The 121,211-nt window shown below is 35.4% G+C and overlaps 13 protein-coding genes and 1 long non-coding RNA gene across 25 annotated transcripts; 6 read left to right on the top strand and 8 right to left on the bottom strand.

Annotated features, from left to right (window-relative positions):
* Positions 1-31,720: 31,720 nt before the first annotated feature.
* LOC110658573 (uncharacterized) lies at positions 31,721-35,817 on the top strand. Its single transcript, XM_021816250.2, has 5 exons — positions 31,721-32,252; positions 33,718-34,414; positions 34,501-34,741; positions 35,354-35,416; positions 35,571-35,817. Exons 1-5 carry the CDS (start codon positions 31,874-31,876, stop codon positions 35,628-35,630), a joined length of 1,440 nt encoding a protein of 479 aa, XP_021671942.2. The 5' UTR covers positions 31,721-31,873; the 3' UTR covers positions 35,631-35,817.
* A 410-nt stretch (positions 35,818-36,227) lies between these two features.
* Positions 36,228-44,014, bottom strand: LOC110658572 (heat shock 70 kDa protein 16). Of its 2 annotated transcripts, XM_021816249.2 has the most exons (11): positions 43,521-43,774; positions 43,228-43,445; positions 41,728-43,069; positions 40,993-41,205; positions 39,420-39,515; positions 39,170-39,325; positions 38,180-38,380; positions 37,552-37,698; positions 37,339-37,467; positions 37,129-37,259; positions 36,228-36,736 (listed from the first exon to the last, which is right to left on the bottom strand). In XM_021816249.2, the coding sequence occupies exons 3-11, from the start codon at positions 42,895-42,897 to the stop codon at positions 36,661-36,663; spliced, it is 2,319 nt and encodes a 772-aa protein (XP_021671941.2). In that variant the 5' UTR covers positions 42,898-43,069; positions 43,228-43,445; positions 43,521-43,774; the 3' UTR covers positions 36,228-36,660. The 2 variants fall into 2 exon arrangements, with proteins under 2 accessions (XP_021671941.2, XP_021671940.2); XM_021816248.2 differs by lacking the exon at positions 43,228-43,445 and having other exon boundaries at positions 43,521-44,014.
* A 1,560-nt stretch (positions 44,015-45,574) lies between these two features.
* On the top strand, positions 45,575-53,753 carry LOC110658571 (1-acyl-sn-glycerol-3-phosphate acyltransferase). 2 transcript variants are annotated; one of them, XM_021816242.2, is made up of 6 exons: positions 45,575-46,164; positions 46,477-46,820; positions 48,073-48,222; positions 48,460-48,558; positions 48,639-48,731; positions 53,275-53,753. In XM_021816242.2, the coding sequence occupies exons 2-6, from the start codon at positions 46,503-46,505 to the stop codon at positions 53,509-53,511; spliced, it is 897 nt and encodes a 298-aa protein (XP_021671934.2). In that variant the 5' UTR covers positions 45,575-46,164; positions 46,477-46,502; the 3' UTR covers positions 53,512-53,753. The 2 variants fall into 2 exon arrangements, with proteins under 2 accessions (XP_021671934.2, XP_021671938.2); XM_021816246.2 differs by having other exon boundaries at positions 45,575-45,843.
* A 1,467-nt stretch (positions 53,754-55,220) lies between these two features.
* LOC110658570 (protein METABOLIC NETWORK MODULATOR 1) lies at positions 55,221-59,851 on the top strand. 5 transcript variants are annotated; one of them, XM_058145359.1, is made up of 3 exons: positions 55,221-55,380; positions 58,100-59,322; positions 59,426-59,851. In XM_058145359.1, the coding sequence occupies exons 2-3, from the start codon at positions 58,165-58,167 to the stop codon at positions 59,585-59,587; spliced, it is 1,320 nt and encodes a 439-aa protein (XP_058001342.1). In that variant the 5' UTR covers positions 55,221-55,380; positions 58,100-58,164; the 3' UTR covers positions 59,588-59,851. The 5 variants fall into 5 exon arrangements, with proteins under 5 accessions (XP_058001342.1, XP_058001345.1, XP_058001346.1 ...); XM_058145362.1 differs by having other exon boundaries at positions 59,429-59,851; XM_058145363.1 differs by having other exon boundaries at positions 59,438-59,851.
* Positions 59,852-60,558: 707 nt separating this feature from the next.
* LOC110658569 (polyadenylate-binding protein-interacting protein 4) lies at positions 60,559-68,281 on the bottom strand. Its single transcript, XM_058145358.1, has 13 exons — positions 67,865-68,281; positions 67,359-67,480; positions 67,115-67,269; positions 66,427-66,571; positions 65,507-65,541; positions 65,121-65,196; positions 64,986-65,016; positions 63,933-64,222; positions 63,400-63,654; positions 63,003-63,095; positions 62,811-62,861; positions 62,040-62,127; positions 60,559-61,084 (listed from the first exon to the last, which is right to left on the bottom strand). Exons 1-13 carry the CDS (start codon positions 68,025-68,027, stop codon positions 60,912-60,914), a joined length of 1,677 nt encoding a protein of 558 aa, XP_058001341.1. The 5' UTR covers positions 68,028-68,281; the 3' UTR covers positions 60,559-60,911.
* A 763-nt stretch (positions 68,282-69,044) lies between these two features.
* Positions 69,045-74,313, top strand: LOC110658568 (DEAD-box ATP-dependent RNA helicase 32). The gene is made up of 8 exons (XM_021816231.2): positions 69,045-69,617; positions 70,103-70,378; positions 70,895-71,218; positions 71,901-72,092; positions 72,173-72,328; positions 72,516-72,955; positions 73,169-73,326; positions 73,711-74,313. The coding sequence occupies exons 1-8, from the start codon at positions 69,243-69,245 to the stop codon at positions 74,055-74,057; spliced, it is 2,268 nt and encodes a 755-aa protein (XP_021671923.2). The 5' UTR covers positions 69,045-69,242; the 3' UTR covers positions 74,058-74,313.
* Positions 74,314-75,679: 1,366 nt separating this feature from the next.
* Positions 75,680-81,463, bottom strand: LOC110658567 (polyadenylate-binding protein RBP45C). 2 transcript variants are annotated; one of them, XM_058145365.1, is made up of 8 exons: positions 81,299-81,463; positions 80,190-81,196; positions 79,219-79,690; positions 76,917-76,972; positions 76,716-76,846; positions 76,524-76,620; positions 76,268-76,429; positions 75,680-75,979 (listed from the first exon to the last, which is right to left on the bottom strand). In XM_058145365.1, exons 2-8 carry the CDS (start codon positions 80,490-80,492, stop codon positions 75,977-75,979), a joined length of 1,224 nt encoding a protein of 407 aa, XP_058001348.1. In that variant the 5' UTR covers positions 80,493-81,196; positions 81,299-81,463; the 3' UTR covers positions 75,680-75,976. The 2 variants fall into 2 exon arrangements, with proteins under 2 accessions (XP_058001348.1, XP_058001347.1); XM_058145364.1 differs by having other exon boundaries at positions 76,247-76,429.
* A 1,645-nt stretch (positions 81,464-83,108) lies between these two features.
* On the bottom strand, positions 83,109-85,518 carry LOC110658546 (probable disease resistance protein At4g27220). The gene is given in 3 exon segments (XM_058146219.1): positions 83,109-83,800; positions 83,803-84,426; positions 84,429-85,518. Coding segments are annotated over 3 exon segments (2,406 nt in total).
* A 7,254-nt stretch (positions 85,519-92,772) lies between these two features.
* On the top strand, positions 92,773-97,761 carry LOC110658566 (purple acid phosphatase 18). 2 transcript variants are annotated; one of them, XM_058145367.1, is made up of 5 exons: positions 92,773-93,048; positions 93,690-94,358; positions 96,292-96,480; positions 96,552-96,640; positions 97,210-97,761. In XM_058145367.1, exons 1-5 carry the CDS (start codon positions 92,854-92,856, stop codon positions 97,418-97,420), a joined length of 1,353 nt encoding a protein of 450 aa, XP_058001350.1. In that variant the 5' UTR covers positions 92,773-92,853; the 3' UTR covers positions 97,421-97,761. The 2 variants fall into 2 exon arrangements, with proteins under 2 accessions (XP_058001350.1, XP_058001349.1); XM_058145366.1 differs by having other exon boundaries at positions 92,784-93,048; positions 96,567-96,640.
* Positions 97,762-98,157: 396 nt separating this feature from the next.
* LOC110658565 (CRS2-associated factor 2, mitochondrial) lies at positions 98,158-100,433 on the bottom strand. 4 transcript variants are annotated; one of them, XR_002495604.2, is made up of 5 exons: positions 99,626-100,433; positions 99,337-99,464; positions 99,016-99,241; positions 98,811-98,920; positions 98,158-98,698 (listed from the first exon to the last, which is right to left on the bottom strand). XR_002495604.2 is itself a non-coding variant. In XM_021816225.2 (5 exons), the coding sequence occupies exons 1-5, from the start codon at positions 100,134-100,136 to the stop codon at positions 98,661-98,663; spliced, it is 1,017 nt and encodes a 338-aa protein (XP_021671917.2). In that variant the 5' UTR covers positions 100,137-100,433; the 3' UTR covers positions 98,158-98,660. The 4 variants fall into 4 exon arrangements, 2 of the variants coding, with proteins under 2 accessions (XP_021671917.2, XP_021671916.2); XR_009148194.1 differs by having other exon boundaries at positions 98,797-98,920; XM_021816225.2 differs by having other exon boundaries at positions 98,811-98,924.
* Positions 100,429-101,715, bottom strand: LOC110658562 (uncharacterized). The gene has a single exon (XM_058146220.1). The coding sequence runs from the start codon at positions 101,713-101,715 to the stop codon at positions 100,429-100,431; it is 1,287 nt and encodes a 428-aa protein (XP_058002203.1).
* A 363-nt stretch (positions 101,716-102,078) lies between these two features.
* On the top strand, positions 102,079-104,951 carry LOC110647487 (protein FATTY ACID EXPORT 5). Its single transcript, XM_021801351.2, is given in 4 exon segments — positions 102,079-102,276; positions 102,279-102,344; positions 103,371-103,458; positions 104,689-104,951. Coding segments are annotated over 4 exon segments (357 nt in total). The 5' UTR covers positions 102,079-102,146; the 3' UTR covers positions 104,762-104,951.
* A 404-nt stretch (positions 104,952-105,355) lies between these two features.
* On the bottom strand, positions 105,356-106,944 carry LOC131179219 (uncharacterized). The gene is made up of 2 exons (XR_009148195.1): positions 106,570-106,944; positions 105,356-105,748 (listed from the first exon to the last, which is right to left on the bottom strand). It is a non-coding gene; the product is annotated as an uncharacterized LOC131179219 (long non-coding RNA).
* A 2,834-nt stretch (positions 106,945-109,778) lies between these two features.
* LOC110658561 (uncharacterized) lies at positions 109,779-116,017 on the bottom strand. Its single transcript, XM_021816216.2, has 7 exons — positions 115,554-116,017; positions 114,108-114,248; positions 113,642-114,007; positions 112,786-113,031; positions 111,693-111,785; positions 111,040-111,240; positions 109,779-110,476 (listed from the first exon to the last, which is right to left on the bottom strand). Exons 1-7 carry the CDS (start codon positions 115,860-115,862, stop codon positions 110,261-110,263), a joined length of 1,572 nt encoding a protein of 523 aa, XP_021671908.2. The 5' UTR covers positions 115,863-116,017; the 3' UTR covers positions 109,779-110,260.
* Between the last annotated feature and the right edge of the window lie 5,194 nt (positions 116,018-121,211).

Below are 121,211 nucleotides of genomic sequence, written 5' to 3' on the forward strand. Positions count from 1 at the left end.
ATGAGATTTTCGAATTTTTGATGCTTGAAAATTTAAAATAATTATATGAAATTTTTTAACAATTTTTGGGCTTGATTTAGGTGCGATCAGATCGATGATAGCTCACCAGCACCCAGAATTGCATTTTCGGCTAGATCCGGCTGCTCGGCGACTTGTCCTAGAACATGGCTAATATATTATAGTTGCTTCTAGCATTTTCAGATGCCCCGGATGCATTCCAAGCATCAAAATCAGTATAGGTAAACCCGAACCCTAAGTTTCCTTAATTACCTAGTATCGAGTTTAGAATAAAAATTCATAAAATATTCATGGGTGATTAGAAAATTATAATTCTTTTTACAATAGTCTTATAACCTTGTTAAGGACCACGGGTAAAATTTTAAAATTTTTGGAGCTCGTGTGAGTGATTTTTATAAAATATTAGTTTTAGGAGCTAAAACGTAATTTTTCAATTTTGTGATTATTGCCTGGTTTGGAGGGCCCAGGAGGGGCCATATGATATTGATGAGATATGGATCGAGATGTGTGATTTTAAAAGTGTTATTTAAACTATTTTGCAGGATGGATAGGTCCTAGATACAGGAAAAACTCTGCTAAAATTTCAACAAGATCTTAGGAATTATTTTAGTTTTATGGTTTAAATCAATTATTTAATTTTGTCAATCTTTTGATAGAAGTCAGTGTGTATGTTTAGGTGGTCAGGCGCCGGCCGTATTCTCCTTCCAGTCGGACCAGCTGCAGTCCAGTCGATCAATCTGTGAGTAGATATTGATTTTATTTATAATTTTAATATTATTATATATTGAAGACATGCTCATGCATCACTTATAAATATATGTATACAGTTAATTATTAGGCACCCCCTGTGTTGCATATGTAATTGATGACTTGTTGTATATATTGCTTTATAGCAATTTGGAGCTGTGTGTGTGAGTTTGGTGTGTATATGGATATGGGTAGGACGGGTAGACGCGGTTGAAGCTTGATTCGTTGGGACTCGATCCTTGTTATGGATAAGTCGGGGTAGGCACGACTCAAATTGATCTCACTGGCCCCTACATTTAAATATTAAGAGAAAGTCTAACTTTGAGTTGATCTCGCTAGCAGAGGTTAGAACTATAGGGGATCAGCTCCCATGCATATATGTGTGAGTATGGATTTGACACACGAGTGTGTGAGTGCTCTAAATTGCTTTTGGTATGATTATGACTTGACTTGTTTGAATTGTGTGAAGATGTTGCATTTCATTCTTAATGATGCACTACATTTAGATAGTTATAGAAATTATATGTAAAATCAATATCTTACTCTATCAGTGGAATGCTCACTCCTGTTCACCCTATTTTTTCAGGCTACAGGAGGAGTTCTTTTTCAGAATAACCTACTTATTTCCTCGCAGGTTTATTAGCAGTTATTTATTTATATTATTATTATCTAAAATTATAATATAAAACTCTGTATGTGTTAGCAATAGTAATAATCTTGTCAGGTGCTATGCAAATTTAAGTTTTGGTGTTTTTAATAAATTCAAAATTTTTATGATATTTAAATTGTTTACAAATGATGGTATTAGGGTTGAGCTGGGCTCCCCTAACTTTAGTATCTAATGGTTATGGGGTTGGTTTGGCAAAAAAAAAAAAATATAATATTTTATTTTTATTTTATTTGCATGTTGGGCCTCAAATTTTGGCTCTGATTATGGATTTGGAAAATAGTAAGGCTTACTATGGGCCTCTGAGCCTTAATGCCGGCCTAAGTCCTAGTGCTAGTCCGGCCCGTGGGATCGGGTCGTGACAAAGTTGGTATCATAGCTTAGGCTCTAGATTCATGGGAAGGAGTATGATTGGGAGTGTAAAAGGAGTATTGTTAGGAGGTCACATGTGGAGTATAGGATCATATTTCATTTCTTCTATAAATCCTTATTTCTAGCTTCTGCATTATTCCTTAAGTAGTGTAAGAGTGCTTCAATTTAGTATTTCAGTTTTCATGGTGATGTGAACTATATTTAGCAAACGTGTTGATGTTTGCCATGGGAATAAGAAATGCTGTGCTTTGTCAGTACGGGTTTAAGTGACGTGCCTATCTAGTGTAAGGCATGAGGACATAAAGGTGACTTTTGGCAGTATAGCTACCTTAGATGGGAGTGAGGGTATCACTGTTGGCAGTCGTCAGTGGACAGCCCAATCAGAGAAAATTATAGTATTAGTAAATTCGAGAGAGATAAAAGATTAGGAAATTGGTCTTTTGGGATGTACCATAGTAACTATGCAATGTTCCCAATGTTTTGTGCTATAAGCTACAGATTACAGTACTGACATGGGATTATTGTATAGAGCTGCGTGCTTCCCCATGGTGCACCATGATGAGGATATTTGCAAATAGCCTCTGTTTTGGTATAGTTATGTCAAGACAGAGTTCTATTTCTGTAGAGGAGTTGGGAAAACTCCTAGTTAAGGTTTAAAACCCTAGAGGTAGGACATCAAAGGTTGCAGTTGGGTGATAATTAAAGTTAGTGGCTTAGTTATCCTAACTTGAGCACAAGTTATAGTATAAGTGGCACGAGACTAGAGGTTTTTAGTATGGTTGCAGTGTAGTGTGACCCCTAATTAGTGGGATCATCTGGTCTCCGATATGAGATCGCTAGCAGTGTTGGCGTTATAGTGGACGTATTGCCTAAAGTTTAATGAAGATAGCATCTTATTTGTGTGACAGTGGAGTATAAATACGATTCTACTCCCTAAAGGATACTAGAGATTATGAATAATATTCTTAGTCTACGAAATAGCATTCTAGGAAAGTTTTCAATATAAAAAGAGAGCAGGTAGCATTGTATAGTTATGGTAATACGGTAGAGGTAGTACCTCTCTTGCAGTCAGTTATGCTACAGAATATGGTAATGTTTTCTCAGGAGAGACAGAATGGTACCACTAATACAACGATCTGTAGAATGATGTCCTAAATGGGACTTTAGTGTGATAGGGAATAGTGGCTCAGGTGCTCTCTTAGGGAGAGTATAATTTTTATTGTAAGGATTATAAGGGATCAGATCATGATTGATGCAAAGCTTTGGAGTAGCAAGGGCAAAAAAAAAAGGATTCTATAGATTTCCTCCTTGAGGTATTAGAGGGTAGTTTGCAGTTAAGCAGACGAAAGGACAATGAGTGCAAGTCAACGAAAATAAGTCATAGAATATCAGTAGATAAAAGGAAATATGGAAATGAAAATTTGGCTAGTTGATTTTAGATGTAACAGGAAAGAAATTTAAATGGCAGTGGAAGTACTAATTAGAGTGGTCGAAAGACCAATTCTGAGCAGTACAAAGGTGAAGTTGACTTAGTAGAGACACTGAAAAGTACAGTTATCTAGCATAGCTGTTAGGTCAAGAAGAAGAGTGGAGCTAAGGAATAAAGTAATCAAGGTTATATTTTGGGTAAGATAAAAGAGATGAATTAAAGAGCAAATCTAATGGCCAAGAATGAGATAAGATTAAGAATATCAAAGTGAGATATAAAGTACATAAAGTGCTAATTTGAGCAAGGTAAACAGGATGAACTAAAAAGCAATATTAGAAGCCCAAAACGAGATTACATGAGTAAGGATAGTTGTTAAGATATAGAATCCAGAAGTGTAGGACTTAGAGCAGGTCATAGTTCGGCAGTGTCAAGGGCCAAAACAAGGAGTTCATAGTCGTAGGATATGGATCAAACTTCATCTATTTTTATTCCCAAGATGGAGTAGGTAACAATGGGATAAGATCCATTTAAACTTCTAACAGTATGAGGAAAGTTAGTTGAGGAATGCAACCAAAGCAAGCAAAAGTTATGGGATGTGCAATGGTGTATTAAACTGCCCTATTAGGCAAAAGAGTGAATTAATAAGTAGTAAGTTAAATAAAAGTAAACCTAATGTTTCAAATAAGCATGACGAGCAAAAAGGATGGTGGAAAACGACACATAAGCTTAGGTCATGAGTAGAGATGGTGAAATAGCAGTTTTGGGTTCTACGATCAAGGGTTAAGTGAGCATTTTTAGTATGAACAATAGGGTCACTTTATAAGAAAACATGAATGGAAATAAGTGACAGAACGACAGTAGGAGATAGAGTAGGAAGAGATATATATGAGTGGTAGTCACGAATCATTGAAAAGTACACGGATAAGAGTTATGGCAGTAAGCATGATTAGAATCAATTCTGAAAGAGTCTGTTAGTGAGAGATATCTTCTAGAATACAATAAAATATAGGGATACAAAAGAGCGAGGGTAGGCATAAAAGATAAAAATGGAGTATAAGTAGAAATAGTAAATCTTAAGATTATATGTCAGGCAAATTGATGGTACAATAGAAGGATTGTTGCAGCTGATATCTTATAGAAAGATATGATGAAATTTCAAGAAAAGACCAAGAGACATGGGTTAAACATTATTCTATAGACAACAGTGTGCTAATGACTGTAGGAGGAGATTTCTCTTTTTCTTCAAGTTTAGCTCGTGCTTTTGACTCTATAAGACTACATAAGCAAGGAAAATTGTGTTGAGATGACCTAGTATTTAAGAATTTGATAGGCACCAGTCCGTATACATTCTCCTTAAAAGAAAATGATGGTAAGTGTGTACCTAATGTTAAGTATGAAAGGACGATTAGAGTGGTGACTGGAGTAAATCGAGTTAGTTACCAAGGCTTGTAATCCTTTTGAACTATAAGCTAGAGAAAGTACTACTGGTGGATGAATTTCAGTGGATGAAATTGTTGCTAATGGGTAAATTTGAGGCTAAAGTTTGAAGAGCCATGGGCAGTATACGTGGTTATATTAAGGAGAATGAATACATGAAATATCTTATTTGGAATTATAGCATAGTACACATTTCTCATAGCCATGTTAGTTCAGGTGAAACTTATAGTTTCAAGGGCTCTGACCTAACCATGATGAGCGATTTCCTATAAAAGGTAGTAGGGAATGATAGTGATCTAATGGTCAAGTAGGGAAAGGAGATAGAAGAAGAAATTTCTATGGTCAATTACAAGTGTTACATAATGTAAAGGATGTGCCAATACAAGTTAATCGTAAGGTTGAAATTCCAGAAGCAATCAAACTAGTAATCAAGATAGGACTATGCAATAAAAAAAAGGATAAAGTTGATGATGGGATGGACATCCTTGAAGGAAAAGGTATAAGGGTGAGAGAGGACAAAGGTTAAAGAATAAGTATAAAAGGCTGTAAAGATATCAACAATAGCAGAAACAGAAAAAGGAAGTGGATAAGATCCAAATGACAGGAGAAAGGCCCGGTAAAGTTGGTTACAGTGAAGTTTTAGGAAGAAGTCAAAATACTTCCATTCCAGATAAGGAGTGGGAAATGATAAAGTCACGTTAACTGGGTTATCAGGGAATTCAAAAACTTTTGTCATATAGGAGAAGAGACCCAATTCAGTTTCCAATGTTGATATATAGATGGTATAGTGTAACACTCTCACTTTAGCAAATCCGTACATTCTACTGTTCCAGTGACTGGTGTCAGTCCGGACAGCTAGAATGTCTGAAACTATATTTATACTAGAGTGAGGAGTCATAAATAATTCAAATAAGTGTGAGAAAAATTAAGGAAAAAATTTTAGAAATAATATACAACCAAGTTAAATGAGTTGTAGCCCTAGCGATGGGTAACCTAATGTGAAGTTGCTGTCTTCACAGCTAGTGGCTTTAAACCCGAGGAAAATTCTATGAAATAATTTTTGAGACTCTAGAGAAGAGTCATTGAGGTTTTGATGACATTAAAATGCTAAGAAAATACTTAGAGAATTTATTCAATCAGTACAGATAATTTTAGCTCATTAAGCTAAACGAATAGCATTTTGGTCATTTCACTTTCAGAAATGATTTTTGGCCAACTTGTCCAATTAAGTAAATAATTTATATGATATAAGATATGAATAAATATTGCTAAAAATTAAATTAAAAATGAGTGAAAAAGAAACGAAAGGAAAATGAATTAAAATTGAAATTATGACATCATTATGATGTCATTAAGAAGGCCTCCACCAATCAAAACTTAACAACCACATTTAAAACAATTAAAAAGAGGAAAAATGAGTCAAAATTAAGAAAAATTTTCTAGTTCTTCTTCTTCCACCAGTCGATTCCCTCTCTCTTTCCTCTCACTATTTTTGCTCAAACTTCTCACTAAAATTTCTTGATAAATCATCCTAAAATCCTAAACTTGCTTCATTAAAACTTCTCCTCACACCTTAAATTACCTCTAGGTAGCAATTTGAAAGAGAAATTAAGAAGATTTATCAAGCTTGGGGAAGCTCTCAAGTGAGGTTAGTATCAATCCTTCCTCTCTCTCTTTAAAGCTCTCAAGTGAGGTTAGTATCAATCCTTCCTCTCTCTCTTTAAATTCTTACTTACACATTTAATTTAAGTTAGAAAATGTAAGAATGGGAAAGTAAATTCACTTGTATGCCTCACCCCATTTTCGGCAGCCATGGACTTTTTAGAGTTGTGATGTTTTTCTTTGATTTAAATGAATGTATAAGTTACCTTTCATATGAATTTAACACTTAAAACATTAAATTGTGAGTTTAGTGCAAGAATATAAAATTTGGAAATTTAGGGTTAGGGTTTTGAACCTAAAATCTGGGGGTTGATGCAATTGAGCATGAATTGTTGTTTTAATGGTTAATTAATGACCATTTGGTATAGTTTGAACTAAATTTGGAGTGACTTATGATATTAACTAAGGCAAAGGTTAGGCTGCCTCATGAGTGCATTTTGGACCCTTTGAGTCCAGTGTGCTCTTGGGGTTATAACTCAAGCTATGTCACTCCAATTGGTGCAAGGCCAATTGAAGGTGAAACTAGACACATAATGCAACATTTTTGGTGAAGAAATCATGCTAAGAAAACTAACTTAGGGTGACTTAAAAATTGACCTAATTTGAGTAACGCACATTCTGCCCTAGGCAAAATGACTAAACGAACATTAGTCATAACTCAGTGTAGAAAAGTCCAATTGATCTGAAATTTATATCAATAGAAAGCTTAGACAATTTAGGACAACTTTCATGAAGGACACAACTCTAAATTCTGACTAGAACTTAATGAAATTGCCCACCTAAATCAGGACATCAAAACTGCCAAAATGGGATTCTGCCCAAAAATCCTGGGTAGATACTAATCTGGCCAACTTTGCTAAAATTAGCATAACATGAGCTAGAAAACTCCAAATTGAGTGATTCAAAAAGAGAATTAAAGAAGACACATAAAGAAACAACTTTCATGAAGAAAATTTTTCCAAATTTCTACTGTAGCAATAACCAATAAAACAGTAAACTTAAGGTATGAAATCTGAAAATTTTAAATAACTTGCAATAAGCTTTGAAATGGTATTGGCAACAAATGCCAATAATTTTAGAATGCAAAATGTAGTAAGTTGGTGATATTAGAACTAATATACCTATTATCTATGAAAAAGTCAATATTTTAATTGACTAATAGGATGAATAGTAACTATTGAACTTCAATTGCAAAGAACCTTACATTTAAATTTGTAATATGCCCTAGTAGGCCTAGTATGATTGGTTTGGATAGGTTGGCATGCCAATAGGGTTCTGATAGCAGTATTGCATATGGCATCATGCCATTCTGTAATTTATGGTTATGTGGCCATTTCATGATTTTATGGCTTTTAGCCATTCTAACACTATTGTGATATTTGGCCTTGTGCTCGATTTTTGTAACGGCTTATCAGCTGTTTTGTTGCACACCGGGAGACACATTGTGACCGATGGTGTGATGGCCTGAGGTACTTGATATCCAGTGTTAGTTTACCCATTTATCCAATCTAGTCAACTAGTATAGGTTACTTGGGCAACTAAAATAAATTTTAATAAATTTTTAATCAAATAATTAATATAAACAGTACAGAATTAATAATGCTACAAATAATTACCAGAAACTTGTCCGTATGAAATATCAGCATACACTCTGTGTGTTTATTTCATTCTAATTATTTTTATTTTATTATTGGCATCACTAAACAGTATTGCTTAGCGAGTTGCCTTTGCCACACGTAAGTACTGGAGATACGGAGCACGAGCCCAGTAGACCCCAGACTGGATGAGAGTCAGATCTGCTAGTGTCTTGTGTCACCTCTCATCGGCAGTGTATTTTGGGTAGGGCACTAGAATTCTCTTTTTTATTTTTGTCAATTGTATTTTGTATTTGGATTTTCATGTTATCATGTAAATTATAAACACTTGTATTATTTTGTAAATGTGTAAATTAATGAAATTAAGTATTGCCTTCATAAATTTGAGTTCAAATTTAATTGTGTATGATATAAATTGAATGAATGAAAATTATTGAGAAATTGTTGAGAAATGTTGAGATGATGTTGATTATTTAGAGTTGAGAAGGATTGGGAATATATTTGGAAATGTTTTCTACGGGTTCTGAAGAACTATTCTCTCCATTTTTAGCCGACACTCTGTCGGATTTTCTGTAAAATTTTCAGAATGTCAAATTAATTTATAATTTCAATAAATGATATCAATTTCAAAAATTTCACTTAGTGACCCATAAATAAATTGTCACACCTTACCCCTCTGTAAGGCATAACATGATCCCGTAGAATACCTAATGAACTATCGAACTTCACCCACTGATAACTCATTAAGTACCCTACAAGGGATTTTAAAATAAATTTCTTTCTTTTATAAGTGGTGAGCATTTCTAAATAGATATTAAAATCATTTATTCAAAGTTTTAAAACTAGTAAAATTTGTCCCATTTTATTTTTTCGCAAATTTTATAGAAATTTCGGCAGAGTGCCGTCTGTATTTTGAGAAAACAGTTTTTCAAATTCCTGTAAAAAGCACTTCTAATAATTTGTCTCAACAAGTTCTTCAAATTCACAACCATCCCAATCAATTTCAACAAGTTCTTCAAATGCTTCTTCAACTCAATTCAGCTCACATACACTTTTAAGTCCATCAAATTCATGCAAATTAAATCTTCACTATTGCTGGCCCAATTTTCCATTTATCCCCCAATAATTGTTTTTGTTTATATTTTCTCTAATTGCTAAGTGTATGTAACCACAAACACATAAATTAAACTAAAAATTTTTAATTTAAACACTAACCTCAACTTTGATGTTCCCTTCTTCAATTTCCTCTTTTTTCTTCCTTCTTTCTTTGCTAAATCTCCTTCTCAAGTGAGGGTAGTAAGGTTTTATGAAAGAATTATGATAAAAATTAAGGTTAAGTGAGGGAACAAAAGCTTGAAGCAAGCTTTAATGGTGGACAAACATGGAGATGAGAGGGAGAGAGTGAGGGGCGGCAAGTTGGGTTAGGAAGACAACTTTTGTTTTGTTTTTTCTTTTTTTCTTTTCTTTTATCAAATTTATCCTCTTGAAAGACCACAAAAATTATCTAAAAATTAATTTTTAATTATTATGTTTATTGCATCATGCATGATGTCATGCATGATGTCATCACCTTTTTCACTTTTTCTTTCTTTTTTTTTCTATTTATTTTTTAATTAGTTCTTTAATTTAATTCCCGATTTTGAAATTTTCTTTTCTTCGATTTTATTTAACAGTTAGGTCAGGAGTCAGCTCTCAGGGTCAATTGACCAAATTGCCCCTCGCCGGTTCGACCCGGTTTGAAAATAATTAAATATTTCTTCCGGATTCCTAACCTAATTATTTGACTGGCTTAACAGTTCTTTTTCGTGATTTTCTCTTTTCCACTGTATTCGCAATAGTCCTAAGGACCGCGGCGTCACATTTTACGGTTTGAAATTTGAGTTTAAATTGACTTCGCAATCCTTCTCGAGAAGGTCACCCATTGCTTTGACTCTCGGCTCATTTAACTTCTTATGTTCTGTTTTTCTTATTTATACTTAACTAATTGGCAATTATTAATTATTTGTGTTCAGGGCTTATCTTGTTGTCTTAAGTATGGTTCTAATCCCCTTAATTATCCGAACCGACACTGATCACCAGAATAGTGAAATATACCAGGCTATGCAAATAGGGGTGTTACAATTCTCCCCCCCTAAAAATAAATTTTGTCTCAAAATTTTACCTGGTATCAATCTCTGAACAGCTGTGGGTGCTGTCTCCTCATGTCCTCATCTCGTTCCCAAGTAGCTTCTTGGCCCGAATGATGGTTCCACAGCACCTTCACCAATGGTATTTGCTTGTTCCGCAGCTGCTTCACCTCATAAGCCAAAATCTCTATGGGTTCTTCCTCATACGTGAGGTCTGGATTCACTTCAATTTCTTCTACCTATAGTACATGAGATGAGTCTGATCTATACCTCCTTAACATGGCCACATGGAAGACATTATGTATCTTCTCTAACTCTTGAGGTAGTACCAAACGATATGCCAAAGGACCCACTCTTTCTAGAACCTCATAAGGCCCAATGAAACGAGGACTCAGTTTCCCCTTCCTGCCAAATCTCATAATCCTCTTCCAAGGGGAAACCTTGAGGAATACTTTGTCACCCACTGCATATTCAATATCCCTTCTCTTCAGATCAACATAGGACTTCTGACGGTCTGATGCAGTCTTAAGTCGATCTCTGATCACCCTGATTTTCTCCTCAGTCTGCTGAACAATTTTAGGCCCAATCATCTTCCTTTCACCCACATGATCCCAACACAACGGGGTTCTATATTTTCTGCCATACAAAGCTTCATATGGAGGCATCCCAATGCTTGATTGGTATTTGTTGTTATAAGCAAACTCAATCAAAGGCAAGTGTATGTCCCAACTGCCCTCAAACTCAATCACACAAGCTCGTAGCATGTCCTCCAAGATCTGAATTACCCTCTCAGGTTGGCTATCTGTCTGTGGGTGGAATGCAGTACTAAAGTTCAATCTAGTTCCTAGGGCTCTCTGAAGACTATCCCAGAATTTAGAAGTGAACCTAGGATCTCTGTCTGATATGATGGATACTGGCACTCCATGCAGTCTCACAATCTCATCTATATATAACTTGGCCAATTTTTCTAAACTATAGTCTATTCGGACTGGCAGAAAATGAGCAGACTTGGTTAGTCTGTCAACAATGACCCATACTGCATCATGACTTTTCTGTGTCCTCAGAAGTCCCATAACAAAATCCATCGTTATTCTCTCCCATTTCTACTCTGGTACTAGTAGTGGATGTAACAAACCAGCGAGTACTTGATGCTCTGCCTTCACTTGCTAACAAGTTAGGCATTTGGAAACAAACTCTGCTACATCTCTTTTCATACCCATCCACCTCTAATGCTCCTTTAGCCCTCTATACGTTTTTATACCACCAGGGTGTATGGCAAAAGGAGACTCATGTGCTTCCTTCAAAATGATCTACCTCAAATCAACATCATTAGGAACACACATTCTGCCTTGGTGTAGCAATAGACCATCATCTCTTATTGAGAATTCTGGTTTCTTGCCCTGCTGGACTTCTTCCAATAGCCTCTGATACTTCTGATCATTCTGAGCAGACATTCTGATATGATTAATCAACACTTGCTATACATGCCATGTAACTACTGTCTGCCCCTCATCATTAATCTCAAAGCTGGCATGTAATGATCTCAACTCACGTACCATAGACAAAGGAGTAACCCGTAGACTTGCCATAGTCTTGCGACTTAAGGCGTCAACCACAACATTAGCTTTCCCTGGCTAATAGTCTATTAAACAATCATAGTCTTTTATCAACTCTAACCATCTCCTCTGTCTCAAATTTAGCTCTTTCTGGGTGCCCAAATACTTCAAACTCTTATGATTTGTGTAGATGTAGCATTTCTCCCCATACAAATAGTGCCTCTAGATCTTAAGAGCAAACACAATAGCTGCAAGCTCCAAGTCATGGGTCAGATAGTTCCTCTCATGCAGTTTCAGCTAACGTGATGCATAGGCAATGACATTTCGATCTTTCATCAACACACGGCCTAACCCATTGTGAGAAGCATCACTATAAACTGTGTATTCTTTACCCAGAGTAGGTAAAGTCAGGACTGGAGCTTTAGTCAAACATCTCTTCAATTCATCAAAACTCTGCTGGCATTTATTTGTCCACTGGAATTTCACATCTTTCCTAAGCAGCTTGGTCAATGGAGATGCCAACATGGAGAATCCCTTCACAAATCGATGGTAGTATCCAACTAAACCCAGAAAACTGCGAATTTTCGTGATATTTCTTGGTGGCTTCCAATTAAGGATAGCTTCTATCTTGCTAGGATCTACCTTAATACCCTCTGCTAAAACTATGTGTTCCAAAAAGGATATCTCCTTCAGCCAAAATTCACACTTTGACAATTTGGCGTATAGCTGTTTCTTCCTCAAAGTTTGTAGTACAATCCGCAGATCTCTATCATGCTCTTCTGCACTCCTCGAATAGACCAATATATCATCTATGAATACCACAACAAACTGATTGAGGTATGGTCTGAAGATAGTGTTCATTAGATCCATAAAAGCAGTCGGAGTATTAGTTAACCCGAATGGCATGACCAAGAACTCATAATGGCCATAGTGGGTTCTGAAGGCAATTTTAGGAATACTCTGCTCTTATACTTTCAGCTAATAATAACCTGATCTCAGGTCAATTTTGGAGAATACAGCTACACCCCTCAACTGATCAAACAAGTCATCAATACGGGGCAATGGGTATCTTTTCTTTATTGTCACCTTATTCAACTGTCAATAGTTAATGCATAACCAGAGAGTGCCATCTTTCTTCTTTACAAACAACACTGCTGCTCCCCAAGGTGACACACTAGGGCGGATAAAGCCCTTATCAAGCAGCTCTTGCAACTGCACTTTCAACTCTTTCAATTCTGCAGGTGCCATTCTATATGGTGTTATGGAGATTGGGTCCACACTAGGCATAACATCAATCTCAAACTGCACCTCTCTTTCTGGAGGTAATCCTGGCAATTCATCAGGAAACACATCCAGAAAGTCACATACAGTAGGGATGTCCCTCAGTGCTGGACTCCCCACTTGGGTGTCTATCACATGTGCCAAATATGCTTCACACCCCTTTCTGATCATCCTTCTGGCTAGTGCATTCGAAATAATGTTTGATGGCAGTAAATGCCTCTCTCCATGTATTACCACATCACCAAATAGAGGGAGATCAAAAGTGACTGTCTTCAGTCTACAGTCAATCATGGTATGATGCCTGGCTAAACAATCCATGCCCAAGATAATATCATAATCTCTGAAGGGCATTTGAATCAAATCCGACAGAAAAACATGTCCTTGGATCACCAAAGGACAGTCTCTATAGATTCTATTGACCCGGACCTCTTGTCCTAACGGACTAGTTACTAGCACTTCAAAATCCATTTTGGCACACGGAACAACAAGTGAACTGACTATGCTAGCACTAACATACATATGAGTGGGTTGAACTCGGATCAAACAACACAAATACTTCTTGATCAAAGATAGAGAATGTACTAGCTACAACATCAGAAGTCTCAGCCTCTTCTCGCTGTCTCATCGTGTAAACTCTGGCTGAAGCACTTTCTTGTGCTGATTGACCAACAGTACCCTGACTGCCTGAAGCAGTGCCTCTACCTCTGCCTCTTCCTCTGCCAACTAGTTGTGAACTTCTGGGAACAGGACTCTGAATAGATCCTTCTGCAGTGGTAGGAGCTGGACCGTATCTAGGAGTACTAGTACAGTCTTTAGCTAAATGAACCTTGCCTCCATAGTTAAAGCAGGCTCCTGTTGCTCGATAGCATTCTCTCCCATGAATCTTGCCACAAGTCTCACAGGGGCGGGCAGCATATGAACCCCCGCTCGACTGCTACCAGACCTAGGGGGTCTCTGTCCAGAAAATCTGCCCCTTCCAAACCTTCTACCTCCCCCATGACTTTTCACCTTTATCTTTCTCTGTTTTCTCAGTCTTCTCTGATTTTTCTTTTATAGGTGTCGCTTCTGATTCAATCCTTTCTAGCTCAAGTGCTTGAGAGATGAGCTTAGAGAAGTTGCTGTGTTTGAATCCCACTACTTGCATCCTCAAACTAAGCTTTAAACCCGTCTCAAATCTCTTCCACCTTACCTTGCTGGTAGAAAGGAGACTCCCAGCATAGTGACTTAAGCGGGAGAACTCCCTCTCATAGTCTACCACTGATCTATTCTCTTGTTTTAGACTCAAAAATTCTTGTAACTTTTGATCCACATATGCGTCTGGGATGTATTTTTGTTTGAATTCTCTAATAAAGTCATCCCAGGTTAGTACTGGTGGTTCAGCCAAGCTGTGAGGGATGGTCTTCCACCAATCATATGCAACTCCTTGCAATAGCGACACAGAGTATTCAAACTTCAACTCATCTTGGCAGTGCAGCTTCTTAAACACTCTGTCCATTCTCTCTAACTACTGCTCTGCCTCTAAAGGGTCTATTATACCCTTAAACTCTATAGCCCCATACTTTAATAACTTATCATACTGTCTGGCTAGAGGCAGTGGTTGTACCATAAGTATTTGAGGTAGAGCTTGAGCAGGCATACCCCCAGCCATTTGTTGAAACATCACAACCATCTGCTGTACGAACTGTGCAGGAAACTGCGGCATTTGCGGGGCTGGTGTCACTGACCCACCAACATTCTGTAGAGCTGGGGCTTCCCCTTGTGCCTCAGCTTCAACAGATTGCTCAACTGAGCGATCCCCTTCTTCCATTTCAATCTGAAGTTAGGGTATCTCCTGAACAAATAACACAAAGAGATTTTCCTCCGTTAGTTCATATTTATGATGTAATGGACTGTATGTAACAAATAAGGACATTAAGCAGTTGTACTTATCAAAGAAAAGACACAAACTCATAAGTTAAGTCATACTTCAAAAATTTGCTCTGATACCACTAAAACATGTCACACCTTACCCCTCTGTAAGGCATAACATGATCCCATAGAATACCTAATGAACTACCGAACTTCAGCTACCGATAACTCATTAAGTACCCTACAAGGGATTTTAAAACAATTTTCTTTCTTTTATAAGTGGTGAGCATTTCTAAATAGATATTAAAATTATTTATTCAAAGTTTTAAAACTAGTAAAATTTTTGTCCCATTTTATTTTTCTGCAAATTTTATAGAAATTTCGGCAGAGTGCCGTCTGTATTTTGAGAAAACAGTTCTTCAAATTCCTGTAAAAAGCACTTCTAATAATCTGTCTCAATAAGTTCTTCAAATTCACAACCATCCCAATCAATTTTAACATCATTTATCAATTTCCAAAATTCAACAATCATCAAACTATTATTAATCAATTCTATTCAAATTACAACAAAATACTTTCATTCATATTTCATTAAAGATAAAATAATTTATATACATCAGTACAAAAATTTACATTAAGAGAAATCCAAACCAAAATTTATTACAAGCTTTATACAACTGCTCATAACCAATTTTACATGTCCATACATTTACATACATTACATACATCAAAATAAATTTTTACAATCAGGGTATAAAATATACCTGATAACTTCAAAGAAGTTAGCTCCTCAATTCTCAGTAGCTCAATCTGCTGCTCTTCTAGTCTCTATATCTGCGACAGCAATAACAGCCATCGCTGAGTACTAGGACTCAGTGGTGCACAACATACTAAAATAAACTTTATGCGGAATTTAAATCACATTTATTCAAAATTTAAATTGAACATGAGCAATACATTCAAAACATGACTTATAAAATTTTAATCCAAACAATTTCATTTTAAAACTCTCAAAACACATTTCATAAAAACACACAGTTATATTATGCCATTCGAAACTAATATAATCTCAATAGCCAGAGGCTAAGGAGAAGTCACATCACAAGGCTAGCTAGCTCAAATATATGGGAACCCATTCTTTTTCTTTTTCTATTGGCATACACCTCAACACTTCAGCTAGAGAAGGAATCAAAATTCGAAACTGATTTCCCCCACTAGTCACACTAGTGTGGTATTCAAATATATGGTCATGACACTATGGTTTCAAAACTTATCTTAACAATTTACTAAACATTTATGCTATCTCAAATATACACAAATAACTTTCAACAATTTAAATCAAAAGCATAATAAATATTTCATCACAATGATGTCACAATTCAATATTTCAATTTATTCAAAACAATATGCAGAAGAAAATTTACAAAAATTCTACGTTGTACACAAACCTTATGTGAGTCGCTTTTTAGCCTTGACTCGACACCTCTGGTTCCTTCCCGGTATTCTTTTCCACTGAAACACATAGTTTTACAGTGTTTCAGTATTATAACTTAGCATAAATCCAAAAATAAATTTAAATTCACTTTTATCTAGCTCTAATGTGCTAAACTTGATGTTCTTTAAAATTTATGCTTCGGGATTACTATTTACGATACTATTCAAGTTAATTTGTTGACCTTCTAAGGCTTAATAGGTATGGGAATTTCATCTTCACCTACATACCACATTTTGGTTCCCTAATTTTTTGGTTTTGGTTGCTTTTCTCAAATTTAAAGTCTTTTAGGTAAAATTACAAATTTTCAGTGTTGGTGTCCTGTTTTGTACTATTCCATTGGTCATGTTGCTGTTAGAATTTGATAAAATTTTCTTCATAGAAAATGTTCCCTATTGTCTTAACTTTATTCTCCTTTTTGAATCACTCCAATTGGAGTTTTGTAGCTCAAGTTATAGCCATTTGAATCATGGCTGCCGGATTGGACTTAACTCAGATTTCTGGGCAAATTCTGGTTCTAACAGTTTTAAGTCACCAACTTTGGGTGACTAAATAACTTAGTTAAGGACATAATTTGGGTTTGTGTTCTTCATGAAAGTTTTAGGTCTATATCTCAGCTTTTCACTGGTAAAATTTCAGGTCATTTAGACTTGCTTAGCCCAAGTTATGGCTAAATGAACAAACACATTGTTTATTTGGTCATTTTTGGTACAGGTCAGATTGCCAATTCTGGATTTGGTCAATTTGTTCATTAGGTTTTAGTCACATTTTGGGCATAATTACTAAATAAAAAATGTTCCATTTTGTGTCTAGTTTCATTCCCAATTGGTCTCACACCAATTGGTCTCACACCAATTGGGCTTGTAAATTTTTAGTTTTGGTCCCTGAAAGGGACCTTGGTCCTGCTGTTTGCAGAATGACCATTTTCAATCCCAATTTAAACTCACTTCTAACACTTCCAACACATCTCAATTGGTCACAAATGACCATTTTTCATCTCAAACACGGTCAAACACACCATGTGACCAATTCTCACATTTTTTCCTCCTAAACCCTAGGTGCCCAAAACCCTAACTCACTAATTTTGTTGCATTTAACCAATTTAATACATATATATATGCTTCTTCAACTCAATCCAGCTCACATATACTTTTAAGTCCATCAAAATTCATGCAAATTAAATCTCCCCTATTGCTGGCAAGATTTTCCATTTATCCCCCAACAATTGTTTTTATTTATATTTTCTCTAATTGCTAAGTGTATGTAACCACAAACACATAAATTAAACTAAAAAATTTTAATTTAAACACTAACCTCAACTTTGATGTTCCCTTCTTCAATTTCCTCTTTTTTCTTCCTTCTTTCTTTGCTAAATCTCCTTCTCAAGTGAGGGTAGTAAAGTTTCATGAAATAATTGTGGTAGAAATTAAGGTTAAGTGAGGAAACAAAAGCTTGAAGCAAGCTTTAATGGTGGACAAACATGGAGATGAGAGGGAGAGAGTGAGGGGCGGCAAGTTGGGTTAGGAAGACAACTTTTGTTTTGTTTTTTTTTTCTTTTCTTTTATCAAATTTATCCTCTTGAAAGACCACAAAAATTATCCAAAAATTAATTTTAATTATTATTTTTATTGCATCATGCATGATGTCATGCATGATGTCATCACATTTTTCACTTTTTCTTTCTTTTTTTTTTTCTATTTATTTTTCAATTAGTTCTTTAATTTAATTCTCAATTCTAAAATTTTTTTTCTTCGATTTTATTTGACAGTTAGGTCAGGAGTTAGCTCTCGGGGTCAATTGACCAAATTGCCCCTCGTCGGTTCGACCCGATTTGAAAATAATTAAATATTTCTTCCAGATCCCTGACCTAATTATTTGACTGGCTTAACAGTTCTTTTTCGTGATTTTCTCTTTTCCACTTTATTCACAATAGTTCTAAGGACCGCAGCGTCACATTTTATGGTTTGAAATTTGAGTTTAAATTGACTTTGCAATCCTTCTCGAGAAGGTCACCCATCGTTGTCACTCTCGGCTCATTTAACTTCTTATGTTCTGTTTTTCTTATTTATACTTAACTAATTGGCAATTACTAATTATTTGTGTTCAGGGCTTATCTGGTTTTCTTAAGTATGGTTCTAATTCCCTTAATTATCTGGACCGACACCGGTCACCGGAATAATGAAATATACCAGGCTATGCAAATAGGGGTGTTACATAAATAAATTAAGAAATGATAAATATTAATGAGATAATATATGGTGCTCCAGCACACTGTGTGGCCTATCTTGCTCGGCTACACTGTAGATGGGTAAGGGGCGTCACATTTAGTGGTATCAGAGCCTGGTTTAGGTGTTTCTGAGTCTAGATAGAGTCCATACCATGCATTGCATTTGTAAGAGTCGAGGTGACACTAATGCAGATCTATTTGTTTTCTTATTTTGATTAGGATATGGACCCTTCATCACAGAGAGCAATTGAAGAAGAGGTGGAGAGCCATGATCCACCAATGATTGAGACTGGAGATAGGGGGGAACCTGTTCCACCAGCACCAGAGGTGCCTGCATAGCCTCCACAGGCCATGTTTTAGCAAATAGCTGAGTTTTTCAGATAGATAGCTTGGGTTATGCCACCATCACCACCTCCATAGCAGAAATCTCACTTGGAAAAGCTTAGAAAATTTGGAGTTATGGATTTCTTGGGTAAGAAAGAAGATGACCCGGTGGCAGCTGAGAACTGGTTAAACAGAACCATAAGGGTACTGAAACAACTTCATTGCACCCTAGAGTAGAACCTGGAGGGTGCTATGCCCCTGCTCCAAGATGATGCTTATCAGTGGTGGGACACAGTATCCAGTAAGGTGCAGCCAGAGCAGATCACCTGAGACTTCTTCCTCACTGAGTTCAGAAAGAAGTATATGGGTAGTGTGTATTTAGAAGAGAGAATAAGAGAATTCATCAGTCTGAGGCAAAGGCAGCTGTCAGTGATAGAGTATGAGAGAGAATTCATAAGACTAAGTTGCTACAGAAGGGAAATAGTCCCTAATGAAGTTGAGAGGTGTAAGAGGTTTGAAGAAGGACTAAATGATAACATCAAGATAATGATCACTGCTTTGGGGATTACAGACTTCACAAAATTGGTTGAAGCTGCATTAAAGGTTGAAAAAGTCAGAATAAATGAGTAGACTAGAAGAGATAGACAACAGAAAAGAGGCCAAGGTCAGACCAGCTCATCTTGTGCCCTCAGTAAGAAGTTCAAAGGTTCACCTGTTCAGAATTCAAGTCAGCCTCAAGTCAGGACCAGTCCCAGGGGCCCAGACCACAATCCAAACCTAGGAGAGGCTAGTTCACACCATCAATGGGTAGCTTTCCAGGGACGGTGTTTAGGTTGTGCTTGCTTACAGTGTGGGTTTACAGAACATCAAATCAAAAATTGTCCAGAGAGGACTGCTACAACTGCCTCAGCACAAGCAGATAGACCTGCCCCTGCACCTCAAAGGTATAGAAGGTTCAGTAAATCTGAGGTAGCTGGTACATCACAGAGGCTAGCATTAGAGTCAACTGAGAGGCTAGAGGCAAGGACATTGGCCAGAGCATATGCCACGAGAGCTCAGGAGGAGCAGGATGCTCCAGATGTCATTAGGGGTATGTTCTTCCTCTACAACTTACCTGTGCATGCATTAGTGGATCTAGGATCCACCAACTCGTATATTTGCAACACGTTACCCGTAAAAAGGGGAATCTCAGTAGAGGAAAGTGACCAAGACATTTTAGTCACTAATCCACTAGGCCACAGCGTGGTAGTGAATAAGGTGTACAAAGGTTGCCCATTGAGGATTCAAAGGTAGAATTCTCGGTAGACCTAATTGAACTACCCTTCCACAAGTTTGATGTGATTTTGGGAATGGACTGGTTGTCACGTCATCAGGCAATAGTGAACTGTAGATTGAAGAGGATTTCATTGAAAACTTCTGAGAGTATTGAGATAACAGTTGTGGGTGAAAGGATAGATTTCTTATCTAATGTCATCTCAGCCACCACTATAAGAAAATTGATAAGAAAAGGCTTTGAAGCCTACTTAGCACACGTGGTTGATACTAGGCAGGCTAAGCCAGACTTGTGTGATATACCCACAGTAAGAGACTTCCTTGATGTGTTCCCTTAAGAATTGCCTGGTTTGCCACCAGAAAGGGAAGTCGAATTTGATATTGAGGTACTGCCGGGTACAGCACCAATCTCCATTGCTCCTTATAGGATGGCACCCACTGAATAGGAGCTGAAAATCCAGTTGCAGGAGTTACTAGATAAGTGATTCATACGCCCCAGTGTGTCACCATGGGGAGCTCCAGTGCTATTTGTAAAGAAGAAGGATGGGACTTTGAGGCTATGCATTGATTACCGACAGTTGAATAATGTGACTGTGAAGAACAAGTACCAATTGCCCAAAATTGATGATTTATTTGATCAGTTGAAGGGAGCTAGTGTATTTTCAAAAATTGATCTTAGATCGGGGTATCATCAGCTGAGGGTAAAGGATGCAGATGTTCCAAAGACTGCATTTAGGACCCGGTATGGGCACTATGAGTTCCTGGTAATGCCGTTTGGGTTGTCAAATGCACCGGTAGCATTCATGGACCTTATGAACCATATCTTTCATTCATACTTAGATCAGTTTGTAGTGGTCTTTATTGATGACATTTTGGTGTATTCCAAGCCTAGGGAAGAATATGATGAACATTTGAGGATTGTTCTGCAAACCTTGAGAGAAAAGAAGCTATATGCTAAGTTATCCAAGTGTGACTTCTAGTTGAGAAAGATTGCCTTTCTTGGACACATAGTATCAGCTGATGGGATTAGAGTGGATCCCAAGAAGATAGAAGCAGTGATGGAATGGAAGTATCCCAAAAATACAACTGAGGTTAGAAGTTTCTTGGGACTAATTGGGTACTACAGAAGATTTATGAAGGGATTTTCTCTGATAGCTGCTCTAATGACCAAGTTGTTACATAAGAATGTTAAACTTGACTGAAACGACAAGTGTCAAGCCAGTTTTGAGAAGTTGAAGGCTATGTTAACAGAGGCACCAGTGTTAACACAACCAGTATCGGGAAAGAACTTTATGGTCTACAGTGATGTCTCACATAATGGGTTAGGGTGTGTATTGATGCAAGAGGGGAAGGTGGTTGCCTATGCTTCCAGGCAGTTAAGGCCACATGAACAGAACTACCCTACCCATGATCTGGAACTTGCAGTAATTATCTTCACACTGAAAATATAGAGGCACTACTTGTTTGGTGAAAAGTGCTACATTTACACAGACCACAAAAGTCTGAAGTACTTGCCAACCTAGAAGGAGCTCAACCTTAGACAAAGGTGATGGATTGAGTTCTTAAAGGATTATGATTTTGTGATAGACTACCATCCTGGGAAGCCAAATGTAGTTACTAATGCCTTGAGCAGGAAGTCCATCATAGCTTTGAGATCACTGAATGGCCGTCTGTCCTTAGCTCAAGATTGAGCTATTTTAGCTTAGTTGCAAGTGAAGCCAAACTTGGTACAACAGATATAAAATGGGCAGAAGATAGATGATAAATTGGTGGCTATTGTGAGCAAAATCTCAGAGGGAAAGGAAATCGATTATGAAGTGAAGACTGATGGGTGTCTGTACTACAAAGGAAGAGTGTGTGTACCAGATAATGGGAAATTGAAGACCAATATTCTGAAAGAGGCACATACTAGTGCTTATGCTATGCACCCCGGAAGTACAAAAATATACCACAATCTGAAGCCTCACTATTAGTGGCCTGGTATGAAGAAGGATATAGCTGATTATGTAACTAGATGCTTGACATGTCAGCAAGTCAAAGCAAAACATCAAGTTCCATTAGGGTTGCTACAGCCTATAAGCATACCTGAATGGAAATGGGATCGGATCACCATAGATTTTGTAAGTGGCCTACCGCTCACCCAAAAGAGGCATGATGTAGTATGGGTGATAATGGATAGATTGTACACTTTCTGCCAGTTAGGACTGACTACTCACTAGAGAAGCTAGCAGAGTTATATATCAGTGAGATAGTTAGACTGCATGGAATTCCACTTTCCATTATATCTGATCGAGACCCAAGGTTTATATCGAGATTTTGGAAGAAGTTACAAGAATCCTTGGGCACGCAACTCCACTTTAGCACAGCTTTTCATCCTTATACGGATGGACAATTAGAAAGAGTAATCCAGGTAAACATTGAAACCTATTGAATTAGTACAAATATTAAACTAAAATGATAATAATAACTTGAAATATGTGATAGGTCCTTGAGGATATGCTGAGGAGTTGTGTCATTGAGTTTGAGGGGAGTTAGGATAGATATCTCCCACTGGCAGAATTTGCATACAATAATAGCTATTAAGCTAGCATCCAAATGGCTCTGTATGAAGCACTGTATGGGAGGAAGTGTAGAACCCCAGTGTGTTGGACTAAATTGGGCGAAGATAAGCTGGTAGGATCAGACCTGGTGAAACAGACTGAGGAGAAAGTAAAGTTAATCAAAGCTAATTTGAAGGTTGCCTCAGATAGACAAAAATCTTATACCGACTTGAAGAGAAAAGAGATAGAATATGCAGTTGGAGACAAAGTATTTCTCAAAGTATCACCATGAAGAAAGTACTGAGGTTTGGAAGAAAGAGTAAGTTAAGCCCTAGGTTCATTGGCCTTTATGAAGTCATTGAGCGTGTGGGACCAGTGGCTTACATGCTAGCTTTATCACCAGAGCTGGACAAGATCCATAATGTGTTTCACGTGTCCATGTTGAGAAGGTACAGATCAGATCCTTCACATGTCATCTCCATGGAAGAGATTGAAATTCAACCGAATTTGACATATGAAGTAGAACCAATTAGGATCCTGGCTCGAGAAGTGAAAGAACTGAGAAACAAGCAGATTCCACTAGTGAAAGTACTTTGGAGGCGCCACAACACTGAGGAAGCAACTTGGAAAAGCGAAAAGACGATGAGGCAACTGTTCCCTCAACTGTGTGCATCAGGTAAATTTTGATGATGAAATTTAAATTAGAGGGAAAGAGTTGTAACACCCTCACTTTAGCAAGTCTGTACATTCTACTGTTCCAATGACCGGTGTCGGTCCGGACAGCTAGAATGTCTGGAATTATATTTAGACTAGAGTGTGGAGTCATAAATAATTCAAATAAGTGTAAGAAAAATTAAGAAAAAAATTTTAGAAATAAAATACAACTAAGTTAAATGAGTCGTAGCCTTAGCAACGGATAACGTAATGTGAAGTTGCTGTCTTCACAGTTAGTGGCTCTAAACCCGAGAAAAATTCCATGAAATAATTTTTGGAACTCCAGAGAAGAGTTATTGAGGTTTTGATGATATTAGAATGCCAAGAAAATGCTTAGAGAATTTATTCAATCTGTACATATAATTTTAGCTCATTAAGCTAAACGAATGGCATTTTAGTCATTTCACCTTCAGAGATGATTTTTGGCCAACTTGTCCAATTAAGTAAATAGTTTATATGACATAAAATATGAATAAATATTACTGAAAATTAAATTAAAAATGAGTGAAAAAGAAAAGAAAGGAAAATGAATTAAAATTGAAATTATGACATCATTATGATGTCATTAAAAAGGCCTCCACCAATCAAAACTTAATTAACAGCCACATTTAAAACAATTAAAAAGAGGAAAAATGAGTCAAAATTAAGAAAAATTTTATGGTTCTTCTTCCACCAGCTGATTCCCTCTCTCTTTCCTCTCACCATTTTTGCTCAAACTTCTCACTAAAATTTCTTGATAAATCACCCTAAAATCCTAAACTTGCTTCATTAAAACTTCTCCTCACACCTTAAATGACCTATAGGCAGCAATTTGAAAGAGAAATTAAGAAGATTTATCAAGCTTGGGAAAGCTCTCAAGTGAGGTTAGTGTCAATCCTTCCTCTCTCTCTTTAAATTCTTACTTACACACTTAATTTATGTCAGAAAATGTAAGAATGGGAAAGGAAATTCACTTGTACGCCTCACCCCATTTTCGGCAGCCATGGACTTATTAGAGTTATGATGATTTTCTTTGATTTAAATGAGTGTATAAGTTGCCTTTGATATGAATTTAACACTTAAAACATTAAATTGTGAGTTTAGTGCAAGAATATAAAATTTGGAAATTTAGGGTTAGGGTTTTGAACCTAAAATTTGGGGGTTGATGCAATTAAGCATGAATTGTTGTTTTAATGGTCAATTAATGACCATTTGGTGTAGTTTAAACAAAATTTGGAGTGACTTGTGACATTAACTTAGGCAAAGGTTAGGTTGCCTCATGAGTGCATTATGGACCCTTTGAGTCCAGTGTGCTCTTGAGATATAACTCAAGTTATGTCACTCTAATTGGTGCAAGGCCATTTGGAAGTGAAACTAGACACATAATGCAACATTTTTTGTGAAGAAACCATGCCCAGGAAACTAACTTAGGGTGACCTAAAAATTGACCTAATCCAGGTAATACACATTCTGCTCTGGGCAGAATGATCAAATGAACAGTGTTTGTTCATTTAGTCATAACTCAGTGTAGAAAAGTCCAATTATCCTGAAATTTATATCAATGGAAAGCTTAGACAATTTAGGACACTTTCATGAAGGACACAACTCCAAATTCTGACTAGAACATAACGAAATTGCTCACCAAAATCAGGACACCAAAACTGCCAGAATGGGATTCTGCCCAGAAATCCTGGGTAAATACCAATCCGGCCAGCCTTGCTAAAATTAGCATAACTTGAGCTAGAAAACTCCAAATTAAGTGATTCAAAAGGAAAATTAAAGAAGACACATAAAGGAACAACTTTTATGAAGAAAATTTTGCCAAATTTCTACTGTAGCAATGACCAATGGAATAGTAAACTTAAGGCATGAAATCTAAAAAATTTAAATAGCTTGCAATAAGCTTTGAAATGGTATTGGCAAATGCCAACAATTTTAGAATGTAAAATGTAGTATGTTGATGATATTAGAACTAATATATCTATTGTTTATGAAAAAGTCAACATTTTAGTTGACTAATAGGATGAATTGTAACTATTGAACTTCAATTGCAAAGAACCTCATATTTAAATTTATAATATGCCCTTAGTGTGATCGGTTTGGATAGGTTTGCTTGCCAATAGGGTTCTGATAGCAGTACTGCATATGACATCATGCCATTCTGTGATTTATGGCTTATGTGGCCATTTCGTGATTTTATGGCTTTTAGCCATTCTGACACTATTGTGATACTTGACCTTGTGCTCGATTTCTGTGACGGTTTATCAACTGTTCTGTTGTACACCGGAAGGCACATTATGATCGATGGTGTGACGGCTCGAGGTACTTAGTACCTAGTGCTAGTTTACCCATTTATCCAGTCCAGTCAACTAGTATATGTTACTTGGGCAACCAAAATAAATCTTAATAAATTTTTAATCAAATAATTAATATAAACAGTACAAAATTAATAATGCTATAAACAATTACTAGAAACTTATCCGTATGAAATATCAGCATACACTCTGCATGTTTATTTCATTCTAGTTATTTTTATTTTATTATTGGCACCACTAAGTAGTATTACTTAGAGCGTTGCTTTTGCCATGCGTAGGTACTAGAGATACAGGCCACGAGCCCAATAGACCCCAGACTGGGTGAGAGTCAGATCTGCTAGTGTCCTATGTCACCACTCATCGGCAGTGTATTTTGGGTAGGGCAATAGGATTCTCTTTTGTATTTTTTTCAATTGTATTTTGTATTTGGATTTTCATGTTATCATGTAAATTATAAACACTTGTATTATTTTGTAAATGTGTAAATTAATGAAATTAAGTATTGCCTTCATAAATTTGAGTTCGAATTTAATTATGTATGATATAAATTGAATGAATGAAAATTGTTGAGAAATTATTGAGAAATGTTGAGATGATGTTGATTATTTGGAGTTTAGAAGGATTGGGAATATATTTGGAAGTGTTTTCTATAGGTTCCGAAAAACTGTTTTCTACATTTTTAGCCAATACTCTGTCAGATTTTCTATAAAATTTTCGGAACCTCAAATTAATTTATAATTTCAATAAATGATATAAATGATATAAATTTCAAAAATTTCACTTACTAACCCATAAATAAATAAATTAAGAAATGATAAATATTAATGAGATAATATATGGTGCTCCGGTACACTGTGTGGCATATCTTGCTCGGTTACACTATAGACGGGTAAAGAGTGTCACATGTAGGGAACACTTAGCACTTGGATGGAGCTCTACATGACTAGTCACCTAAGATGGACAGGAGTTGGTCTAAGGACCTTAGTAATGACACAAAGTAGATTGGACATTCAAAGTATCATGGGAGTGAGAAGATGCATAGGTGTTGACTATTGAAGTCATAGGACAAGTAAAGATTTTGAACAAGATGCCTATGATATGTGCTATAGGAAAGCATCTCATAGGATACTATAGGATAAGGAACTTAAGTCATGTCTTTGGGGAGTAGAGATTATTGAAACAGTGGAATGAGGATTGAAATAACTAAGAGACACGTTAGGGTATAATGAAAAAGAGGTAAACACTAAAGTTGATAGAAGTTATGAGATATCAGGTCAAGCGTAGTAGAGGTAAAGTGGGCAGTAGAGATGTTAGAAAAAGGATGAGTAATAAAGGTAAGAGTTTCACTATGAAATGATGAAAATAGTTAGTACACTACAGCAGAGTCAGAGAGCAGTAGAATATGATCTATAGCATGTGAAGAGTTTGAAGGACAAAATATTTTAATCATCTTTGCATAGCTGGAGGAGTAAAAAGTCGCACCTATCCCTGGTTTGTTTGAAAATTCGAGAACGAATTTTTCTTAAGGGGGAAAGATTGTAATAACCCGAATTTTAAAACATATATATTCTTAATATTATTTATAAACATATTTTATAAATTTTTTAATAGTCTAGTTTAATCAAAATGATTATTTTTAAATATTAGCATTTAATCAATTAACAAGGTATAGTATTACATTATTTCTAACCTTGGTTCTAAGATTGATTTAATTATTAATTTAATTATTATTATTATTATTATTATTATTATTATTCTTTTTATCAATATTATTTATTATATTTTATTTATGGTTTAATTTTTCATATATAGTATTTTGGGACTTGAAAAATATATAAAAGATCAAGGACTTATTTGAAATTTTTTTCAGGAATGAATCTAGACAATATGTATGTCCAGATTCATCCCAACAATTAAAAAAAAAAACCTAGCAACAAAAATGCCCTTCCCCCCCCCCCCCCCCCACCCTTTTTCTTTCCCTTCTTCATTTTTTCTGGTAACCATCCGCCACCATTGCCAGTGAGGAGCTTCCCCCACCATGGGCAACGCCTGCGACCGGTCTGCTAGCCGGAGCAGCGTTGGTAATGGCGCAAATGGAGGAATTTCCTCCTAAAACACACAGGCAGGTGGCCCAACTTCCAGGCGATATTCTGGCTTCATCCGACGTCTAATCGAAGCAATTCAAGTGGCATTGAAATGCTTGTTCTGAGAGCTTTCATTTGATACTAATTTTGTAGCAAATGGAGGTTAGATGAGTAGGATATGTAGGAGAGAATTTTTAGATTTTTTAAGATTTTCGGTTAGATCTAGGACGATTCAAGCGTTGGATCGATGATCCGAGACCACCATTGGACTCAGGGTGACGAAATCTTTGAGATGGGACCGGCCCTGTTCTGATCGGACACTGTTTGAAAAAAGGCGATCATCGAACTGTCTAGATGGCTTAGTGAGATTTTCAAATTTTTGATATCCGAAAATTTAAAATAATTATATGAAAATTTTTAACAATTTTTGGGCTTGATTTAGGTGCGATCGAATGGATGATAGCTCACTGATGCCTGGGACCGCATTTGTGGCCAAATTCGGCTGCCCGATAGCCCATCCCAGAATGTGGCCAATATTATAAGTGATTTTAGCATTTTCAGATGTCCCGAACGCATTCCAAGCATCGGAATCGGTATAAGTAAACCCGAACCCTAAGTTTCCTTAATTACCTAGTATCGGGTTTAGAACAAAAATTCATAAAATATTCATGGGTGATTAGAAAATTATAATTCTTTTTGTAATAGTCGTATAACCTTTTTAAGGACCGTGGGGTAAACTTTTAAAATTTTTAGAGCTCGTTTGAGTGATTTTTGTAAAATGTTAGTTTTAGGAGCTAAAACATAATTTTCTAATTTTGTGATAATTGCCTGGTTTGGAGGGCTCAGGAGGGGCCATATGATGTTGATGAGATTTAGATTGATATGTATGATTTTAGAAGTTTTATTTAAACTATTTTGCAGGATGGGTAGGTCCTAGGTACAAAGAAAATTCTACCAAAATTTCGACAAAATCTTAGAAATTATTTTGATTTTATGGTTTAAATCAATAATTTAATTTTGTCAATTTTTTTTTATAGAGGTCAGTGTATATGTTTAGGTGGTCAGGTGCCTACCATCTTCTCCTTCTAGCCAAACCAGCTGTAATCCAGTCGGTCAGTAGATATTGATTTTATTTATAATTTCAATATTATTATATATGCAAGGCATGCTCATGCATTACTTACAAATACATATACATAGTTAATTATTAGGCACGCCTTGTGTTGCATATGTAATTGATGACTTGCTGTATATGTTGCTTTATGGCAATTTGGAGCTGTGTGCGTGAATTTGGTGTGTGTAGTGTGCGTATGGATATGGGTAGGACAGGTAGACATGACTGTAGCTTGACTCGCTGGGACTCAATCCTTATTATGGATAAGTCGGGGTAAGCACGGCTCGAATTGATCTCGCTGGCTCCCGCATTTGGATATTAAGAGAAAGTCTGGCTTTGAGTTAATTTGACTGGCAGAGGTTGGAACTAAGAGAGCTGTATAGGGGATTAGCTCTCATATATATATGTGTGAGTATGGATTTGACATACGGGTGTGTGAGTGCTCCAGATTGCCTTTGGTGTGATTATGACTTGACTTGTTTGAATTGTGTGAAGATGTTACATTTTATTCTTAAGGATGCACTAAATTTAGATAGTTATAGAAATTGTATATAAAATTAATATCTTACTCTATGAGTCGAATGCTCATTCCTGTTCACCCTATTTTTCTAGGCTACAGGAAGAGTTTTTTTTAAGAATAATCTGCTTCTTTCCTCGCAGGTTTATTAGCAGTTATTTATTTATATTATAATTTTTTAAAATTGTAATCTAGAACTCCGCATGTGTTAGCAATAATAATAATTTTGTCAGGTTCTATGTAAATTTAAGTTTTGGTGTTTCTAATAAATTCAAAATTTTATGATATTTAAATTGTTTACAAATGGTGATATTAGAGTTGAGCCGGGCTCCCCTAACTTTAGTATCTGATGGTGATGAGGTTGGTTTTACCCGAAAAAAAAAAGTATAATATTTTATTTGCATGTTGGCTTTAGATTTTGGCCATGATTATAGATTTAGGAAACAGTAAAGCTTATTATGGGCCTCGAAGGTTTTATGCAGGCCTAGGTCTTAGTGTCGATCTGGCTCGTGGGACCGGGTCATGACATTTTGCATGCATGTAAGCTATAAAATGATCAAGAAGATGTTTGTCTTAACTCATAAACTAATTATATCAGCTTATAAATTTTAAATATAAGTTGATATAGTCATTTATAACAATTTTTAAGTTTATAAGCTAAAAAAATAAGTTCATGACTTGATTTTTTATTTTGATGCTTACAAGCTATGTCTTTGTAAATTAATTTGATCTTTTACTATATTATAATTTATTTAATATTCAAAATAAAATTTGCCCCTTTTTACTGATCAAAATAATCGTTTAATTAGTATTTTCATAAAAAATGGCTAGTAATTTAGAGGGTATTTGTCTTAATTTATAAACTACTTAAATCAGCTTACAAGCTCTTAAAATAGGTTGATTTGCTTATTTATAATAATTTTTGGGCTTATAAGCTAAAAAAAATAAGTTAAGGAATTTAATTTTTCATTTTGATACTTATAAATTCTGCGCTCATATGATAGCTTAACTAAGTATTTTATTATATGATCATCATTTAATTTTTAAAATTTTCATCATAAATCTCATTTAATAAGTTTTTTATTATTTTAATAATAAATATACTTATAAATTATTTTTTATCAAACGCATAAACTGCTTAGCAGTCACTTATAAGTATTTTAACAAAACACATAATTATTTAAAATTTTAAATACTTGTGAGCTCAAATCAGTTTATAAGCATTAAGTGTTTATAAAACTAATTTCTATAAGTTAAGTAAAACCCTCTTAAAATAGAGCATACAGTTTTATTATATATTATTTATTTATTTATTTATTGTTTTGGAAAAACTGCAACAAATTCCATTGATCAAACTGCAGAATTTACAAGATTAATATATGAAACTACCATGGTAGCTAAGTGTGGGGGAACATCCTCCATCGACTTTGCCAAATTATGGGCCAGCATATTAGAACTACGAGGAGAATACTGAAATTTCACATCCTGCAGGTCTGATGACACACCAAGAACATCTGCTACACAAAGATCATAACATGGTGGGACAAGTTCTTTGCCATTTAAGGCAGCCATGGTGCTCTGATTATCTCCCTCAACTAATGAAAGAGCCAGCTTGAAGTGCCAAATTAATACCAAGTCTCACCGCCTGGACCTCAGCCAGACATACGAAGCTTCTGAAAAACATTCAGCAGCCACCGTAAATAACTCTTTCTATTGTGCATCCTGAATTGCCATCGCCATGCCAGCAGTATCACCATTTCGCAGACCAGCATCCGTCTTAAGCTCGTAAAAATCCTCTGGTGGTGGACCTCCAAAGTGTTGGGTTGGCTGTTCTAAGGGATGGTTTCTTCAGCTCCTGCCAATGACGTGCTGCAACGAAGAGCACCCAAGTCTCCTCCTTCAAAAACAACATGATTACGCTCCTTCCAAATGAACCAAGCAATAATGGCCAGATATTCAATGAATTCTGCTTCCTACTGAAACAAAGTACCAGCTGCATATACTCAGCAGCCATCTGAAGACAAATTACAGTGCCGTCTCAGAGGACATACCAAATTCGAAGCACCCTGGTACCTTGAGATGCAGACAAGAGGTTTTATTAAACAGTTTCAAAATATGGGGGTAAAATTATTACATACGAAAATATTAGGGATACAGTTATAAAATTTACATAATTTCAGGGAAATTTTATAAATTATCCAAACAAATAAAAATTACAAATTATCCAAAATTACTAATTGAATGGAAGGATTAAGAGATTAACAGAATTAAATATGGCAATTAACCAATTACCTAAAAGACCAACTTATTAATATCCACAAACATTAAGGACTAAAAAATTATTTTACCCTAAATTTTTTAATCTCAAATTTCTCCCAAAAGAAGTTCAATACAAGCTACACTTGTACACACGGAAAAATTGGCTTGGTTTTAAAAATGAAAAATGCAATTAAACCCTCCAAAACACCATGATTAGCGCGCCAAAATTTCCAACCCTCATAATTTCTCCATTGCCCTCAATCCCTCTCCCTCCTCTCTTTCTCTCTCTCTCTCTCCAATGGCCGATATTGACCCTCCATCCTTCTCTCTCGGCCTGGACCTCGATGCCGAACCGGAACCTGAAATACCCACTCGAATCCATGAACTGTCCGTTCTCAATCCAGCTCCAGGTCCGAGTTCCTGTACCGTATCGGAGGACGATGATGATCGAGTTTTCCAACCCCGAGTCGCAAATTCCGAAAAAGATGGTTCTGGGCTTCAGGTTATGGATTCGGATCCCGAAAGTGGGCCAGATTCGCCCCGGATATTCAAGCGGCTGAGACGAGGACCCGCAATCGAGGAACCAAGATTGAAGAGGAAAGAAAAGGAGGCGGTTTTTTTTGATAATGGTGATGATGAGATTGAAGAGTTCTCCTCACAGGAAGATTTTGTTAGGGGTAATACTGCCCATTTATTTTTCTTTTTGTTTTTTTTTGGTGCATTTGTCTGTGCTTTGAACGGTTTTCAGGAAGTTATTTAGTGCATATTATCAATATGGTTAATGCAAGAAGTTGGTTGCATGTAAATGGAGCATTAGTAATGGGTTAAATTGGCTAATTTCTAAGAGAGAGATTTGTTTTTGGGAACTGTACAAAGGAATAGAAATAAAGTTGAGACCTTGCTAGTGATGTTGAGTGGAAGAAGTTAAAAACCCTAAAATTTTTATGTTAAAATCGTCTCAGAACTTTTTTTTTGGAAGAAAAAAAGAGGGAAAGGAAATAAGAGATTTTGCTTATGTTATATAGGAGGAATCTATTATGATGCCTTTTGATTTCACTCTCTTCTAATGTTCAAGAACCAAATAAGGGGGAAAAGCAAGACAGAGTTGCATATAACACTCACCTCAGTGATGTTATTGGTATTTCAAGTAGTTGTAGACGTATCTGCCCCAAGAGTGATCACTTTAGATATTGGGTTGATAAGGAAAACAAAAGGAACGTGTTAAGAAATCTAAGAGCAAATAATGGCTTGACTTTATGTATTGCATCTGGCAAGGGACTTGATATTATAAATCTTGTTAAAAGAGCTTGCATTTTACTTTTCTGTAGATGATTGTTGCACAAGAATTTGAAGTTATTAACAAGAAAATTACTGAACTTGGGTAACTTGGCTAAGACAAGTTCTAGGATGGAACGGACTTGATGCTTATCGCCAGCTCAGGAAAATCTCTTACAATGGTCTCTTTAGCAATTTAATGACTTATTAAGCAGCATGGCCAACCCTTCTTTGCAAACATATTTATTTCTTGAATCTTGACCTATGTATTATTGGGAATAGTCACAGGATCATGCTAAACAAGCCTAACTTCGAGCCAAATCTTGGCTACAGACATGGTCTTAGCTTAGGGGCTAGAGCAGCTAATCACTGGAATTCATCTTGGCTATAATTAAACATTTTCAAATAGTGCCATGCAATGGAATATCATATCTGATGTGACTTTTCAGTAGTGACCAAGAGTGGCTTAAAGTCATAGATTTTATAATTTTTTCCAATAATACTTTTCCATTGTTTATATTATAGATTCAAGTCAACTGATTGTCACTGCTTAATTATAATTCATTCAAGTCAGACTTCTCTTGATAGATTGATACATTCACTTGTTCAAAATTTCATCTTGCTAAGAGGATTTCTCAGATTGTAAATGTCAGCTTAGATGAACATGCCTTAGTCTTGAATGTTTACAAATGCCTTTCTATAAGGAATGGGTGCTTAGGCAATTGATTTAATATGCTTCATTTTTCCTTGTGGGTGGCTGTCTCTAATCAAATATCACTATCAATTTCATTATGCATCCATATACCCAGATGGTTATTTTTTTTAGATCAATATTTTCAATGATCTAAATTGTTTTTTTCATAGCAGATGCACATTCATCAAAACAGTACAATTCTGTATGTAGTAGTTCAAAGGTTCCTCTGCATGGTTCTGGGGTTCTGACTACTCAATCATCAAGCCAGAAGAAAAGTGAACATTCTTCAGATGCTCCATCCTCTTCCTGTGCAGAGACAGGCCACAATGGCTTGGTATTTCCAAAGCTAACTAGAAGTCCTCTTCGAAGGTTTCAGTTAGTTGATTCTGATTCTGATTCTGATTCTGAAGAGCCTTCTATGAATAAAGATGTAAGCAGAAAAATTAATTCATCCTTGAAGAAGCAGCAGCCTCCTGCATGTGAACAAAGGAGAAATCAATCAACAGAGAAGCATCAAAGTGAGGATTTGTGGAAAGATTTCTGTCCGGTAAAGAATTTTCACATTCCAACACCTGTTCTGGATGAGGTCTGCAAAGAATATTTCCACTCCCTTCAAGATAAGAATGCAGCTCAGAAACTGGGAAGTGGTTTATATAAAGGCGGTGTGGGCAGTCATCATGACTTAAATAGCATCAAAGGCTACGAGCAAAGATGGAATTTGGCTGACCCTCTTCCTCCAGCTCATCATTATTTCTTCCATGATGATCCAAGGATTCAGACACTAGTCCGCTGTCGCTTACCTAACTTTTCCCCATTGGGCATAGTTAACAGGGGAAATCAGCAGCATAGTGAATCAGTCATTAATTACATGTAACGTGCTCCACCTTCCTTTTCTACTTCAGCTTTTGTATCTCTAGCCTCAATTATGTTATAATGTATACTTGCCGTCATTTCAGAAGTCAATTCCATGGAGAAGCTTCTAAGCAAGGGGGAACTCGGGGAAGTAACAATGGGAAAGGCTCAACAAGGGGAAGAAACAAATTAAAGAAATCAAATGCCAAAGAAGTCATGCATGCTTCTGAAGGATGGGTAGACCCTAAAATCAGTTCTGCCATTCCAAAGGATGCTGGGAAAAGACGTGTTCATGCAAATGGTCAAGCTGCTGGTCGCTGGTTTACATCCCCTGAGGGGAGGAAGGTATGCTGAATCACTGCATCTGAAATGATATTTTTAATGAATTTAAATTTTTATAATAATTATCCAATAATTGATTGGTTCATTTTTATGTGTGCTTTGATATTTCAACCAATAGTAGAACTAGGTCAAATTTTGAAGTTTTTTTTTTATGGCCCTTGCCAATTAACCCTAAAATCTTAGAATACAAATGAGTTTCTCAAATCCTTTATTTAGTTGGCAGCACTTTTAATGCAAGAGGAAATTGATTTCAAGAAACCCAAGAGGACTAGTTAAACTCTTAATTTTCCTGAAATTCTGCTCATCACCATGCCATAGTGAGAAAATTGTTCCACATCTGCTATATATTAAAATTACAGGGGTGTTTAAGCTCTAAAAGTGCGACAGTGAAATTTAGTAGTTGGGAGCCATGGATTAGCTGTTAAACTATGATACTTCCCTTCACATAGGTTTATCAACAAACGCAAATTAGATTATCTTACTGGATATTATGTTATCCCTCCTCTTTCCATGTCAACATTTTGGAGGCTCCCTTTCCACCGGTTTTACTTGTCTCTTAATGATGTTTTCTTTCAATATTCTGTGTACATCTTTCCCCTGCTTGATCACCTGTAGGTTTATGTTTCGAGAAGTGGTCAGGAGTTGACTGGTCAAATTGCATACAGACACTACAGAAAGGTATGAAGGACAATGTTTTATTCGTTTTTCTTTCTTTATTTCTTCTCTTCCGTTCGTTTTAGTATGATTCTTCCTTGAAAAAGTTGTGTTAATGTTTATATTTTCATTTAGCTGGTGTAATTTTTTCTTTTTCCACATATTTTCTTGCTGGCAGGAGAGTGGAGGGTTTAGAAAGTCAAAAAAGAAGACTAATGTCAAGAGGAAGAAAGGCTGAATGTGGATGCCAACACAGATATCTATACGTTTTCCCCCATATATGTGCCAGTTCATTCTTGTAAACCTTGTAGATTAGATTTTTCATGTAGCTAATCTACATTCAAGTTTGTACACTTGCCAATGCATTTTTAAAACTTTTGCCCAACATCATTTATATAAGGAATTCTAAGCTTCAAATCTTGAGACGATAATGAGGGCAAAATCCGTTAATCTCTGAAATCTCCAAAGTTTAATTTAAGGGATTTAGTCAAAGGACATGTTTGGAATGGATTTCTACTTTATGCGTTGTTTTGAAATTGAGATTATGCTAGGTAAGCCTCGTGCTGAATTCAATGGTTCCTCTTGCCTGCTGCTAAACTAGATTAAGCCTGGCTAGATAATTATGCCTTGCGGATGTCACTCCGCTACTGATTCACAGAAGCAGCTGGGCTATAGGTTGATCTTATCTTTCATGTTAATTTTTTGTTTTAAAACACGTCAGTTCCTTCACTGAAATGAATCCGCAGAGTAAGAGCCAATTAGCACGGTTCACAAGTTAATCAGAAGCAACTTTCTCTGACTGAAGTGAGGGGTGCAATCTTCTACTTCCAGGATCAACAGGAGCTTCCTTTCAAAGGCCTTAACTAATTTTGAATAAAAAGGTAAGGTCATACAACAAGGCATCCAGTGAATAGGGAGTTGGGGAAAAGAAGTGCAACACTTATTTCTGAAGGCAAACTTGCCACTGCACCCTATGATACTGGTGATTTGTCAATCAACGACGAATAAAATGTGATTACACTTGCATTACCCAAAATAGGGGTGAAAATAAAGCAAGCTTCAAATTTGTCTTCTGGAGTATAGCCCATGTGCTTAGATCAAATGCCAATAGGGCCCCCAATCTTTATGAGCGCCTCACATTCAGGTTACTGAAAAACAGGATTCCTAATACTGCTACTAGTTTTTGTGTATTTGGCTGTGTAAACTGTGCCATGTTTATAAGTGTAAATTGAAGTGAAGTTTTCTGAGAGGTCTTCAACACCTTGAACCTATTGCGGCTGGTCTGGTCTCTTGTCCTCCGAACTTCGTGGAGAACCCTTCCTTTCCAATATACGTTTGCATATCCTGAAATCGATGAAAGCAAAGGTTACTACACACTGAGAAGCCACTGATCATAACCAGAAATAAATGCAATGAACTGAAAGCAATAGGATCACTGAATCATGTCTTTAGTAGTAATATGCAAACGATCTAGTAATCTATTTTACAAACAATCCTAAATGGTTAAAGGTAATTATTCTTGGCATATGTTCCTGTTCCCTGTCCAAAGACGTGATTTATGAAATATTTATTACCACCGATGTTAATCAAATGGATCACAAAGTCTTGCAGCACTTACATTTGCAATTTCATAATATATATATATATATATATATATATATATACACACACACAACTGAAAAGATAAAATAAAGTTCTGAACTTTCTAAAATGCAAATGTGGTAGAAGAAGAATACAAGTTTAGATCCTCTGTCCTGCTCTTTATCTCCGATGACCATAACCCTGGATTGGTGTTCTTGGGTAAGGAATCTTGTTGTTCGGTTCCCTCTCTCACCCACTGCTCAGCTTTATTGCACTCATTAATGATCTGGAAAAAAATCTCAGTTCTGTTATTAAAAAAATAAATAAACATCACATTTACAGTTCATATTGTTTCAATGTCTTACCAATTCCCTATCCTCAGGGGGGAGAGAATCAACAGACATTCTATAATCCACAATGCAATTTAACAAATCTTGTTTAGCTAGTGCTCTTGCTTCTACATCTTTATATCGATTCTCAATGGGATCCACCAACTATTTAGTACCATGGGAAGAAAAGGTCAGGAAAGGAGAACCAAAAATGGATGCTAAATTTTGAGATTTGGAGATAAAAATTACCTTCCTAAGATCCTGCATTTTTGAAGTATATGCATTCTCAGTTTCATCATCACCATCTTCATAAAGCCACTCCTCTGTCTCCTTTAGGCTCATGGAGATTCCCTCTTTCTCTCGATCACTGACAAAGCTCCGATATGTGTTGAAAAGCTATTCATATAACTTGTCATTACTTCTCAAACCAGAATATTAAGAAAAATAGTAGGACAATGAATTAGAAGCCCTTTCTGAGCTTGATTAAATTATTAAAATCTAGCATAAAGTATGGATATCTCAGACATTTTATCCAATCCTTCATTCATCTTGTTTCATATCACATTTGTTGTGTCATGACAAGAAGTCATTTCTAGCTAATTACAGCCCATTAACTCAGCAGCAACATTCCCAAGTTCATGCTTATGTTGCACAAATACAAGTACAAAATATAAAGCCATAAAACAACTATTTTATTTTTTAAGATGTTAAACAATAATTTTACCACAGCATAGAGCTGGTATGTTAGCCTTAAAACAGATTCAGCAGAAATTTCATAAAGGCATGACATGCAAAAACCAAATTGATTGTGTAAAACAAAACCAAATTATGATATCTAGGGAAGATATGATCCTGTGTCAGAAATTTGAGGTTCTACCTTATTACGTGTTTCATAAACATATGATTCCAAGGCATTTTTCTGGTCTTTGGCTTGTTCCACAAGTTTGTCCTGTTGAGCTAACTGAAATTCCTTCTCTTTAGCTTCTGAAAGTTCAGCCTCAGTCATTCCACCATATATGTTCTCAGTAACTGGCATCTCAAGCCTCTGACCAGCTTTGTCTCTTGTTATGCCATTAGCCTGAAGAAAATAATGGCGTGCAAATGAATTTGGTGCATGTTCCTGAGCCTACGTTTTAGGCAACACAAAATTCAAAGAGCACTAGAACCAGTATGAGTGTTAAATATTGTCAGTTTATACTAAACCTACTATTGGGCTCTCACCCACAAAGCTTTTAAGTATAATAGTTCCCCAATAAATCAAAGCCTTTGTCACCAACTGGTCAAGAGTTTGATACCCAATGCCCTTCACATTATTAATTAAATTTCAAATTTTCAATTTAAATTGGAGGACAACTTGTGCTTATCCATGCTTCAAGCTAGGCAAGGGCGCAGTCCGGGTTTGGACCGGAACAGGTCAAATCTGGATTTGACCGAAACCATTCGAACTAGACCGAAATCAGACTGGACTGATTTTGGTGAGTTTGATCCATTCTGAGTTAAAACTGTATTTTCTAATTAAAAGAAATTGTTGACATCAGATTTGATCGAACAGGATTGAACCCAAACTGGAACCAGACCACACCCGCGCCTACTTCAAGCCCAATGGACATTGTAGGGTTGTGTATTAGAGATAACAAATATATTCCATGTTCTAATTTACAAATTTAGGTTTTTAGATGATTTGGTTCTTCAATATACGTAAATCCACAGAGAACATTAAAGTCAATGAATGGAGGTCTCTCATATGTCTAAATTTGAGATGAAAACTGACCTTCCTGATCCCACTGAAAAATAATTGCAGCACACAAACAAATCCTAATATATCTCTAGAGGATTCACACAATGGTACAATTTACAAGGAACTCACTGAATCATCTAATGATCTGGCATGCATTGTCACATCATCCTCATCATCATTTGCAAGCTTTGTTGAAGAACCAAAAGCAGAGTCGGCCTCCATTTTGTCTCCTTCTGGATAAGTATTGTCCCTTCTAACATAATCATCTATGTGGTCTTCCATCAACTGAAGCCATAACAAAATTTAGACCAAATAAGAAATCCCTCAAACAGGGATAAAGTTAATAGGGATACAGAATAAAAAGCGAATTCATATTTACCATAGCTGACTCAATGGTGACAATGCCATGAAGGTTTAATTGGACTTTCAGTTTAATCCTTGTCTTTTCACTATAGGAGCCCGGAAAAGGACCAATCTGCACAAAATATTTTGCATGAACTCAGAATCCTTGTGGTCCAACTACAGAAGATGCATCCATGCTTACAACAAGCTCAACACATATTTGCATGATATCTATACATAGCCAGTATGATATGCACACACATTCAAAACATCCCACAAATGGTGATGGAAAACAGATGGCAAACCTTAAATGTATAGTTTGCTAATTTATCTGTTGCAAAAAACAAATCCACATGTCTTAGAAAAAAACTGCTTGTTATCATGGACAGAGAAGCATGCCACATCAAACAATTGTCTCTATGGTATTCACTGCTAATGAAGATCCAGATTGACAAAATCCTTTATGGTTCTATTACCCAGTTAACTACCCATCCACAAATCTCATTTATATTTCCCTTATCATACTGTCAACAAATAATCCTCAAAAACATACTCCTGGTGAAACATCCTTCTACTGTCCTGCAATTTTCAGTTGCAGTCTTCTCACCTCCAAGATATACAGAAAAATAAGCACGTGAGATGATGATGATGTGTTGAAATCATGCTAGATTACTGTTATTTAAGTTTTGGTTGCATCTCCTTTCTGACAATATATTAGTTATGTTCCTATTATTTGTTCCATTCATAAAATGGGAACTCAGGGAGGGTATTCCCGCACCAACAATGGGTAACTAATAACAAGTTACTGTCTATCCTCACACTCCGAGATCTTTAGTCCATTAATGTCTAGCATATGACCAGATTTATTCACCCTTAAGCCATTGGTAAAACACTGGTGTATCTTTCCTCTTCCTTTCTTTGCACAGCAAACTCATCTATCATTAAGATTTAGGAGTTGAACAAGCTAAAAGATAGAGACACACTTGAATGACCATTAAAATTTTGATACAGCGAGTGCATGCCCAGAGAAAACTGCTTGAATATCACATTACTCTACCCAGACAGTTGCAATATATAGGTTATCTGTTTTGAAATTCATACATGGAATATTAGCTCATGTGCTCAATGACTGAAGTAACAATAACTATTAGCTTCCCCACTCATGAGAAAGGCAACCACATCTGGCGAAGATAAGAAAATGGGTCTGTGATGTTAAAATTTATGGTTGAATGTCATTTCAATTTATGAAGATGCATTGCATGAGCCATGAATGTCATGAAATAAAACTTCTGGTATAATTAATGATTTCTAGAAGTGGAAGATATATTCAAATGGACATGGAATGGAGATCTATTCATCCTTCACTGAAATAAAAAGAGACCTTTAAAGTGTTGTATGGTAAATTTACAGCCTTGATAAGAGTCCCTGTTATACACAAACATCAAAAACAATACCTTGCGCATGGCAAATATCAGCATCAACAATGTTACCAATAACAAATTTGTCATCTGTTTCTTAAGGCATTCATGAGAGAAGCCATATATAGCAATCAACTAGTAACCAATCTTGCATGTTATGTCTTTTGAGGGGAAAAGCTGTAGTATGCTTACTGTGAAAGAACTAATTTTTGAAGAGGCATCAGGGGTAAGTTCATTTGGATTGGTATAGAATGCTTCCAAATGAAATATATTACTTCGCTGGAATGTCAAAACTTTGATACTTGGAATGGGTTGGCCTTTTGGAAACAATATGCCATTTGACCCTGTGCCAATTGGGCCTTTATCTGATGAAAATCCAATAGAGAAAGGAAGCGAATCTTGAACCTGCATAAGACATGAATTACAATTACTTCTTTGGTAAATAAGAATGTACGAACAGATAAATGTGTTTTAATGCTGGACAATATCCAGCTTATTTTTGTACTTTCTTGCATTTCTGTAACAATACCAATTGAAAGAAAAGAGATTTGTCCACCATACAATAAAATTATGCAGCTTTGTGATTGGAGCAGAAGGAAGGCACTGCTCATAACATGATTACAGACTCTACCAGATAAACAAAAGCAAGAACGTAGAGAGGTCTTGGAAAATAATTTTAGTCACTATTGGCTAACTCATTCATGCAATTAGCTCTTTGCATAGATAAATTTGGTTCTTTATAATCGTACAACTTAAGCCAAAGCAAATTCAGCTTAAGCTAAGCAAACAACTGTATTAAAAGAAAATGAACAAACACATATCTATTTGAATTGGAAAATCATTGTGCTAACAGACAGATGGAACAAAGAAGGTAACTTTTGACGGGACAATATTTAAAGAATAAATAATTCATATCAAGATACAAACCTCGTATTCTCTGACTCGAAAAACTGGACTAAGCATTGCACACTGGAGGGCACATCCTCGTGCCACACATTCACTTGCATTCAGTGTCCGGCTGGGTTCTCTTCCAAATAGAGAAGCTAACAACTTAGTACTAGACGGTATTCTAGACCCTGAGCCAACAAGCTCAATGGAATGGATCTTCCCCACAGGTATCCCAGCATCAGCTAAAGCTTTCTTGCAGGGAACACTTATCCTCTCCAATAATCCTGAAGCCAGCCTCTCAAATTCCTCTCTCTTAATAAAACCTTTAACATCTTTCTCATCCATCAAGCACTCAATATTTAGAGGTGCCTCTGCATTTGCACTCAAAACCTTCTTCAACTTCTCACATGCTGCCCTTAACCTAATACACGCCCTTACATTAGAATACACATCTATTTTGTAATGCTCCTTGAACTGTGAGGCAAAATAACTAAACAAAACCTCGTCAAAATCCCTTCCTCCTAAGTTGCTATCAAAAGCATGGGATAGAATCCTCATATGCCCAGCTTCAAATGATACAATAGATACTTGCATATCACAGTGACCAATGTCCACAAATGCAACATATGTTGGCCCTGCATTGGGGAAGTCAGTTTTGTAAATCCCATAGCTAAGCGCTATTGCAGTACAATCATGCATCAATCTCAAAGACTTCAACCCAGCAATTTCTGCAGCACTCAAATATGCCCGTCTCTGTAAGTCTGTGAAATATGATGGTATCCCAATCACACAATCAGTAACAGGCATTTCCAAATTTTTCTCTGTTATTTCTTTCAAATGTGAGAAGAGCATTGCCATGATCTGAACTGGCGTAAATGTATGTGTCTCACCCAAATATTTCAACTGAATTAAAATGCCACCATCGTGTCCCCCAGAAGTTTCAAATGGTAACATTTTAAGCTCGTTTTGAACATCAGGATCTGTAAAACTCCGGCCAATCAATCTCTTCAATTGATATATAGTGGATTTTGGGTTCATCATAGCAGAAGCAGCCCCAGCAGTCCCAAGAAACCGCTGTTTCTCCCCAAAACACACCACAGATGGCGTTTCACGTTTTGATTCATCATTCAACAACACATCAATACCCCGTTGTTTCACAGCAGCAATGACACAGTTTTCATTACCGATATCAAACCCAACCACACTCATTTCAGTTCACCAAGAACATATATCCCAGAAAAGCCAACTACAACACAACCCCACAAAGAAATAACTAAAATCAATCCACTTCTTCTCCTTGCTTCCCAATTAATCGACTCAAGTACTAGCTGACAACTCCCTGAAAATTCCTTAACAGCCCCTAAACATTCAATGCCCAAAGCTACAGAGAGAAAATGGAGATCAATAAAAAAAACATTATAGTGAAATAAAGTTACTGTTTAATAAAATGACCTATTCATAAACGTAAAAATTGCAGCACTAAAATAAAGGCTTTGTTGAATTGCTAAGAAAATGTGGGCCGATAAAAGAAAAACAAACTTGGGTTTTCAATTGCCGGTGATCCAAACGCATAGAGAAACAAATGCGTACAGTTGAGCGCGCCGGACAGCATTCAACTGACTAGCAAAAGTTGAACCTTTTTCAAACATTTGGAACCAATACAACACGACCCATAAGACCAAAATTTCAAATTTCTTTCCCATTCCTTGTTTTTCTCAGCAACCAAACAGAAGAAGAATACCCAGAACCGCACACAACTAAACGAAAGAAATATCAGTCGATGAAGCAGAGAGAGAGAGAGAGAGAGAGAGAGAGAGAGAGAGTAACAGTACCTTATTTATGGACACTACAGTGGATAAGGAGCTAGAGAAATGAAAACAGAACCCTAGCAGATTGAAAACGAAAGTGAAGCGGGGGTAGAGAGACAAAATCTCCGCTTTGTTTGCCAAGGCATTAACCATTTTACACTGTTTGAGAGGAGGAATGGTAAGAGCTTGTTTGGTTCAATTCAATTATTTATGGAATTCAATTCATGTTTCATTGCGTCTGGTTCGAAACAAATTAGATTTCAATTCTTAGAAATATGGGTTATAGTGCAAATTAGTGGAAATAAAGGTGCTTTTTGCAAGTAAATTTTTTATAAAGAATAATTTACTATTTAATCACTAAATTTTATTACTTATTACCACTTAGATCTTTATATTTTAAAAATTATTTAGCTATTATGCCATTTTTCTAAGTATATTCCCTCCGCTCTATCTTTTCCCTTCCCTCCGCTCTCTCTATTCCCTCTAGTCAACTGAATCAAATGAAAGATAAATTTTCCTTCCTATGATACCCTTATCCTTCTTCCTATTTCTTTCTAACAAGAGGGAAAAGGAAGAGCGGCAAAGATACATACATTTATAGAAATTTTTTTGCATCACATTATTGAAATATTTTTATATAAAATTTTAAAAAAATTATTAAATTTATTAAATATAATTAAGTAAATATTAAAATTTTATTTTAAATAATTAATTGTATTTATTTATATTAATAAGTGTTATATTTAATTTTTTAATTAATTTATTAATATTCAATTAATTTTTAATGAATCATTAATTAAATCATTAACCTACTAATTAAATTAGTGATTTATTTATTTGATTTTTTCACTAAATTAATCTCTGATCTTGATTAAATTACTGATCCATTCATTTAATTTTTTTATTGAGCTAATTTTTAAGTAGAGTTTAATAATATTCAATACTTATAAAACACTCCACTTACAATTAATGCACATTATATATCTATTTTTTTATTAAAAATAAAATATATAAATTAATGATAAAAATATATTATTGTTAAAATCATATCCATTCTTATATTATTTATATTTATACATATTTTATATAAAATTTAAAAAAATTAATTCATAAATAAATAAATATATTTTAATTTTTTCCCTACAAACTCACTTACATCCGCTCTCCGTTATCCAGACAGGACAATGAACACGCGGTCACACACTTTTCAATATTGGTTTTTCTTCCCGTTGGTCTGACTAGTTGCTCTCAATTTCACCCACACGGATTTTGATGGCCTTGAATACACGTTGTCACCACTAACCTCCTTTTTGGCCACGTCCTCCTATATTTAGAGACATCACGTGAGTAAATCCTAAATTGGACTTTTCTTCCTTCCTTCATCATAATTCCTATTCCTAATAGAATTTGATGGAAACCGAAATCTTCCTTTTATATATATATATATATATATATATATATTATGAAATGAGTACCTTAACAAATTTTAAAAAATAAATACTAGTATGTATACATTGTCCTTTTTAAAGCATATACCAAATTGCAAAAGGCAAAATCCTTTAGAATAATTGAAAGCTTCCACTTTTTTTGGTGGGTTTTGAAAATAAAGAACACAAACAAGCAACCTTCATCCACCCAATCCACTCTGTGCTAATCATTGTGTCCATCCTCCTACCTTTTATTTTATTTTATTTATAAAATAATTAGAAAAATAAATTTCAAGTTTGAATATATTAAAAAATTTCGAATGAGTAATATATTTTTAATAATTAAATTAAATAAGCTTGCATCATAAATTTATTTTTTTCAATTTTCAATTGTACTTTCACATTTTAAGTTATTGATTGAATTGTGATTTGTTTTAGGAAGGTGTAGTTGTTTGCTTTGATGATTGCATTAACTGGGTTGGTGAAATTAAACAGAAAGATCTAAAATGATATCTATGCTCCATTGTATAACTTGTTAAAAATAAAATAAAAGAAGAGAAAGAATTGTCTGGTTAAAACATACATAAAAGAAAATGGTGGAAAATATTTTTCTAATATTGGCTATTGGTCATTGCAAGAGGAAGAATCCAGATCTATACCGTGTGAGACTCGTAATCCATCTTTTCGTCTCTCAATGCTATAGCGCCGCTTTTTTCTGTCTTCGTCTTTCTTTGCCTTGTGTGACTTCTCTTGCTTGTTCTTTTTTAAGAGAAGACTGCCAAGACTTCTCTATGTTTCTTTATTTCTCTTGATATATCCTATCCTGTCTCATCCTATCCTAGCCTAGCCTATCTTCTTGAACTTTACTATCAGATTCTGCTACTTATTTCCCATTCTTTTTCGAGAAAACAATACATTTGGTAAGTGACGTTTTCTGGGTTTTTGTCAAAATTGTTGTTCTGTGTCTATATGGTTCCCACTTGCCAGGCAAAGCACAAGAAGGAGAAAAAAGGGGTCTCATATAGCTATATCCAACTAAGCTGTAAGCCGTAGAATGTTTGTCTGTTTTGTTCGAGAGTGAAGGAGAAGTTCAGGTCGCAGTTTTCTTCTTCTCTTTGCTCTTCTTTAAGAGGGGAGGATTATGTTGTTTTCTTTGATTTTCTATCTCTAGGCAACCAAACAAAAAGTTTCTGGTTTAATTCCGCTTTCAGGAGAGTTAGGAGATTAGTAATTTTGGTCAGGTAATATATTTTTTCCTTGTTTATGTTTTTTTCTAGTGGAGCTCATATTGTTTGGCTGGGAATAGATTTAACTTTATCCTACCTAAAAATCAAAGAGTACAAAAGAAAATGAAATTTAAACCCCAGAACCTGAAGTTCTTTTGGACAACTAATCATACAGTTAGTTCAATTTCCTGCAGTTTTTCAGCAACCAAACACATGATTATAATTTATTCACTTGAGTTATCTTACATCCTTAGCTGATCCTAACTAGTTTGGGACTAAGGCTTCGCTGAGTTATCTTACAATTTCTTTTGCTCTTCTCTTGTACAGGGTAATCTCAGTTGCAATTATAGCTAATGGAGAACACTGGAGGTGGTTCTTTTATGAGGAATAGGAATTTGGAGAGTTTCCTCAACACAAACTGCAGCCCAAATGTGAAAGAAATGCTAAAAATTTGGGAAAGTGAAGAAGAGGAAAAAAGGCCTAAGATTGATGTTTATGTTGATGATGGGTGGATTTCTGCATTGACATCTTATATAAGGATTGTGGCTTGTTTTGTGTCAATGATGGTTACAACATTTATATGGGCTTTAATCATGCTCTTGCTCTTGCCATGGCCATATGAGAGGATTAGGCAGGGAAACATTTATGGACATGTAACTGGTAGAATGCTGGTGAGTTGCTTCAACTTTATTTTTGAATTACATTCATTTCAAGCTTACTTGTGGTAAAAAGGGAAAATTTTGATCTTATGATGTTATGTCTTTCTCAAAATTATATGCTGACTCGTGTAATGTTTGTGGACTTGTTTTATCTTGATGTCCAAAATAATTAAAACAAATGACTTATTTTTCTCATTGTTAGCTTGCATTTTTCAGTGACCAAATAGCGCCTTTCTGAAATTGTTAAATTATTTGCGCTTTGGTGTTTTGTCCCATGCTTCTTTTTGATCATATTATTCTCTGCTATGCTTACAACATTCTTATCATTTGTTTGTGTCCAGGGCTACATACCTTGTCTGCCTTTTCTAGTGTGCCTATATTCTCAGTTTCTCCTTTTGTATAAGAGGGCATCTATTGGTGAACTAGGTTTTTTTTTTTTTTTTATCTATAAGGTTCTGTTGGCAAAAAATTTCAATCTTTAAGCGTTTGCTACAACCTGAATTTGTCTTGTTTGTGCATTGACTTTTTAAAATTCCATAGGGTTCATAATAAATGTTAGATGCCAGGAAAGATACACGTTTTCCTTATTGTTTATTTGTTTGACAAGTCTTAGCATCTGCTGTGGCTGATGATGTAACCACAACCACAGGTGTGCTACTAATTGTTTGGGGATAAATTTCCTGCAGATTTAGCAGAAAATCTTGGTGCTCTGGCAAGTCACAGGATAGCGGTTAAAGAGTAAAATGATAAAAAGGTTAAGAGTGTGTGCTTAGGAAAAGTAATTTTAATGAAAAATTTAATGTCAAATGCATTTTACTCTTTAGGCTTTACAAGATAGCTCGTCACCAACGCACCTTAAGGTCTTCTCTAGTCTAGATTTAAGCTTGGGTCCTAGTCATTACTAAACTCTAATCTTTTAGTTAATATATCCTATTTAGATTAAATAAACAAGAAGGTTGTAGAACTTGCTTTACTAATGTTTTACCAATCTGTTGTAGAAAATTATTTTCTTGCTGAAATTATTGGAAGAGGCTGGGAGACATTGCTGTTTAATTAATCACCTTTTGAAGATAATCATAGGGTGCACTCTAATGTTATTCTAGGGAATGACTTCAAAACGTATATACGTACCCATATTTGACAATTTATGTCAGTAACCTTTAACTATTTAAGATTTTTCCATTATCCTTCTGCATTTCTTTTTATTTTGTTTCTAATATGGCAGTTCTTCTAGATGATGAAAAATGCAGAATTTTGACTGCAGATGTGGATCTTAGGGAACTCTGTAAAGATTGAAGGTGCCAAATTCTCAAATGAGAAGGCCATTTATATCAGTAATCATGCATCTCTTATAGACATTTTCCTTATGATGTGGTTGACTCCCACAGGCACAGTTGGCATTGCGAAGAAAGAGGTACTTTTTCTATCACTTTGATGTCTGTCTTGTTTAATATTGATCTGCATCCCCTAAAGTTATAAAATAAATTTATGTGCATATCAATTTGTGTGCAAGAAATCAACTTGCTTGGTTTCTAGCTGCTTCCATATTTAAGGTACCATCCAGCCTAGATTTCTTGCAAGTTCAAGTAAATTTGAGGAGATAATTGAGAAACTTAAAATTCACTGATAATTGAAATTTATATCTTTTCAGATTATATGGTATCCTCTATTTGGACAACTTTATGTATTGGCCAGTCATCTTCGAATAGATCGCTCCAACCAGACTGCTGCAATTCAATCCATGAAAGAGGTAATCATTTCTATCCTCCCTCCACATTGTCAATCATGTTTACTGCCTACTTGTGCGGCTCATAAAATTTCTTCTTGCAGGCAGCTTGTGCAATTGTCAAAAACAACCTCTCGCTAATTATTTTTCCCGAGGGAACAAGGTCAAAAAATGGACGGTTGCTCTCATTTAAAAAGGTAAATTTTAGTTCCTTGTCTGATCATGCTCTGGAATGATGGTAAAACTGCATAATTATTCGTCAGCAGACATGATTCTATTGTAACCTTTACAATGTCCAAGGGAATTTGGTTATAAGACCTCTATTGCTCATTGAGTGAATGCTTTAGTGATGAAATTTACTTATCACACAGCTAGATCTATTGAATCTGCATTTCAGACTAGCGTTGGATAACATTCGCAAGTTCAGCATCTTCATTGTGCATCCTGAGCATTGTTGGTAGTTTGAATGTGTCAATAAGTCCTATTCTACAGGAGCTATTTTCTGTTAGTTGGTATATACTCTTACTGCTATATTTAGCATGTTTTAGCAGATATTTCGTTTTTCTGTTTGTAGTAAAGGCTATATAAAGCCTAGCATTTACTTCAATAAATATCACGTTCAAATCCAATTGTTCGTTTCGCTTTGTTTCTTGTTAAACCTCACAATTGGTATCGAGCCCCATGAAAGCAACAATAGTTGAGTGATCAAACACCGCGAGGATGAGTGACGATAAGACCTTGACCAAAATTCCTCACTTTGATGGTCACTACGATCATTGGAGTGAGCTGATGGAGAATCTCCTTAGAGCTAAAGGTCTTTGGAGCTTGATAGAGAATGGTTTTGAAGAACCAAAGCAGGAAACGAGACTGACAGAGGCACATCAGGCCCAACTTGACGATGCGAAACCAAGGATCATCAAGAAGCATTATCTATTTCAAGCAATAGATAGGGCGATCTTTGAACAGATTCGATCACGGACAAAGAAAAATAGTCCGGGATTCATTGAAGAAGAAGTTTGGTGGAAATTTGAAAGTGAAGAAATCTCTTCTTAACGCATTACGAAGGAATTTGAGGTTCTTGAAATGAAACGAGATGAGACTATCACTGAATATTTTGCAAGGGTAATGGTGGTAGCAAACAAAATGAGAAGTAATGGAGAAGAAATGACGGATACCAAAATTGTTGAGAAAATTTTGTGTACCCTCACAGATAAATTCACTTATGTCTGTGTATCCATTGAAGAGTCAAAAGATATTGAAACCATGTCTGTTGATGAACTCCAGAGCACCTTGGTGGTTCACGAACAAAAATTTCGACGTGTGCACAGGAAGACGAAGAGAAAATTGAAGGCCGCTCAAACTCGACCAGCAGAGGAAGAGGCTACTATAGAGGACGGGGACGAGGTAGAGGCAGAGCTGTGTTTAACAAAGTTACCGTTGAATGTTACAAATGCCATGATTTAGGGCATTTCCAATATGAGTGCCCGAATTCAAGCAAGGAAGCCAATTATGCCAAATTGGAGGAAGAAGATGAGTTGCTTCTAATGGCGTATGTCGAACTCCATGAGACCAGTAGGAGTGATGCCTGGTTCGTAGATTCGGGTTGTTCGAATCATATGTGTGGTAACTCGAAGATGTTTTCAAGCTTAGACACCGATTTCACCCATTCGGTCAAGCTTGGAAATAACACAAGAATGAAGGTTACTGGAAAAGGGGTTATAAAACTGTTCCTGCAAGGGGTATGCTATACTGTAAGTGATGTGTACTGTGTCCCTAAACTGAAAAATAACTTGCTGAGTGTAGGTCAATTACAAGAAAAGGGTGTCGCAATTTTGTTTAAAGACGGAGTGTGCAGCCTCTATCATCCATCGAAGGAAAGATGGCTGATGAGTGCAAACCGCATGTTTATTGGTGAAACACCTACTACGGTGGTTAATGAAAATTGTTTTCAAGTTGGCAGTACAGATGAATCGATTTTGTGGCACAATCGATATGGGCATCTCAGCTACAAAGGCTTACATACCTTGACTGACAAGAACATGGTTTTCGGATTGCCTAAAATCTCAACACCAACGTCCCCATGTGAAGCATGTGTAAAGGGCAAGTAACATAACCCAATCCCAAAAGGAGCAATTGGAGAGCAACAATGGGCCTTGTTCATGCTGATATATGTGGACCGATTACTCCAGCTTCGAACAGCCATAAGAGGTACTTGTTATGTTTTATAGATGATTTTTCAAGGAAAGCCTGGTGTTATTTTCTTGTTGAAAAAACAGAAGCATTCTACCATTTTAAATGCTTTAAAGTGCTTGTGGAAAAAGAAATTGGGTTTCCAATTAAATGCTTGAGGACAGATAGAGGAGGGGAGTTCAACTCTACAGAGTTCATGATTTCGCAAGCAGGAGTAAACGACAACCGACCATGGCCTATACTCCACAACAAACGGAGTAGTGAGCGGAAGAATCAAACCGTGATGAATCTAGTGAGGGCAATTTTAACCGAAAAACAAATACCGAAAGTTTTTAGGCCAGAATCGGTGGAGTGTACGTTTCATATTATAAACAGATCACCAACACTAGTTGTAAAAGACAAGACTCACGAGGAAGCTTGGAGTGGGGAGAAACCTTGATGGATTATTTCAGGTTTCCATGTACACATACAGACGCAAAAAGAACAAAACTTGAAGTAAAGAGTACAACTGCGTATTCTTTGGATTTAGCCAAGAATCCAAAGGATACAGGATGTATGATCCGATTGCAAAAAAATTGTTGCGATGTGGTGTTCAAGAGAATCGGGCTTGGGATTGGAGCACAGACTCTCAAGAGAAACAATTACTTGAATTAGAATGGGGTAATGACATCGACAATCGAAGAAGAACACTCACTGGCAAAACAATACCGAGATACCGATGTTATTTTACCAAGAGGGCACTTTCGATCTCGAAAGAGATTTGGGAGCAAGGGAGGACGCCCCATACGACTAATCGATTTTGTTTCGTGAGGGCTTGTCCGATGAAGATGAAACAAACATGATGGCCCACCTTGTGATCTCTGATCCTTATGAGGAAGCGAAAAGCAAAAATGGAGGATGGCCATGGATGATGAGATAAAATCCATTGAGAAGAATCACACTGTACTTGATGGATTTAGAGCCAAGAAGGTTGGCGTGAAGTGGATTTATAAGACAAAATTCAATGAGCATGGAGAGGTTGACAAATACAAAGCAAGGCTAGTCGTAAAGGGTATACCAAAGAATAAGGAATAGATTACGAGGTTTTAGCTCGAATGGACACTGCTCAATGATTATTGCTTACAAAGAGGTCGGAAATTGTATCTTGGATGTCAAGTCAGCCTTCTTGCATGGAGAATCGAGGAAGATGTGTACATCGAACAACCGAAAGGTTACGAAAGGTGAAGTGAGAAAATGGTGTACAAGTTGAGAAAAGCCCTCTACGGTTTAAAAATTGAGTCTTATTTTATCAAAGAAGGTTTTAGACAATGAACAAACCTTGTTTGTCAAGAAGAAGGGAGAGAAAATTTTAATTGTGAGTGTATATGTAGATGATCATATATATCGGTGATGATGATAAATTGCTTGCAGATTTTAAACATTCCATGGAAAACGAATTTGACATAGTGACTTGGGACCAATGAGGTTTTTCTTGGCATTGAGATAATTCAGAATTTTTATTTGCCAAAGGAAGTATGCTAGCGAAGTTCTACAACGATTTGGGATGGAGAACTATAATCCAAGTAATCCGATTGTTCTGGTCAAAAGTTGAGCAAAGATGAGGGAGGCGAGTCGATTGATGCAACGCAATTCAAACAAATGGTGGGAAGCTTGATGTACCTCACGACTTCACGACTCTTATGTTCGTTGTGAGCTTCATTAGTCGGTTCATGGCCAACCCTACAAAGCTTCACTTTGCAATAAAAAGGGTGCTAAGGTATTTAAAGAATTATGGACTTTTTACGTAAGAGGTGGCGAAAGCAGTTGGTTGGTTATACGGATGACTATGGCGACATAGATGATGACAAAGCACCTCGTTATGCATTTTAGTGGAGGAGCCGTGGCGTGGTCTTCGCAACCCATTGTTACCTTGTCAACTACTGAATTCATTTGTGCTTGTCAAGCCATTTGGATGAGAAGAATACTAGAAGAAATTGGTCATTCACGGGAAGAAGGGATCGCTTTGATGTGTGATAATACTTCAACCATCAAGTTATCTAAAAATCCTGCTTTACATGGACGATCCAAGCACATAAGGGTGAGGTTCCATTTTCTAGATTTAGTTAAAGAAGGTATTGTTGAATTAGTGGCACCAAAGAACAACTTGCGATGTGATGACGAAACCACTCAAGTTAGAAGCTTTAAGAACTTGGTGTATGCGATTCGATGTTGAACTAATTCGAGGAATGAGTTCAAGGGAGGGATTGTTGGTAGTTTGAATGAGTCAATAAGTCCTATTCTACAGAGCTATTTTCTGTTAGTTGGTATATACTCATCGCTATATTTAGCATGTTTTAGCAGATATTTCGTTTTTCTGTTTGTAGTAAAGGCTATATAAAGCCTAGCATTTACTTCAATAAATATCACGTTCAAATCCAATTGTTCTGGTTTCTGTTTTGTTTCTTGTTAAACCTCACAAGCATTGTAGAAATCTCTTCTCAAGACATTTTTGCTTTTACTAGAAAGTTTAGCAATTTTCACCCTTTTCTTCATTTGAGTTTTCCCTTGCAGGGATTTGTTCATTTGGCATTGCAAACGCGCCTTCCAATCGTTCCGATGGTCCTGACAGGTACCCATCTAGCATGGAGGAAGGGCAGCTTGCGCGTTCGGCCAGTGCCTATAACAGTCAAGTTTCTCCGTCCCATAAGAACTAATGATTGGACCATTGATAAAATTGATGACTACGTAAAAATGGCACATGACACATACGTTGAAAACCTTCCAGAGTCTCAAAAGCCTCTTTGTTAGAAGGTACCAGTAATAGTTTCTAGACCCTACTCCAAGTAGAGGCATCTTCTCTTTGTAATTTTAACAATCTGACTAAGTCCTTTGGTAAAAGCTGCAATGAGCATGATGGAAATGTAACTATAGTTTAACAGAAGTATGATGTTTATGCTACAGATTCTCTTGCTATAGCACTGATTATGTGATCTGTATCGGTTGTGTAATAGGTTTTTCCTGTAAATGAATTATCTTTTTTGTTTCCTTAAGTATGATATGATACTAAGGGTACGTTTGGTATAAAATTAAAAAATTGAGGGTTAAGTATTAACCTTATAAAATTTAAGGGAGTAATTATTAAGAGGGTAAAAGATAATTAATAGTGTAACAATTAATGATATTTGGTATAAGGATAAAAAATTGAGTTCACATGAAAATATATAAACATTTATTTTTATATTTTAATAACAAATATCAATTTTTTTTTTTATTTTTGGTAATATTATTTTTTATTTGTAAATAATTTAATTTAAAAAATTTATTAACTGTATTTTTATTATCTACTATAATATTATTATGTTCTCTTTATCTTGCTAACTTATATACATGTATATATACACTGAACAACTTGATAAAAAGCTGCATAACACAAAATACAGTTTGAAAATTTGACAATATAAATAAATAACATCGACAGGAAAAAGAAAAAGAAAGTCATATAAATCCATGGTTATAGTCCTAGCATAACTTATTTTGTAAAAAAGAAAAAAAAATCATATCTTTTTGTTGTTATTGTTGTAGGAGACGAAGAGTTTTTGGAGTTGAAAGAACTAAAAAATAAAACAAGTTAAAAAGAAATAAGAAATGAATATATAAATAGTGTGTTTAACTTCTGTTAACATATCCATCCTAAAATTAACATTTAACCCCTAAAAAGAGTAACGAGGTTAAAAATTAACTTATTCACTTTAAAGTATTCAAATAATATTAAAAATTACAAGATTAATTATTAACCTTTATTAACTTTATACCAAACGCACCTTAAAGGTTACCTCTTTTATTTATTTGTACTAACTTATTTAATTATGATCTTCATATTTTTAATAAATTAAATAATTTGTGGTTAAGCAATAATAGGAATAAATTTAAATTTTAAATTTAATGAAAAAAAGAAAGAGAAAAATAAAAAAATAATTGATTATCTCGTTAAATTTATGTGTGATATGAAACAAGTCAGGGGAATTAATTTTTTTAAGTTTTCCTCCTTAAATATATTTCATTCAGAATTTTAAATATATTATAGTAGTATAAATTATAATAATAAATATAAAAAATAGCTTATTTTAATTTAATTATTTTAAAATAAATATAGCCTAAATATAAAAAAATAATAATAAATATTGAAGGAAAAAATAGTTTAAATTACCTATTTAAATTTTTCTTGCGAAACGAATTTCTAGCAGCTTCCAAAAATCTTAGACCGGTTAATCCAATTGTCCAAAGCGATGGGACCACTTGTCAAGGGTTGACTATTCCAACGTAAGAGCTCCACGAAATGCCTATTTGTCTACTGCTAAGTGCGAAGCCATATTTCTTCAAAAAAAAAAAAAAAAAGAAGCAGTGCGAAGCCATATTACAAGTCAGTTTGCTATTGCTCTGTCACAAAATCTATGTCATAGTCAAGTCAATATAGCGCGGAAAGGGGCCCGCAGTGGACCTCGACCTCTCCGTGTAGGGGAAAAAAAAACAGAGATTGGGATTAAATTTTTTGTTTTTGGCATCTCTCGGAAACAAAAATGAAAAAATTTCCAGGGTTTCTGACCTCAATTTGTATTTAAATTTAAATATTTATTTATTTCTTTGGTCTCTCTTCCCCACTGAACATTGCTTCTGCAGGTACGCTCCTTCTTCACAATCCCTAGGCTTCTTGCTTTTTGAAACACCCTTTTCTCTGCTGTTGCTTCTCTTTTATAAACTAAAGCTAGCATGATGTTGATAATCCATGGTATTTTATTAGCAGCCAAGCATATGCTTAGTGCTCTTTGAGACTAAATATGTGAAATTCTGAGGTTCTTTGTTTTATTTATTTTTTGGTGTAGTTTAACTTTCCAACTGGGTGTATGAATATGTTGTTTCCGGTGTTTTTTTATATTGCAAGACTATAGAAGGTCTAGTGTGTTTGCTCTCTCAGTATTTGTAATTGGGTTTTATTTGTTTGTGTACTTGCACTATTGTTGTGTAATTGATGCTCACTTAACTTGCGATAGTTTTTTGTATTTATTGGCCATTTTCATAGCGCACGACGTTCCCAATGGAAACAAAGTTCTAATCTTGAGACTGTGTTTTGATAATTTGCTATTTCAAGCGCTCCCTTATTATTGTTGGAATTCTATTTGTAGGAAATTAATCTCTTCTATATAGAATTTTAGCCTTGCCAGTCACTTGGTGCTGTGGCTGTCTTCAAATGCTGGTGCCTCCTTATTTTAATGCTGGAAGAAAGAAAAATAAAGATATATATATAAAAAAAATCTTTGTTTGGTGATTGTGTTATGGCTATCTTAAGCACATTCTTCATATGGCAGCGACAAAAGGGGGAACTTGCTAATGTGAAGAGACGTACTATGCTTTCTATACATTGAATTGTAGTTGAAAAGTCGCATGGTGTTTTGTAAATGCAACAACTATTCCCTGCTATTTATCATCCACAAGCCCAGTACTTGGATACTTGATTGAGTTCAAATGCCAGATTGTAATTTATTTATTTGTTTTTTGTATTTTGCTTAACCAGGTACAGTAAAATGAGATCTAAACATTGGTGCAGATTACAGTTTATGGCTTTGCCTCGCTTTCCTTACTTGCACATTTGTGTGTGTGTGTGTGTGTGTGTGTGTGCATGTAGGAGTGTTTAATCGGTTGGTTTGGTTCTGTACTAAATCAAACCGCAAAAATTGAAGTACCAAATCATTTAAAATGGAAACTGAACCAAACCAGAATGATAGAGGAACCGAATCGAACCAGTTTAGTTTGTTAGTTTTATGCAAAATGCCAAACACTGCCTTTTCACTCAAACGATACTGTTTTCAGTGTCACCCTTCTCCTTGCCGATACCTAGTACCAATCCTAGCCAAGAATAAAATCAATCTCAGCAGCCATTCAATCATTGAAACAACTTAATCAATCCCATAACAAAATAAAGAACAAATTTACCATCTTATAACAAATTCAAATATACAAATTAGATGAAGGAAAGACAAAGAAAATGTAGAGAGGATAAGAGAAGGGAAGAAAGATAGATTAGAGTTTGGCATTGGTATGGTTGAGCCGGCCTCTGGTATGTGTGGGTTATGTAAATATATAACAAAGCAGTATTTATATGAATCTCGATTCGATTCAGTTTGTTCTATTTTTTGACAGAATTAATTGAACCAAACTGAAAACCCAAATTTTTTAAAATAATAATAGAAATCGAACCAACTAAACCAAAAATCCAAATTAGATAGGTTTGTTTCTATTTTTTGTTAAAACTGAAATCTGCTCACCCCTATGTGCATATTTGTTTAACTTAGCTATGAGTTTGTGACTTTCTTAATTCCATGTAATTAGCTTAAGAATGCTAACTGGAGACTTTGCTGGATAGAAAAGTCCTATTTTCACATTCAGGAAAAAATTCAGAAGTTTTAGAGTCCAGTGAAGTTTTTCTAACTGACTTTCATGAAAGCATCATAACATGAGTTCTGGTTTACTAAATTTGACCCCTAAAAGCATCAGCATATTGCTTTTAGATAGAATCACCTGAGTTTCTTTAAAACCAATGCTACATGTAGTTGGGGAATTGCAGACATAGAAAATTTTATGTAATACAAAATTTCATTGTGTATTGATAATGAACAAGGATTTGATGCCATTCCAGCTTTATAGTTCCAGGAAAATTAGATTTCTTAAGGAGTTTCAATGCTAGGCTAGCTTCTCTATACACTAATAATAGGGATTAATATAAGTGGGTACTATGGAATGATGTGGGGATAATGGTGGGGATTCTATGAACTAAATTCTTGGAAGCCAGCTTAAATATTTTGGGAGTTTGGACAATGGGTTTGTGTAGGACTTCAGGGGTTCTGTTGTATTCTCACTTCAGCCTATGTTTTTAAAGACATGTTCCCAAGGATTTTTCCCTCTTCTCATGAGGGTGATTTTCTCAAGGCTTCTCATAGGCATCAGTTACTGCATTCTAATATTTTCTTGTACCATTGTTTTCACAAATTGATTTTGGTGTATGCATTCACATTTGACATCAAGGGTAAGTGTGAGGATTTTCTTGATTCAGGAAATTTGCAATTTGCTGTAGAATACTTTAAAAATTCTTAGAATGTCTGAACACTGATTGTGATCTGTGATGTTAGGTTGAAGTTTGGCGGTATATAACATGTAGTGTTTTGCATATGCCATGACTCTGTATTCTGTTTCTGTAGTCTGGTGGGTTGACTATCATTTTTTCTAAAGTTGATTATCGAAAGCATGAGCATCTAAACCTATGATATGTAAATTGGATTTTCATGGTTGGTAACAGTACAATCTACTTCTGTGAACTCAAAATTGACATCTTTTTTCACTGCAGGGAGGGAAAACCATATCAATAGGTTGTGTGGAAAGCAAGGAAAGTTTATTTGACTTATACTGAACATGAGTGAAGCAAATCAAGGGAATCATCCTGATGAATCAGCACTTGTTCCCGTGAAGCGCAAGCGTGGTCGTCCACGTAAGTATCCAAGGCTAGATCTTGGTCATGGGGTGGATGTTCGTGCTGCAAGGGGCCAGAATCCAAATCATGGGGGAAGCTCTTATGTTCCGCCTGGATTTGTAACGGTCAATGGAAATCAACCCCGCCAAGTAGATCCAGTTAATGATGCAAGTGATATCATGGTGGGTCAAGTAGTTCATGGTGTCATCGAGGCAGCATTTGATGCTGGATATTTACTCACTGTTAGGGTTGGCAACTCAGAAACCACTTTGAGGGGTGTTGTTTTTAAGCCTGGACGATGTGTTCCTGTTTCCACAGACAATGATGTTGCCCCAGGCATCCAAATGATCAGAAGAAATGAGATTCCCATCCCAAGAGAAAATTATGCTCAGGTCCCTAGCCATAATCCCCGGTCTAGGGAGAGAAATGGTACTTTTCATACAGCTCAAGCTGCTAATCCGGTAGCCTCCAAAGGCAAACAAGTGCCTTCAATGGCAAGTCATGCTTCTTCTCCTGGGAACTCAAGAGGCAATGTGGTGCCTGTTGTACTCCATCCTGTTGATTTATCAAATGGGACTTCTGGCGAATTGTCTTCAGTTGCAACCCAACCTGCTGATGCAGTGGCTTTTAAGGGCAAAAGGGTGCTAGATGCTGCTCATCCATCAAATGGATCAACATCCACAAACCAAGTGGGGGCAGTTGAAGCCCAGTTGCTTCACTTTCAATCTCAAAATAACCACCAGTTAATGCCTTCAGGTTTACAGAAGGAAGCTGGTGTTAATCAAAATTTATTGGATGCCCAGCAAGAGGCTGAAGCCAAATCAATGAAATTGCCTGGTATGCCTTTTGAGAAGTTGTTAACGGAAGTTATCAAGAGAACACAAGTCCCTTCACTGTCAACAAAGACTGATAATGGCTCGGCTGTTAATTTGTCTGCTAAAGATTCTAGGCGTGCTGCAGAGGATGATGTTGATGGCACAGGTCAGCCGCTTTACATTGAGCCCCTTCAATCTGTACAGCCTGTTCTGCATAATCACCCTGCAGTCGTGTCAAGACCTTTGGAAAATTATAGAACTGGCAGGATGACTGAGCTATTGCAGGTAATATGACAGCCAATATGGTGGTTCATCTGGAATGCAATTAATGTTAAATCAGTTATTAGGTGAAGATTAATGGCTTATAAACTGATATCCAGTACTTAAGAAGGTTTTGCAGGAAAACATGACAGAGAACCAGGCAACTAACGTGCAAGATGAAATTACAGATGCCAGACTGAAACTGAATGAAGTGAGCAGCTCGGAAACCGAGCATGGAGATGAAGACAGTGATCATTCAAAGAATCATTCACGAGCATCGAGTGTCTGATGCAACAGATGTTCCTTTGGGGAGTGATATTATGGCTGCTGCTTACTGCCTAACATGTATCTTAGAATAGGTAAAGGCCAAAGAAAAGTATGTTTCAGCCTTCTTGGGCTTTAATGCTTTCGAGTTCAAAGTTAGATAAAAAAAAAACAAGGAAAAAAAAAGCCGCACTAGCTTCTTGTTTTTCATTTAGTAATTGTAAGTTAAAGTTACAGTTTGAAGGTTAGCATGTTAAACATTTATACAACCCGTGTTCTGTTCATGTTATCCGACCGTGTGCCTCAGGGCTTATGATCCAGTCTTTAGATGCATTTACCAATCTGTAAAAAGAGGGAAGAGAAGAAAAGGATTGAAGAAAAAGTGTTTGGTCATTCATTTTTGAAAATTTTAGGCAATCTGAAAATTGGATTTTGCAGGGTAAGATGAATACGGCATTTTGTTAAGAGTTGAACATTGCTCATTTGACAGTTTAATGAATCCATGCGCATCATGTTTTTTCCCCTACATTTCGAGAGGCCCATTGTTAGGCTTGTTTTGCCGCTATTTTTTTCGGGGCAAGCTTATGTTCATTTCCAAGCAAGGCATAAATGCTTTCTTTCTTCCATTCCTAAATCTATTATGTGTCCATGAATCTCACTGCCTCATGCGGGCATTAACAATAACGGACTGCTGCATTGTTATTCTCAGAAAAAAGATTCACCAAAATGGCATCTGACTTTCTGATGGTTGAACAAATATTTGAAAAGCTGTTGCTATTTCTTTCTTTCTCTTTCTCTTTTACTTTATTAACTTTATTTCAAAGAGAAGGAAATGGCGAATGTTTTATCTCCTAACAGCAGAATCACATCCCAGGCACCAGTAGGCCAGTGGCGTACAGAAACATAGCTTGTTATCAGAGAACAAACACTAACGAATTTCTAGGATTTTAGAGAGCATTTTTTTTTTTGTTGAAACAATGTGTCAACGCTCCATAATTTTACATCCCAAGGAAAAAAGAAAAGCTTTATTCAAATATCGCCCAGCAACGAGGACATTGATGACAAAATGAAAAGAATTTTCCAAATGACCTCTATGAAAACCTAGTGGCTGTTGTGTCTGTTTCACATATTATAACTCTTAATCCTCCTCGACTATTCTCAAATCTCCTATTTCAACCTTCCACCATTTTCTCAGAAAACAGAAATATCAATTATAGGTCTTATATAACAATCCCACATAGAATGTGCTTAACCTGTATATGAGGGACAAAAATTTCAAAAAACTATGGACCAAAATTTTTATCATTCATGAAAAAGAATCATGAGGTCATAATAGCAGTGGAATATATTCATGGAAACTTTGTGCCAAAGAGAGCATTTGATCCTGGAACTCGAATGGGCCGGTTAGCAGAAATAGGAGGTTGCAGAAGAGGAAAGTGGCTTGGGATTGCAAATGGCTGCTGCCCACCAGCTACAAAAGGTGGGGGCGCACACAGTTGCAAGGCCTGGCCTGTTGCACTCCCTGCAATCCAAGGAACCAATTCAGTGAAAAACAAACAAGAAGAAGTTTATAAATGAAATGCACGACCAACTTAATTTTCATCAGCAGATAGGACTAAGTTATGCCAAGCAACACATGTAAGTATGGGGTATATATCAATATCGCTTTAAATAATTACTACATCAGCAAGACAATCAAATTCTTGGCAAATAGCACCGGTATTCTTGTTATGAAATCCAGTAAATAAGACCCAAATTAATCTTCTAGTGGTATTTTCAGTCCTAATTTTTAAATGATTATTTCTCTAGTTTACAGTGATTTCCTTAAGAATCAAGCCATCACCCTGAACCCTGCCCAGATGCTGTTGCCATGTCATCTCTCACTCTCCATAGGATTAACATTTTTTTTCTCTTTTTAAACTTCTCTTTAAAGTCTAGTATGCTCTGACTAGTTGTTTCTCTCTAATAGATCACAACAAAATCACTAATGCTGCTGCCTCCTACTTCTTGATTTTTGAAGCCTAAAGGCCAGTTCCTTGTTTTTCTTAAATGGCACTCTATTAATCTCCCAATGAACTTATATAGATTCACAGCTAGTTTCACTTTGATGTTCCAAGATTATGTTTTGACGAGTTAAAAATAATTTTTTTGTTTTCTCTAAGATGGGTTCTGGTAATTTGTAGGTTAAGCCCCTCTGGATTTTGATATTCACTTGTCAAAGCTTCATACCATTATCTTTTTTCTCGTTCTTGAATGGATTTTTGCTAATTAAACAATTAAGGATATGTACATTTAAGCTGAGTCCTGACCTGGAGAGGTAAAACTTGAGAGAGAGAGAGAGAGAGAGAGAGAGAGAGAGTCTAAATAACTTTCCCTATTTCATAGCTGACTTTTGGGATTCCAGTTGAACTATGGAAATCCACAATATCCAACAACACATAAAATGATCAATAGAAAACATTAAAACCCATTTGTACCTTGGTGCTTAGGATATTGGACCTGATGTTGAGTCAACAGAGGACGTGCAGATACAGGCGAGATAGTTGCTGTACTCTGAACCAAATCCTTCCATATGAAACAAAATACAAATAAACAATCAGAGAATTACGTTCTTCGATAAGAAACCCAGGATGAGACACAGAATAATATAAAGTAAGAAACAGCTTATAACTCTAGATGATGATGATAGACAGGAACCCAAATGTGAGAAATCAAGAAAATAAACTTGCACCTGATTTTCTTTCAACAAATGCACATAATAATACAGATGCAAAGTTCATTAGCCGACATAATAGTTTAACTATTTTCTTAAAAATTATATTTTGCATTATATTTGCAGCTGATTAAACCCTATATCAATGATGTACACGATAATAATAGGAATGCAGTTATTATGTATTTATATTTAATTATAGAAGCATGGCCATGACTTAAAAGGTCTCTCTTGTCAGCCAGACACTACTGAGAAAGACATAATACTTTGTAGACCAGAAGAGAAAGAAAACTCTGTGAGAATGCGTCAAAATCAATATGTGCAAAAGAAATACTGCTCTACATTTGAGCTAAATATTATTTCTCTTCTATTTTAGTGAATATTTGATATTTTCGCTTCTTGAAATATAATACAGACTACTTCCTGCTATGGCCATAAAACACTTCAAGAACTATATTATTTTTTAGATTAGACTAAGGAAACTACCAAACATCATAGTGCTTTAATCAATTTTGTTGTGGATGTTATGTCTTACATGAGGAACTGGCTGCACATAGACAATCTGCCCAACTCGTCCAACCATAACCTGGGGAAAAAAGATAGCAAATTAGTTCCACATTACCTCACCAGTTTAGCAGCAAATAAGGACTTATGTCTCCTGATACAATAATAGAAAATGGGAATTAACTGCATAAAGAACATCATAAGAAATCTTCCTTTTACTTACAGCTTGAGAATTTGGAGGCACATATGTTGGTGCAGCCTGAACAGCATGATATTGACCAGCATATCTAAGTGGCTGTGTCCTGTTCCCCACAATCTGAAACCAAAAAGGAAACCCTATGAGAATGACAACTAGCATGAAAATATATCACAAACAGAATATCTTATCTCTGAATATCCCTTCAACACCTGTCATGATACTAGGGCACAATATAAGCTCCTAAATCTTCCATTGTAAGAATATAAAAATGAGAAAAAGTATGGTACAATTAAGTGGCCAAGAAGAGACAGAAAAGAGTTGGCATTTGGAGAAATAACCTGATTAAAGGTTCTAAAAGTAGAGTCCGAATTAATATCAGAAAAATATTCAACATGTAAGAAAAAGGTTCACTTATACATACAGGTTGTGAAAATTGAGGACCATTGCCACCATTTACAGCTGTCAAATTAGAGTATGGAGCAAACTTAATAGGGACAGAAGGCCGTACGAAAGGACTGATTCCAACTTCTGGCTGAGCAGCAGCAGCAATAGGTACCATGGGAGAGTTGCTTGGTATGTAAGGCATGCTTGCAACTGCTGGCACTGAGGCAGTGGCTGACATTGGAGTTGCAAAAGATGGGCAAAAAATTTTTGCTCCTGGATTGAGCTTGAACTCCTCCGAAACAAAAATAATTTAAATTAAAAAAAAAAAAATCAGTCTTGATTCAACAAAATATACTATGATATTGTGAAGTTCCTAAGAAACTAAAATATCATCCAATAATTGTGCATAAGAATTGAACAAAAATATTGCACAATGGATGGTTACTCAGAAATTACTAGTGAAACATTTTTTTTTTTGAATGATAAGGCATAACAACCTAATGTCTGGTATATAAAATAAAAGAAATATTCAGGTAAGATGAGATAAAAAGAATCAAATGTTGCTGTTACCTTAGACCTTTTAGAGGATTCTGAACTCTGTGGAGAGATCACATCAGCTGAAGAAGCTAACAAACCAGAACGTGATTCTGAGGCCACATCAACCGATGCATTGGAAGCAGTTGAAATACTTGAACAAACGGCACTTGCAGAAGAGCTTCCTGCAGAAGTGGACCTTTCAAAGCATTGATTGTCTGGTTTAACATGTGCAGATGTTGGATCACAAGATACACCATTAGGTAACAGCTTTGTCATCTTTTGCCCTTCCCCATCAGCCTTGGTTTCTGAAAGGCATAAATTGGCTGCATGTAGAGCAATAAACAATTCAAACAGGATATAATCAGTATGAACAAACAGCATATCAAAACTGGAAACTAGGAAATTTAATAATGCAACAAAAAATCCACAGAGGTAATCTACCACAATGGTAATCTTAAAATTTTGCAGCCCAGTTGGCAAACAGTGATTTAAATGTATCGCATGAAAAGATATATAATTTTAAAAGTTAAAAAAAATCATAGATAAATTATGGCAAGCACCCAATAAATTATTTGCAAGTTTTTAACACTAAAAAATACTTTGGCATAAGCCCACAGCATAATGTTTCCAGAGAATTAGTTTCTCTTAGCCTAATTTTCCTAGTTCTACATCATAATGGTAGTTGATGGTCATCATGCTCATGAACAAAGCCTTTACATCATGTACAACAGTATTTTATCTCTACTATGCTGATATGATCAACATATTCACTGCTACTGTTAGAAAAACCATAAGTAAATATTGCATTTAACCTTGATTTTTGTTGTGGTAACACTGAATATTCATGCGGTTGCTTGTTTTGCACATGCTACACTGACATAAAGTAGGGCTCAATGGCACACAATTTAATAGTTTAGGGGGTCAATAGCACTCAACTACATTTGTGAGGGCTCAATATCAAAACGCACAGCAGTTCAGGGGCCAAATAATGGATTTAGCCAAAAATCAAATGCTAAAACCAAGGCACACCTTTCTAGCTGGAAGAATAATCAGATTATTAAACCCTTCAATGGGCATTGAACTTACAGATTGAACTTGAGCTTTGAACTTCATCATCCTGCATAAAACAATAGCACAGGTAAATATTTATATTAGTCAATTTACAATTCTAGTAATCCTGGAACCTATAAAAGGAAATAACTTATGCCTGTCATGACATACACTCTTCTCCATTTGAAGTTCATACTTGTGTTTGTGATGATCCTGCTCGCCTTGTGACCAGTTATCTCCAATCTGTCTGCCAGAAAAATAATTTTCAGGCATCCGAAATTGGAAAGAATTCAAACGAGGAAATAAGTTTGAGGCGATTATTAAAAACCAAGTTTATTGCTGAATAGAGATACCACTGTGTCTATTTGTCTTGTCCAAAAATTGAATATAAACAAGTAGTAATGTAGAAAAAGTGTGCAGAAAATTCATTCTAGAATCTGAAAGCTTTTGTAATGCCAGTACCAAGGGTTAAAATGGGAAGAACCATAGTTTACTGTGGCACCAAAACAATCATCAAGTAATAGACTAATACTCGGCAAAAGGTAAGTAAATTTTACCTTCCAATAACTGCAGAATCAAAAGCTTCTTCACTCTGCAATAAGAAAAATATAAACAAAAGAAAAATTTAAAACAAACAAGTAAGAGATATGAATCCACCCATAGTTATTAAAGGCGCGACTCAAGCTCAAGGCTCACAAGGCTTGAACCCTAACGCCTTATGCGCCTAGGTGTGCCCCTTTGTTCCAGGCACAAGGTTCTAGAGAGGCATACCTTCTTTATTTCCATCTTTAGCGAGCACTTTCATTGGCAAAAAGGACTATCATTTAAACTCAAACCAACAAACCTAATTCAAGATATATGCCAAAGAAAAAAAAAAAGAAAAAGCGTCATATTTATTTGACATTTATGGATTTTTAAAATTTTTTACTTTGTGCCTCACCTCGCTCACCACGTGCTTGCACTTTGCGCCTAGGCTCCAGGACCCTTTGGCGCCTTAGTGCGCCTTGAGCCTTTAATAACTATGAATCCACCCTCCCCCCTTTCTCACTCACTCACACACACACACACACACACACACACACACACACACACTCTTAGAAAATGTGACACACTTCAGAAATTAGATTTCCAAGTTTGCTCATTTAATCTGTAGTAGATCTGAGGAGTATCAAGCTATATATCAATCCATCAGATCATCCAAACCATTTGACGGGATCCATATATAGTAAGCATTTGGGCAAGCCCATGACTCTTAAAAAAAAATCTTGGAACTGGAAATAGCAAGTAGCAATTCAGCTAGTAATGACGCAGAAAGTCTTCCTTAACCCAGATGCTCATGACCTCTGATATTTAATAGAAACTGTTACCAAAAATGAGGACAAGCTTCTAGACTTTCTTTCCTACTTGCTGAAACTTCTCCTCCAGACCCAATCTATAAGACCCAAAAAATAAATCTAATATATGAGAATAAACTTACTTTTGAAATATTAATTGAAATATTTATCCTTTCTCTCTTCCCAGGTTCAACTTCTGTGGCCGTTGCTACATGATTAGGTAAAATTTTTTTCCCTTCATGCTCCTTTCCAGTTTTTGTTGGCACGAAATCATTAGCACAATTGTTCCTGTTTTTGGTTGAAATCCCACTTCAATAAGTAAAATGAGTACATAGTTCAATTCAGATAGCCAAAAGTAAGCTTAGAAACTGGACATCTTGTCATCACTTTTCTGGATTCTATATGAATGAGCAAATAAGTGAGATGCATGAGTTTAGAAAGTAATGTGGATACCAAGTTGGCTTCAAATTCAGAATACAAACTAACAAATTCAGAATACAGACTAAGGTGAGAGATACTCAAAGAGATCTATAAGGGATGGATTGTGCAACCATCAAATCTCAAAATTTATGAACATAAAATCTGATTTAATTTTACCTGCAGTGACAATATCAGCTAAGTATTTCATTTTTTTTTATTTCTTTTGAAATTATGTCCATAAGTATACAATTTACTATAATGCAATCTTTCGCACAAGCAAGCATGTGATGGACGGAAATTTCTGCACATATATCGAATAGCTAAGAGGGGAAAGGAGCAAGAACATTGTTATTATTTGCAATCTAATTTTGAAATTGTGATCCATATCCGAAATTAAACATAAAACTATACCTGTTTTCATTTATTTTCCTTTTATCTATGGCTGACTTGTTAGATTCCTCTGACTCACTCACTATAATCTCAGAAGAAGGAACACTGACTACGGCAGCTTCTACATCATCACTAGCTACATTTCCCATGAAACCATCAGCTGGGAATAGAACTCCCTGTAGAAAAAGCCCCATACACATCCGACAGATTGTTCCACGTTGCTCCACAATACTAACAAGGATCTAAAACAGAAGAGGAGGCTTACCTTGGCTATAACTTGGACAAGATCACCTGAAAGAATTACAAGCGTTTCAATCACGTTCCAATTGGCTACATTTGCATCACACTTCCCCTTCTTAGTCAATTTTGCTTCCTTCAACACAATACCTAATCCATAAAGTTATGTCATTCCAAATTCCGTCACTGTGTTGATCGCAAAAATTCACATTTCAGGCCATATTTTCTTTTATTGTTCCCCCTTGCGAAGGTGACAAGAGGAAAATAGAACAGTGAAATTATCGATTGCTTTAGGAAAAATTACACAGGATCGGCATAAGCCTACTGCCCAGATCAGAATTCAATCCGATCACATCACGTTAAACAACACCAACATCATAATTTTCCAATAACATTAGAAACCCAGATACAATTTCTTATAAAAACCATAACCCATAAACAATTTTGATCGGGACAAACACAACCCAAAATCAATTCAGGAGATTCATAAACTAATACAATTTTTTTTAAAAAAAAAAAAAAAAGAAAACTCACCATAGTCCTTGTCAACGGAAGCAGTGTGGAAAGTTCCAGAATAGACAGAGCCATCCCTGACATGGACATCAACGGGCATTCCAATTATACAAATGGTAGCAAACAACAACGCTTCGCTTAAACAAGTATCAGTGTCAGCTTCTGCCCTGTTTCTGTTACCCATCACTGTGTCTCTATCTATTTTGGGCTGTGTGAAAAGCTTTGTATATAGCTGCAGACGCTAGAAAATTGGCTAATGGCTCCGGAAGAAACAGGGGTTGAAAGAGGAGATCTGAGGAGTGAGCAAATGTCTGTCTCGTGTGTCCGTTTCGCGCTGTATAACAAATATACGAGGGAATTGGAAATACCTTGACGTCCGTCTTTGTTCTTCTGTTTAAGCAGCTTCTCCGGCTTTTAATCTAGGACATGCATGTATTTTAAGGAGCTTTCCAAAGAAAAGAGTATTTTAGGATAAAATCTTTTTTTTTTCATAAAAATTTAAAATAAATTAATCTTTGTTTCATGATAATCTCCGAGTTGTCAAATTTTTTTTTTGTTAATGAGAGATTTTATTTTTTAATAATTAAATTTGTTTTTAATTTATTCACATTTAACAGTCAAATATTTGAAAAAGTGATTCTACATGGATATAATAATAATAATAATAATTTATTTTTAAAAATATTAAAATTTAGATTTCAAAATTTAATTTTAAAATTTATAAAATTTAAAAATATTTTATTTGAATAATAAAAATATTAAATTTAAAATTTAAAATGAAATAAGTATTCAATAAATTTTGTTAGGTTGAGTTTGAATTTCAAAAAACATATCATCTCAAATCTTTTTTTTTTTAGTGTTTATATTTATTTTGAATTTTTTAAACTTTCCAAATAATATATATGTAATTCAAATCTAAATTCATAATTTGAAATATAAGAATCCAAACACAAACTAATATTATACATTCATACGCTATTATCTATTACTTTTTAAAAATTATTTTATTTAAAATTATTAATATGCATTAATTATTTTTATATTTTATCTTTATTTTTTTTAATATAATAATTATTTACATGATTTTCTATAATATACTTTGTCACCCATGTCCCTTTTTTTTCTAATTTTTAATTTTTTTTTAAAAAATGATGTAATAAATTTTAAATGGTTAATGTAAAAAAATAATAATAATTAAAAAAAAAAAAAAAAACCTTCCGCAAAACCCTAAACCCCCCAACCACCTCCTCCCCTCCCTGCTGGTATCTCAGTTGGCTAGCTCGCCTGATCTTCATTTGTGGTGCCCAAAATCAATCTTTTTCGCAATTCTAAACCTAGAATCTCTTTCTTCTGTTTTGAAAACCAAAACCCACAGTCTCTTTCTCTATCCACCAACGAAATGAGGAAGCCAAAGTCCAAGTCTAGAGAGCTGCGCAAGCAGCGTAGATTTGCGGAACAGGAAGAAATTTCGTTACTGAATGAATGGATTGAGTTCCAAAAACCCGACTCTGGCTCCAATCCTTTGTCTCTTCCACCTCTGCCATCTAATGCACCCGTCGGCCGCCTCTCAGACGGCACCTTCTCGCGGTATGCTGGGTCCACCAAGTTCAGCGAATTGCCTATATCGAAGAAAACGATGGATGGGTTGAAGAAATCGGATTACGTTTCTATGACTGAGATACAGAGAGCGTCTTTGCCGCACGCTCTTTGTGGGAGAGATATTCTGGGTGCTGCCAAAACTGGGTCTGGGAAGACCCTAGCTTTTGTTATCCCTGTGAGTTATTTACTTATGTTTATTAAAATTTGGGAACTTTGTGTTTTCCTGGGTTTGGCGGTTGTGTTATTCTTTTTCTGAGTGTTTGGAAGTTTTGATGCAGAGAAAGTGCATTTGCTTAAGATTAGAATCAATGCAATCATGCATATACTTATGTGTTTGTGATGGTATTCACTAATCAGCTGCGTAGTTGATGACAAAGTATGGGAAAATAAAAAATTAATCATCAAGAGAAAAATGGATTTCTAGGTAGAAAAAAAGTGTTATATGAGACTAACTTTTTGAATGGCTTGTGTAAATGGAACTTAAATTTGATAATGGATTGTAACAAAATTTTCAATGACAGAAGTATTTAAAGTGAAGTTTTCGATCAGAAGATCCAAGTTCCTGAGATAAAAAGTTGCTCTAACCTTGTTCTGTAGTTCAATAGAAGCATTTCTTATTATCTGCATGAAGGGATTTCTTATGACTCCTTGATATTTCAGGTTCTAGAGAAGTTACATAGAGAAAGATGGGGACATGAAGATGGGGTGGGCTGCGTTATAATATCTCCCACAAGGGAGTTAGCAGGTCAGCTTTTTGATGTATTGAAAGCTGTTGGGAGGTATCATAACTTAAGCGCTGGCCTCCTAATTGGTGGGCGCAAGGACGTTGACACTGAAAAGGAGCGGGTTAATGAGCTTAATATTTTGGTTTGCACCCCTGGACGGCTTCTTCAGCACATGGATGAGACTCTAAGCTTTGATTGTTCTCAACTTCAGGTCAAGATTTGCATTTCTTCACATTTTTTTTATCTTTTTATTTTATTTTGTTATTTTTTTAATGGATAATACGGGAAAGAAAAGTGAGAATAATAGTTGTTGTGTCATATCTGTTTGTGGTACCTATGCCCCCTGTGCTGCCTCATCAGAAACCTCGTTTTTATTTGGATCTGAAGCATCAAATTCATTTTTATTTTATCTCATTTGTTATCATTTCACATTCACTTGGGTGTTCTGGTTGTAAAGATTTTTATGTTCACACACGTGCTAACGCCTGAATGTACAAGTGTGTGGTTCTATCTTTTACCTCAAGCTATGTACTTGTTCTTTCCTCTGCTTTATGAACCATTATGGGTCACTTATTCTTGCTCCCAACCTTGCTATGATAGCCTTCTCCCTCTATCTGTCTTTCCCCTGTTCAAATGTATGACTCTGAGCATTGTTTGCTTGGGTAATTGCATTATTCATCCAGTTCTTTCTAGCTGATTTGGTTGTAATTTTGTTGCTAGGAAACAGGTTTTAGTCCTTGATGAGGCAGATCGTATTCTTGATGTTGGCTTTAAGAAGACTTTGAATGCAATTATTTCACAGCTACCTAAGCATAGACAAACCTTGCTTTTCTCTGCAACTCAAACAAAATCTGTTCAGGATCTTGCAAGACTCAGTTTAAAGGACCCAGAGTATGTCGGTGTGCATGAGAAGTCCACAACATCAACTCCTGATCGTTTGCAGCAAACTGCAATGATAGTTCCTCTTGAGCAAAAGCTGGACATGTTATGGAGTTTTATAAAGGCACATCTTAATTCAAAGATTCTAGTGTTTCTTTCAAGCTGCAAACAGGTAATTTGGCATCATTTTGTAATCTTTGGATGAAAAGGTTGTTAAAGGCTTTTAAATCCCACCATGCTTCTGATTGTTAAACTAGCCCAAGTCCATTGCGTAATTACTTATGCCTGTATATTGTCAGTTGTTACCGCATGATTGAGTGTGGCTGGCCATAACAGATGTGTATGATTAGGCTTGGAGTTAGTTTGGCTCCATCTATCAACTTAGCTCAATTATTATACTGGTTGTATGCACAAGTAGAACATCATTCATTCATGATTACATTGATATGGAATGGGGCACTGGAGTTTGCCATGTTCATATCTTATTGTATTGGGCTGTTTCGGAATTTGGGTTTGTTGACATGGAATTAGAATTAGATAATTTGGCAGATGTGGCATGAGATTTGAGAATCCATTTTACTTTCGCCTCAGCAAAAGAACAAACCCTTAATAAAGCATTCTGTTATTTAATTAATCTTGATTGACATGCTCTGTGGGATCTATCAAGAGGCAATCTATAATAAGTTGCACTAGTTTACCATACAAAGGAAGGCATTCTTGTGGCTGCTCTTTCCCTCCCCCCACCAGAAGAAAAAGGTCTATAATTGATCTGTTGCACAGTTTTTGGTGTATATTTTAATTTTTAAATTTTACATTGGTTCTTACTGTTGTTTATAACCCTGAACAAATAACAGGTGAAATTTGTCTTTGAAGCATTTAAGAAATTGCGGCCTGGAATTCCATTGAAGTGTCTTCACGGAAAGATGAAACAGGGAAAAAGGATGGTAATCTATTCTCAGTTCTGTGAGAAGCGTTCAGTTCTCTTCTCAACTGATGTGGCCTCAAGGGGTCTTGATTTTAATAAGGCAGTTGACTGGGTTGTCCAGGTCAGATATTGGTCATTCAAAAAGTGGAGGCACATCTTTACTGATTGATTGGTTCTTAAAATTCTGTTTCCTTCTTATAGGTGGATTGTCCAGAAGATGTTGCATCCTACATTCACAGAGTTGGTCGCACTGCTCGCTATGCGTCTGTAGGGAGGTCAGTTTTGTTTCTGACGCCTTCAGAAATGAAAATGCTTGAAAAATTACAAGAAGCAAAAGTACCTGTACAGTTTATTAAGGTGAGCTACTACATTAAAAGGAAAAAAAATCTTAAGCATATCTTTCTCTTTTTATTTGGATGATTATTGATAGTAGCTGATCAGTTAAATGATAAAATGTTCTTTGATAGAAAAATGGCCTGACCTCATGTTTACTGTTTTCAAGTCCATGTCTTACTAACCATGCTTTCTGGTCACTGATTTTCAGGCAAACAATAAAAGACTGCAACCAGTTTCTGGGTTGTTGTCAGCTTTACTGGTTAAAGATTCAGATTTGCAGGACTTGGCTAAAAAGGCCTTTGTAACATATTTGCGATCTATCCATATTCAAAAGGATAAAGAGGTGTTTGATGTAATGAAGCTGCCTATCGATGAATTTTCTGCTTCGATGGGTCTACCAATGACACCAAAACTCCGATTTCTGAATCAGAAAATTAAGGGAAAGAAGATGTCAGGAATGCAATTGGATAATGCTGACAAGGACATTGCCAACCTAGCAACTGGCGCTTTCAGGGAAGATCTGGGAGGACCAAGAGGAAAGCTAGATATTGGTGACCATGAGGAAGCAGATGTGGAGAAAGGTTTTTTACTGTCGAAGGATGCTGAACACGAGGGTGAAGCCAAAGCAAGCGAACTGGGGCCAATCTTGTATGAAACTTTTACAGAATATTTTTGAGATATGAGCCTCAGACATGCTTAAATGAATTCATAGAAATGGGTTGAACTGCCAAGTTTTTTTACGTTCTGATGATTCTCCCCATTAATGTTTGATGCAGTTGTGTGGTATCCTATAGGAATAGTGTTTGATACAATTCTTTTCTATTTCCTTTACTATCTTTTTTAATTTAAATTGCTTCACAGGCCTGCAACACGGGTTCTAAAGAAAAAGAAGTTGAAGATCAATATCCATAGACCAGTGGGAACAAGGGTTGTCTTTGATGAGGAGGGCAATACACTTCCTCCACTTGCAAGGGTGGCTGATGCAAAGAATGTTGATAATTCATCTTTACTTGATCAAGGTAAATCCTTTGACTCCTGAATTGTGAACTATGAAGTATGAATGGGCACGAATGATACTGTTTACGTTGCTGAGGCAAAATAGTTCATTGTAATATTGAAGAAGAATACTGCTTCTTGTTTTGGCATTACTAGTTTGCATGTATCGATATTCTGACAGTTCTTAAGAAATCCTAATCTATAAATTTCTGTGGTACAATATCATTTATCATTTTTGACATTATTTGCTTATATATAAATATTGAGAGTCTGATAAACCCTAATTCCTCAATTCCTTTGGCCAAGTCTTTCATGACTGACCGAGTCAGTTGGAGTCGAACAGGTTGACAACTCACTATCCCACGTTAGATATCTTAGTCATCTCCTGATTCTTGCTTATTTTGTAGGCAAAAGAGAAGAATATTATGTGAAGATGAGAGAGGAGTTGAAGCAAGCAGACAAGGAAGATAAGGCGCAGGACCGACAGCGTCGCCGAGAGAAACGAATTAAGGGGAAGATGAAGTGGAAGAAACAAACCATGGACAAAGAAGAAGATGGAGACGATGAGGATGATTCTGGGTCAGAAGGAGAGAGAATGGGTGACAGGAAACGGAAGAGGTCAAAGATATATTTTGATAGTGACAGTGATGATGGCAAGACGATAGAGGACAGAGATAAACTAGTGAAAACCGATTCCATTTCTCTATCAGAGCAAGAAGCTCTGGCTCTCAAGTTGTTAAGTTCAATGCACTAGAGATTCAAATAGTTTCAGTTCTTTCATGTTGCACTCGGCATTTTTTGCTGGCTGGCATTTTCTCCAGGAGAAGCAAATGATTTTCTTCTCTCCATTCCATATCACGCTGCAGCTGCACCATTTTGCAGTAGTTTTTGGCTCAGCATCAATGCTGAAGTTACAGCGTATATTGGTTTACATTGATTGTGATTAATTATTATTAATGAGAAACAACATGTTCGATAAACAATAAAATTGTAGTGTCTACATTGTTCCATGGGAGTGAGTCAATCGGATACTGATCATTAGAGGCTGCAAGGTGGCTAACAGCTCTCTCTCTCTCTTTCTCTCTCTCTCACAAAGGGACGTACAACGAAAATTGGTCCAAGTCTTTATAAAGTAAACGGACGCAAATAAACAACTAAATAATATGAAAATGTAAACAATTCAACAACAGTGAAATTTAAACCTTAAATTTTTTGGTTTTAGGGCCTTAACCTTAGCATTTAACACTAGATTAAGGCTTCATTAGCTGCTAACATCTTAGGGAAGGTTTGGTTTGATATTATTCTTTGAAACATCTTCAGATTATTTTGATGTTGGGGTATTTTATTTATAATTCAGTAAAAAATCATAGTTTAATCTTTTTATTTTTTTTAAGAGAAATAAATTGATCTTTGAAATATATTTTTATTAAGAAAATAGTCATTCTTTTAAAATTTATCGTTAATAAATTATAAATTGAAACGGTTAACTCAAATTTAAAAAATTAAATTGTTACATATATTAAAATATACACTAGATTATTTTATAAAGTAAATGTGATGAACTACAATGTTTACGGTTTTCAACTTATTAATAGTTAATTTTAATAAAAAGTTATTTTGTTAATAAGAACATATTTTAAAAATTTATTTATTTATCATCAAATATAGAGGATTAAAACTTGATTTTTATCATATTTTAAAAACTAAATTATAAATTATCCTAATATTGCTATTTAAGCTACTGTGATAGAAATACAGCGTTCAATATATTAATTAAAAATATTATAAATTAAATTCAATATATTTTAATTATATAAATTTTAAAATAACTCAAAATTTTCAAATTATTCTTTTAACATCATGTAAAAAGATGCTTTAAAAATAATAATAATAATACTCAATCTAAGCTTATCTTACGCCTCATTGCGCCAATAACTCATGGGAGAAATGTGTGAATTAAAATTCTTGTCGACTTACCCATCAAGTACAATAGGGATTTTCTGATAGGGTTAGTGTTTTCACAAACTTCTCTAGAAGTTATTTTGAACAAACCTTGTTCTTTTATTGGAAACAAGCTTTAGCTTTCCCCTTGATTTGCTTTAAGCTGTTCCCTTCTGCTAATGCATGCCCTTCTATCATACTCATTATTGTCTTAACCGTAGAAGAAGATACCAATGATTAAAAAAAATTGTAAATTTTTAATGGTTGTCGAGAGTTGAATGTCTTTACATATTTCTTTCTTCCTCACAGTAATGAAACTTTAGCAGTTTCAAGAAAATAATAAAAAATTATGCAAAATATATTGTTTTAATAGTTAAAAAGGCAACCAAACAGACTAGAGAAAAGAAATAAAAAAACATGAATTCGTAGACAAACTAGCGCACAAACAATATATAATAAATTAAAAATAAAGTATGGAATTGCATTGGACACAGCACAAGAGCAATATCTGACAGATTAAGGATGTTTCATAGTATCGGAAGTAGTAACGCCCACAGATGATGCCTCAAACACACTAAATCATCACTCATCAATAAACTAACGCTAAAGCATAATAGTATAAAGCCTAGTTCCAAACACCAAGCAATGTACAACAGTCTGCGGACGCAAACAACTGCGGAGGATTAGGGCCAACTTTGCACTTCATCCAGCAACAGAACAGAACAGAACAGATCACTGTGTGTATAGAAGAAATATAAGAATATATCAATGCATACATAAATAATAAACAAACAACCTACAAGGATATGATTTAGATCATGTTCGAATATAGAATAAATGAGAAAACAGCGATCAGTACCCATCTATCAGGAAAATAAACATGAAGTGCCTTTCTAAATACTAACTTGCCTTTTCCGCCAGAAGTGCTATGGTAGATTGGTAATCCTATTTAACTAATTGAACAACAAACTGAAAGTTCTAAACTTGTTATTTTTAACTAACCTGCTGCGGCTGTTGGTAAACCTGCTGCGGCTGTTGGTAAGTTCCTGGTTGCTGGTAATTTCCATATCCAGGATAGCCACCATAATACATGTTAGGATCTTGAGAAGGAGCATATCCATATGCATCATATCCTTGCGCATATCCATAATATCCTCCATTCCACTGGCTTTGATCTGGCTGTGCCTGGACATAACCAATGGATGCCTTTTAAATTTTTAAACACGGGGATATACATTATCATAAAACTGAGCCAATTTAACAGGGGAAAACATAAAACCTGTTTGTTTGAAGGACTTCGCCCCCATGAAAGCCGAATATTTTGTCCTGCTAACTGGGTTCCATTCAACATCAATAGGGCTTGTTCGGCACAAGCGCTGAATACGATCATATGCAGATAACCAAATCAATATAGGATGGCAAAAATGAAAATACATAACAAATAATTTCAGGTAGACTAGTTCTCAAATACCGGTTGGCGAACTGAACAAATCCACATCGCTTGCCAGCAGGTATTTTCACATGTACTAGCTCACCATATTTACTGAACACTTGTCTCAAATGGTCATCTGAAACACTTGGATCTAAGGCTCCAACAAATATCTGCATTCAAAAGTTAATAGTTTAGAGCAAGACATAACCATGCCAACTATCAGTAAAACAAACTACCCACAGTTGTATTATTTGGATCATTCTCGCCCTGGTTTCCTTGAGTATTCTGGAAGGGAGCTGCAAACCAGGAATACATGTGAACGAAAATATGAAAAAATAAAACATATAAAAAAAAAGTCGAGCATACATGGAGAGTAGCCTTTCAAAACAGTACGCTAGAAAGCAATCAGAGTCCTTAGCATGGAGGAAACAAGAGAAAACCAAGTGTTGTGAAACATCCTCAGTGGTGAAGGGATCAATCAACATAAAATACACCTATTCTTATAAGCACACAAGTTCAATATTATCACTAACAACCAAATCTCCATAAAAGTTGGTGTAGATCATTGTAGACATCTTTTATGCATTATGGGATCTAGAGAGGATCAGCATAGAAAATACCCAATGACCCAAAAAAGGAAAGCAATATACTTTTTAAAAAAAAAAATAAAGCAATATATATTGCAAAAAGTAGGTGATTGAGAGAGTACCATTCAACAATAGCAAAAGGCATTTCAAAATCATAATAACAATTAACAGACTAATATAAACCAAGTGAAAGGAATCAACTAGATCTATGTTTGCAAGGGGGAGAAGGTACCCATATCAATCATTCCTAGGTGCATAAAATTACTTTATTTTTTACAAAAACCTTACAGATGTTCCATGCTCTAGCACTCTAGCCCAACATCAAATTTGTTGAAAAACTAATATAATCCCAATCACATTGCAATTCCCATTACTTTAATTGGTTACACAAAAATAGCTAACCTGGTAATCCACATTACATTTTTTCCATCAACATAATTTTCGCAATGTAATGTTTATGGGACATGAAATTCATGTAGACATGTTATTTTGATCACATTGATATATTTATTACCCATTGTCTCTTCTATCAGTACTATCACAATCACTGCAACCTCTGCCTTTACAGCCAACAGCCAACATCCACACCTCACCGGCAAATGAAGTTGCCTCTCACCATCAACTGCATTTTGCATTAAGTTGCTTCCTTACACTATCACTGCTGCTCATACTACTGCCATGCTTTCACCAGCACAGCCAAAACCACCACCACTATAGTATCGCTACTACTAGTACCATCGGACAGTGACTGCCACCTCCATTACATTTATCCTAAACACTGCTACACTTCCACCAAAAAAACTAGCTACTGGATGAAATAGCATTGCTACATTACATTAATCTTTAATTTTGCATCCAATCAATATAAATAGATGATCATCCCATTCCGTATTCCTTTATATATTGTTGATTACATTGCATTTTGTAACACCCCATAGCCCTACTAAACATGTTCTAGCGAAAATGACCCTCACACAAGCATATAGACGTTACAATGTTATAACCACAAGATTGAAGTCTTGATAAAAAATGCACTCATGAGCAACAAAAGGTTACAGGAAATCAAGTACATTGTAAATAAGGAGACAGCAGAAGACAATTGCTGTAGCATGACACCAAATGCCCAGTTGCATGGACACAGAACAGACCTATGTTTACAGTTACTTCATGCGATCTCTAGCATTTGGAATGAACATCCAAAGCTCATATCTTCTCATGAAGTAGAACTAGAATACTAAATACAACGAAATAGAAAAGGTGTAGACAGCAAGTAAATAGTGCAAAATAACTGAACTATGAAGAAATGAAACCGCGGTTCTTATTGATAAACATAAATTAAGGAATTCTCGAAAGGAATTAAACTATTGTTTGGGAGAAGGGAAAGATAAAAAGGAATAAACTTAACTTGAACGGTAAATTTTCAAATGTAAGGAACTGGAAAAGTAATTCTGTGAATGTAGCAAACGCCACAAGAAAATTAAGTAAACTTATGACGTAAACAAAATAACTGACCTAAAATGAGGCCACGCATTTAAGTGGAATCATTTCAGCTGAAATCAGTTCCAGGCCCCCCAAAATGAGAGCCTCTTGGTGTCCTGTTTTAAGACAATATGAGTTTTACATAAGATTATGCATGTTTTAACTGAATTAAATGTGCCCAAGTTTACAAAGGTAAGTATCGGAAGGAAATGACTTTCCAAATTCCATCTATCTTCAAGAGAAAAACTGAAAGCAAAACATATCAAGAACACTGTTTGGATGAATTCAACTCAGGAAAAAGAAAAAGAAAAAGAAAAAGAAAAAAATGAACCAAGGAATATATAAACAATCAACTCATTCAACTCAATGCTTCATTCAACAATAAAGTGCGTATGTAGATTGGACAACAGCAAAATCAAACACGAATATTCCATTCGACAATGTCCAATAAATGCAAAAACAACTATAACACATACCTTTCTGAAATTGCTGTACTACAGGTTTTTTTGTAGCAGCTGGCCCAATCCGCATGGGCCTAGTAGAACAGAACTGTCCATTCATTTCAACCATTGCACGTCTTTGCTCATTTTCATCACCAAACCTCACAAACCCATAGCCCTTGGAGCGTCCAGTGATCCTATCAGTGACAACTTTTGCACCTTTCACAGATGGGTAAACAGTTCTAAATGTTTCTTGCAATAGATAATCATTGACATCAGCAGCCAAATCTCCAACAAAAATGGTATAATCAGGGCCATCATCTTGTCGCCTCTCACCAGCAGCAAAAGTAGCCCAATTCAGCCTGAAACTCTGCTCACTATTTGGCATTGGTGCACCATTATATGTCTGCAAGATCCTCTCTGCTGCTGCACGAGAAACAAACTCAATGAAACCATAACCCTCTGGGAGGCCTGTCTGCCTATTCCTAATAACTTTAGCAGAAGCAACCTGCATTAACCAAGAATAAAGTTTAGAAGAAATATAAAAACCCAATTGCATTGAAATTATATATATTGCATTGAAATTATATATACTAAGGCATATCATTAGTAAATTTCTCTTGTTTATCATGCACAAAGTAAGTATTTTATCGACATCTGGACAATGGGGGAAAAAGTTCTGCATCAATGGAACCTCACATGCAATTACAAACAAAATCACACCCAAAAAATTTAATTAGCATAGGATAGCTCCGAGTTAATCAGCCCACAGCAACACAGCACATTTTCATGTAACACCTCCCTTTTTCTTTCAAAATAATTTCCTCAAAATGTCTTGCAAAGGAAGTCGGCACAAACATTATATACAAGGAAAACTAAATTCAAAACATTTTGTATCCAAACACATCAAACCTTGATATGAAGAACGAAGGCAAACATGCCTTTGTAGATACAAAAAAATATTGAGTTGAAACAAAAATATAGCATGTAAGATATATACAAGTTACCTCCCCGGTGTTGGCGAAGATGCCGAAGAGATAATTTTCGTCCATCCACTGCTGCAAGTCTCCGATCCACAACGATCGGATCTCGCTAGACTCTGCACCAGCACCACCCTGCGCAACCGGCTGAGGAACACCATGCTGAGACGGGGGAGGGACAGGCGGCGGTGTCCAACCAGAGGGCGGTGGGACAGGCTGCTGCTGCTGCTGCTGCATCATCATCCACTGCTGCAGCGGTGGCTGTTGTTGATACTGCTGATCCATGGGGATCTGCTGAGGGACAACTCCGGATCCTGACTGTTGCATCATATTGATAATAGCGTTCTCAAAAGGGAAGATAAGGAGGGCTGGATCTGGGAAAATCGGAAACCAGAGATGAAGGGATTGAAGTACAATTCCTAACCCCTGACAAATGAAAGGGCAACGGAGAGGCGCTTGGGTAAGGATGGATTTCTATTGCGATAAAGACGTGGATTCGGAGGATTGGGCTGGGCTTGAGAGGGTATCGCGTAATGTGGGTTTTGTTATGGGCCTCAAGCGTTACTGAAACGGTTGGATTAGCTCTGTTGGGTCTTAGCGCCATGTGTTTATTTGGAATTGGCAATTTCATCCATTTTAAAAAAAATATTTAACTTGTCAATACCTGTGAATTTATAAATCTTGGCATTAAATTGAAATTTATATCTATAATTACTTTATAATAATGCATATAAACTAAAAGGAAATAGCTGAGTTTTCAATTTTAGGAACCTCTCGACAGTTTACAGGAAAGACTTCCTATAAAAAAAAGCTTGTATCTTAGCCCAAAAACTTGCACTCTCTTAAGGGATAGAAGGTGTTTATCGCCATTTTTTGGTGGCGGTCCATACAGCTTCTGCAAACTCAAATCCTTACAAAGCTTATCATAGTCAAGAGAACAGATCTCATAGTTGCAGGTAATTCCTTCTCAATGATGAAGAAGCTCTCCTCCGACGAGCTGTGACATACTCAACTCTCAAAGATCAAATACGAACCTATGAAAGGCACAATGGAAAATGACGAAGATTACAAAGTCCAAGTAGGACGGGCACAAACTACACCACAGCCAAAAGTTCTGAAATTCATAATTACCGCACCTTTTTAAACATGGGAGCTTGGTTTTTGAAGGTAACTAATAGAGTTGAAGAAGGAACTCGGTCAAAACTCCTAACTGCCGAGAGTACTACACAATATAAGTACTGAAAAAAGTAATATTTATTGCTTATGTGACAATGATTCCTTTAATCAATAGAGGCAAAGAGTTATGAACTACTTTCCTTCTTTCAAGTTCTTCTTCTCTCTTCAGCCTTTTCTTTGGACATCCATTTTCCTTCCAAACGAATCCAGTCTGAGCCATTAGAATGTGGAGCAACTATTATTTGAGTTGTTGCAGAACCCATTGCTGTATCTCGTGTCAGTGCCTGCATGATCACCATTTAAGCATGTAAGGCAGAACCCATAAAAAAAAAAATGGTGCATGTTATTCTTTATAAGTGATTAAAACATGCATGATACAAAATCAATTGAGGTCGAGTACCTGCCTACTACTGTAAGAGGCTGGAAGTTCAAAAAAATAACAAAAACACTTGGAACATATCTATATATATATATATATATATATATATATATTGAAATTAACACATGGAACACATTGTTAATTAGTAATAACTCATGCAAAATACTCTGATGGATAACATTAAAACCCCAAAAAAGAGAGAAAATCAAGATAAAAGAGATTTTAATCTGTGTCTACGTCCATGGAGTCGAGATTTCTGCAATGAATTGAAGGAGAAAAAAAGAAAATGAAAAGAAAAAGAAAATTTTTCAAAAAACAAAATTTTTAAATACAAAAAAAACAAAAAAAATAAAATAATAAAAAAAAAAAATAATAAAAAAAAAAAAAAAAAAAAAAAAAAAAAAATAATTTAAAAAAAAAAATAAAAAAAAAATAAAAAATTTTTTTTTAATTTTAATTTTATTTTATTTTTATTACATATATTTATCATTTTGCATGCACACATAAGCACACAGCAGCACTTGTCATCTTCATTCACTCTTCACATTTTTTCAGTTTTCACATTTAGGAATACCTTTGATAATTTTATACAGAAAACAGAAAAGGATAAAATATTTAAATTGTTAAAGAATAAATTTAAAAAAATCTTCTCTCTTCTCTATCTATCTTATTTAGATCTGAAGATCAGATCCATCATTAGATTGATTTTGATTGGCTGCTGTATTGTATGTGAAGCTCTGTGAGGATGTGTGAAGACTGTGTGCTGTTGCAGCATTGCAATCTTCAAATGCACTTTTTTTCAATTTTTTTTTTTTTTTTTCAAAAAAAAACAGAGAAATTTTTTTGTTCAAGTTTTTTTTTTCTTCTTTTCAATTTTCTTCATCATCTTCCTTTAAAATTCAATTAAAAAATCAAATGCAAAAAAAAAAAAAAAAAAATTTCAAAAATTTTTCTTCAAATTTTCTTTCTTCTCTCTCTTCTTCTTTTGAAAAAAAGCAAAAAAAACACAAAAAACAAAAAAAAAAAACAAAAAAACAAGAAAAAAAACCAACAAAAAAAAAAATATGATGAAAAAAAAAAAAAACACCAAAAAAAAAAAAAAAAAAAAAAAAAAAAAAATTAAAAAATAAAAATTAAAATTTTTAATTGTTTTGAAATTTTTTTTTTTATAAAAAAAATAAAAAAAAAATAAAAAAAAAAAAAAAAAAATAAATTAAAAAAATTTTTTAAAAAATTTAAAAACAAAAAAAAAAAAAAAAAATAAAAAAATGAATGAATGAATGGAACAACAAATTAATACATATATGAATGAATACATGGCACCACAACCACAACATCACAAACACACAAACACAACAACATGGATGACTCTCAGTCTTCTTCTTCTTCTTCTATGAGAGAATATGTTGTAATGTAAGAGAATCATTCAAAGAGCTCAGCATCAGCATAGCAGCATCAGATATTTTTAACACTTCAAGGTAAAAAAGGCCTTGAGCAATTGACATAGGCAAGACATATTCCAATTTCTTGCAGTCTTCTATTTGGACTTCCTTTAAGTTTTGCAGGCAGGCTTGTTGAGAATGAGTTTTCGAAAATGTTTCTTTTCCATCCTCATCTTTCTCTGAGATAATATGCTGAAATTGACCACAACTTTCTATATCAAGTTTTTCCAGGCGCTCCAGACTATAAGCAAGGGATGGTGATATAACAGATTTCAAGCTCCCACAGTCCCAAAGAGTGAGACTGGTGAGACTTCTGAGATTTACATGGTGTGTCGGCCCCTTCCATATGCATATCAATGCATCCATGTATTTCAGCTCTAACGTCGTTAGATGTGAAAGGCACTCCTTTTTTGCATCTTACACTCCATCCAGCTGGAATACATCTTGCAAATTCTGACATTCTTCAATCTTAACACTTTCTAATTTTTGCATTCCTCGCAACAACTTTGCTGGAAGTATGGTGATCATTTTGTCACATTCAGTGATCATTAGTTTTTGTAATTTCTCTAAGAACCCCTCTGGTGGCAAACCATCACATATTTCTCTCATAGATCCTACAAAGTTGATATTTAGCTCCACTAATTTGAAAATGCCTTGGCAGCTATTTTTTTCTGCTTTGTAGAACTAACAAGGCATTCCAATTCATAACCATGAATATCAAGGCGAGATAGATCTTGGAAGCCCACTTCAGACATGTCTGGCATCATGTTTTTGAATCTTCCAGGGTTGTAATCCATTCAAAGATCATATACATTACTGAACAACTCCTTACATACTCGAATGGTTTCTTCGGTTGGAATGAAGCATATGGTTCTGGATGCTGGATATCTAAGCCTTGACGGGAAGCTTGGGTACTCACAATCACAGATGTGAATGTGATACTCAGTCAAGTTCTTGGAAAGAACAAAGTTTTCTGGAATAACATTACGTGGTGTCACTGACAGAGTCGTCAAGTGCTGCAGGGAATTCAACTCCATCAGGCTAGCATTGTCTGTACTTTCCTCCCATCCTTCATAGAGACCAATGTGTAATTCTTCAAGTTTGAATAAATTTCGAATCAAATTTGAAGGAATTCTCTCTATATAACAGTCTTTTAACTCCAACAGTTTTAAGTTCTTCAACTCTCCTATCTCTTCTGGTAATTCCCCAACATCAGAACCAAAAAAACTAAGGATCTCAAGAGTCTTCAGATTTTGCAAGATGCAAGGTCGGTGAGTTTGCAATATCTCAGCTCCAGAGTCCGAAGGCTCATTAAGCATACTAGTGATTGTATTGACAAGATCCCATGAGTTAAAGATAGAACCCGAAGTTTTTCCATTCCTTGAAAAGATTTATCCAAAATATTGGTAAACTCTTCTCCAGAACTGGAATACCCTACTGTACCATATGTCCTTCTAGCCAACAACAAAATTTCCAACCTTGGAGAATCCAATTGATCCGGAAGTCTCCCTATCTCATTGTCTAACAAGGAAATAGCTGCACAATCTTTGAATCTTTCATCCATTGGCCACTCTTCAAACCCAACACCGCCACCCACAATGAATTCCTTCTTTGTTCTTGACTCTCTGGCAGCCAAATAACTTTTCCCGATCAACAGGACGACATCACGAACCAAGTCATGCATTTTCACATGTCCTTTACTTCCAGCTTCCAACAGCAAATGGCAATCTTTGAGCTCATCAATTGCGTACAAAACTTCACTCAGATTATCTTTTAGTGATTGTGCATGTTGATACAGCCCCAACCCAAATGCATATCTAGACACATCTTCAACACAAATTTCATGATCTTTTGGATACAAAGAACATAACAGCAAACATCTCTTGGTTTCCTCCCGTGGCAATTCATCAAAACTGAACTTGAGGCTTTTAAAAGCCTTTTCTTCTCCACTCATATCTTGAATTTCTATATATTCACCCTCTTGAAGCTTTGTCAATGCTCGTTCCCATCCGTGAAGTGATTTACCTCTGAGGGCCTTGGCTACTGACACAATCGCTATAGGCAAACACCCACATTCTTTTGCTACCCTCTTTGCCACATTGCTCAAGGCTGTGGAGTCATCCTCCAGGTTGGCAGCTGTTTGGAATAAAGCCCATGCTTCGTCTTCAGTTAAAATATCCAGTAGATTCTTAGGTCGACAGTTCATTGACTCACAAACAGGTACCCGACGTGTTGTTAGCAGAATTTTGCAATTCCTGAAATGATCACCAGATGGTATCCCAGTTTCATTAAAATTAAGGTCTCCCCAAACATCACCCAACACTATCAGCTTCTTCTTCTCATACTGCAGTCGCAACATTAACTTGAGGTTGTTATGAAGATTCTAGCATTGCATAGCATGTAAAATTAATCGATTGTCCAGTTTATTTAGCTTGTTTTAAAAATCCTAATTATTAAATTTGTTCATTAGCCTGATGATTGTTCTTCTAACTCGTTTGTTTGTTTATTTTACTCTATTGCATGATATGTATAGTAAATGCTAACTTACTAAGCTTTTCAAATAAAACTTATATATAAAATCGAACCGAACCAAAAATGTTTCAGTTTAATTTATAACTTTAGGCATTTTCTCCAAAATACAGACATAAAATAAAGAACAAACGGCTAAAAGGGAAAAACAGAGTAGAACTCAGTAATATAACACAATGGAACTTAGCAGAACAAAAATTTCCAAAATGCTGCAGCAACACCATTAATGCAATAAGGATTCTGCTCCAGAAGCAGTTGAATATATAGAAGAAGAGAATCGGAGGTGAGAAACAGAGAATGGGAGAAAGGGGTTAGGGATTTTAACTTTAGGATCGAGAATGGGTTGGACATTGAAATCCCAATTGCGGCCTATTGCATGCAGCAAACCGAGAGCGAAGAAAACATAAATCAAAGAAACAAAAATTGAGAGATAAAAACGGTGAGGAGGGGTGGGTGGGTCAGTGGACAGAGTCACACATGGAAGATGAGTTTGTTGAAGTTTACCTTTGTATCTTCCAAAGTTTATCACTGATCAGTGTTTGATCTTCCCCCTCTCTCTCTCTGTGCGAAACCAATGCCACGAGAAACAGCACAACTTCAATACCCAGCTGGCCAGCGCTCAAATTCTTTAAAGCAGCAGTGTAGAAGATGGGTGTGGCAGGGGGCACAAGCATAAACTCAAGCCCGAATAAGAGGTTTTATATATTTAAATATTAATTATAGTTTAAAAATAATTAAATTCGGTTTAAATTTCGGATTCACGTAATAACAATTGAATTAAATAATTAAATTAAATAATTAAATTTTTTATTTTTATTTATTTTTATTAATAATATATTTTAAATTAGTATTTTATCTTTTAATTAATATATAATAATATGGATATAAAAAAATATAATAATAGTTGAATTATAAAATCAAAAAAATTATTAAAACAAGTAAAAATCACCTTAACCGACTTAACCTGTTTGTTAAGAAAATTGAAAATATAGAGATTTATAATTTAATTTGTTGATCTCAACTTGAGCACTATTAAAATCGACTTTTTCAAATTAGTTTGTTAAAATACATCAAACCTATATAAACTAACCCATGTACACCCATAGGTGTATATGTTAAAGTCTAAATCCAATAGGAATTAAGAAATATAATTAGTTTAAAAATTTTAGTAAAATTTAAATTATCAAATTTAATAATTAGAGTTTTAAAAATACTAATTTTTAGTTGCCTCCGTATATATGTAATTAATTAGCCATTATGTTGTATTGTATAGAGCTCACGAAATGAAGAGTTGTGTTAAATTTTGTGAGTTTTGTTTGAATAATTTTGAAAGTGAAAAAAATAATTAGTGTATGTAATTTGTCACGACTCAATCTATGGGCCGGACCGACACTAGGACCTGAGCCAGTCTAAAGCCCCCAAGGCCCGTAGTAAGCCTAACTATTCATTAACCCAACTCTAAGGCCCATTTGGGCCCAATTTCAAGAAATCAACCGGACAGAGTCTGATCATAAAATGGACCTACCAACGGGGAGTTTTTGACTCACCCGACCTGTAAACACAGTAAATACTCAATTAGGGAGCTCAGCTCACCCTCCACATACTCATATCATCATAAAAACATATGTTTTATGGGAGCTCAGCTCCCTCATCCAGTCCATCAAACATGCATATCATTATACGTTTACAGGTCCAACATGGTAATAATATTACAGACTAAAATCAAATAAATACTTCTAACACATGCAGAAATTCTAGGAGTAAATAAAATTACACAAATATTGATAAACAACCTGTGAAGGAGAAAAGCAGGTTAACCACAATAAAATCCTCCTGTAGCCTGAAAAAATATTGAACAGGAGTAAGCGTTCGACTCAGAGAGTAAAATATCAATTTTAACCATAATCTCTATAACTATCTAAAACTAATGCACCCTGTAGAGTAAAATGCAACACCAGCAATAATTTCACATCATAACATCAAAAAGGTAATTTGGAGCACTCACGCACCCAGTAATATCAATCATAATATATGGGGTGATCCTATCTGACTCTCTTAATTCCAACTATGCCAGCGAAGAACTCAGCTCGGACTACCACAGAATAACCAAAACGAGGTCTCAGCGAAGAACTCAAGCCGTGTCTACGGGTCCCGAAGATCTCAAGCCGTGTCTACCCGTCCTATCCATAGTCCACACCACATCACACGCACGCCAACGCACGCACACTGCTCCAAATTACCACAACAACATACATAGCACTTTCACAGTTATGAATGCAACATAAATCATGCCTAAAGTTTATCTACATAGATATATGCATATAAGTGATGCATGGGCATGCTTGAACATATAATAATAGTGAAATTACAATTAAAATTAATATTTTACTCACAGACTTGACAACGGCCACTGTGGCGGCTGGGCGGAGGAAGAAGGCTGTCTCGGCTCACTTGACAATTACATTACAATTATTTAATACAAATTACTCAATACAAATCAAGAAAAGACCAAATACGTCCTAAGTCGTACTGAAAATCCGGCAGAGTCTCCCCTATACCTAGAACCTACTCAACCTGCAAAAAGGCTCAAAACACACTTCTAAATCCACAATCCATATATCCACAATTCAATCACATCACACAGCCCCTCCTGGGCCCATCAAATCAGTCATCCATCACAGTATGTAAAATTTCAATTTAGTCCTTATAATTGATCATTTTTGCAAAAACTGCCCAAATAAGTCCTAAAAATTCTAAAACTTTTCCCCGCGGTCCTTAGCAATATTACTAGGCTATTGCAAAAAGAATCATAATTTTCTGAGCTACCACGAATATTTTATGGATTTTTAATCCTATTTAAGCACTAGAAAATTACGAAAAAGCAAGGTTCAGGTTTACCTTTGTCGATTCCGACTTCGGCGACGAGCTCGGGACGTTTGACAATGGGGGGGTAGCCAAAACCTTGGTCCAATTCGGAGACTTTTCCGATAACAGGTCTGTCTAGTCGGAAATTCACAGACCCAGACAACTGTCAAATTTCCACAAATTGAGGATACCTACACGAAGCCCACAACACGGGGGTTAGTACATAAATTTTACGAAATTTTCTAAGCTCATTTAATGCTCGGAAAAATACTGCGAAGTTCCGTGAGACCCACCAAAAAATGGTGTCAGAAAAATTCGAAATTTATGTCACCGCGAAACTCTCGACGAGTAGAGTGCTCTGGTACTCTCGGTTTTCTCGTGGGGTTCACGGTTTGTGAGAAATCTAGCCCAAAAGTCAAAATGGGCTAAAATTTCTCGGGCAAAAATTAGACAAACCGCTAGATGGATTTTGGTGTTCTTGGTGTCTATGGAAAGCTCTCGACGAGTAGATGAGTTTAAACACAAGACTCGGTCCGATTGGTAGCCGGATTGGCCGGATTTTAGCCGGGAATACGAACAGAGCCATTTTTGGCGTTCGGCCGTGGGGGGAGAGGTGAGGTGGCGCAGGGAGGTGGCGCGGCAAGGGAAGGAGGGAGGAGAGAGAAAAAGAGAGAGAAAGGGAGGAGGAGAAACGAGCGTGGGAGAGGAAGAAAAAGGAAGAAGAAGGCCGGTCCGATTCGACCGGTTCGATCCGGTCCGGTTCGATTCAGAATATAAAATTTTGAATTTTTACTCTGCCTCGGAACCGAAAACAAGGTCCAAAAATTCCAAAAAACTCAGAAAAATTTGTAGACTCCAAATATATTTTTAGTTTTGCCACGTGGTCTTTAAATAAATTTTTAAAAATCATCAAAGTTTATATTTTCGAAAAATCGAACCCGATTTTTAAATCAGAAAAAAAAAAAACTCAAATAATTTCGTAAAATTTAAATAAAATTAAAATATCAATAATACTCATAAAATAACAAAATTTAAAATTTTGGGGTGTTACATAATTATTTTTCCTTGATAATGAATTTGTTTGGTAGAGTAGGCTTACACTGAACCACATTAAATTTTGTGTTCTTTAAATTGTATATGTATGATTTTTCACAACAAGTGGTATGTGGTTCGAGATATCAAAGATGATGAGTACAAAATTTAAGGTAAAACCGTTCGATGGAAAAAAATAATTTCAGTCTGTGACAAAGCACTATGAAGGATGTCATTGTGCAACAAGGATTAATCGAAACATTGAACGATAAGTAACCGACGATCATAAAAGATGATGATTGAAAAATGCTTCAATAAAATGCTGTGAGTATGATTAGATTGACGTTAGTCGTAAATGTGAAGTACAATATTTTGAAATGAGATTTTGCCAGCTTTTTCGTAGAATAAATTGGAAAGTTTGTACATGTCAAAGTTACTTGCAAATCACTTGTACTTGAATAAAGAGTTGTACTAACTCAAAATAAAGTAAGGTACTAATATGAGATATCACCTTAATATTTTTAATAAATTAATTACAAATTAGCTAGTGTTATTATGTGAAGGTAGATAAAGAAAATAAAACTCTCTTATTTTAATCTCTTTTTTACAATCTTATAAGAAGCTTGGTAATAGCTCTAACAATTGGGAATGAGATTTTGAAGATAGAGGAGGTTATTGCAGTTATCTTGGATGATGAAAAGTTCAAAAAGACAGGTAGCAGTAATGAAGATGAAGCTTTTATTGCTGGTTTTAGTCATAGTAGAAGCAATCCACGTGGAAACAATTGGAGAAGAAATAGTAGACCACGGGTAGACCTTAAAGGTAAAGAATGCTACTATTGTCATGAGAAATGGTCATATTCAATACCATTGTATGAAGATGAATAAAGATTTTGCAGAATTTAAATAATTCAAGAAGAGTGACGGAAAATAAAAAGAATAAATTGTTGCAATTGCAATGGATGATGGCGTTGATGATTAGTGTTTGAATGCAAATAATGATAAAGAAAAAGCAAAAGATCTATTATAAGATAAATGGTTCATAGATTCTGTTTGCTCATTCTATATTTGCTCGAAGAAGGAGTGGTTCCATATGGTTGAAGAGAATAAAAGAGAAAAAGTAAAGTTAGCCAACGGGAACAAGATGGAAGTTGAAGGTGTTGGAAGAGTGAAGATCAAGCTGTATGGTGATCGAGTAAAACTGTTAGATGAAGTGAGATATATTTCTAAATTTGAAAGAAACTTAATTTTTTTGGGTAAGTTAAATTCTTTAGGTTATGAGTGTTTAATTAATTATGGAATCATAAGAATTAGCCGAGATACTTTTGTGATTATGAATGGTGAAAAAGCTGGTGCGAAGAATTTACACAAATTGGAAGGAAGCACAATGATTGGAAGAATATAAGTTAAAGCAAAGGATAATTGGAAGACTAGGAGAATATTAACTTTTATAAAAATTGTGAAGACTAATTTTATTTGACTTGAATGTAGAGATTGTTATAGTACAAGTCCAATTGAAATTAAGAAGTAAAATTAGTTTAAGAAATTTAACAGAATTTAAATTATAAAATTTAGTAATTATAGTTCTAAAAAGACTAGTTTTTAGTAGCCATTGTATTGTAGAGAGCTCACAAAGTGAAGAAGTATATTTTGAGGGTAAGAAAAATAATTTGTGTGTAATTATTTTTTTTAATAGTAAATTTATTTAATGAAATAATTTTATGCCTAATTACATTAAATTGTATGTTTTTTACTTTGTGTGGGTGAGATAAACAATATATATGTTTTAAATTATTGAGTTATTTATTCAATTAAAGGGTCGTTATCTTAATTATCACCTCTTAAATAGTAACAAGTTTAAATTATTATTGGATTCATTATCTCCTACAAATGCAACAGAATTAAATGCACAAACTTCTCATATGCTGATGATGAATGAATGGATCTAATATTATGGTCTATAAGGACACAAATTGAATTTTTAGGGCTACAATCTGTCAAATATGTAAATTAATATTTAATTTTATTTGAAATTTTTAATTGCATCCTTAGTTTTTAGGATAAAGTATAAAAAGTTATGTAGTTTCACAATTTTTTAAAGTATGAATATGTGATTTGTGTTAATAAGAAAGGAATAAACCTCATTAGACTCTTAAGAAATATATATTCTATTACAATAATAGGAAAAGTGATTATTTAAATCTATATTTACTGAATGAGTGATGTTTTATTATTATTTTTTCTCTCCAATTTAGTTTTTTTTTTCTTAACCTTGGCTTTATAATTATAATTTTTCAAATCCCCACAGTACACGTAGATAATTATAAAAATTATATTGATAAATTATTTAATTAATATTTTAATAATAATATAGTTATATTTTATATTTTAATATATGTATATGGTTAAAATTGAATATAAAGTGGAATTATATTTTAAAAACTTCTTCTTATAATAGTTTTAATTATATAAATTACATTTATTTAGATAATACAACCACTCAACACATTAAAAAAAAATAAAATTAACTTTAAATTGCAAAAAAGATATAATAACAAAAAAATAAAGCTAATTTTTCTAGAATAAAACAATAAAATTTGAAAAATCTTAATATAATTAGTCAATTCCCATATAATATTATTTTTATAATTTTATTTTTAAAATATAAAATAACTTATCAATTAAGTTAAGAAATTCTAAAGTTTTTTCTTTTAAATAAGGCCTAATAAATTATTTAAAAATGTAAACTTAATGCAAATAAAGTATTCATATTTCTAAGTCCTAATAATTAATAAGTAGTCATCATATTATAACTATTTTTATATTAATTTTTAATTAGAAATCGTAGTTTTCTTAAATTTATATTTTTTAAAATAATCTAAAATGATTTATTTGTTGGAATGATGACTTTAGTTGATGAATTATAAGTAGCTATCTCCTATTGGCTCATGCATAGAAGAAAAATGAAGAATCCGTGGACGAGTCATCTCATGCGAAAAAGATGAAACAAAAACGACAATCATTCGCGTGTTTTTAGTGTGAAATGAAGACAACGCGACAATCATTCGCTTGTTTTTAGTGTGTAATGAAGACAATAATCAAAACGCCACCGTTCACACCACATCTCTCATTTCAAACGTTCCATTGACTAAAATGCCAACGTTCAAGCCTCTGCCTCCTTCGTCAAATGTGGGGGTGAATTCGTCAATTAACACGGAAACACCCCAGTTGCCACCTATATCCGCACTCACCGAAAATCTTCACACACCATGAAACGGCAATGGATCTTTATTTCTTCCTTGATTATGGCAATAACTTGTACTTCTGAATTAATGGAGCCTAAATTGATCTTAACGGTGTTTCTTTTAATCTCTGCAACTGTCACTTCTGAGTACATCAGACCTCCACCTCGCAAAACCTTGCATTTCCCATGGAGTTCCAGGCCTTCTTCTCATCCCCAGCAGGTAATTTTTACTTTCAATCGCTTATTTTTCTACTATAATGCATTGTTGTACTCCGTTCTCTTTTTATATTATTTAATTACTGCTGCATCTTTTTTTTTTTTTAATTGTGATCTGATCTGGGTTTTGGTTTTTTCTCCTACATTCGGGTTCTGTTTGATTGTTTTTATGCCTTTGTCTGTATGTGTATGTTTCTGCTTTTAAATTCTATTAGTTTCAATGGTTATTCCAAAACCAGGATTTTGGAACTTGGTAAGATTTGAATCTTTTGATGAATTGACTTTGTGAGGAAAGGAGTGACCATCAATGGTTCTGATTTTGTTTTGCAGCAAATTTTCATCTGGGATTTATTTTCTAATGCAAATAAAATGAATAATTGTTATTTTTTCTAGTTTCATTGAAATAATTGATGATATAGTGATGGAGCTGTAATTGATTGTTTTTTTACCAACCGTGGTTACATTTAAAAATTGGGATTTGATTTAATTGTCTCCAATTTGGACCAATTGTAAGCTGAATTCGCTGGAAGGGATGTTTCTTGACATACTTGATTTTTGCATTTTAACTGTAAAAGTTTTCTGGTTTATCAGGTTTATTTTATGCCACTTGGTTTGAAATGCTTGCGTCACAAATCTCTAGTGCAGGTACACATCTCTTTGGCTGGAGACAAGCACATTCGAGTCTCATGGGTAACTGATGATAAATCTAGTCTGTCAACTGTTGAATATGGAACTTCGCCTGGAAGGTACAGTGCTATATCTCATGGGGAGAGCACATCTTATAGTTATCTATTATATAGCTCTGGAAAGATACACCACACTGTCATTGGGCCACTAGAACCCAGCACTGTTTACTTCTACCGATGTGGAGGACAAGGTCCTGAATTCCAACTGAAAACTCCTCCGGCTCAGTTGCCAATTACTTTCGCTGTGGCTGGAGATTTAGGCCAAACTGGCTGGACTAAATCAACTCTAGACCATATTGACCAATGTAAATATGATGTGCATCTGCTCCCTGGAGACCTTTCATATGCAGATTACATGCAGCATCGGTGGGACACATTTGGTGAATTGGTCCAGCCACTTGCTAGTGCAAGGCCATGGATGGTGACAGAAGGGAACCATGAAGAAGAAAGCATACCTATAATTAAGGATGGTTTTCAATCCTATAATTCTAGATGGAAGATGCCCTTTGAGGAGAGTGGTTCAAGTTCAAATCTTTATTATTCTTTTGAAGTTGGAGGAGCCCATGTTATTATGCTTGGTTCCTATACGGATTATGATGAATACTCAGAACAATATAATTGGCTCAAGGTTAGTAATATTTATCTTTCTTTCAAATGTACTTAGAACAATATAATTTGTTATTATGCACATATTTTGTACTTAGAAGTTTTTCTAATTGAGTCCTATTGTTTTATTTGGTTGCTTTGCATCCCTAAACTTAGACCCAGTCATGGTCTCTATTGGTCCCAAACTCAGGATTGGAACTGGCCCGGTCAAACTCTGGATGGAACCGGTCAATGGTTCTTGGGACCGAACCAGACCAGAATCGTCTTGGGGGAGCGTTGATCTCAATTCCTACCTTGAACTTTAAACCAGACTGGAATCAACAATTCAGTCTAGCAGTTTGGTTTGGTTTGAACCACCTTTTTAAAGACAATTGGACAAAAATTTAATTATTGTATTGCATCAAACCCATATAGATAAACCAAATAAAAATCATTTGTTCTAAACTGTCTTTGAATTGGACCCATGCGGATTGGTTCAAGACCTTCGAAGCCACTCCACCATGGTTTCAAATAACAGCTGTTACGTAACGTAATGGTAGTTATTTATAGATTTTGAAGAGGGCCATCACGCGTGAGGTTGTTATTTACAGAAAAATAGGTATTTGCAGGTGTAATGGCCATTAAGTAATGGTAACGGCTGTTACCATCCGTTAAATAAATAGTAATGATCATTATTTTGAAGATTCCTTAGCTATTTTTTCACATATGCCAAGTGTTTTGATGCCCTTTTTCTTGTCTTTGCCATTTAATGTCCTTATTTGATGTACTTGTGCTTATTATATAGTTGTGAATTTTAGTTTTACTTGTATCTATCAATATATAGTTATTTTACAAACTTTGCAAATTTTTCAGAAAAATTTATGTAGCGCTAGGCTGTTACCATTACTATTACGTTATGACTATTATAGTTCTGTTTCCATTTACTGCGATTGCGACTGTGATTTGAAACCATGCACCTCACAGAAGTGCCCATTCCAAATCAGAACTGGTTCAAAATTCAATTAGCTGAGATTCAGAAGTTGAAATTTCACCTTGACCGTCAATAGGTTTAGTTAGGGCTAGACCTTGGCTTGGTCTACTTGAACTTTTATTTTTTATGTCTACATTAGATCCTTTTCTGATAGAAGTTAGGCACTTGAAAGACACACAATGTTAAACTCGTGTTGAAGACACAAAATTTCATTATCATTTTAAAAAAAAGAGAGAAAGAAGAGGTCAATTTAATAGTTTTTTAATTAAATTTGTTAAAAAATGATGCAATGTAGAACATAATAAAAGTTTGTGGACCCTATGTGAAAAACAATTAATGTTCATTGATGCAATGCGGCCAAATACAACTATGGGGGCTCATTAGGAAAAAAAAAAAAACTTGAAAGTTTAGGGAGCAAAATTTGGTTCTAGTCTAACAAAAATAAGTTGAATAAATGAATTAGAAAATTTCATGAATCAAAAGAGATCATTTTTGCTTTGAAATTATAGAAGGTTTTTTTTTTTTTTTTAATGGTTTTGTGATGTATTGACAAGCATTCTGGTAATTGTCTACCATGATTGATTCCTAGTGGTACTTGGGGACATTTAGGAAGAAAGTCTTTGGCGCTTGGGTGGTTGCCTACACTTCTTGTCTGCTTGCATGTGTTCTTATGCATGCCAGTTTTGTGGAGAATTTGAAATCATCTGAATTCACTGTTGTCCTCCACTTATATTGCCTTTTCATCTATTGGGACTATATGACTCTATGAAAGTTTAGTACATGAAGAGTGCACATTAATTTCCATCATGAACTACAACCTTTAACAGTTAATCCTTGACTTGGGACATTAGGCTGTATTTTCTTGGGCATAAAAGTCATGATTTCTTATTTGTTTTCTTTTCCTTATTCCTCCTTGAGCCAAAATTCCGTGAGAGATAATAGCTCTTTCATATTATCGGATTTCCCTATTTTTCTTGATCTACAGGCTGATCTAGCTAAGGTGGATCGGAAGCAGATACCTTGGCTACTTGTTCTATTCCATGTGCCTTGGTATAATAGCAACCATGCTCATCAAGGTGAAGGGGATGGGATGATGGCAGCTATAGAGCCATTAATTTATGCTGCTGGTGTGGATATAGTGCTAGCTGGGCATGTGCATGCTTATGAACGCACGGTATGGTGCTGTACTTTCACTACTTAATTTCATGGAACTTTGCTTATGTTATCTGGTTGTCTGTTTGACAGAAACGTGTAAATCAGGGAAACTCTGATCCCTGTGGTACTGTTCATATAACCATTGGAGATGGAGGAAACAGAGAAGGTTTAGCCCCCAAGTATGTCCTCGCTCTTGACATTGAATTTGTGAATTGCCTTTGAATGTGAATGGAAGATTGCTGAAAATTATGTCTTTGATGTATCCCATGCCTACCATGCTTGTCAAACGTGTTGTGGGAGATCAGACTATTTCTTATTCTTACACTATCACACTCCAATTCATTATTTTATGATAAGTTTTTTGAATTTATTAACTAGCTTTGCTCATTAGCTAGTTCAGTCCTTTAATATGATGGTAGACTTGGAATCAAATGTTAACTCACTAGGATAGGTAGGCTTGCTTTCATTGGTCTAAATCAGATAAATAGATTTTGAAGAAATATGTGAATTGAAGAACCAGAGATCAACTCAAATGGTATGTCAATGATATATTTGGTGTCGCATACAGGCATGCATACATTAGATATATGTAAGTTGCTGATTGGATAGGTGAAATATTGTCCTGCAAAATGTTATTCAAGAGTGTAATAGTTCCACTGACCAGTAGATTTGTTTCTTGTTTCTCATTTATCTAATGTATCTTTTTATCAGTAAACTTCATTGTAACAATTCTGACTTTTCCTGACAGATACATAAATCCACAGCCAGAATGGTCAGTCTTCCGGGAGGCAAGTTTTGGTCACGGCGAACTCAAATTAGTGAATTCAACTCATGCTTACTGGACCTGGCACAGAAATGATGATGACGAGCCCGTTAGGTCTGATCAAGTTTGGATAACCTCATTGGTTAGTTCAGGATGCTTAGATGGAAAAAGACAGCTAAGGAAGATTCTAATGTGACCTTAGAATGGTTGCATTTCCACTTCCCACATTGCTAGATTACATCAATGAGAGTTTATGCTTTACAGGACAATGTAAATATTTTACATGCTTATGTCAACCGAATAGTTGGTGCTAGAATTGGTAGACAATGTATTATCAATTAAATTGTTGTCTCCAACTGAATTTGGTAATCAAGCTCTCAACTCGAGTCTGTTCATGCCTGTTATCCTGTCAACGGTGTATGACTGACTGGAAATAGGCTTTAGTAAGTTTTACGTATTGCAGCTTTTGTTGTTTTGTACAAGCAACTTATGTTTTTATTGAATGAATTCAATTTATCAGACATTATGAAAGATGAACATTTTGGTCCATTATGAAAGATTGACTTCAAATCTGTCAATTTAGATTGATTTTCTTGCACTCAAGGACGTCTAGCAAATACCATCTCTCTCCTCGCTAAGAGCCGGGATAAAGGGATGGGAAGATGCCTATTTTGGGTCAACATAAACCACCTCTCTGCTGTGCAACAAAGCAAGGGGTTCAATTTGCCTTGGCTTTAGCAGGCTCCCGGTACCTAACCCGTAACGTTATTTACCAGGTAACATCAGTGATGTCATTTTCCCCATATCATGACAAATGGCTCCAATTATTGTTTGCATAATTATATGAAAGAAACTCAACCAATGCTGCCAACAGAATGAAGGGCTCCAGATCAAGTTGGTTATATCGTCACATCAAATATTTTGCTCAGAGAGTTTCTCATGTAAATTAACAATTCCCGTAATTATCAGACCCTCTTTAACAGTTGGGTGCTCCAGGACAGCGAATTTCTGCCCTGTCTCCCTATCTGATTCATAATCAATGTCTACGATACAGAAGTTTAGATTCTAATCTCACCTATCTTCATGTAATTAGACAACAAAATTCATGATTTCTATACGTGCGTGCAAAAATCAAGGACATCCAGATTATTTTACAATTGAGATTCTAGTGCAATTTTGAACAAGATAACACATGTCAGACAACAGGTCAATCCACCAATATACAAGAAGACTTCAGCCTCTAAGCAGAAAAAGCAAAATCCCCGCTGTCAAGTACAAGGAAGGAACAGCAACTCCAATCTGCAGCTGACTCAAAATTTGCTATGCAGCAATCCCACCTTGCCAATTTTATAACCTGCTCAAGTATGTAAAGGTCTGCTTAAAGAAGTTATAAGTCCAGTTCCTGATCTCTTCTGCCTCTCCAGAGTATAATCTGCTCATCCTTGAATAAAATAGGAACACAAGGCACCAAATCCTACATTTGTAGCAAAAGGGAAAGCAATAACCAGTAGTTTAGAATAGAGGGCCACAGAAGAAACTCCTTCATAAGCTTAATATCAAATTGAGTCATACCCTTAGCTTCACACCTATCTTTTTGCAATCGCTGGTGCCAACATGGGTGCACTCTACTCTCACAACCTCTTCAGTCTTGAAGGCCTCTCTCACTCTCTCCACCACATTCACATACACACCATTCCTGGCTGAATAAATGTGCCTTTAAAAAATCCCACTCGTTCTTATTCAACAATAGAAGCATTAATCTATCACACCTGGGGAATATAATTAACTTACTCAGTTTCATTAGGGCGGGAGAATTTAGTCCTCTATTTCTCATTTCTTTTGTTTCTTCAAACGTCAGGCCATCAGCTATATTCTTGACAAGCTTTGGATATATGGGAGCATAAGGCTTCCACAACATGCGAGGTATAATAACCCTGTTCTTTGGATCATAGTTTCGACCCCTATATAAAAGAAGGATATTGATATGCCTGTAGATAATCTTTCCACCAGATTTGTCCTACAGAGCCGCCACCATCTACATCAGCTAATAATCTCCGAAAACTCAAAAAAGAGAAAAAAATTAAATCCAAGGATACTGAATTTGAAGCATACCTCAAGATGGAAGCAGACATTGTCCATATCAAGAGTAGGCACTCCCAAGCACTTGATCCTCACAGCTTCAGCCCTCTTCCAATGATTGTGAATGTCATCCAACATGTTGTGAGTAACTCCCCCCTTCCCTAACACAATATAAAACTCAGAGCCCTAGGAATAGTATATACACATAAGTAGCTTTAAGTCTCCAAGTTCAGAAAAAACCTAATATATCAGGATCAGAAATCCATATACATTGCTGGTAAGATACAGAACGCTTATATCGCATAATTAGACCAGAAATTACCAAGATTAATTTGCCTGGAACAATCGCTGTGCCGATATCGCTCCACGAGCTCCGCCACCTCCTCCTCCGTGAGCGGTTCCCCAAGAGTCCGATTCCTCTCCTCTGTTACCTTTTCCATATCTACCTCCGATTGGACCGGAGCTGCAGTTCCTGTCCATTTCCTATCAAGACGACCAGGCCCGAACGGCGAAAATCGCTTCGGCTCACGATACCCAATTGGCTCAATGGGCTGGTTGGACTCCGAGTATGAGTATCGGAAGTCAAAAGGAAGGTTAGATTTTGATGGGAGTTTCAGGTCCTTAATCGGGTTTTCAATCGGCTCCGTAGGGCTTTTGGGCGTCTTTTTGGGTTTGTGTTTGGATTTCGTCGGCTTGGAGGTGATAGTAAATGGAGGGTCATATGGGTCATTAGAGAAAGTATGGCTTATGAAACGAGAGAAACAACTAAATGGAGAAGATATGGGGGTTTTGGTTAGGGTTTTGTGAGGCCATGAGAGGAGCTTTGCAAGCATTTGATTAGAAGTCGGAACAAATGGACCGTGACAGAGAAATCAGCTGAATTGTAATAGAAACTAACAAGGGTATAGTCGTAATTTAACATCCTATAATAATAATAATAATAATAATAATAATAATAATAACCTTCCTTTCCTTGTCTGGGTATGAAGAAAATTCATATGTTTTTATTTATTTCTGTCCTTTTCACCTTCATATAGTTTCACTTCTTTTCAATTACATCATTTCATATCCAAACAAAGCCTAAGTAAATGGTATTGTGGGGCAGAGTTGTGTATCAAGAATTGCTCAATGATCAGACTGCAAATTCTCATCTTTACATCGCCTTTGATCTCCAACCATGGACTCAAAAACATCCAAAAGATTATTCAGACCCTCTGGATTGTCCCCTACTGCCTTCAGTGCATAAACAATGCTCTCAATGGTAGACAAACAGCCAGCTTTTGGCTGACGTCTCACCTCACTAAACAAGCTCAGTTTATCCAAAACCAACTTCAGATGCGGCAAAAGCCTCAACCAGGGATTCTCTTTATACACCCTCTTCGCCTTAGCCCATGTCCCATCCAAAACAATCAAATTCTTCACCCCAATATTCATTGCTTGGAGGTCATCAGCGCCAACTGCTGTGTCACTTGGATATAAAAGTACTGATCCAGGAGGAACTACAAGTTCAAACTCTTCATACTCTTCCAAATTCATGCTCTCTTTCAGCTTCCGTTTCTGCAACTTTTTTACCATGAACCCTTTTGCCAAAGCATCTACAGCCAATTGAGAGCCCAAAAATTGATCAAAGTTTGGCCTTTCTTGTGCTTCAGTTTGAAAAGGCTTCCATTTACTTTCAAGATGACTAATGACTCCATGTTTGCCAATGGTAGCACATATAACTGGTTCTTCAGCACCTCGCAACACATGTTCAACATCAAATCTGTTAGCCATTACAGCTTCATTTAGAGTGGAATATATCTCTGCAGAAAATGAAGAATTTGCACTGATGCATTCATTGCTTCGTGACTCATTTTCTGTCCCCAAAACTAAGCCACAACTCTCCAACAAATCTGAATCATGCGCAGAATTGAATTCTCCTTTAGCATCACCCAGATTACAACCTTTCTCTTTTGAACACTTTGCACATCCTTCACCCATATTTTCTTTACCTGAAATCAAACCACAGATATCCTCAAGCTTTCGTTTCTGGGTTTGATTCCTATCCGGAACTCCATCAGACTCTATCAACCGGATAACAAACTGGGCGCCGAAATTAACATCGGAAACAGTAACCACAGTGAGATTGCTAAGCCCCAGTTTTGCAATCCTAACAGAATTAAGAGGGTGCTTTGTTTCTTTACTGTGTTGAAGAATGGTTACACTCACCTTGTTATCAATACCACCCGGGTTCTGTATCCGAGTGCAAAGGCAGAGACGGGATGGTTTGGAGCAAGATGGGCAAGTGGGTCGCTTGGAATGAGACTCGGCCACCGCCATTGTTAGGGTTTTAAGAGAGTTCAATTTCTGGGAATGCTGCGGATTGAGGATCGAACAGAGTACTGGGTTGTTTCGGGTCGTTAACCGGTCCATGCCATGGTCAGGAGTCGGTACGCGGGGTTCTCAGACAAATATACACAACTGTCAACTGAAGAGCTTTAGTGTTATCCGTCGCCGTTTTGGCAGCTTGCCCACACTTCGGTTATTCACAGCGACACGTGGCACTCGATGTCTCATAGTTTCTACTGGATTTTTGATGACCCAAATTGTAATTTTGGCATAATTAAAGGGTAAGTTAGGGAAACAAGAAAAATAAAACACCAGAGTTTGTCTCGTCTAACAGTGGGCCAACGGAATTCCACACGCCTCCACTGTACAGCTGAGAAAGTTTCGTTAAAGGTCCTTCGCTGGTCATGGCAATAGAAAAATACAGAAGGAAACCCAAAACGTAGAGACATTTTCTTTGCCCGATTTGGGAAACCTAAATTTAGTTTTCGCAGTTCAGACACAGAGAGAAGAAAAAGATGCACGATTTCTGCTTCACGATCCCTTACGGTCTAATTCTGGTGGTAGGAGGACTGGTTGGGTATGTCAAGAAAGGAAGCGTGGCGTCGTTGGGTGGGGGAGTGGGCACTGGTTTGGTTCTCGTCTTAGCTGGTATTTGAGTCTCAAGGCTTTTGGGAGGCGAAAGAACTCTTACCTTGCTTTGGTCATCGAAACTGGTATAATTAATCTTTTCTCTCTTTTCCCCCCGTTTTTCTGTTTGCTTGTTTTTCTTGGTTTAAGAAAAGTTTTCTGGGTTGGTGGCATTTATTTTCTTGGTTATAGATCCCAGGCGTGGCTTTTTGCTGGAACTATATGGGTAATTTTTATAGCGTTAGTTTTCCCTGTTGAAATTCGCTAAGTGAAACTTTAGGATAAGTTGGATTGAGACGAAAGACTGAGGTTTAATGACCAACAGACACCCATAAGTGACAGATTCATGGGCAAATTAAGGAGCTTGATGTTGAAGCATTTGGAGTAGATGAAGCTGCTTGAAATGGCTAGATGATGTCTGTAGTATAATGGATCTCTTTTTATTTGTGATTTCCTACCCCATGTTTGAAAGTTGTTCTCATTTCATTAGGCTGAAGTCATTTGAATTTGTGAAATGTTGTTGATAGTGGAAAATGTTTCTGAATTTCTTAGATTGGTTAAAAGAGGATATGTTTACCATGGTAGTTGACTAGTTGTTGATCTTTATTTCTTTGGTTTTTGGGTACTTCGGAAATTCTTAAAAGGGATGGAGACTATTAGGATTTGAACAGGACAAAAAGGAAAAACATAGGATAGCATCATCTATTTGTAATGCAGGAAACATAAATCCAAAGAAGAAAAATATCTGTGATTTTTTGCTTAAATGTTGCTTGGATTCTCTCTTCGTTGTTTTAAATTCCTCAAAACATGGTGCTTTACTTGAAAAACAAAATGATGGGAGCAGAAATGCTTTATGACTTAAAACTGCTTTTGTATCCTGTCCTTCATGTCATTTTGAGCGTAGTTATGGGATTAGGAATATTCACCTGTCACACTAATACAAAGTTGGGAGGTTCAAACCTCATTTGATTGAAAATGACATTTTTACAAGATAATATCACATTGTATTTGCTTTTCTTTTACTTCTCTTCTCATGTTGTGCTCACTGTAATCAAACCTTTAATTTCACATCAAAATCTGAATTTGCACTGATTCATTTGCCCTGGAAACAGTTTGTGCAGCAGCACTGATGTTCATCATGGGACAGCGTTATGTGCAAACCTCTAAGATTATGCCTGCTGCTATTATTGCTGGGATAAGGTAATATAACTCATGCTTAATGCAGTTTGCTATGTTGGATGTTGGTTTACTTTAGATACCAAATTTTTCAGTTTGTGTCTTGCAACTTATTTCTAGATCAATATTCACTTCTATAAGTGAAGGCAAGCATCCTTTGTCCTGGATAGGCAAAATGACTAGAATAGCGCTGATAGACCTTTTGGCAAGGGTTAATTCTACATCAATTTCATTACACAACTTCTGTACAAAAATACTGACAAGGTGCTAGGGAAATCTCCTTCAGTGCAAATAACTCATCCATCTATCAAATCACAAAAAATTAGCCACCCAAGAAGCTTAAAAAAGAGGGGAATCCTTGCCAAGCTGCTCCTTGCCACACCAAAGATGTGCCAACCCAACTTAGAGACAGGAATTGTTCTCTTTCTTACATGATGACTTCGCAATCCAAGTTTATTAGAATTTGAATTCATAGCCTCTTAGGCAATAACATTGCCTCTTAACAATTTTAGATGCCAAGAAGGGATGTAATTGATTCGGTACTGAAGACTAGTTAACTTGTTCTTTCATTCAGCTGCTTGGCGCCTGGCTCATTTGGCTAGGTTGTCATCAGGGATGCCGTGGGTTTCAAATTTCAATAACCATACAGATGTGATTGTGATGTTCATCAGTTGTCTTAAGGACCATCAAGATCAGAAAATGTATGATTTATCAACTTGTTATGATGTATGGTAACCATTTAATAAGAACAGAGTTTGGTTTGCTAGTTTCTGTCACTGCTGGTAACAATTGTTGTTAAATGTTTATCATTTTTATTATTTACAAACCAGTTAGAAGAAACTGTTGCTGGTTAGAGCATCATAATGGTAAGAGAAAGGGATAAAATTTAGAAATGGACAGCGTTATAGTGTTAATGACTAAAACCCACAGCATATAATAAAACAGCTCAGGGAGATTTTTTTTTGGTGGGATGAGACATTTATTTGCTTGTGGACTTTTAACATAACTCGCTCAACTAGACTACAAGAGTGTACATGTTATGTTATGTGATATTTAATTCCATCATATTGCTTGTGACATCTTTATCAGGCTAGCCATTTGGTTTGAAACTTTGAATACTCAACTTGAAGGTTTTCTCTTTGTTTATCAGAACTCCTGACAGCTATGTAAATAGTTTGGGGATTTTCTTTGTTGGTAGAAACATTCATTTCAATTTTTATGAGCTTTGAACTTAATTGTTGTGGTTTCTTGCAGTGCTCTTATGACAGGGTTTTATGTGTACAAAATTGCAACTGGTGGCAACCACATTCCAGCCAAGGCAGAGTGATGGCATCGAGGATTTTGTATGCCACTAATTTCAACAGCTGTATTGAGATATAGAAACTCTGATGTTTGTATTTGGAAGCTTTTAATTTCTTGGACAAATTTGTACCAGCATGTTATGCCCTTACTAGTTCTGTATGAAGAAACAAATTGCATGTCATTTTAAGTGAAAGAAATAGTAAACCTGTTTCTTATCTTTGTTGCGTTCTTCACATATGCTTCTTATATTTTTTGCCCGTTCTCGTTTTTTTCTATTTATTTTTCAAATTTTTTACTACAGGCTAGAGAGGGAAAGCTCGGTGGGTCCTTGAGAAGTAGCATATACATGGGCAATGGAAGAGGAAGAGAATGCAATGTTTAGACATACGAATTGCTGGATTCTAAATTCCTTCAACTTGGGGCCCAATTCACCTTCTAATATCACCTTTTGAGCTGCTTCTTGAATCAAACATTCGGGAAATATTCAGCATAGGAATCTCCAGGAGAATTTTGGTATGTTAATGAAACAATTCCTGTACTGTTCTTAAATTGAATCAACGAAAGCTAGCGCCTGCCAGCAGTCATCTTATCTCTATACCCTTCACAAGTCATATTTCAGGTAAAGTCAAAATTCTTAACAGATGTTCTTATGGAATTGACATTGAATATTGAACCCATAAAACGACAGAAAGATACCACAAATCTTTCTACCCATATTTATTTGTAGAGAATTGTAGAATGCTGAACATGTGCATCAATTCTCACACTGTTTTTTTCTACTGTTGTCACGAGGTTGCGGGTACATTTTAATATTCCAACTTGAAAACCAGCAAATACTGTTTCTCCGCTGAAATCTCAATCACCATGGCCTCTTATAATATCTACTCAATAGGCACAACTTCAGCTCCTTACCCAGGGAAGAAGTTCAACAAAGAAACTTGCTCCAGGCTCACTAGGAATCCCCATGATAGGCCAAAGCCTCAGCCTTCTCCGAAAAAAATGAGAGCCAATCCTACAGAAAAATGGTTTGAGCAAAGAATACATAAATATGGTTCCACATGAAAGCTCTCTGTTTGGAAAGTCAACTGTTTTCATATATAGACAGGCATTAAACAAAGTTTGTGTTCACCAGTGTTACACAACTAACTTGGTTTCAATCCAAGAAAGTGAGAGGTGCTCTCAAGAGTGTGATGCCTTGAAACCTACTGAACTGATGTATGGCCATTCTTTATTTTTTTTTCTCCTGTTCTTAGTTTTTTTCCCTCATTGCTTGTCATCCAATTAATCTACACTAAAATCTACAGTAAAGCGTTGAAGGACATGACGACGACAACTGTGGTGTTACCATTTCTCATATCTCTCTCCTTCTGGCCTGCATTTCTGGAATTACAAGTTCATATCCACAAGTTACTACAGTGTTGACGTCAACTGTTGAAGCGTTTCTCGGGAAGATCCGAATTTCATTAGTGGATTGGGCATCGAAGGAGTAGAATAAAGTAACTTTATATATATATATATATATATATATATATATATATATATATATATATCAATTTAATAGATTAAAAATAGAAATTAAAAAAAAATTTACTCTTAAAAATTGTGAGTTCTCCTAAATACTGATGTATAATTTTAAAAAATATTTCATTATTTTATAAAATTTTCGCCACACAGAGAATTAGGAAAATAAATTAAATTCTTTTCTATGTGAGCAAATATGATTCTGCACCATTGATTTATATTAAAATCTGCTGAATCTCATATCAAGAAAAGGAAAAAAGATACAGAAAAACTAAACTTTGTTATAAGTGAGAAAGGTATAATCAGAATTACCTATTGCTTATGCCAACTCGTTCTTCCCCTTCCTTAGTGAGGCTGAGCTGTTCATTGGGTTCCAGTTCATCAGCCGCATCCTCATGATCTGACCTACTACATCTTTCATTGGGTTCTTCTTCTTTCTCGACAGAGAATGTGTCATTTGACTGGATTCATCAATCTTATTAAAAGAAAACTCGTCATTTGTGTCCTCAATTGATTCATGATCAGTATCACCATCGTAGAGTAGTTGGACCCCACACTTTTCAACAGAAGGAAAAGATTCGCCAAAGCAGTTTTCAACGATGAATTGAAATGATACCTCATTATAACTATGCATGCTGCTTTCTTTGTTCTCATCATGGATACAAAACTCATTAATATAGGACACAAACAATTAAATAATTAAATAGAAAAATCATTAGTAACTTTACCTGCACTCCATTCTAAAGTCTTCTAACATGGCTACCAGATAGGTTAAGCTCCACTAGTTTCTCAGTATGAAACTTTGTTGGCAAATGCTTCAAAGGATAAAAATGCCAATGAAAAAGCCTCATCTCTTCTGGTAGAGACTCAAGACCCTTGGGAAAGTGCACATCATTAAGTCTTCTAACAAACGTTTGTTGCTTCTCAAGATCAAGCCCATCGTAACTTATTTTCAATACATTTTGTATTTTCTTGTGAGGAGCCCTCTCAAGTTTTTTCAGTGCACTTTCCCACTCCTTTTTGTTCTTGCCACGTTGAAACAAACCCAAAATTTTAAGAGCTAGAGGGTTTCCTCTTGCATAGCTTACAATGTTACTTGATAGCTCCATATCATCTTTCTTGGGATTGACGTGTTCTAAGGCACATATGCTAAAAAGCTGAAGAGCTTCATGACCACTTAATGCTGGAACCTCATATATTCCGTGAACTCTATCTTGAAATACACTTTTGTCTCTACTTGCTATAATGATTCCACTTCCCATACCAAAATAAGTACTCTCTAAAAATTCTATTTGTTGAAAATCATCCACATCATCAAGTACAACAAAAACCTTTTTATAGCGAAGTTGGTGCATTCCTAGTATCAAGCTTGAATTTTTATTTCTTTCACCAAATATATCAACAAGAAGATCATTTTCTAATTTAGCTTTTGATGATATTTCTCTAACATTTGGTAGAAAGCAATACCCTTCAAAGTGAGAAGAGATTTTTCAAAATACTTCTTTGGCAAGAGTTGTTTTACCTATGCCCCCCATTCCCCATATTCCAACAGTAAGAACCTTATCATCTTGCCCAACACATAATAATGACTCAATCTGTTTGATTCGTGATGGTAGGCCAACTAGATTCTGCACTTCATTTTTGTATAAATGCTTCATATATTTCAAAATGTTGTTGACAATATCTTGAACAAGTGCAAACTCAGACCTAGTAATAGTACATGAAAAAGAAACTACAGTAAGTTTAAATACCAAGCATGGATTAAACAGTAATTACACCATATAAATTAAGAAATTGTTATTATCCCACATTGATTTGGGATAAGGGTAATATGACCTTCTAAGGTTTTACATACTATTTCTCCCTTGATATAGCTTTTGAAAGTGAATTAGACCTGACTTATTTTGTTAAGATGGTATCAGAGTCTCCTCAACTAATGTTTGGACCTTTCATGTGTTTCACATTCCAGGTGTTTGACCCTGGACATGAGGGTTTAGTTTGCATTGGGGTAATGCGCCTTTATAAGGTTTTTGACACCCTTTTCCCCTTAGTTAACTTTTGGACCTAAGTTTGGCCCGGCCCATTTTCTTAAGAAGGTATCACAACCTCCCTAATTAATGTTTGGACATCTCATGTGTTTCACACTCTATCTTGAGTGTGAGGAAGCGTGTTAATATCTCACATTGATTTGGATTAAATTACAATTTTGCGTGAAACACAACTGATTAACAGCACAACTGATTCAGAACCGATAGTGGTGAGAATCAAATCTAGTGCACAATAATCAATATACTTTTAAAAAAAATTATGGAAAATTTATAATTTGGTTCTTGAATTTTACCCTATATCACACTCTAGCTTCTATATTTTCAAAAATTAATTATTCAGTTTCTGAATTTTAAACTATATTATACTTTAATTTTTAAATTTTGAGAAATTAATTATTTAGTTTTAAAATTTTGCATTATATCATATTTTAGTTTCTATAATTTTAATATATAAAATAATTTAATCATTCTGTGAATAAATGAAATTATTGTAAATAATAAAATTATAGAGACTAAATTATTTTATATGATAAAATAAAGGATTAAATAATTAATTTTTTAAAATTTAAAGACTAAAATGTAATATAATGTAAAATCTAGAAATTAAATAAATAATTTTTTAAAATTTATAAATTAAAATAGAAATCAAATTATAAATTCTCCATTTTTAATTAGAGTCTGGCCACAGTAATGCGGTGGCATACATATACATTGTTTTCATGGTAATTCTATTTATTATTGGTTTACTATAATTAAACAACTAACTAATTTAGGTATATCATTTTTAAATTATCATATTGATTTCCATAATTTAAAAAAATGTGTATTAATTGTAATTTGATAATTTATGGTTACAATATTAATTTTATTTTGTATTAAAAATTTTTTCCATAAAATTTAATTTTTACATCTTCTTATATTATAATATTTTTATGAGTTAATATTATAATATTTTTATGAGTTAAGAATGCAACAAAATCATACGTAACGCTCAAAAGACATAAGTGTTTACAAATATAACATCAGAAATGGCTTAATTTTATCCATTATCTCTCAATTTATAAGTTATTTTAGTGTCATTTTCTTTAATTTGTATCACAAAAATCATTCAAATTTAATTTAATACCATCCAAAATCCTTTTTACTAGATTATATTGGAATTTACGGCCAAAGTTAAATTGAAAGTATTATATTGGCATTTTAACAGTGAAACTTTTTTGTATACCGTCGATTTGATCTGATTTGAAACCGTCAGTTTAATCTGATTTAGAACCACCAATTTACAGTTTCTGAAAAATATGAATCTAAATCAAATTGTAGAAAAATATAAACCTAAATCAAACTGTAAAAAAACAATTTTAGTTCGATTTGAAGCTAGTTTTGGTTTTAACCAAACTGATTCTAGTTTGATTCTAGGTCAAAACCAGACCATTACCACCCCTACTTGTACCTGCTGGAAAATTCCAGCGAAAATACTGCAATATTCAGAACCTTTTATTACCAAACACTAATATGATGCTTATTACATAGAGTTAATCACAACTGAATGCCTGCGAATGTGCCAGATAACATTACTTATTCCTCAAAACTACAGGATATGAGATCTGATTGTGAGATTTTGGGTGCGCATTCAACTAGTATAGAAACAAGACTTCCATAAACTAAAACTTGCGGCAAATCTCTTTTTTCATAGAACAAATTTTAGTTCAGCTTAACATGGAAGGCTCCAACCATGGGAAAGAAGTGACTGAAAAGGTTTCACTTCTGTCTACACTATACATTTAATATCTATCATCTAATGCTCTAAAATTTTATAGTATCAATGCCATATCTACAACCATCAGCCAAACTCCTGTCCCGGGGCAGCTTCAGTATGTAGTGTCAAGAGAAAGAGTAGATTGCCTGCACCTCCAATGACATAATCCAAGGTATAATAATTTCATGTCAAAAGTAGTTTAGCAATTCTGTGGCCTATAATATTTTGGAGGCAGTGATGGACATCGTTCGTTCATATGGGGATAAGGATCGATGGTATTGTATCCTGGTAGCTCCATTCGATACTTGCCCCGAATCTGACAATAGGGGAGCTTCACATTGTCCCCATCATTGCACCACTTTGGAAGACGACTTGAGTTGTTTTCAAAAAACCTGAGGGTGTAGGCGTCCTTAATCTGCATTTTCAGCAAGAAAACAGATTTGACGTGTGCATCTTGTGAGCTAGCAAGAAGGGACTCGGACACCAAACTAAAAGCAAAGTCACACGTTCAAAATAATCATAACTGCTGAAAATTTAAAAGTTATCAAAACAGTGATCAGCTTACTCCAATCCAAACTGATGAGATGAAGATAAATGTTCACCCATCTAGGTCACAAGATCTAAGGACCGGAGAAATAGACAACTCTAACCATTTAAATATTATCTCATCATAATTTTACTCCACAAATAAAGTTGAAATTTTAGCACACCATATGAGCTGAAGGAAAGATTAGAAACCAAGTCCTATGATTCCAATGAACACAGAAAAAAAAAAAAAAAAAAAATAGCAATAATAATATATGCTTGTTATGTTTTCCCCCTTCATATGTAATAATATCAATCCAAAGCGCCGAAGTGAAACTTAATGCATGCATGTAGTGAGCATATCACATTCACATTCACTTATAAATAAAGAAATTCAAAAACCAAAAAAATCTTTATTCAGATCAAACAAATATCTTATCATTAAAGACTAACCGTAAACTCAGTCACTTGTATAGAGCTAGCAATTGGACCAAATAGTCCAGCTTCCTTGTACATTTCCAGAATGAAAGCAATGCATGAAGTTGATCTCCCATCAGTGTATAGCCAATCATCCTGTTCAGGAATTGTCAACAGTTCACCGAAGGATGATCCACGCTTTTCAGTCTCTACTAAGATATCAGGAAGATCAAGGTCCTGCATGAAGTAGAAAAATTAAATCTGTAGTTGAAATAATTAGTATGATGATATACAACCAGCATTATGACTTCAAAAAAATATATATTATTAAAAAAAAAAAAAACCAGGCAAGCATTCACAATTGACTGACTGATCCAACATTCAGAACATAAGGATCATCTGATCACGTTGCTTACACAAAAATGTGGTTCTCAAGAATAAATCCATATCACACGCATATGGCAGAAGATATAGTTGACAGAATTTTCATGGGGTATTTCAGTAATATGTAACTCATGCACAATTTATGTCATTTACAGACAAAAGCATCAGATACCAACAATTTTTTTTTTTAAATTCTCCATATGTGGAAAAAACAAAATCCATTGCAAAACACAATCAATTCAAAGTTGTTTCAATCTATCTGATAGAATAGTATAAAAATGATATAGCAAAAATTGTTAAAATACCTCAGTTCCAAGTCTCTTGTTCAAGGCTTCATTCCACAAGTTGGCAGCATATGCAGGTTGTATTTGATTCCAAACTGTCATAACAGATGCAACCTGAAGGACCAATAGTTGATATTGAACAACTATGAAACTGAAAACCTCTAAAATTGCATACAAGAAGCAGTGCACTCAAACAAGGGATTTATCTTTTTCAGAAATTTCAGCTCTGTTTGTTAGCGGGAATCATTTCCCCATTTTCAGGCATATGAAAAGTTTACAAAACTTGATTTATGGAAAATGTTTTGCTTATTGAAGACAAACTAAGCCTTTTCCAAGAAAATGGCTCTTTCTTTCAGAAAAAAATTCATTTTTCAGATGTTTACAAACTTATATAAAGGAATGAAAGTATGAAACCTATAAGAAAACTGCATAGACACAAACCATTAGTCTACCAACCACCACCGATTATCTCTAACTGTCACTAGCCACCAACAATCATAAGTGGCAACCACAATTAGCCCATTTTATGTAATTTTCTCCCACATTCAATTACAAATAGAAAACCCCCCAGGTTCTTCTAGATCCGAACATTTTTCATAGGCTTAATTATTCAAAGACAATATATATTTTCTAATTCACCTCCAAATGCCCCCCAAAAAAATATCCAACTGATTTTGAGAAATGCAGACAAACAGCATCAAACAAGTCATTTTTCAAAAATATTTTCCATAAAACAAACTTTAGGCTTAGTGAAGTTTCTTTTGACAGGTGGCACTAATTAAATCTCACAAATTGGCACTTTCACCACATTCAAGTCCCTTTCTATACAATGTCGACATATATGTAAAAACATTTGGACAATGTTTCAGCAACTTTTTATCATCTAAGAATAAGATTCAAGTATCTCATGGCAACACATTCCAGATCATAGTTAAACATTAATAAACAAGGAACTGGTCCCAAATTTTGCAGTGACCCACCAAATTACATTAATAATGTGGTGTAATCACAACATAATATAGTGGAAATAAAAGACATAAGAAAATATCAAGCACCAACAAAACTAGAAACTCAAACAATAAAACAGTATATTCAAATGGGATAATTTCAGTACCAGCTGTGCATCCAAGGGAGGTGGATAGTTTCCGCTAACAGTGTCTATCCAGCTAAATATCATGTTATGATATCCATAAGGTTTGCCATTCATACTCAATGCATACTCCCATGCGGCAGTCTCATTAAACTTGGCTCGCAAATCAGGATGAAGAGGAAGCAGCGCAATATGTGGATTAGAGTCATCCTTAGTCAGCTCAAAGTCCCACCATTCATCCCATGGCAACACAGCGACAATATCTTCTCCCTACAACAAAAAAAGGTGAAGTACCATTTATGCTCCAGCCAAATCATAATTGCCAAAAGACAAATTCAAAGGGTTAAAAATTAAGTTTCATTCACTGTTAGCATATGCAGTACAAAAAAAAAAAAAATTCCTGATGGGGAGCAGAATCTACTTTGTTAGCTGTTTCTAACTTTGTATAGGACTAATAAAAGACTTCTTTTTTCTCCCTTGCTTTTATGAAAATGTGAAGAATAGTATAACGAATGTCAGTTATAGAGAGGGAGATTGTATAAAAAAACTAAACTCTTGTCTTGGAGATATTTATCAGGTATAAAGGAAATTTGAAAATCATGTAGCATTACAGCCAGAGCTGTTATGGCTTTTTCTAAGACCATCAAATGCATGGTCGTAATTCACCTAGAATGTCTTGGGATTATGGTTGTGGGCAATTCAACAGCTCTGGCAGCATACCCTACATAAATTTATTGGAAGAATTGGATGTAAATTTAAACCAAAAAGAATGAAAACTTACCATTAAGGTTAACAATTAAGAGGTACATCAGTAAAAAATTTCAATTATTGAAGCACTACACCGTAACATATCTGAGGAAGCACTAACACTAACAGTTACCTGATCATTCTCATGTCCTGATTCACCAACCCACAATTTTCCTTCAGAATCCCTTAAGCAAACAGCAGTATGGCCAGCATATGCTCCACTGACCCACTTCTCCAAAGTCTCAAAACCACCCCACCTCCCACGAATTTTTGATATTGCAAGGAAATCTCCTGAGTGAATATCATTGGTACTGATGTTGGTAACCCAGGGCTGAGGACGTTGTTCAAAGGTAGCTCCCATGCGCTTCTCAAGGAATCTAATATTTGAATTCTCTCCCCATGCGGTATTTGTAAATAGGGGGAAGACATCCCACAGTGCTTGAAGGGTTCCCAGCATCCCCGCTTGCATGAGGAAAATTGAAATTCCCCTGTTTTTCACCTGATTTCATTGAAAATAATATCACATCACTAAATCAAATCTGGCATCAAAACAACTAGAAAACATAATAAGTCCTGAATGACAAGAAGCAGAAACTTACATATTCATACTCAGCTTTCCCTTCCCACTCTTTAAACTCGAATGTATGCTCCCGTGAAAGAAAATAATAATCCCATGTAACCCGGTATGGAGTTACAAAGACATAAAGATCGATACATGTCCAGCTATGAGCCTTGCTAACCTGAACACATCATTCAATTTTCAAGTCATTACAGCCGCAAGAACTATAACCACCAAATTTTTGCAAGTGAAATTTTGGAGAGGAAGGGGAAAGAAAGAAAGAAAGAAAGAAAGAAAGAAGAAAAAGAAGCAAAAGTCCATAACATAATACAAGAAGCTAATGCACAGTAGTATAGCTAAACCAAACAAAGGATAATTTAAATCGCTGATGATGTCAATGGCTCAAGGGAGATGCTTTTGCCCAAGGAAGAAATAAAAATGCCCAAGTAAACTCAGTCACAAACCAATGAATTTCTCCACTGACAAAGACATAAAGACCCTCAAAGCCCATGTAATCCAAGGAAAATATGAAAGAAAAAAGAGAAAAAGGTAAACCATACAAAGAGCTAAATTGCTAAAGAAACCATCCAACACTGCCATTCAAAAACCAACGGAAGAACCCTTTTTCCCCCTTTTTTTCTTTACAATTCTCATGCGTAAGACCTAGCTTCTCATTCAGATATCCATGAGCACCTACCAATTAAGATCCCAAGGCTAGAATTATCATTCTAGCATGCAACAGTTACGCACGCAACAGCTGAAAGCCTGAAACCAACATCCATCACCTTAAACATATTGTGCAGGTTCGCATTAGCACATAGTCAAAAGCAATTCTTCAAACTCATAGCTAAAATCAAAAGAAGAAGAAGAAGCACCAAATACACGTATATATGCCCTGCCTAGATACCAACCCCTCCAAATATCAATGATATGAGCAAGACTTCAAATAAAAATACAAATTACAATTCAAATTAGGTATTACGGGTATTGCAAACCCCAAGGAGCTCAAATTCAGTACTAAAACTGAACAAAATCCAAAAATCTCGATACCAAATTCTTTCACGCTTAGCAAAATCAACTAACAACAAGCATAATAATGACAATAATCCCCAGAAATAACTCATTTTACAAACCTAACAGGAACTATAACTCAAACAGGCAATACCCAGATGCCAAATCCTCAAAATTTCAGGAAAACCCACTAAAACCAGACAAAACAATCACAACTAAAAGCCAAAGTTAGCTTCTTTATACACCCTGATATGAACCAAGGAAGCTTAAATTCAGCACTAAAGAGGAAAACCCACTAAAACCAGACAAAACAATCACAACTAAAAGCCAAAGTTAGCTTCTTTACACACCCTGATATGAACCAAGGAAGCTTAAATTCAGCACTAAAGTTCAAACATACAAATACCCAACATATCAAATCATTCAAATTACTACAAGCCCAATTAAAAGACAAACAAAACAATCCATCATCTACCTTGACATGAAGTGTGCCACCGCCAAATTCACTGCCAGTCTTGTTATGGAACTCCATCCAAGCCGTGTTATTGTAGAAGCAGGCACCCTTCCACTGGACGGTGTCATTTGGAGACGAGGCAGCTCCCACAAAAGTTGGCAAAAGGTCAAGAGCACTATTGAGATAATTGAGAATTGGCCACGAGACTTGCCTAGGCAACAAAGGCAGAAGATCCTGCGAATGAAATGGCACTTGCACTGCTTGTGCGGCAAAAAAGGAGAGAAAAAAGGAAATTACGAGTACGGTTAACGAAGAAGATGGAACCATCATCTTCGAAGAGAAAGAAGGATAAAAATCTTCAACAGAGAACAGAGAGCGAGTGACAAATTAAAACTCCATCTGTCTCTTGTCTCTTCTCTGCTCTTGTGGGCTGTCCCTTCGTTGCTCTTGGATTTACGTCACGACTCTGAAACAAGAAGGAAACATCGCAATCTATTGATTATTTTTGGACCCATACTCATTACAAACTTATCAATTTTTACCAAAAATTTTTAAAATACAAACAAATTAGGTTTTAAGAATAATTTAATAAAGTTATAATTTTATTTATTCATTATTTATATTTTCACATTATACATGATATCTACATTTTATTTTTTAGAATTAAATAATCAATAAAGTAAAATAAATATATTTATGTGAATATATTTAATAAAGTTTTATTAAAAAAACTCAAAATTTTAATCATATATTATGTAAAAAAAATTAGTATAAATTCAAATTTTTTTAAATATTTCACAAATATTTTAATTTTAATAGATTAGAATTAATTTATTCACATCAAATCGATTTACTAGAAAATAACGCGCTATTAATGAATATATTTTTCATTCATAAGGGTACCAAACATCCAATTTTAAGCGTATTTGGTTAGGTATGCTTATGGTGAGACAAACTTGGAAGAGAAGATGCTTGAAAGCATGACGAATATTCGTCATTGTGTGTGGTTTATTAGCATACGACACTCTTCAATCTTTCAATTTGTCGTTTTCCTTTGAGTATGCTGCTAGTGGGTCATGTTGGTTTCTTCTTTATCTTTTCTCTTCTCTTCATTGCTCTACCAAAAGTAATTATTATTATTATTATTATTATTATTATTTTCCAACTAGAAATGAAGTAAGTAATTAAAAAATTTGGAGATGAGACGTATCATCAATTTGCTTTATCAAAATTTGTGAAATCCGATTAAACCAGTCAGTCCAATTGACCTAACTATGAGAAACATGGATCAACTTGGTTTTATTCCTTTTTCTAAATTTCTACAAATTGATGTCTTTTTATACAACATGTTAATGGCAACTCTTTGAGTAACAAAAATTATAAAATGATTTTTTTTATTTTTTAATTAAAATAATAATATTTATTTTTCTAAAAGGTAACTTTAACCTACTGTTATGAATAGCATAAATCTGTTATCAGAATTTTTGGATGATTAATTTTAGAAAATAACTGTCCATTAAGACTATTTATTTTATAAAAAATAATTTATATATAAAAAAATATTTTTTTATGAAAAATATAAATATTTTTTATTATTTAACTGTAATGTTAAATTAATGATATATGTATAAATATGTTGAAATTTTAATAAGATTATCAGAATTTAAAAAATGAAAAATCACATCCTCTTTTAAAAAATATAATCATTTTCCTCAAAAATGATTTAGTTTTCTTTCTTACCAGGATAACATTTTTTTGTTGATATCGAAAATCTAGTCGTGGTAGAAGTAATACATATAAAAGCAATTCAAGAAGAAATAATAAATCAAGCTCAAGACCACGAGTAGACATCGCGGATAAGAAGTGTTATTACTGTCATCAAAAGGGCTACATTCAATATAATTGTAAGAAGATGAAGGAGGACCTTGCAAAATTCAATGAATTCAATAAGAGTCAAGGAAAACATAAGATTGTTGCAATTACAACTGATGTAGAAATTGAATGTGATGTTTTAAGTATGAATAATGGTAAGGAAAAGATAAAAAAATCTATTATAAGATGAGTGGTTAATAGATTCTGCTTGTCTTTTTATACATGCTCAAAGAATGAGTGGTTTGATAGAATTATAGTAAAGAAAAGAGAGAAAATAAAGCTAGTCAATGGCAAGAAGATTGAAGTTGAAGGTGTTAAAAGAGTAAAGATCAACCTGCATGGTGATTGTGTAAAATTATTTGATAATGTGAGATATGTTCCTATGTCTAAAAGAAACTTCATTTCTCTTAAAAATTGGATTCGTTAGGTTATGAGTGTTCCATTCAAGGTGGAGTTGTGAGAGTTAAACGAGATACTCTTATAATAATAAACACATGCGGAAATTCTAGGAGTAATTAAAATTACACAATATTGATAAACAACCTGCGAGGTAGAAAAGCAGGTTAACCCAGAACAAAATATCCTCCTGTGGCCTGTAAAAATTTTTGAACAGGAGTGAGCGTTCGACTCAGAGAGTAAAATATCAATCTTAACTATAATCTCTATAACTGTCTAGTACTAATGCAACCTGTGGAGTGAAATGCAACATACACAACATTTTCACATCATAACATCAAAAAGGTAATTTGGAGCACTCACACACCCTGTAACATCATTCATAGTATATGGGGTGATCCCTATCTGACTCTCTTAAATCCAATCTGTGCGTGAAGAACTCATTTCGGACTTCCACTTAAATACCAAATCGGGGTCCCAGTGAAGAACTCAAGCCGTGTCTACCAGAAGGACCGGGTCAATGAAGAACTCAAGCCGTGTCTACCGTCCTATCCATAGTCCACACCACATCACACGCACGCCAACGCACGCTGCTGCTCCAAATTACCACAACAACACTCATGGCACATTATGATTATCAATGCAACATAATTCGTGCCTAGAGTTTAACTACATAAATATATGCATATAAGTGATGCATGGGCATCCGAACATATAATAATATCGAAATTACAGTTAAAATTAATATTTTACTCACAGACTTGACGACAAATTACATGGCGGTGGCGGAGGAAGAAGGCATCGGCTCACGACAATCATATTGCATTTATTTAATACAATCGACTCAATACAACAAGGAAAAAGACCAATTACGTCCTAAGTCGTCTTTGAAAATCGTGAGTCTCCCTATACCTAGGACCTACCCAACCTGCAAAAGGGTTCAAAACACACTTCTATACTCACAATCCATATATCAACAGTTCAATCATATCACACAGCCCCTCCTGGGCCCATCAAATCAGTCATCAATCACAATACGCAAAATTTCAATTTAGTCCTTATTATTGATCATTTTTGCAAAAACTGCCCAAACAAGCTCTAAAAATTATAAAACTTTGCCCCGCGGTCCTTAGCAATATTACTAAGCTATTGCAAAAAGAATCGTAATTTTCTAAGCTACCACGAATATTTTATTGATTTTTAATCCTATTTAAGCACTAGAAAATTATGTAAAAACAAGGTTCGGGTTTACCTTTGCCGATTCTGACTTCGGGAACGCGCTCGGGGCGTCTGACAATGGGGGGCTAGCCAAAACCTCGGCCCAATTCGGAGACTTTTCCGGTAACGGGTCTGTCTGGCCGGAATTTTGCAGACTCGATCAACTGTCGAATTTCTGCGAATCGAGGATACCTACACGAAGCCCATTACACGGGGGTTAGTACATAAAATTTTCAGAATTTTCTAAGCTCATTTAATGCTCGAAAATACACTGCGAAGTTCCGTGGGACCCACCGAAAAACGGTGTCGGAAAAATTCAAAATTTATGTCGTTGCGAAGCTCTCGACGAATGGAGCGTGCTGGTGGCCTCGGTTTCCTCGTGGGATTCACGGTTTTCGAGAAATTTAGCCCAAAAGTCGAAATGGGCTAAAATCTTCCCGAGCTAAAATCGGACAATTCGCTCGATGGATTTCGGCGTTCTTGGTGTCTATGGAAAGCTCTCGCCGAGTAAATGGTTTTGGACACAAGACCCGGTCCAATCGGTGACCGGATCGGCGGATTTGGAGGAAGAGGAAGCGGCCTTGCATGAGGACCTTCAGCGGCGTTTTTCAGGCGTTCTGGCCGTGCCGGGTGTTGGGCCAGTGGGAGGCCGGCGAGGAGGGCGAGGGGAGGCGTGGCGAGGGAGGAGAGAGAAAGAGAGAGAGAAGGGGAGAGCGTCGCGCGCGGGAGGAAGAGGAAGAAAAAGAGAAGAGACCGGTCCGATTCGACCGGTCCGATCCGGTCCGGTTCGATTCGGCCGGTTCGATTCGAAATACAAAATTTTGAATTTTTACTCTGCCTCGGGACCGAAAACGAGGTCCAAAAATTCCGAAAAAAATTTCCGAAAACTCAGAAAAATACGTAGACTCCAAATATATTTTTAGTTTTGCCACGTGGTCTTTAAATTAATTTTTAAAAATCATTAAAGTTTATATTTTCGGAAAATCGAACCCGATTTTTAAAATCCGAAAAATCTCAAAAAAATTCCTAAAATTCAAATAAAATTAAAATACCAAAAATACTCATAAATAATAAAATTTGGGGTGTTACAGCTACATTCAATGTAATTGTAAGAAGATGAAGGAGGACGTTGCAAAATTCAATAAATTCAAGAAGAGTCAAGGAAAACATAAGATTGTTGCAATTACAACTGATGTAGAAATTGAATGTGATGTTTTAAGTATGAATAATGGTAAGGAAAAGACAAAAAAATCTATTACAAGATGAGTGGTTAATAGATTCTGCTTGTCTTTTTATACATGCTCAAAGAATGAGTGGTTTGATAGAATTATAGTAAAGAAAAGAGAGAAAATAAAGCTAGTCAATGGCAAGAAGATTGAAGTTGAAGGTGTTAAAAGAGTAAAGATCAACCTGCATGGTGATTGTGTAAAATTATTTGATAATGTGAGATATGTTCCTATGTCTAAAAGAAACTTCATTTCTCTTAAAAATTGGATTCGTTAGGTTATGAGTGTTCCATTCAAGGTGGAGTTGTGAGAGTTAAACGAGATACTCTTATAATAATAAAAGGCTGTATAAAAAATCCCTATAAATTAAAAGGTAACATACTGGTTAAAAATATATAAATTGAAGCAAGGGGCAATATTAAAATATTAACAATCAAGAGTGTAAAGAATTATTCAAGCGAAAATTGATTTTTATAGAAATTATAAAAGTTAATTCTATATGTCTCGAAGATAAAGAAGGTTGAAGAAATTATTTAGTCGGTCCAAAAGACTTCAAATTAAGATGGAGTTTTGTTAGTTCAGTGACTTGATTCTTAACCATGGAGAAATTTTTATTTAGCCATGCAAAGTACCACCGGAGGTTGGTCAAAACTTAATCATGAAGTTTGCAAGTTATCTTTGGAAGGAATTAAAAGAAATAATAAAATATTATAAAAGGAGAAAAGTATGTTGCATTTGCGGCAACTTTTGGAATCAATATATAATTAACTTTTGCATGCTATATATAGGAGATCATTTCTCCAATTTTGTGAAAGAGCCTAATTATGTGAAGAGATTCCATTTTTGTGAGTTTCTCTAAACCCTTTGTCAGGTTTTGTATATAACTGAATTTGAGGATTTGAATGATTTGTGTGAAGATCCTATGTTAGTTAGCATTTCTCATCATCTTGTTCTTGCTGTAACAAAG

The sequence above is a fragment of the Hevea brasiliensis genome, chromosome 4, assembly GCF_030052815.1.
Source record: "Hevea brasiliensis isolate MT/VB/25A 57/8 chromosome 4, ASM3005281v1, whole genome shotgun sequence".
In the NCBI taxonomy this organism is placed as follows: domain Eukaryota; kingdom Viridiplantae; phylum Streptophyta; class Magnoliopsida; order Malpighiales; family Euphorbiaceae; genus Hevea; species Hevea brasiliensis.

Excerpts from the sequence above, each read along its gene's own strand:
- LOC110658573 (XM_021816250.2), top strand. The coding sequence starts at position 31,874 with ATGGCCGATATTGACCCTCCATCCTTCTCTCTCGGCCTGGACCTCGAT. Across the intron at positions 32,253-33,717 it reads ACAGGAAGATTTTGTTAGGG|ATGCACATTCATCAAAACAG; the intron begins GTAATACTGCCC and ends TTTTCATAGCAG. Across the intron at positions 35,417-35,570 it reads CATACAGACACTACAGAAAG|GAGAGTGGAGGGTTTAGAAA; the intron begins GTATGAAGGACA and ends TCTTGCTGGCAG.
- LOC110658572 (XM_021816248.2), bottom strand. The coding sequence starts at position 42,897 with ATGAGTGTGGTTGGGTTTGATATCGGTAATGAAAACTGTGTCATTGCT. Across the intron at positions 41,206-41,727 it reads TTCGAGTCAGAGAATACGAG|GTTCAAGATTCGCTTCCTTT; the intron begins GTTTGTATCTTG and ends TGTCTTATGCAG. Across the intron at positions 39,516-40,992 it reads CAAAAATTAGTTCTTTCACA|ATTGGTCCTTTTCCGGGCTC; the intron begins GTAAGCATACTA and ends TATTTTGTGCAG.
- LOC110658571 (XM_021816242.2), top strand. The coding sequence starts at position 46,503 with ATGGAGAACACTGGAGGTGGTTCTTTTATGAGGAATAGGAATTTGGAG. Across the intron at positions 48,223-48,459 it reads TTGGCATTGCGAAGAAAGAG|ATTATATGGTATCCTCTATT; the intron begins GTACTTTTTCTA and ends ATATCTTTTCAG. Across the intron at positions 48,732-53,274 it reads GGTTGCTCTCATTTAAAAAG|GGATTTGTTCATTTGGCATT; the intron begins GTAAATTTTAGT and ends TTTCCCTTGCAG.
- LOC110658570 (XM_058145359.1), top strand. The coding sequence starts at position 58,165 with ATGAGTGAAGCAAATCAAGGGAATCATCCTGATGAATCAGCACTTGTT. Across the intron at positions 59,323-59,425 it reads GGATGACTGAGCTATTGCAG|AAGGTTTTGCAGGAAAACAT; the intron begins GTAATATGACAG and ends CCAGTACTTAAG.
- LOC110658569 (XM_058145358.1), bottom strand. The coding sequence starts at position 68,027 with ATGGGTAACAGAAACAGGGCAGAAGCTGACACTGATACTTGTTTAAGC. Across the intron at positions 67,270-67,358 it reads TTGTCCAAGTTATAGCCAAG|GGAGTTCTATTCCCAGCTGA; the intron begins GTAAGCCTCCTC and ends CTTTTTCTACAG. Across the intron at positions 65,542-66,426 it reads TTTCAATTAATATTTCAAAA|AGTGAAGAAGCTTTTGATTC; the intron begins GTAAGTTTATTC and ends TTCTTATTGCAG.
- LOC110658568 (XM_021816231.2), top strand. The coding sequence starts at position 69,243 with ATGAGGAAGCCAAAGTCCAAGTCTAGAGAGCTGCGCAAGCAGCGTAGA. Across the intron at positions 71,219-71,900 it reads TTCTTTCAAGCTGCAAACAG|GTGAAATTTGTCTTTGAAGC; the intron begins GTAATTTGGCAT and ends AACAAATAACAG. Across the intron at positions 72,956-73,168 it reads AGCGAACTGGGGCCAATCTT|GCCTGCAACACGGGTTCTAA; the intron begins GTATGAAACTTT and ends ATTGCTTCACAG.
- LOC110658567 (XM_058145364.1), bottom strand. The coding sequence starts at position 80,492 with ATGATGCAACAGTCAGGATCCGGAGTTGTCCCTCAGCAGATCCCCATG. Across the intron at positions 76,973-79,218 it reads AGTACAGCAATTTCAGAAAG|CTCCCTTCCAGAATACTCAA; the intron begins GTATGTGTTATA and ends CCTGGTTTGCAG. Across the intron at positions 76,621-76,715 it reads TTTGTTCAGTTCGCCAACCG|CGCTTGTGCCGAACAAGCCC; the intron begins GTATTTGAGAAC and ends GATCGTATTCAG.
- LOC110658566 (XM_058145367.1), top strand. The coding sequence starts at position 92,854 with ATGAAACGGCAATGGATCTTTATTTCTTCCTTGATTATGGCAATAACT. Across the intron at positions 94,359-96,291 it reads AACAATATAATTGGCTCAAG|GCTGATCTAGCTAAGGTGGA; the intron begins GTTAGTAATATT and ends CTTGATCTACAG. Across the intron at positions 96,641-97,209 it reads AGAGAAGGTTTAGCCCCCAA|ATACATAAATCCACAGCCAG; the intron begins GTATGTCCTCGC and ends TTTTCCTGACAG.
- LOC110658565 (XM_021816224.2), bottom strand. The coding sequence starts at position 100,136 with ATGCTTGCAAAGCTCCTCTCATGGCCTCACAAAACCCTAACCAAAACC. Across the intron at positions 99,465-99,625 it reads TTCCAGGCAAATTAATCTTG|GGAAGGGGGGAGTTACTCAC; the intron begins GTAATTTCTGGT and ends ATATTGTGTTAG. Across the intron at positions 98,925-99,015 it reads TCCCGCCCTAATGAAACTGA|CCAGGAATGGTGTGTATGTG; the intron begins GTAAGTTAATTA and ends ACATTTATTCAG.
- LOC110658562 (XM_058146220.1), bottom strand. The coding sequence starts at position 101,715 with ATGGACCGGTTAACGACCCGAAACAACCCAGTACTCTGTTCGATCCTC.
- LOC110658561 (XM_021816216.2), bottom strand. The coding sequence starts at position 115,862 with ATGATGGTTCCATCTTCTTCGTTAACCGTACTCGTAATTTCCTTTTTT. Across the intron at positions 114,249-115,553 it reads GTGGCACACTTCATGTCAAG|GTTAGCAAGGCTCATAGCTG; the intron begins GTAGATGATGGA and ends TGATGTGTTCAG. Across the intron at positions 114,008-114,107 it reads GGAAAGCTGAGTATGAATAT|GTGAAAAACAGGGGAATTTC; the intron begins GTAAGTTTCTGC and ends CAATGAAATCAG.